General features: G+C 44.7%; 2 protein-coding genes across 8 annotated transcripts; both read right to left on the bottom strand.

Moving 5' to 3' along the window:
* Positions 1-7,461: 7,461 nt before the first annotated feature.
* On the bottom strand, positions 7,462-31,080 carry HDHD5 (haloacid dehalogenase like hydrolase domain containing 5). 2 transcript variants are annotated; one of them, XM_049882136.1, is made up of 8 exons: positions 30,939-31,080; positions 20,882-21,085; positions 19,698-19,810; positions 17,958-18,051; positions 14,714-14,747; positions 12,920-13,094; positions 10,856-11,044; positions 7,469-10,671 (listed from the first exon to the last, which is right to left on the bottom strand). In XM_049882136.1, the coding sequence occupies exons 1-8, from the start codon at positions 31,062-31,064 to the stop codon at positions 10,338-10,340; spliced, it is 1,269 nt and encodes a 422-aa protein (XP_049738093.1). In that variant the 5' UTR covers positions 31,065-31,080; the 3' UTR covers positions 7,469-10,337. The 2 variants fall into 2 exon arrangements, with proteins under 2 accessions (XP_049738094.1, XP_049738093.1); XM_049882137.1 differs by lacking the exon at positions 10,856-11,044 and having other exon boundaries at positions 7,462-10,671.
* Positions 31,081-50,702: 19,622 nt separating this feature from the next.
* Positions 50,703-134,472, bottom strand: ADA2 (adenosine deaminase 2). Of its 6 annotated transcripts, XM_049882131.1 has the most exons (12): positions 134,394-134,472; positions 112,792-112,980; positions 79,958-80,052; positions 79,534-79,863; positions 77,936-78,161; positions 76,615-76,825; positions 65,275-65,402; positions 63,227-63,317; positions 57,565-57,673; positions 53,967-54,124; positions 53,171-53,373; positions 50,703-52,908 (listed from the first exon to the last, which is right to left on the bottom strand). In XM_049882131.1, exons 4-12 carry the CDS (start codon positions 79,853-79,855, stop codon positions 52,815-52,817), a joined length of 1,542 nt encoding a protein of 513 aa, XP_049738088.1. In that variant the 5' UTR covers positions 79,856-79,863; positions 79,958-80,052; positions 112,792-112,980; positions 134,394-134,472; the 3' UTR covers positions 50,703-52,814. The 6 variants fall into 6 exon arrangements, with proteins under 6 accessions (XP_049738088.1, XP_049738089.1, XP_049738090.1 ...); XM_049882132.1 differs by lacking the exons at positions 112,792-112,980; positions 134,394-134,472 and adding an exon at positions 109,914-110,057; XM_049882133.1 differs by lacking the exons at positions 112,792-112,980; positions 134,394-134,472 and adding an exon at positions 99,983-100,089.
* Between the last annotated feature and the right edge of the window lie 9,707 nt (positions 134,473-144,179).

Genomic DNA, 144,179 nt, shown 5'->3' with positions numbered 1-144,179 from the left:
TACAAAACACACAAGTAAAAAATACATCATGAATGAAAGCCGGCAAATAAAACACTCAGCAACATATTAGATTTTTCAAGAACTTCACATAATGAAGGCTATAATACAGATAGGTTTATGATTAAGAACATAAAAAAGAATACAATACCACAAAAAAGAACGGGCAGGGAGAAGCACTTCCAGTGTGATGGTACGTGGATCTCTGTGAATTCTCTTTCCAGCAGAATAACCATAAAAAAAAAAAAAACTCAGTGCCATCGAGTCGATTCCGACTCATAGTGACCCTATAGGACAGAGTAGAACTGCCCCCTAGAGTTTCCAAGGAGCGCCTGGCAGATTCGAACTGCCAACCCTTTGGTTAGCAGCCGTAGCACTTAACCACTACACCACCAGGGTTTCCAGAACAACCATAACTAGTGCAAACTATTAAAAAACAAAACAAAACACTTAAAGTGTCTGAAAACTATTCTAGGGCATAGAGCAAATAGGAAAAGAGATTCAAGAAAATGTACTAAATCTCAGTAAGAGCAGCAAAAGTCTGCAGCATTTGAGCCATGACCCACTCCCTCCCCTCCCCTAGATTAGCAAGACAAAAGCTTACTTTGGTCAAGAAGAGGCCCCCCCCCCCCGGAATATCTTATCCTCCCCACATCCAGCTCCATGTTGCAGAAACTCTATTCCAGGCAAGTGCAGCCAAGAGGACTGAAGCTTCCTTCCTTCGCCCAGCCCCTACTCAGGGTAGAAACTCGACCCCAGGCATGGCAGGCCAAGAATACTGGACCTTGATCACCTTGTCCATGCTCACTCATAGGACAGATGTTCCATGCTGGGAGGGGAAAGCTGAAAATACCAGGCACTACCACCCTCTCCTGCAGCACCCATTCATAGACATGTCACTCCAAGAAAGGTGGGCAGCTGCGCCCAACTCCAGAGCAGTGGCACAGAGGTTTTACCCATGGGTAGAGGCAGGTGTAGAACAGAAAGTTCTGTAGTTCTCCCTAAGGGGACTGACTTTATTTTGAACAGCGTGTGGGGAAGTCCAAGCCTAAGGGAATGGCTGAAAACAGCAGAGATCTTAGTGGTGAGTATTTTATAAGAGACCGGTAGCTCAATGATACCAACAAGTGAAACAGTAGACCAGATAGAAGTTTAATTGAGAGAACCAGATAAAGAGAAAGCTAAGAGAGTTCTCCTGGGGTCAGAGCAATCCTCAAAGACTGGCCTCAAAGACAACCCCTGCAAAGGGGCCCAATTTCAATTGGATCAGACTGTGGAGCAATTGTCAAAAACAACAGAACTATCAACTGACACTTAGTGGAGGCTCACTGCTGGGTGTGATACAAAAAGAGAAGAGCAGCCAAAAGCTTAAAAGGGAGCTCAGGGAGAGACAATCAAAGAGAGCCCAGCTAATACCATAGTTTTCTAGTGGGTAGGGGGCTCAGGGAGATTGTGTGTATGCCCAAGACTGTACCTTCTGAGGAGGGACATCAGAGGCTTCACACTGCAGAGGAAACAGAATTCACGGAACTAATTTAGCCGTGTATATTTGCTGCTCTAAAAGGACCAAGTTCCAGTAAGACATCATAATTCTGAACTTGTATGTACTCAACAGCATAGCCTTAAAATATATAAAGCAAAAATGGACAATATTATGAAACACTGCCGAATACATAATTACAATTATAATGGCAGATATAAACACTTCTCTCAATAATTAATAGATCAAATGGATAAGACGTTGATAAATATATACAAGTTGAACTTCAGTAACTAGCTTGATCTTGAGAGAACACAGAACGCTGTACCCAAAAATTAGATACTACACATTGTTTACAAACGTATGTGCAACATTTATAAAATCTGACCACATACAGGCCATATTCTCTAACCACGAAGAAATTACACTAGAATACAATAACAGAAAGATAAACAACCATTCCCCATATTTCTCAAAAATTTAAAATATACTTCTAAATAAAACCAAAAAACCAAACCCATTGCCATTAATGATCCCAAGCCATTGCAACCCTATAGGACAGAGCAGAACTGCCCCATAGGGTTTCCAAGGCTGTAATCTTTTGGAAGCAGACTGCCACATCTTTCTCCTGCAGAGCAGCTAGTGAGTTTGAACTGCCAGCCTTTCACTTAGCAGCCAAGTACTTAACCATTGTGCTACGAGGGCTCCTATAATTCTAAAGAACTCATGCAAAAAGTAGAAAATATTTAGAGCTAAATGATAATGAAAATATTACTGTCAAAACGGGTGGGATATAGTCAAAGCAATACTTAGAGGAAAATTTATAGTCTTAAATATTTATATTACAAAAACACAAAGACTAAAAATTAATAAGCTAAACATTCAACTTAATAAGTTGATGAGACAAAAAAAAACCAGACTTCCCTGAAAAAGACTGGAGAAACCCCAAGAGTATAGCCTCTGGATACCCTTTTTGCTCAGTACCGAAGATACTCCTGAGGTTCACCCTTCAGCCAAAGATTGGACAGGCCCATAAAACAAAACAAGACTAAAGGGCACACCAGCCCAGGGACAAGGACTAGAAGGCAGGAGTGGGCAGGAAAGTTGGTAATAGGGAACCCAAGGTTGAGATGGGAGAGTGTTGACATGTTGTGGGGTTGGTAACCAATGTCACAAAACAATATGTGAACTAATTTAATGAGAAGCGAGTTTGTCCCTAGATGGTCTACAGTACAGTTAAAAAAAAAAAAGTTGCTGAGAGCACAACAGTAAATGCAATAAAGAAGGAAATAAACATAAACCATAAAGAAGGAAATACTAAAGAACAGGAATTATAAGGATCAATAAAACATGATGATTAAATACACAATATCTGACATGATTTACTAAGAAAAATGAGAAAAGGATAAATAAGCAGTATTAGGAAGGTAAAAGGAGATGTAACTACAGAAATGGTAAAGATTTTTTAAATGATTAGAATATTATGAACAATGTTACACTAATGTATTTGAAAGCTTAAACAAAATGGAAAAGTCACAAGAAAAATATGACTTCCCAAACTGTCAGAAGAAAAGTAGATAAACCTTAATAAACACATAATAATTAATTTAATTGAATGAATGAGTAACTAAAAGTCTCTCCCCTGCAAACTGACCAAGCCCAAATGGTTATGTAAGTGCATTCCACCAATATGCAAGGAACTGATATCCCATATTAATCTGTTCCAGAAAGCAGAAAAAGATGGAATGGGTCTTCATTTATTTTATGAAGCTAATATAATCTTGACATCAAAACCAGACAAAGACAGAAGAAAAGAGTTAAAATATATAGATGAATCTTACTTATGAAGATAGACAAAGAGTTCCTAAACAAAATACCAGCTCGTAGCATCCAGCAACATGCAACATAAGCAATTTGGTTTTATTCCAGGAAAATAAGTAAGGGTTAAAGGTGGGGGAAAAAAAATTATGTAATTTACCACACTAACAGATTAAAGGAGAGAAAGAAACATTAGTAACTCAATACATGCAGAGAAACAACTAACATTCAGCATCTATTCATGAATTTAAACAAAAACTTGAGCAAAATGGAATTTATCCTAATAAACAGTAATGTGGTGACAGAGACAGGATAGCTGCTGACCAGTTCGATTTCCACTTCCTGGGCACAGACGACCCTATTTCCCAACCTCTTTGTAGTTGGGTTGGAACCATGTGCCTGGTCAATGGATATAGGCAGAATTGATGTGCACCAATACCAAGTCTGACCATAAAACCCCACTCACAGTCATCCACTCTCTTTCCCTCTTTCCACAGAGACCTTGGAAAACATGTGTTTAAGATGACAGCATCACAAAATGGAGGGTGCCTGGATCCCTGAGTCACCACTTGGAGGAGAAGCATCAAGAATAGTCATCTGACCCACACCAGATTATGAAATGAGCAAGAAATTTTTATTTTTGTCAAGCCATATTTTCATATATGTATGTGTCTGTTTCTGGGCGCTCTGTTTTTTTCTACTGCTCTGTGTCTCTCTTGCGGCCAACAGAACACTGTCTTAATTATTGTAACTTCGTAAGTGTTTGCAATCTGATAGGGCAAATCCAGGATCAAGACTGTGCTGAACTCATCCAGCACAAAGGTAGTTTCTCAGGTCCTCAGCACTCATTTGTTGAGTGAATAAATGAAGCCGAAAAAAGACGTTTGAAAGACCAAAGGAAGGACAGATAAGGGAAGGAACATCCTTCATCCTCTCCTCTCCAAAGAGAGGGTCCCAGCCAGGAATGCTAAGGCTGCTTTCTAGGCCTGTACTCCGGAAGGTTCAAGTCAGAGTGGGATGAAGCATGGAGAGTTTCAAGCTAGACCCCCATCCTCTCCCTCACAAAAAAAGAGAAGATGACAGAAGCCTTTTGAAACCAAGAGCTGGTGGAGGCTGGAAGCAGAAGCTGAGGCCCTCTCAGCTTCCCAGCAGCTCACACCCTGAGACAATCCTCCCACCTCCAACCCCCGGAGAAGCTGCCAAGAGCCCCAGGCAGAGAAACAGGCGTCCCAGGATGGCCTGTCCTCAGCAGCACCATGCAGCACTCGGGAAGTGATGGTGATTTAAAATAAAAAAAAACTATTATAGCTGAGATATTTTAAAATTCCACCCTCAAGGCAGCTTCCCGTTGCTACAGCAACCCCAGCCAGCTCAGCTGGGAGACCTGATTACCAACATGCTCACTGCACCTGCCTCAGGCAGCCGGGAGGAGGCGTCCTCAGGAGCCCAGAAGCTACTGCCACTTAGGGGAGCAGTGAGGGAGTGTCTCCGTGTTCTGACTCCCAGGACCCGAAGTGGTTTTAATATCCACTCAGTGTGAACACCTGATGGTCTGGTTTTGTTCCAGGTTGATGATTTTATTAAAATTAAGGGCTTCCTGTTCAAATTGACCTAAAAAAAAAAAAAAAAAAACTGTGCCACCAGGGCTCCTCAAATTGACTTACCCAGACCCAGCCCAGTGCCCTGGACGTCTTTTATTTTTGTAATTCATTTGGCTACATTAAAACACAAAAAGGTACCGTTTTCATTCAGCTCGAGGTTGAGCGAATGAAAGCAGTGGTTGTGAGTTTTTGTTCTGCAGTTTAGACAAAGCCCCTAAGGAGCAAGACTGGAATTGGAGCTGATGCTGGCCCTGTCCTCTTGCACAGATTTTCATAAGTAATGTGGCTCTTCAGCATCTAGCTAGGAATAGCTCGTGGTATCTATGAAGGTGGAGAAACGGCCCCAGAGCCATAATGCCAGAACCACCAAGGGACGGGTGCTAAGGCAGACAGACACAGAGATGCTGTCATTCTGTCACTTCAGTCTGGAGCTAAGGGTTCTTCACTCTGACAAGATTCCTCCCCACATAGCCATACTTGACTTTTTTTCCCAGCTCTTTCCATTTGGTAAGCTTGACCTATTTGGCTCAAAGAGAGCTCACCTGAGCTGTATCCACAATGACAGTTGTTCCAGGGTGTAAGGTAATGCTTGGAGAAAGGGCAGAGGGCTGGCTAAGTCATGGGGAGGACCTTTGGTGCACTGTCTTGAGGAGAACACTGGACTCAGAGCTAGCAGACCAAATTCTAGGCCCAGTTCCTCCATTTACTGTGACTTTGGGCATATCAGCACTGAAAGGTGAACTCCATGAGGGCAAGTGTTGTTGCCAATGACTGTTCACTGCTACGGAGTTTAGGATGGTGCTTGGCCCACAGCAGATATTTAATAAATGTTTTTGAAATGAAAAATGGTCTCTGCCTTGGTCCCTTCATTTAAAAAAATGGGATAGATAAGAACTGTCCCTTCTTTAGAGGCTTTGTGTGGCTCTAACAAAGTACAAATGAATAAAGTTTATTTTAAAAAAAGTTTTGAAAATTGTTAAGTGCTATGCAAATAATTTTTTTTTGTTTATGCAAATATAATCTAGCAAGACTGTTACCCAGCCCAGTCCAGCAGCCGGGCTGACAGACATGGAGCTTTGCAAAGCCAGGGTTTCCTCAGAGCACTTTAAGAAAGTCATAGTGAGTCATACCTTCTGGGCACCATGCACTGGGTACCAACTGTTAGTTGCCTACCCAATATCCACTCTACTATCCTTCCTCACAAACAGAACCCCAGTTTTGTTTGGAGAAGCCATGTGCCCTATTGAAATGCCCCCACTTCCTGCCTTCTTGTAGCTAATGGTAACCATGCAACCCAGTAGTGGTCAACCAGATACAACTGGAAAACACAGGTGGGACACCTAGAAAAGCTCTTTAAAGAGAGTCAAGTTCCACTTGCTTTGCTCTTTCCTCCTCCCTCCTTGGAACGTGGACAAGGTGCTTCAAAGTATAACTGCCATCTTGCAACCGTGAGGACAAAGCACACACATGCTAAGGATGGTGGGGTGAGCTCCTGAGCCCTTGATGACGTCTCTGAACTGCCTCCCCAGTCCTAATATGCCCACCTCTGAACTTTTGTTGCTTACAAAAATAACCTATTTTTTCAAGCCACTGTTGTCAGATTTCTGTTATAAGCAGTGAATGCAATCCTGTTGACACAGTACTAACAATAGCTCATTTATCTCTCATATAACTCTACGAAGTCGATACTGGGAACATCAATTTTACAGATCAGATGAGAAAACCAAGGTTTAGAGAAGTGAAAGAAGTTGCCTAAGGCTATATAGCTAGTGAGCTAATCAGAGCCGAGATTCATTCCAGGTCTGTTTGCCTCCCAGGCCTATAGTCTTTTCACTTTTGCCATACTACCTAATGGGGAAAAAGAACAAAAAGCCGAGTTTGTGTCTAAGGACCCTCTAGGAGGACTTGTGGGATCCCCAGGGGCCATTTATTCACACTGACTGAACTGTGCCCGTGCCAGGCATGTCAGTGTGGGGTCGGGTATAAGGGTCAATCACTATGGACAGAGTCCATGTAGCTTATCGTGCAGCAGAAAACACAGAATAAACAAATACAGATCACGGCCAATAAGGACTACGGAAAAAAATAAAGCAAAATGAGGGGGATTGCCAGTTGCCGTGGAGCTGACTCCGACTCACAGCGGCCCTGCGCGTGTCAGAGCAGAAGTGTGCTCCCCAGGGTTCTCTGCGGCTGTTTGCCTGCAATCAGATCGCCGGAGCTTTCTTCTGAGGTGCCTCCGAGTGAACTCAAACGTCCAACTTTTCTGTTAGGAGCTGAGCACGTTAACCACTTGCACCACCCACAGACTCTGTAAGGGGAGGAGGAGTGCTACTTTTCACAGGAAGTTAAGTCTCTCTGTGGTGACATGTCTCCTGGGCCTTTAAGAGGCTATGAAGTGAATATGCACACCCATGTTTATTGCAGCTCTGTTTACAATAGCAAAAAGCTGGAAGCAACCAAGGTGTCCATCAACGGATGAATGGGTAAATAAATTGTGGTATATTCACACGATGGAATACTACGCATCAATAAACAACAGTGACGAATCTGTGACTCAAACATTTCATAACATGGAGGAATCTGGAAGGCATTATGCTGAGCAAAATTAGTCAGAGGCAAAAGGACAAATATTGTATAAGACCACTATTATAAGATCTTGAGAAACAGAAAAAACGGAGAAGAACACATACTTTTGTGGTTACGAGGCGGGGAGGAAGGGAGGGAGGGAGAGGGTTTTTTACTGATTAGTTAGTAGATAAGAACTACTTTAGGTGAAGGGAAGGACAACACTCAATACAGGGAAGGTCAGCTCAGCTGGACTGGACCAAAAGCAAAGAAGTTTCCGGGATAAACTGAATGCTTCAAAGGTCAGCGGAGCAAGGGCGGGGGTTTGGGGACTATGGCTTAAGGGGACTTCTAAGTCAATTGGCAAAATAATTCTATTATGAAAACATTCTGCATTCCACTTTGAAATGTGGCGTCTGGGGTCTTAAATGCTAACAAGTGGCCATCTAAGATGCATCAATTGGTCTCAACCCACCTGGATCAAAGGGGAATAAAGAACACCAAGGTCACACGATAACTATGAGCCCAAGAGACAGAAAGGGCCACATGAACCAGAGACTTACATCATCCTGAGACCAGAAGAACTAGTTGGTGCCCGGCCACAACTGATGACTGCCCTGACATGGAGCACAACAGAGAACCCCTGAGGGAGCAGGAGATCAGTGGGATGCAGACCCCAAATTCTCATAAAAAGACCAGACTTAATGGTCTGACACTAGAGGAATCCCGGCGGTCATGGTCCCTAAAACTTCCGTTGGCCCAGGACAGGAACCATTCCCGAAGACAACTCATCAGACATGGAATGGACTGGACAATGGGTTGGAGAGAGATGCTGATAAAGAATGAGCTACTTGTATCAGTTGGACACTTGAGACTGTGTTGGCATCTCCTGTCTGGAGGGGAGATAGGAGGGTACAGAGGGTTAGAAACTGGCAAAATTGTCACGAAAGGAGAGACTGGACGGGCTGACTCATTAGGGGGAGAGTAAGTGGGAGTATGGAGTAAGGTGCATATAAGCTTGTATGTGACAGACTGACTTGATTTGTAAACGTTCACTTAAAGCTCAATAAAAATTATTAAAAAAAAAAAAAAAAGGAAGCTATGAAGTGAGCCCATGTGGACATTAGGAGTGAGGAACTGGAAGCGCAGAGGCCCCAGCAGGAGTGTGTACGGTGCGTCAAGGAACAGCAAGGTGGCCAGCGCGGCTGGTGTGAACTGATCCACGGAGAAAGCAGCAGGTGAGGTCTGTGGATGCAGAGGCCTTTGAGTTGAGGTTAGGAATTTTGGCTTTTACTCTGAGATGGGAAGTCACAGGAGGGTTATGATGAGAGAATAAACATGATCTGACTTATAGAGGCCCATGAGTGAAGAAGAAATGGGGAGGACAGAGGGAAGGGACAGTGGTCAGACTCTGGATATACTCTGAAGGCAAAGCTGACGGGATTTGCTAAAGGACTGGATGTGGGATATGAGAGGGAGAGAGAAGACAAGGGATGACTCCAAGTACTTGGCCTAGGCAATGAGGAGGAAGGAGTGACTACTGCCTAAATTGGGAAAGGCTGCAGGACAAACTGGATTGTGCTCGGGATACTGGAAGAGTAGGACTGGGGTGTTTGCTTTTGGACGTTGTAAGTTCTGATAGAGTGAGTGGAGATAACAAGAGGCCCAAGGACTGGGCCTCTCCTCCTGCATGATCACCAGCTCATGAGGCAGAGCCATCTCCAAGAGGACACAGTTCATCACTCCCTCCTTCACTCAGCTTCCAGGACACCAGCCCTCGAGGCTCCTCCTGTTTCACTGGCCGCTCTTTCACAAGCTCCTTTGCTCCCTCACCTCTAAACTACTTTGCACCCAAAAAAGAGATGTCGAGAAGTCAGTCAGATATAACAAAGTAAAGAGGGGAGGGAGTTTGTGTCAAATGCAACTGAATGAGTAAGATGAGGGTAAGAACTGACGAAGGGACTTGGCAATACTGAGGTCATGGATGACACAGACAAAAGAAAAAATGGAATTGGATTACATCTGGAGAAAGGGTTATAGGAACATACACATACTTTCTAGAGTCACCACACAAAAGCCCTTCCTTTAAAACAAGATAAAAAATGAGATTCCCCTTCTTCTCCACACCAGTTGCTAAGTATGCCAAAGCCTGGCTGTAAGTCATTTCTAGACAGACTCAGCTTCACAGCCCAGACTGGGTGTGGGTTTGGGGGTGGGAAGAAGAGGAGCAGAGATAAGAAGAGACGTCAGTCAGCACCTCGTGGGAGTGAAATGCCACAAGTCTCTCTGCCTCAAGGTCACCCGCAATGCTCACCCACTCTCCTTCCCCCGCAGGACTAGCAGTACCATCCAGAGCATCATAAGAGACAGAATAATGAATATTTATTATGATTATTTTAAGTTTAAAAAATAAGCCCCAAAGTCTCTGGGCAATAAACTAAAATACAGTAAAAAGCAGTATCTGAGTGTTAGCTACATGCCTTGCTGGCACGCAGTGGTTCCCTCAGTGTGGGCACAAGCCCGCTACAAAATTCCACATTATTCCACACTACCTCCTCTTTTTTCAGAAGTCCTTATACTGAAATGGGAAGGAAACTGAGGCACAGAGGTGAAGGGACTGGCCTGAGGTCAGACTGCCAGGAGAGGCAGAGCGGGAACTGGGTCCAGGAAATCCTGGTAATTCTACCCAAAATGCCATTCAGGGTACATTTCCATGGCTACTGCTTAGCAGGTAAAATGCCATTGTCTTCTTCCAAGTGACCAGTAATGTGACCCTCCTGAGGCAGCAGGGGGGTGGGGAAAGGGAGCCAGGTTGACTTAAGAACCAGATTCAACACCGCCTCCAGGCTCCCCTTGCCTCCACTGCCCAGCCCTCACTACAAAGCCCAGCCCTCCTTGCGGAAAACCAGCTGCACAGCCTCATCCACGTCGTTCACAATGTGGGATGGCTCCATAAGCCCTGGACTGAAGCTGAAGTCCCGGTGCCCGTGGAATGGAGGTTCCTCCCTGCCCTGGGCAGGCTCCACTGTCTCCGGGTCCTTGGGGCGGTACACGCCAGTGCACACGAGGATGGAGGCGCAGCTCTGAGTTGCGGATGGCCGCTGCTTCTTCAGACCACAGGCTCCTAGCTCCCCTGTCCCTTCGCGCTTTGCCATCTGCAGGTACTGGTGGAACAGGTTGGCACCGTAGACATCAGACATAGGGTTATCACTGGCAGGGCAGCCATACCGGCAAAGGAGAAAAGATAACCCAAGTTCAGTATTGCAAGGCAGACAGCAGAGAATGACTTTGGGGGTTGGGTGTGACTTGGATATTGGAAAACTAGGGTGAGAGCAGATAGGGGGAAAGGAAGGGGAAGCTGTGAAAGGGATGGAGAAGACAGAGTAGAGCTTACCCTACAGCATACAGTTTCTGGATGGGGGCGGCCCAACCCCGCCTCTCCGCCTGCTGCCCGATCAGGTCCTCTGCATACTGGTAAGTGAGGATGCTGGGTTTGCCTGTCAGGCCCTCATATCTCAGTTCTTGGCCTGTGACTTTCTGGTAAATGGTCTCCAGGCACAGGAGAAAGGTGCCGTGGCCAAACCTGCCAGAGAAGACAGCTCAGCAGCTCAGCCTTCCCTCTCCCTGGGCTCTTCTAGGCCACACACCTTTCTATGAGAACTATCTGTGCATACTGACCTTTTACTCCTGGGCCCTGGTGGTAATGGATCAAAGTTAAAATGATTTTAATAAGCAGAGCTAACATTTATTGAACATTTGCTAGTACCAGGCACTGTTCTAGCACTAGAGACAGCATATCACAGTTAACTCTCAGAAAAGCCCTATGAGACAGATACTATGACCCTCGTTTTACAACAGAGGCATAGAGATTAAGTAACTCGCCCAAGGTGGTAAAGTTAGGATTCCAACTCAGGCAGTCTGGCTCCCGAAACTTGATGCTTATATTCTGCTTTAGATTTGTGGCCAACTATGGTTGCCATTCTCCCTCTTTCTTAGTGCCAATTTTCAGCTGAGCACATTGCCACTAGGCATAAAAGGACACGTTCCCTTGCCTCCCTTGCAGCTACATGTGCTCATCTGACTAAACTACAAATAGCCAACGAAAGCAGAAGTGTTGGGCTGACTCCTAGGAAGTATCCTTCTCCGCCTTCCCCTACTCCCTGCTTTCTGGAATGCTGATATGATGGCTGGATTTTGGCAGCTATTTTGGGTTATGCAGTAAAGGTGTTAAGGACTGCACGAGAAGGAAGACAAATGGTGCCTGTGTCCCTGACATGGTGGAACCTCACGGAAGCACTGAACTGCCTACCCCAGAGTTCTTTTACATGAGAAAGAGATAAAATTCTATCTTATTTAAGACACTTTCGTTTTGCGTTTTCTTCCCCTGTAGCTAAACCAAATCCTGACACTGTGCCATATTAAGGTTGTATTTCAGTGTCACTTATATCGAGAATTCTATTTCCAACTTTTACATTACTGAGTGAAAAATTAATCTCAAATCTGGTTTGTAAACTGAAATCTGCCCCTTACTATTCAGTTCGCAGCCTACATAGCCACCCCCGCCTTCACCTAGTGTCAACATACCCTAACTTTAAAAACACTTCAGCAAAAATACCTAACCTTGAGCTGCAGAGATATACTTTAAAAGTGACAAGAAAGACACCATAATCCCCAATCTCTTTGGGGTTGCTGAGTCACGTGGTTAGAGGCGGTACTGGGCCCTGAGCGCCCTCTGTTGATCGGTTGTGCACACAGCTCGCTGGGAGTCAGTGGCAGGGTGACAAGGACTCTAGACTTTGGCCTTGGAGATAAGAACAGTCAAACAGGACACAGCAACTGTCAGCTGGCTGTCTAGTAATGACCTTGAGGGCTAGAACAAACAGCTGTATACCTGTGCTCAGCCCCAGCAAAGGGCGGGACAGAAGATGTCCACACAACTAGGCTGGGAGTGGAGGCCTTCTCAATACCTCCACGCCTCTGAGAAAGTCACTTGTCTATTCTGGGTCTCAGTTCTCTGGTCTACACCATTATCAGAATAATCCTTGCTTTCCCCATCCCTACGTCTTCAAGATAAAAGGAAACGAAGAAGTGAAAGAACCAATGCTCCAGGTGGGGGCAAGGGGAGGACAGCAGCTGGATAACCTGTATCACTACCCCTCAGAAAGTAGCCACCTTCTGGCCTCCACTAGCTAAGATTCTGGAAGGCAAGGCTTGTGTTTTAAAAGTCACTTCAATACATCCTCAGCCTTTAGCCCAGTGCTCAGTAATCTGTGATTTTAGTTTAATAATATGTGAAGGGATCCCTGAAAGTCCTCCCAGAAGGCCAAGTTACCGTTGGCAGCTAGCAGGCCTCCCTAGGCAAGGGTCCGACCACCCAGAGTAACAGAATGGTGGGCAGTAACTGAAGGCCAGGCTGCCCCGCAGGCAGTGGGTCAAGCCAGGGACTCTGGGATCTCACCTGGGCATCTTGGCTTCAGCCATCCAAAGGAGGTCCATGTTGCTGGCCAGGACAGGGAGATGGGGGTAGGGGGCTGTGGCCAGACCAGTCCCAGGGTTCCCATTGCTGAGGAGGACGTCCATGATCAGCTGCAGGCTTGTCTCCCAGCGGACAGGCTCACCAAGGAGGAGCACTCCTTTAAAGGGCAAAGGCATAGGGGTGAGGGTTACAGGGCCCTGGCCTGCTCTCTGTGGTGGGCTGGACGAAGGCCCTAGGGAGACCAGCCAGTGCTACCCAACCACAAGCTCTTCACCCCATGGTGCACTCACCCTGGCAAGGGCTCGGCTCCCTGACCAGTCCTGAATAAGTGAAAGAGCCACTCACTCACCCGTTCACCCAAGATGAACAAAGCCCAAAAAGGTGCTTCCTAAGGGTTCTCATTTTAACTTGTGTCCACTGGTACTGCACAGAAAAGGTTTAAAAAAATAAGCCACCACAACAAGTCTTAGACTCCTTCCTCCTGTTGACGGCTGCTATCCCCCACCTCACCCCTGCGCACACTCAGCTAAAGGTTCACCTCCTTTAGTCACGTCTGAGCCCAGGGGCCAGTACAACCTGACGGTTATGAGAGGGGGCTGTAGAGTGATAGGAATCTGAGTTCAAACCCTGGCTCGGCCAATTTCCCTGTATGATCATGGGCAAGTATTTACCTTCTCTAAGCTTCAGTTTCCTTCATCATATAATAATAACACCTACTTATGGTGTTGGCATATACTATGGACTACCAAATCTGTCTTGGAAGAAGTACAGCCAGAGGGCTCTTCAGAAGTGAGGATGATGGAACTTCATCTCACATACTTTGGACATGTTATCAGGAGGGACCAGTCCCTGGAGAAGGACACCACGCATCAGTGAAAAACAGGAAAACCCTCAACGAGATGGACTGACACAGTGGCTGCAACAATGGGCTCAAACACAGCAATGATTGTGAGGATGGTGCAAGACTGGGCACTGTTTCTGTTGTACACAGGGTCATTATGAGAAGGAACTGATTGGACGGCACCTAACTACAACGACTTACAGAGTTATAAGGACAAAAATGAAAATAATAAAGCATTTAACCCAGTGCCAGACACATAGCAAGCACTCAACAAATGGGAGCTGCCATTATCAGCTACAAGCCCAGTGAAACGGACTAGATCAGCGGTTTTCAATGGGCAGTATTGCCCCCTAGGGAGATAAGTTAAAAATTGGAAGATATACGCTAACTGTCACAATGACTGACACTGTTGGTGAGGATTGTGGGAGAGGGCTAGAAATACTACTCAGGAGAGTCCTGTACAGTGAAAAGCTGTTCCACGTCCTAAGAAGATTTACATGTCCCACTTAATATGTATGTAGCTATAATATTCATGGTGATTCTATGTTTGGGTGCAAACACTTTACTAAGCTTTAATAAGTGTGTACAGAGAAGTAATATTATCTACGGGTTTCATCTCAGAACAGTAAAGTGGACGTTACAATATTTTTGTTATACAAGGGGAGAACTGGATTTAATTGGGCAGAGAAACACTAGAGAAGATTACTTCTAGGCACCTTTCCATTCTAAGATTCTCTAAGCCTAGGTTCTTCTGGACTGATAAGTGAGCAACATGGGGAAGGAAACATTAACAGCTAGTATCTGAGGGAGGGAGGCAGATCCAAGACAGAACCTAGGTGTCCTGCCACCGAGTCCCACTTTTGCCACTCCACAGGCTGCAGGCCTGACAGAAGAGAGAGAAAACAGACACCACACCCACACAAGACCACATTTACCTTCAATGGCTGGGAAGTCGTTCCTCAGAAGGGGCTGCCAAGAGACAAAGAAGAGGCCCATCAACGCAATAGTCACCTTCCACTTCCAGGGAACTACACACCAGTTTCCCAGGGTGGGTGGGAGGAAAGACTCATTCCACACAGATCAAAAGCCATCCTCCATGGTCTAGTGCAAACGAAGGAAAAGCTGGACAGGACCGAGGAATAAGATTCACAAAGAAGGTGAAAAGAGAATGATGAGGCTGGTTACAGAACAGGCTGAGGAATACCACACAGGAAAGTCAGCCAGGAGAAAGGGCTGGTCAGCCGTCCTCTTCCAGCAAGAATAGGATGCAAGACATGGGCCAAGTGAGAGTCTAGAATCAGGTAGGTAAAGATGAAAGTGAGCCTATGGAGAAAAAGAAGGCCATCAGGGCATGGTGGATCATTTCCCTTGATGTCAGTTTAGAAGGCAGGAACCTCTTGGAATTCATTCCTTCCCCAGGTTATTATAGTCTTGGCTCTGCCACTAAGCAGCCATGTGACCTGAAGTAAGTCACTCCCCCGTGTGATGCACGGTCTTCATTTCAGGGAACTGGGGTTCTCTGACATCTGTTCCAACTCTGGTATTCTGGTTCTCCACATAATTTGCAGGGTTCCAAGGCAAAGATTTCAAAGGGGACTAAGTGCTGGATTCAGTCAGAAAGCTCTGGAGGAAGAGGAACTTAAACTAAATAAATACAATTAAGCTTGTCTGTCTGCAATAGTATTTCACCACATTTTAAGGGTGATCTGACTTAAAATATAGGCTATGTGATATATATAAAGTTCACATGAGGGAGAGGAGGGTTAGGGGGCACCTCAAAGAAATCCTTTATAAGGTACAAAAGTAAGGATCAGTGAGCGGTCCTGTGGCTGCTATCAGAAGAGACAGGAAATCAAGCCAGTGGTTTCAAATATGAGCCAAACTCAAAAAGCACAAAGGTGGTTACTCAGAATTGCCAGTTTTGTTTTGTTTTGTTTTTTAACAAACAAGCTGTTTCTCACAAGCACAACTGTTTGTAGCATGCTTCAGGATAAAGTACCAACAGCAATTACTTTAACAAAGGTTAATGGTCTCCCAAACAGCACTGGGGAAGCTGGCTAGTAAAATATAAAACTCCTAATGAGAAGAGGTGGAGCCCTGGTGGGGCAACGGTTAAAGGCTTGGCTGCTAACTGAAGGTCGGCTGTTCAAACCCACTATTGGCTCCAGAAGAAAAGACTTGGTGATCTGCTCCCATAAAGATTACAGCCTATAACAGATACACAAGGAAATGCTCACGATCATTAGCTATTACAGAAATGCAAATCGAAAACTACAATCAGGTACCATCTCACCCCAACAAGGCTGACATTAATCCAAAAAACACAAAATAATAAATGTTGCAGACATTGTGGAGAGGCTGGAACACTTATACACCGCTGGGAGGAATGTAAAATGGTACAATCAATTTGGAAATCAATTTGGCGATTCTTTAAAAAGCTAGAACTAGAACTACCATATGATCCAGCAATCCCACTACGAATATATCCCAGAGAAATAAGAGCCCTCACACGAACAGGTATATGCACACCCACGTTCACTGCAGCACTGTTTACAGGAGCAAAAAGATGGAAGCAACCAAGATGCCCATCAACAGATGAATGGATAAATAAATTATGGTATATTCACACAATGGAATAGTACACAACGATTAAGAACAACGATGAATCACTCAAACATTTCATAACATGGAGGAATCTGGAAGGCATTATGCTGAGGGAAATTAGTCACTTGCAAAAGGACAAATATTGTATAAGACCACTATTATAAGAACTCAAGATTAAGTTTAAACACAGAAGAAAATATTCTTTGATGGTTACTATGGTGGGGAGAGAGGGAGGGAGAGGGGAATTCACTAATTAGATAGTAGATAAGAACTATTTTAGATGAAGGGAAAGACAACACACAATATAGGAGAGGTCAGCACAATTGGACTAAGCCAAAAGTAAAGAAGTTTCCTGAATACAACCAAACGCTCTGAAGGCCCGAGTAGCAGGGATGGAGGTCTGGGGACCATGGTTTCTGGGGACAGCTAGGTCAATTGGCATAACAAAATGTATTAAGAAAACATTCTACATCCCACTCTGGTGAATCCGTCTGGGGTCTCCAACACTAGCAAGTGGCCATCTAAGATGCATCAACTGGTCTCCACTCACCTGGAGCAAAGGAAAATGAAGAGCACCAAAGGCATAAGGTAAAGATGACCACAGGAGACAGAAAGGGCCACATAAACCAGAGACTACTTTAGTCCGAGACCAGAAGCACTAGATGGTGCCCGGCTACCACCAATGACTGCTCTGAAAGGGAACACAACAGAGAATCCCTGATGGAGCAGGAGAACAGTGGGATGCACATCTCAAATTCTCCTAGAAAGACCAGACTTAATGGTCTGAATGAGACTACAGCGACCCTGGAGGTCACGGTCCCCGGACCCTCTGTTAGCCCGAGACTGGAACCATTCCCAAAGCCAACTCTTCAGATAGGGATTGGTCTGGACTATAAGACAGAAAATGATACTGATGAAGAGTGAGCTTCTTGGCTCAAGTAGACACATGAGACTATGTGTGCGACTCCTGTCTGGAGGCGAGACAAGAAGGCAGAGGGCGACAGGAGCTGGATGAATGGACATAGGGAATACAGAGTGGAGAGGAGGAGTGTGCTGTCTTATTAGGGGGATACCAGTTAGGAGAACATAACAAGGTGTATATAAGTTTTTGTATGGTAGACTGACTTGATTTGTAAACTTCCACTGAAAGCATAATCAATCAAAAAGTGTTAAAAAGAAAAAGATTATAGCCTAGGAAACCCTGTGGCATGGTTCCACTCTGTCACACAGGGTTGCTGAGTCGAAAATCAACTTGACAACACACAACAACAACACACAATGGGAAGAGATGCTGGGGCTCAAGAAGGGGTTATTAGCTAACTACAACTGTGCAGAAAGGAATGGGCTTAGGAGGCTGTTGCTGCTCTTGGTCATTCTTACACACCCTGGGATCAAAGTCCTAGGCCAGATGTATCTCTCCAGGAAGGCGTCCCTGCAGAAGCACAGACAAAACACAGCTCTAAGTGGGAGAGGCTGCAAGGTAAGCCAACGCAGGGAACACAAGGGCAGAAGTGAACACAGAGGCCCTGGAGCGATGCAAACTGGTGGCATGACCCAATCTGTGCCCCGTATTACCGTGGTCTTCGGCCGCCGCTCGAGATCAACCATGTCAAGCACGGGGAAAGCCATTCGCAGCTCGTCCACAGTAACCACATTCCGGAAGCCGAGTCTACAGCAAGATCAGGTAAGCAAAGCTGGACAGTTCTGGGAGCAGACGCTTTTCTGAAGGCGTCAAATCACAAGTGAGGGGAACTAGACCCAGTTCTGACCAAACCAGACCACCCAACCCCAGGCAGGAGGGAACCAATCAGGGCCCCAACAGAGTCCAGTGAGGATGACACAAATCCTAACGGTGGGAAGGGCAGGTGTGACTGCTCAGGCAGTGTGGAGATGAGCGACTCCAGGGCACTCCACCAGCAGCCACCCAACGCTTGCTGGTGCCAGGTCTTATGCTAGGCACTACTGGGGACACAAAGACCACCAGAGCCTCTCACACTCAAGGTGCTTAAACCTGCCCAGAGACCATTGCAAGGCTGCTCTGTAAGTAGCTGCTGCTGAGCGCTGGAGGAATTCAAAGAGCAGACTCCTCAGGGGGCTGAGTAGTTGCCCAACGAGTCAAAGGGAGGGCTGACCTGAGCTGAATCTTGTAAGGATGTACTAGATTCAGCAAGGAAGTGGGGCCCCAGGGAGGGACATGCCAGCTCCAGACTTATCTCCTCTAAGACCTGCCTCTATTTTCCCATCCTCAGTTCCAATTTATAATCTTAACAGAGCATGGCTTCAGATCACTCTGAAAACGAATCTCCCCAAAGTGATGCTTCCATCAGATGCTTCCACTGACTCCCCAGCTCTCAAAGAAATGTCACACTCTTTGGGTTTACTTCCAAGGCTCCCCACCCCCTTGGTACCGCCATTCCTGTTCTCTTATTCCCCATCCTACCCCATTCCAACCTCCTGCTCCAGGTTTCTGGGCTCCTCACCATCCCTTCTCTTTCCAGCCTCCATAGCTACATGAATGCTATTTCCCCTGCCTGTAAAACCTCAACCATCTCCGGTGGCACAGTTGTACCTTTCTATGAAGCTACAGCCAATTCCTACCCTGGGACAGTCCTCAGAACACCTGTGACACTTAAACTCACACCACTCTTTTTAGCCTTCAATCATATGCCATCTTCAGTATCCCTCTATCGTTCTGAGGTGTGTTATTCTTGCCTCCTCGAGTGTGACTGAGCCCTTATCTTAGCGTATCCCCCTTCAGCAGCGTGCAGCACAGCGCCAGCACGCAGGAAGTGCTCCGCACGGGTTTGCTGAACGAACGAATGAATAAACTGCTTGAAAACAGGGACCAAGTCAGTCCTGTGCTTCCTGAGCATACGCAGTCAAAGAGATGAGTTCGCTGTAGATACTTAGTTAATGTTGGCTGATAAGCTGACTGAGCACCCCACGGAAGGGGGCTAGAACAATGGTTCCAGAGCCTAGTTCCACCAGAATCATTTGGACAGGTGTTTTTTGTTGTTGGTTTGTTTTTAAATACAGATTACAGACCTTTGACCCATACCTAGTGAAACAAGACTCTCCAGGGGTAAGGCCCGGGAATCTGTATTTGCAAACTTCCCAGAAGATTCTGACGCAGGGGTATGTGGACTGGCTTCTGGAAACCACACATCACAGGTCTGACAGAACCTGGGAGCTGTCCTCCCTCCCAGGAACCCACCACATATCCCCAGAGTCCCTGGCCCTCTGTGCCCAACTCCCTCCTATGGCCCCAGTACCACCCCTTCCTCTTCACCAGAGTGAGAATCACCAAAAGGATACGCTCGGGCATTTTCCACCAGAGGTCCCTGCCCAGACACTAGCATCCGCTTCCCGTGGAACTGTGAGAAGAGCTTCAGGGGGCTGTGAGAGAGAATAACTTGGTCGGGATCCACCTGTGGGGATAGTCAAAGACAGAGAGGGGCAGAGGAAGACACAATTGTTGAGGGACAATAATGCAGACACAGGTAGCAGGTTCTCTTACCTACAAAGGGGGAAAAAAAAAGGCTGCTCAGAAAGAGAGGGAAAAAGCCCTTTCTGCCACCAAACAGGTGAAAGAAGAACTTCTCTAATTGGGTTCTTGCCACATAAAACAGGAAATGCCTTCAGATGTGGGTTCTGACCAATCCTGTTTGCTCAGCTCCCTCGTGTCCCTAGCTTTCTTAATACGCCACCTGAGAACAGTGGGTTGTATGTTCTTGGTCACTGTCACAGAAATCTGCCTTTGAGTTTGATTTTTTGTTTACAGTTCTACTTAAACACTTAGCTTTTTAACACTTAAACTAACTCCAACAATGCAGCCTTTACTTAGGATGTTTTTGGAACGCTCTCTGGAAAGCACAGAGTTTTCTTCCTTTACACGCTGTGTTAGTCCCCATACAGTATCACCCAGTCAATCAGCCACCCTATTAACCTCTTGGTTCTAAAGGACTCCTTCCAAAAACTAAATCTGCCCTTAAAAAACAAGAATATGTCAATGCTGGAATGGGGTGTAGAGTTGCGAGTGGGTGAAGAGGGACTGCTTTTGGAGGACAGCACTTGGACGTGTACACATCTTATGTATGAAAAACAAGGTGTGCTACTTCAAATCTCACCTGGTATGTACGTGAAGATTTAGACAATCGTGACTGCTGCTTTCAGGAGCTGACAACGCAAAAGAGTCACCCCTGATGCCCAGAAGAAATGGATACTGTAGCACAGAACTGCCATATACACGGGCAGGAATTTTGCACTCTCCTACGTATATGAAAAAATGACCTACAGATATGGCTCTGCTCATGAGGCTGGGCTTGAATTTCAAGTTACGTTTCCAGCAGGGTTGAAAGATTTGTACTGACCAACCGGCCATGGCCTAGGGCTCATCAATACTGTACCCCGACAAAAGGAAGGGGACTTAGTCAGGGGCAAGTAGGGGTTCCTTTGGGAGTCAAGTCCTTGGGCTCCCATGCCTGTGGCTACCTCCTTACCTTGAACCCAAAGAGTGATGACAGCTCCTGGGCTTTGCCATGTTGTAAGATGTTCCCAGCATTGGTGACAAAGACCACGGGCACCCGCACCTGCCCCTGGGAGTTCACCAGCCTGCGGAACGCCTCCAGAGCGGCGGGGATCACCCTGTGGCCCCGCACTAGCACACCATCGATGTCCAAGAGGAACCCAAAAGTGGGTGGGCTCTGCACGAGGGCAAGAGAAGAGAATCACCACTGCATGCACCACGGTACAAGAGGGGAGGAAAGAGAAAGAAACAACCCTTACAACAGAGGCTCACATTATGCTCAGGTCACCCAGGGCCTTCAAAAACTACATCAGAAAGCAGCAAACAAACAAAAAAATGAGACATGGTATTTCTGATACGGCAAATCCATCTGTAACAAGGAATTTTTCCTTTTTCCTTTCGTAAGCATAAAACTTTTCTGTTAAAATTTTATATAATTGGTGTAATGCATATTTTAAACTGGAAAATAGAGAAATTAAAAGAAAACATAATCCCAGCACTTTAACACAACCAATTAATATTTTCCTTTTTTTCTAGTCATGTTGTTTACATAGCTACAACTATATATATGCAACTCTGCATCTTGTTCTTTTTGCTTAACACATCATAAGCACTTTTATGTTACAATAGTCTTTATGTTGTTAAACTGTTGTGGAGTGCTGAGTCCATTCCGACTCACAGTGATCCCATGTGACACAGCAGAACCGCCCCATAGGATTTTCTAGGCTGTAACCTCTATAGAAGCAGATCGTCAGGTGTTTCTCCCACAGAGCCACTGCGTGGGTTCAAACCACCAACCTTTTGATTAGCAGCCAAGTGCTTAGCCATTGTACCCCCAGGCTCCTTACAGTCTTTATAAAAAAAAATAAAAATTTCAGACTTTAAACTTTTTGTTTTAGTACAACACACAATTTAAAAAAAGAAAACTCAACCACCACAGAGGATATAGTTTTTTTTTTTTTTAAGTTTATTGCCTTTCTTCCACCTATTCCTATCCTATTCTCTGTCTTGTATATTTTTCCAGAAACTTCTTATGGCTATACAATATGTAATTTTTTATCTTTTAAGTATACACGCAAAATGAAATCATGTCGTACATTTTTCTCCCATCTTATCTTTTTTAGTTGCCATCTCTTGGTCATCTCTCCATATCAATACATAATAGCTCCACCTCCTCAATGTCACTTCGGGCTACATAATATTCTGAGCGAATAATCCATTAATATTATGTTTTCCCTATTTTGGACATTTAGGTTTTCCACACTTTTACTACTACAAATAATGCCATAAGGAACATCTTCCTGCAGACTGATTCTTCCATATTGTGAATTTTTCCTTAGGCTAAACTCTTAAAAGTAGAAGTAACAAGTCAAAGAGCATAAACACTTTGATGACACAACACCTATTGACAAATTGCTTTCAAAAACATATCAACTCACATGGCCACTGGCAAAGTACTACTTTCCCTTCACCCTTGCCAATACTGGATTTTCACATATATCAAATATTTTAAACATTTAAAAAATGGTATCTCATCTCAATCTGCATTTCCTGGATTCATAAAGTTGAACACTTTTTTTTTTTTTTTAATTTATACTATTTCCTATTTTGTAAACTGCTTGTTAACCTAAAGGGCGCCTTCCAATTGTCAAAAAAAAAAAAAAAAGTCTACCACATAAACCAGAGACTACATCAGCCTAAGACCAGAAGAACTAGATGGTACCCGGCTACAACCGATGACTGCCCTACGGGGAACACAATAAAGAACCCCTGAGGCAACAGGAGAGCAGTGGGATGCAGACCCCAAATTCCTGTAAAAAGACCAGACATAATGGCCTGAGACTAGAATGACCCCAGAAGTCATGATCCCCAGACCTTCTATTAGCCCAAGACAGGAACCATTCCTAAAGCTAACTCTTCAGACAGGGATTGGACTGGACTATGGGATAGACAATGATACTGGTGAAGAATGAGCTTCTTGGATCAAATAGACACATGAGACTATGTTGGCATCTCCTATCTGAAAGCGAGATGAGAGGGTAGAGTGGGTCAGAAGCTGGCCAAATGGACACGAAAAGAGAGAAGGGAAGAAGTGTGCTGTCTCATTAGAGGGGAGCAATAAGGAGTACATAGCAAGGTATTTATAAATTTTTGTATGAAAGTCTGACTTGATTTGTAAACTTTCACTTAAAGCACAATAAAAATTAAATATATATGTGTACTAAAAAAAAAACAAAAACAAAAAACTAACCTAACCTGTTTCTATTTTTCTTTGTGGGTACCAGCTAAGTGAAGTCATTCAGCTAACATTTATCGCATACACCAATGCTATGCACAGGAATCTGTAAGGAGCATCCCAAAACACAGCTCCAGCCTCTCGTTTCTTAGCTGGAATGGCTGAACCAGCAACAGGGCAGCTGCCAGTCTAGGAAACAAATAAACCCACTAAAATGCAGCATTTTAGCAAGTGCAAATTAATTCTAAGTACTTAAGTTCTGAACAAATAAGCAGAATTAAACAGAGGTCCTTTCTTAGAAGAAAACTGTAAGCTAGGTATTGAATGAGTTACGTATGTGCCTTCATTTAACAATCTCTACTATAAGCCCAATCAGTAGCAGAGTAGATAAGCAGGACAGACACGGCCCTCCCTTCACAGTCAACGGGGATGACAATTAAACAAGCAAGCCCGGAAGAGTATACACTGAGTGCTACAGGAAGAGATGAGGCAAGGTGTTGTTAGGTGCCATCGAGCCATAGCAACCCTTTGTACAAAAGAATGAAACACCGCCCAGTCCTGCACCATCTTCACAATCATTGCTGTGTTTGAGCCCATTGTTGTAGCCACTGTGTCAATCCATCTCATTGAGGGTCTTCCTCTTTTTTGCTGACACTCTACTTTACCAGGCATGATGTCCTTCTCCAGGGACTGGTTCCTCTTGATAACATGTCCAAAGTACATGAAACGAAGTCTCACCATCCTCGTTTCTAAGGAGTATTCTGGCTGTACTCCTTCCAAGACAGATTGTTAGTTTTTCTGGCAATCCACAGTATATTCAATATTCTTTGCCAATACCATAATTCGAAGGCATCAATTCTTTTTCAGTCTTCCTTATTCATTGTCCAGCTTTCACATGAATATGAGGTAAAAGCATATGCTGCCTCCATGAGCGTTGACTGTAGGTCCTTAATGACTTCAATGCTTTTTCCATTTATCATGGTGTTGCTTATTGGTCCAGATGTGAGGATTTTTTTTTTATGTTGAGGTATAATCCATACTGAAGGCTGTGCATCTTTGATCTTCATCAATAAGTGCTTCAAGTCTTTACTTTCAGCAAGCAAGGTTGTGCCATCTGCATATCACAGGTTGTTAATGAGTCTTCCTCCAATCCTGATGCTGTGTTCTTCTTCATATAGTCTAGCTTCTCAATTTGCTCAGCATACAGATTGAATAAGTATGGTAAAAAAAATACATCCCTGACGCACACCTTCCCTGATTTTAAACCACATGGTAACCCCTTGTTCTGTTCAAATGACTGCCTCTTGGTCTGTGCACAGGGCACAATTAAGTGCTCTGGAATTCCCATTCCTCAAAATTTTATCCATAATTTGTTAGGATCCACACATTTGAATGCCTTTGCATAGTCAATAAAACACAGGCTATAAAGGAGCCCTGGCGGCGCAGTGGTTAAATGTTCAGCTGCTAAATGAAAGGTCGGCGGTTTGAACCCACCAGCCACTCCGAGGGAGAAAGATGTGGCAGTCTGCTTCCATAAAGATTACCGCCTTGGAAACCCTATGGGGCAGTTCTACTCTGTCCTGTTGGGCCACTGAGTCAGAATTGCTTGGTGGCAACACGTTTAGGGGGCTATAAGAGCCTGCGGCAGGAATACCTAATCCATAGTGGGCATTACATGTCTCAAGGTCAATTTAAGGAGTTTGAAACAATAAAGCAGCATCATTAGACATGCACTGTAGAACAATTCTGGATGCAAAGAAATGGACTAAAGGGAATCAAGTAAGGTGGGGCCAGCTCGGTGCAATTATAGTCCAAGACAGAAAGGATGGTGGCTTTAACTAGGTTAGTAACAGCAGGAATAGAGAGAAAAGACAGATCGTATTTAGGAGGTAGAACAGCTAGGACTTGGTAACCATTCAGAAGCAGGGCTGAGGAGGAGGAGGAGCTACAGAAGGAATCTAGGGGGATGGATGGTGGTATCATTCACTGAGCTAAGGGCACTGGAGGGACAGCAGGTAGGCAGCCACAGAGGGCAGCAGATGAGTTCCACTTAAGACCTGTAGGACAAGCAAGAGGTGTCAGCACAGGAAGTAAGGTTCTGGAGGTGGAAATTTAGAAGGTCTCTGCTCTCAGAGAGCAGTTGCAAACCTGGGGGAGGGAGGAGAGCGTGTGAAGCACACACAGAGTAAGAACACACACAGAGTGAGAGCAAAAGTGGGGCTCACAGAAGGCGAGGAAGGACATGCCATTGAAGGATGGGCCATCTAAGGGCCACCAGCAAAAGACCAAGGAGCAGCTGCCAGTTTAAGAAGGAAAACCAAGAAGGTGCGGGTTCAAATGAGTCGAAATTTTATGTCCACGCAAAAACCTGCACATGAATGCTTAAAGCAGCCTTATTCATAACTGTTAAAAGAAAAAAAAAACTTGGAAGCAACCAAACTGTCCTTCGATAGGTGAATGGATAAACTGTTGTACATCCACACAATGGATTATTATTCAGTAATAAAAAGAAATGTGCTATCAAGCCATAAAAAGACAAGGAGGAAACTTCTTAAATACATACTGCTAAGTGAAAGACGACGGTCTGAAAAAGCTACATGCTGTATGATTCCAACTCTATGGACATTCTGGAAAAGGCAAAACTAAAGAGGCAATAAAAAGATGATTTGTATTTTTATCAATCTGAATTTCCCGGATTCGTAATGTTGAACAAGTGAATTTCCTGGATTCGTAATGTTGAACAAGTGAAGCACGTTTTTAGGACAGTTTTAAAATACAGTGCATACTGTTCTGTATGATACCGTAATGGTGGATAAATGATATTATGCACTTGTCAAAACCCACAGTACCGTACAACACAGTGAACCTTAATGTGAACCATGAACTTCAGTTAGTTAATAATAATGCATCAATAACAATTTTAACGAGTATACATTCAACTGGAATGGAACGCGAGATGGTAGTAACAGGAGAAACAGCGTGCAGTCAGAAGTCTATTAGAAAGAAACAAACAGAGCGAGAAAGAGAGACAGAGAAGGAAAGGAAAGGAAAAGAAAGAAAAGAAGGTATGGGGCTATGGGGTAAGGAAGCTGAGGGCTAAGTTTCTGGGCCAAGTAAAATAGGAACTGGGTGACTGTGGAGTAATGCCCACCTCCCTTCCACGGAACAAGGAAAACCACTAGGGACACAGCCTTCTGGCTCCTTCATGCTGGCGTGTGCCCAGAGCCTCCCAAACTGAGACAATGACAACTACAGTGCAGGCTGGGGGCAGGAAGGGACACTGAAAAAACAGGAGGAAGCAATTCAAACCAACAAAATATTGCTTTAACCACCAGAAAACAGAGCTGCCAGAGAGAAACTCATCAAGCCTCACATGCCAAGAAGGAAATGCCTAGAGAAACGATGCCTCTAACTCTTCGCTCCAAAGGCTGATCCTGTTGCACCCTAGGCCAGCAGTTTTTGTTTTTTTTTTTTCCTGGGGCTTGTGGGAGAGGTGGTTGAAGATAAACATTTGTAAAACACCTACCAAGTGCTGGGCACTGAGCTAGACACGTGACCAAGTATTTTGATTTAATCTGCACCAGCACTGTTGGGGTAGCTGTCATTATCTCCAATTGACAGCACTTAGTGAAACGTGCCTGGCATATACATGGTGCCCTACATATATTCACTGAATAATCTGATGGCACAAATAAGAAACCAGATTCAGAGAGAATAACCAGTCAAATGTCACCCCGTTCACAAGTGCTGGATTCAGGATTCAACCTCACATCCGTCAAAGAACAAAGCAGAGCTCCTTCAGCTGGCCCACAGCCTCCATGCGGGAAGAGGGAAGATGGAAGTGTGCAGCCCAGAGCAACTGAGAAATCCAGGAGATACCAGGTCCTCCTTGTCCAGAATGTTGCTTCTCACACCTCCTGCCAGCCTCCAGGCCGTTAGTTCCATTATTCTCTGTGCTCAATGCACCCATGCGCCCGATGGCCCTGAAGGACCACTGAAGCCCCTTCTTCTCTTCCTCAGTAAATTCCACTAGAATGCATGTCCTAACCTCAGACCCACGGATAGATTTCAGGGTGCCCGCAAAACCCCTTAAAAGCCCATGTGCATTTTTTCTGGGAATGGGAGCCTAGCATTCATCAGGTTTTATCATCTTATTCTTCTCAAAAAGAATCACTGCTACAAGGGTCTGAAGGGATGAGGAAGGTGTGGGGTTTGCCTTATACCTGCATACCTGGCACAGGTCCTCGACAAAGGTTGAATGGATGGTGAATGACCCAAAGAATGAATGGTTTAGTGTGAAATAAGGCAAACCTATTCCTTCAGGCACTTCTCAACCACTCTATCCCTTCCCAAGTAAAGAGCTGATGACTCTTAGAAGGTAAGTCCCTGGAGGTAAGGACTGTCATTTTAGCACATAGTTTGCCTTTTTTGTACAGTTATAGATACAGAGCATACCCTTCGGAACATTTACACTTAAAATTCATTTGCCCATAATTTTGAGACAATCAGAGACATTTTAATATGGACTAGATTCTAGGTGATATTAAGGAATTGCTATTAATGGTGCTAAGTATGATAATGGCATTGTGGTTATACTGAAAATGTCCTTTTTTTGAGGTTCACAATAAAGAATTTAGGGGTGAAATGACAAACATTAGGGACTTGTTTTAAAATCTTACAGCTACAAAAAAGGAGACAAAAGGAATAAGCTGAGTAAGTGTGGCAAAATACTAATAATTGCTGAATCTGAGAGATGAGTTATGAGATTCATATTGTTCTGTTACTGGATTTTTGAAAACTTACATAGTTAAAAAAAAAAAAAAAAAAACCCACCAGGCAGTGGCTAGGAAATTTAACACTACACAGCTTTAATGGTCTTAGTGGTCATATCCTAAACATTCCCGAGATTTGCTGTCTTGGAAATAAGAATCCACAGCTCCTGCTACTTAGGAGAGAAAGGTCAGGACAATTTAGCAATATTCTTAAAGTTTCCTCATCTATAGTGGGTAATCTCACAGCCCCAACCCTCAGTGAATACAGATGATCAGGTGCCCAGCAATGTAAAAAGTGAAGTGCTTAGAAATGAGGATAGATCTTGTTTTCTTTTTTTCTTTCATTTTATCCTCTTCTGTATCTGTATTCTGATTTTCCTTCTGTATTTGATTTTTCACTAGTCCTGGGTATTAGGGTCTGCTCCTCTAAGTATTTTTTTGTGGCCGTGATAAAATGTGTGGAGTTTTAAGATTAGTGTAACATGAAGGGACCACTAAGATGTTCCTTTGTGTTTCCGTTTCTTTCTTGAAGTTGGTTTTGTAGCAAGAATACCAACCATTACATGTACCGTACACTATTATTACAACTACTACCAAATTTGGGAGGACTTACTATGTGACAGTCACTAAGTAAAGTACTCCACCTATATTGTCTTATCTGTTCTCACAAAAATACTGTCTGGTAATATCCCCATTACACAGATGGGGAAACTGAAACTTAGAAAGCTAAGTAACTTGGCTTAAGTCACACAGCCAGTAAACAGTGTAGGCAGGATTCAATTCCTAAGCTGTTAATGTTAAAACGCTACACTATGCTGCATTCCTAACTGTTCGACTTAGTTCTACTCTATCAGAAAAGTCACTCAGAGATATCTCAGAACCTGCAAAGTTGCCAGAACAACACAACAATGATAGATGATAATAATTCTTTATATCATTTTTGTTTACCAAGTCCTTTTAGCAACATATTCTCATTCCATACTTCCAGGTTGGCCGCTTTTGGCTCTGTGACACTGACCAAGTCACTTAACTTCTCTGAACCTCAGCTGCTCCATATGTAAAATGACGACAGTGATAACAGAGCTGGTAAGAGCTCAGCCTCTGGCACCAAAATCTGGCTAGGTTCCAGATTCTGCCACTCACCAGCTGTGTGCCCTTGGGAAAGCTGCTTAATCTCTCTATGCCTCAGTTCCTATATCTATAAAAATGGAATAATAACAGTACTTCCCTCACAGAGTTATTATGAAGATTACATGAATTAATACACCCTCTCCTCACTTATCGACATGGTTAGGTTCTAAAGCCAGGTCATTATTTGAAATCAGTGCTATGGGAAAATGTAGCATGACTACATCATTACATAACAGCCAAACCACTGAGAATCATGGCCCAGCCAAGTTGACACACAATCTTAACCATCAGTGACAGCGTTACTCTCGCCTCGCACCTACTGTTCATTACTGCCAGACATATGTTGCTCATTACTGCCAGACATACATCATTAACATGCAAAACAGTCAGACAGTAGACTTATTACTATCGTCATAAATGCAAAATGTTGGACACTGAGGTAGTTAAGTAAGGAGAAGGTGTAATTGTGAAAGAATAGTGCCCGGCACAAAGTAAGTGGTATGTAGTTTTTATTTTATAATAAATAATTTGAAATACATTGGCCAGTTACTGTGAAAGCACTACATAAATGTATCACATACAGAAATTGTGCAAAGTGATCCTCTTTAAAGAAAAGTCAAAATGACTCCAGGGAAAGGGAGGGCCTCCGATTGGACTCACCAGGCTTAGTGTCCTGCCAGTTATCTTTCTGACCTGTCTGATCTTAGAAAAAGATCTTAAAACTTGACACCAAAAAAGACCAGACTTAATAGTTTGACTGAGGCTAGAAGGACCCCAGAAGTCATGGTCCCCAGACCTTCTGTTAGCCCAAGACAGGAACCATTCCCAAATCCAACTCTTCAGACAGGGATTGGACTGCACTGTAAGAAAAAATGATACTGGTGATGAGTGAGCCTCTTGGATCAACTAGACACATGAGATTATGTGGCAGCTCTTGTCTGGAGAGGAGATGTGAAGGCCAAGGGGGACAGAAGCTGGCTGAACGGACACGGAAATACAGGGTGGAGAGAAGGAGTGTGCTGTCTCATTAAGGGGAGAGCAAATAAGCATCTATAAAAAAAAAACCTATAGCAAGGTGTATATAAATTTTTCTATGAGAAACTGGCTTGATTTGTAAGCTTTCACTTAAAGCACAATAAAAATTAAAAAAAAAAAATCTTGACTCCAAGCTTCAGATTCCTTACTAGCACCAGGTCACACCTTCCTCCAAAGTTGTTGAGAGAATTCGATTTCCCTTAAGTACCTGGTACAAATTAGGGACCCTGTGCCAGCTCTCCTCTCTGTCCCCACACGCCCCTCAGATCTTCCCCTACACTCTCTGACACAACAGCTGCTCATTACAAGCAAGCCCACAGGCTAATGGGGCCAAAGTGAAAAGCTCGTGCGAAATCCTCATTCACCTCTGAGCTGTCCCGGGCAGGGTCCATCTCGAGTCCCCAACTCTTTTTAAAATGCAGTTGCAAATCATAACTAGCAAAGTCGTCAGCGTGAAAACCAAAGAGGAAGAACTGCTCAGAAGTCAATATTCGACGACAAAAAGAGGAACCAGGAAACCGCCAAGGAACTTTGGGGTTGGAAGCAGCATGACGCCAAGAAACCATCTCGGTGCGCGCTTTTTGGTTTGCTTTGGTAATTCTCTAACTGGAGTGACCTTTCTTCTAGAAGGAAAGCGCTGCAAATCCCCTGTAAGTCAAGAAGACACAGGGCGCGGCGGGCACTCTGGGGCTCCAGGAGAGAACGAAGTTTACTTGAGGTCAGTGGCCTGGAGAAGACCATTTTCTAGGAGGCCGGGGGGATGCCCGCGCAGCCGGCCGGACTCCCCTCCCTCACCGCAGCTCCGGGCCCACCCCCAGTACTGAGGACCAGCTCTGCCTGGACCGGGACGTTCTCACCTGAGCAGAGCCTACGGCGTAGCCCCTCCCCGGGCAGGGGCCCCGGAGCCCCGCGGCCGTGCGCGCCACCCGCCGCCAGGGCCCCCGCGCCGCCCGGACCGCCACGATCCAGCCGAGCGAAGCCATCCGGCTGCCCGTTGAACGCACGTGCGGACTGCGCCGGCCCGGGACCCGCGCGGCCGCCTCCGTACGCAGCCAATCGGCGGCCCGGGAGCGAGGGACAGGGCGGCGCCCGAAGCATCTCGGGAGTTGTAGTCTTTCTCCCTGCGTCCCAGGTGCGAACTCCGAGGGCGCGGTAGCTGACCCGGGGAGGGCGCTGAGCAGCGGAGCCAGGGAGAGAGCAGAACCGAGGAGGGTGCGGAGGGTGTTTGTCCCGAGGATCGAGGGGGCGCGGTTGGAGCGAAAAGGCACAAGGTCCAACTGCTTTCGTAGACGTAGACTTGGAATCAGTCAGTCGGAGTGTACTAACTGCACTGGGCACTTAAACTGTGCTGTCTCTGCGTACCTGTGGACTTCCTGGAATGTACGTTTCAGGCTGAAGTCCCAGCTGCTTCAACCCTCGGTGACTTTCAGGGTGGGGGTGGGGGCCTGTTTGGCGAGAACCAAACCTTGATTGCACGAAGAGGGTGAAAAGCAGACTTTTCTTTTGGTGTTCATGTTCCCTGAGTCCCAATCAAGGACTGCTCATTGGGTGCCAATTATTCATTCTTTCCTGCGTTCAGTGGATATTCCTTGAAGTCCTCCTTCCTATCCGGCTCTCCGTTAACGCCTGGGGAGACTATATACAAGAATAATGCCACCAAACTCACAGTTTGTAGGGAAGTTGAGTCAGGGCTATAATACAAAGCAGAAAATCAGTGTCTCCAGAGAGGTACAGATAATTAATGCAGCAACAGTTATTGTGCACAGCTGTGTGCTCGCCACCGTGCCAGCTCCTGGGGTAAATACAGAGATGAGTATGGAAAGAATGGGCTTTGGAAATTGAGAGGAAGGAGAGTACTCGTGTGGAGGCTCTGAGCAGGGTCTCACAATCCCAGGTCAGGGGGATTCTGTTGCAGAAAAGTCTCATTTTCTACCATTTGAACTGTGTAGGAGGCCCATTTCCAGACCCTTTGACCTGTCCTTGGGTATATGATAAGAATGGACGTGTTTAGCAAGGAGAGGGAGGGAGGGAGCTGGGGGCCAGGAGTGGATAGAGGCTCTGAGGTTAGCAATACTCGTTGGTCCTCACTTGTGAAGGCCCAGATCTTAATTATGTCAGTTTACCTACAGTTGATCAGGTCTGGAAGGCTGACACACATTAGCCAAAAGCACAATAGCCCCACAGAGAAACCCTGCCAGGGGACATAGCTTTCCAGGATTGGGATGTTCTTAATATCTTTTCCTGCTATCAAACTACCTGGAAACTGACTTAGTCACTAGGTTTATTGGTATGGTGGTTTTTAAAATATGTTCACAAATTATACTCTCTTCAAAAGGTGGAGTCTAATCCCCCTTCCACTGAGTGTAGATTGGACTTAATGACTCACTTTTAATAAATAAAATGGGTCCAAAGTGATGGTGTGTGATTTCCACGGCTAGGTCATAAAAAATGTTGTGGCTTCCACCTTGCCCTCTCTTGGATCACTCCTTCTAGGAGAAAGCCAAATGCCATGTCACGGGGACACTCAAGCAGCCCTATGGAGAGTCCCATGTGGTGAGGACCTGAGGCCTCCTGCCAACAGTCTTGTGAGAACCAGAGAATGATCTTGGAAGCGGATCCACCAGCCCCAGCAGACATCTTGGCCAAAACCTCATGAACCACCCTGAGGCAGAACCACTGAGCTAAGCCACTCCCAAATTCCTAACTCAGGGAAACTGGAAGATAAAAAACATTTGTGATTTTGAGTCATTAACTTTTGGGAGTAATGTGTTACATGGCAATAGATAACTAATACATTTGATGATCAGATTTGGATCATATTCTACTATTTTGTCTCCAGAGGTACTTAACCTGGGTCAGGTTTGTTTCCTTTTTTTTTAGTCTGGGTTTGCCTTGTTTTCAGTCTTCTTTAGGCGTGGACTAAATACCATAAAACAGCAGCTATCCCTGGCAAGAACAAGAAATGAACTAGATCTTTTCAGGAAAGATGGCACAACAGAATATTCTGGGAGGTTCCAACTTAATTACAGTATCCAGTACTGTGTGTGTGTGTCTGCCTGTGTGTTTAAATATTGATAATCCCTCATTAGATTCTCTGGGGCATCTTGAACCAGAAAACGTTAAGAACCATCCTCTAAGAAGAAATCTAAAGAATAATCCTTGCTCTGTTAAAGAATTCATAAGCCCAGGAATAGGGATACTGATGTCTGCCACATACTCTTCCAGGTGTTCTCACACCCTGCCCTCTCCTCTAAGCACCTACACAGCCTCCCCTCCCACATCTCTCTCCCTTGGGCGGTGCTGAATAAACACTAACAAACACAGGCTCTGTGGTTTAAGTTATAGGCAGACCACTGCCCTTTTACTTAACACATCTTTGTTTTGTTTCCCAGTTATGATGCAACACATTTAATCAGATTAAAATGTTCTTTAATATTCTGGTTCTGAGAAAATGTACTCAGTTCATGCTGATTGAATTTGGAAGATTCCCAAGTCACTACTGTAGCACATCTACTGAGTTTATTATGTTTCATACCCTCTATATTATGTTTTAAGGAGCCCTGGTGATACAGTGGTTAAGTGCTCAGCTGCTAACTGAAAGGTCGGTGGTTGGAACCTACCAGACGCTCCATGGGAGAAAGATGTGGCAGTCTGCTTCTATAAAGATTTACAGCTTTGGAAACCCTATGGGGCAGTTCTACTCTGTCTTATAGGGTTGCTATGAGTCAGAATCAACTGGATAGCAATGGGTTTATATGATGTTTTGTACAAATGAACTGTGATTATTTATTAAGAGGGTTTAGTAGCTCTTCACTCAAGTTACTCAGGGGACTTGTTCATGTAGTTTTTTTCAATTAGTTTTTGTCCCTGAGGGTCAAAACCTGTTGTCTCCTATACTCTGGCTATACCATCCCTCCCCCACGTCCCTGTCTCCCAGGTGATGCTGATGGCTGCTGGCCTACTTTAATAACTGCCTTCAGGATCTGAGTATATCTGAGCAAGCGCTGGACAAGTTCTGGAGCCTGCGAGCTCCCCCCTCTACCCCCCACCCTGGAACAGAGACTCTGACCCAGCTTTGTCTGTGTTCCCAGTCTCACCCCCACAACCACACCTACATGACCAGTTGTGTTCAACTGGTGCCCAGCGTTGATATTTGTGGCCCCTCCACCTCTCTTGTGTTTCCTATTTTTCATCTAGGTCTACCTTGTTTTCAGTCTTCCTCTACTGTGGACTGAACTCCATAAAATAGCAACCATTTCTGCAAGAATTAGAAGTGGGGTGGTCTTTTCAGAAATGTTGACAGAAGATACATTCTGGGAAGTTCAAACTGTCTATCACACATATACAAGCTCATTGTCCTAGACTCTAAACTTCTTGAGGACAGGGTCTTTGTTGCATTCATCTTCATCTCCCTCATAGGTCCTATCACAGTGCTTTGCACATTATGGGTGCTCAATTAATATTAATAGACAAATAAATGAATATCCATACTCCTACTTTCCCTATAACTAGTCCTGGTAGCACAAAGGCTAAGCACTCGGATGCTAACTAAAAGGTTGTCAGTTGGAATCCACCAGCTGTTCTGTGGAAGAAAAGACCTGGCGATCTGCTCTTATAAAGATTACAGCCTGGGAAACCCTGTGGAGCAGTTCTACTCTGTCCTATAGGGTCGCAATGAGTCAAAATCTACTCCACCACACACAACAACTTTCCCTATAAATTTACTTATCTATACTCCTATTTTTCCTATAAACAAACTTACACATTTGCATATGCATATGTGTGCATAAACCAGCTCACACCCATGCACACACTTCGTATTAGTTAGGATTAGGTTTGCTACAACTAACAAAAACCTCTAAAAAAACAGTAGTTCAAATAAGGAAAAAAAAACTTATTTCTCTCATGTAAACAAAGTTGGGAGACAGCAATACAGGTTTGGTATTGTGGCTTCGAAATTTGTTGGGTATCTAGACTCCTCTTTTGCTGCTTCACCATCTTCAATGCATAGCTGCTGCTTCATGGCCCAAGATGGCTGCTCAAGCTCCAGCCATTATGTTCATATTCCGGCCAACAGGTAAAAAGAAGAGACAAAAATGGTATGCCATCTCCCTAAAGATGTAATTCCAAGGAGTGCCATATTCCACTTCTGCTTATACCAGATTTACCAAAATATAAGCACATGGCCACACTAGCTACAAAGGAGGCTAGGAAACGTAGTCTTATGCCTGGCCAAAAATCAGGGGTTTCTTTTCCACATAAAGGAGTACTTGAGTGGTGCAAGTGGTTAAGCATTTGGACACTAACCCAAAGGTTGGTGTTCAAATTCGCCCAGCGGAGCCTCGGAAGAAAGGCCTGGTGATCTGTTTTTGAAATGTCACAGCCATGAAAACCCTATGGGGCAGTTCAACTCTGCAACACATGCAGTGACCATGAATTGGAATCAACTCCACGGCAAGTGGTTGTTGAAGGGCATAAAAAATATTGGAGGACAACTGACATTTTCTTTGTCACACCAGAAGGAGGCAGACAAAAGAAAAATATCAGAGAGAGAGTCCATAGGGTCCCAGTAGAGGAGTAACAGAAAGGCTGTAGCTGGAAGAAAGAGGAGAGCAGAGAATGGGTAACTGATAGTATGGAGGTGGGTCAACCCAGCGAGTGGTGAGTACAGGGATTAGAGGATGGTTTATATCACACACACACACACACACACACACACACACACACACACACGACTTTCCCCAGCCCTCACTCTCTCTCTCTCTCTCACACACACACACACACACACACACACACGAGTTTCCCCACCCCCGACTCAGTCTTGGTGAGGGGGAATCCTGAGATGGGAGTGTAATTAATCTCTGTAGGAAATACTTGTTCCTACTTCTTCATGTTTCCCTGAAAAGGAACTTCTATTAATAACACTCCTGGCCTCTCGCCACCTGGGGAAGAGGAAAAGTGACTCACCAGATTGGTGAGCTTGGAAGAAAGACCTGAGCATATGTGGCTGAATCCTTTCTTGTCTTGGGGACCAGCTGTCAGTGGCACGTGGGTGTTCCGGGCTGACCCTGTAGTGAGGACAGCTGGGGTTTTAAACTTGTGCCAGTGATGGGGTGGATGTGTGTAATTCAAGGGGAGAGTGTTAGCAAGCTCATTTTGTTTTTCCAATAAGCTATGATCAGTGATAAAGCTGACATTTTTATTTCCATCTGTGCTGTGTCCACAGAAGAAAGGCCTAGTGATCTGCTCCTGCTAAGATTACAGCCAAGAAAAGCCTATGCAGCAGTTCTACTCTGGGACACGTGGGGTCACCAAGAGTCAGAATCGACTCAGTGGCAATGGGTTTGGTTTTTGGCGGGTCCTGTGTCTATTCTTCAACAGGTTTAAATTCAGCCAGGAAATGAGGGCTGTTGTTTATCCACTCCTTCTTAAGACCCCAACAGCATCCTTCCCCACTGGCCCCAGACGAGAGACCCCTACCTTACGGTCCCATACAAAGCCAGCCCGCTGATGGGTGGACTCATTAGCCACCTCTGTTGTAATGAAGTTCCAGGTGTCCAGGTGATCTCCCAGACCACCCCACCCAAACCCCTGGGGGCCAGGGAGCCACATCTTTTATACCACAATGAGGACCTCTGACCTAAGACACCTACAACAGGCAATGTAGAAAGTGAACTAATTCACTCCATGGTATAAGTAGCTGATACTTGCTCCTATCCTGAAAGCAAATTTTGCAAGTAAGAGGGAGGGAAAGAAAGAACTAGAGGTACAGAACGAAAATGGCAGGCATAGAGCAAAAGATAGGCACAGATGACAAACTTCAGCACCTCATGGAAAGCATCTCCTGAATGAGGAACAGGTATTCTTAAGCACCCCTGTCTCCCCTGCATGGAAAAGTCAAGCATGAGGTGTAACCACGTTAATTCTGGGCTGAGAGTCACATGGTTTTGGTTCCAAAACTGTCTCAGGTCACTCAGTGTGGCTGTGCCCACCAGCCTGGGGAAGGAGCTGATGAGGCACTTCCCAGGGCCTGCCTGAGATTCCCATCAGAGGGTAGGTGCTGCAGTTGGGGTGGAAAATGTAAGCTGAGATGGTGACCCAGCCTTCCGTAGAATGTGTGACCCTGACTCTTAACATTTACAGAAAAAAATAAAAACCGACTAGGTTAAAGCATCATGACACTGAGCCCACCTACCCTAGACCTCTACACCCCTGGCCCCAGCTGGGGGAGGGTGGAAGTGTGACTTTCTGACATCTTGATGCATCTGTAGAGGGAAATCTGTAGAGAACTAAGGTGGCCACTTGGTCAATCTCCTCACAGCATCAGTGCTCCTGCCCAGGCCCTTCCATCTCCCCGAAACCTGCCCAGGTTTTCTTGCCTCAGCTTGCCATGTTCCCTTTCTGAGTCCACATTCCTGCTGCCCCCTCACCACCTGCTCCAGGGAACTCCACCCCAAGAGAGGCCGGGCAGCCCAAGGGATGCATGGGAGTGACATCAGAGGCCCTGGTGCTGGCCCTGCGGAGGGTTTGGTTGTCCTGAGTACCCAGCTAGGTCGCAGCAAATGAGAAGAGAAAGGAGCTTTGAGTCCAGGCAGTGAGGAGAGAGCTCCTCAGGGTTCAGAAAACAGGATGAGGTTTCCTCAGCCGGAGCTGCTGGCTCAACCGGGCGGCAGCCTGCTTCCCCCTGCCTGGCCTCTGCTCCTAGGGCCAGCCTCAGGGCTGCTCTGTCAGTGTGTCCATCTTGAAGACAGGCTGATTCCTGAGGGAAAAAAAGGTGGGGACATTAAAGAGGCAAGGTGAGGAGAGAGTGGAAGAAAAGAGTAGACAGCGGAGAGGAAGAGATGAGAGAAATGGAGGAAGAACCGAAAGACGATTGGTCAAGGAAAGTTTTAAAACATAGCAGGAAGGCGACTAGGAAGAAGAAGGAGGAAGAGAACTCCAAAAGACAGAGAGTTCAAAGCATTTAGGAGGGTGTGATGTCCAAGTGAACCTTGGACTGTCTCTTAGCCGTGGCAGATTCTTAGGCTACAGAACCCACCCCTCCCTGCTCAAAGCCTGGTGACCATCCTCTGGACACCCTGCTCTCTGCCCCTTCTGGACATTTGAAATTCCCCAGCCTGTCCCTGTTTCCCCAGGCTGCACTGTGCTCCCTGGTCAGGACAGTACCAGGCTCCTCCAAATTGGGCTCCCTGCTCAACCCCTCTTCTCCAGAGCCCTAAGGAAGCATGGGGGGCATTTATCCACTATTTGGACCCTTGCACAGCCCCACCACTGGCCCTGGGAGGGGGCACCTGGCACCAGGGAGCCTCCGAGTGGAACTAGCTGGGCCCTATCCTGCAGGCTCCAGCCTGGGCCGGTGAGCACACTAATGCAGGGTCTTACTCCTGCAGCCCTCCAGGGCCCCACAAGATGGGGAGGGGATTCAGGGGGAGGGCTGGGGAGGAGATTCCTGAGAAGTCTGATTGTTGCGGAGCCAGCTGCCTGGGAGGGAGGGCTGAGCAAACAGAGGCTCTATGAGCCCTGTGATGCCCCTCCCCCTGCCCTGACTTGGAGTAATACCCATGTGGCTGCTGCCTTTATATCCCCAGATATGAACAGGTCACAGGCCTTAGTCTGGCTGCACTTCATTGATGTGTAAATAGGTGAGGGCACCACCTTTGAAACAGTCTTGCCAAAAGAATCAAACCTAAGTCTTACCAAGGCTCTAGGTTAAACTACCAATTTACAGGAAATATGGGGGTCAAAGGAGCCTGAAATGCAATCAGCAAATTCCAGACTGGGTACACGCTACGAGACAAAAAACCTGGCTTCTTCACCAAATAATTTTCAAAAAACAAAAGAAAAAGAGAACAATGACAGACAGTTCTAGAAATGCTGTTGGAAGGAAACTCAGTTATCATTGTTAGAAGTCAGGGGTGGCGAGAAGGAACCACATGCAAACATCTATTCTTGTTGTTTGCTGTTGAGTGACCGCCTGCTCACGGGGACCCCATGCAAAACGAACATTGTGAGCCAGGGGATTTTCACTGGCCAATTTTCGGAAGTAGATCACTAGGCCTTTCTTCCGACTCCTTCTTAGTATGGAAAAAAAAAAAAGGAAGTCTCTCTGAAATCTATTTAGCATCATAGCAACATGCAAGCCTCCTCTGACAGATGGGTGGTGGCTGTGAATATTGAATTGAACCTGGGTCTTCTGCGTGGAAGGCAAGAATTCGACTACCAAACCACCAATGACTCGCAAACATCTATTCTAGTCCTCACTTTATTTCTGCCCCAGTGCCTGAGTCCCTGTTGCTACTTTGGTTTGGGAGTTCTTGGGAGAGGGTTCAAATGGGCGGTTTGCTATTTCTTACTTTAGATCAGGGTTTCTCAACCACTGACTTTTTGGGCAGGATAATGCTTTGTTTGAGGGACCATTCTGTGTATTGTAAGATGATTAGTAGCATTTTTCTGGCCAACAGCATCCTCACACCCCACCCCTATGCTTGTATTGCAAAAAGAAACAGTAGAAGGTTAAAACAAGCCACAGGCTTTTGTGATTTCTTCGGAAATATAGTTAACTCATCTCCTGCTAAGGCTGGAACTAGTTTGAGGTGGGAAATCAGAAAGGCGCCTTTATTTCATTGCGCAAGGAAAGGAAGAGTCTGGGCTAGTGCTTCCAAGGCTGCTTGGCAATGGCTAGTGAACAAGCTACTGACAAAGAGGTCATGTAACTCATATTAACATCTTGGTCATATTACACAGGCAAAGTGGGGGATACATACTGTTGCATAGGTCACATGTTCAAAAAATGGCAGCTGAACTCCCCCTAGGGCCAGAGGAGTTAATATGCACAAGGCACTTAATGCTCTTTGAGTCACCAGGAGGGCGCTGGGACTGGTCAAGGCTGGTTCTAAACTGTTTTTGTGGTTCTCAGTGAGGCACAGTTCTTGGAAAAAGACATCAAATGTTTAACTTAAGGGTTCTAGCATGGTCCTCTCTCTCCTTCCAAAGCTGTATTCCCAGTCCCATCCCTCTCTGCTTGCCAACCGCCCATCTAATCTGGAGTTGTATGATTTTGTATGATTTACTGAAAGCAGCAAGAAGGAGCCAGCAAATATCAATATTCTGACCTCTTCTAACTTTTGTTTTATAGCTTTACATCCTTGATCAGCACATGATCTGCCCTCCAAGGTTGACAACAGGTTCCAAGGTTCCAAGCAGACAACAGGTTTAATAAATATTTTACCACTGAATGTACAAGGTCCTAGCTTTCTAGCCTGCAGTACCTGCTTTCTCTGCTGCCTGACTGCTCCTGCAAAACTAAAACCCCATATTTTAGGCAATTTCACACACAGCATGCCACTTCCAAGGATTATATTTGCTATCAGTTAGGATTGGGTTTGGTGATGAGAAATATAAAATCCAAAATAACAAGGGCTTCAACAAGATAAAAGTTAATTTCTCTCTCATGTAAATGAAGTCCGAAGGTAGTCAGTCCAAGGCTGGCATGATGCTCCACAGTGTCAGAAATCCAGGCTCCTTCTATTTGGTTTCTTCAGCACATGCCCTTAACAAACAGCTTCTGACGCATGGCTTACGATGGCTACCTAGACTCCAACCATCACATCCATATTCCAGCTAGCAAGAAGGCAGAAGGGACAGAAGGGTATGCTCTGCCCCTTTAAAGATCGTTCCCAGAATTCACATACTTCTAGCCACATACTATTGATCAGAACTTAGTCAGATGGTCACACACAACTGCAAGGAAAGCTGGGAATTGTAGTCTTCATTCACACAGCTATGTGCCATGTGCCCAACTAAAAATCTATTTCTAAGGAATATCCCTGAATGGCGCAAACAATTTGCACTTGACTACTAACCTAAAGGTTGGTGCTTCAAACATACACAGTTGTGCTGCAGAAGAAAGTCCTGGCAATCTGCTTCCATAAAGATTATAACCAAGAAAATCCTGTGGATCACAGTTCTACTCTGTTATGCATGAGATCACCATGAGTTGGAATCAAGTGGATGACAACAGGTTTGATTTTAGGTTTATTTCTAAGGAAAAAGGAGGAACAGATACTAGGGGACAATAGCAATCTGCCATGTTACTTTGGAAGCAGCCCATAAAAAAGGAGCAGGACCTCTCATCCCAAACCACCAGGCTGCATGATCTCCCAACTTGTCCTCACCAGAAGGTAATGGGAAGGTAACGGAAACAATGAGTGGAGGTATAAGGAAATACCATCTTCTTGAATAAAAACCAAACCCTGAATTAATCCTGGGAAAGAAGCCCTCTGCTTTCCTATCTTGCCCGAATCACATGCTTTCTCACCCTGCACATCCTGCCACTTGTAGCTGTATCTAAGGTCCCAGAACCTCTTTCAGAAAACCTCTGCCCTTCTTTATCCTTGAATAACTCACCAAGGGCCAAGTGCAACAAAGGTGACTGGAGTGAAGGAGAGTGGGACCTGCTCCCCAAGGAAGAAACAGTGGGGCCCTGACCTCTGCTCCTTAATTTCCGCCAGCTGCCTGGGAAGACAACCTGGAGGGAAGGTTATGTGGAATTGTATTTGCGGGGGTCAAGGTGCTAAAGAGAAGAGAGCATTGGCTGGCCCGGGAGATCTGAGCTCTAGCCCTAGCCCTAGCCCTAGCCCTAGCCCTAGCCCTGGCCTGGGCCCTGGCCCTAGCCCTGGCCCTAGCCCTAGCCCTAGCTCTAGCCCTAGCCCTAACCCTGGCCCTAGCCCTAGCCCTAGCCATAGCCCTAGCCCTAGCCCTAACCCTAGCCCTAGCCCTAGCCCTAGCCCTAGCCCTAGCCCTAGCCCTAATCCTAGCCCTAGCTCTACCCCTAGCCCTAGCCCTAGCCCTAGCCCTAGCCCTAGCCTTAGCCCTAGCCCTAGCCCTAGCTCTACCCTAGCCCTAGCCCTAGCCCTAGCCCTAGCCCTAGCCCTAGCCCTAGCCCTAGCTCTACCCCTAGCCCTAGCCCTAGCCCTAGCCCTAATCCTAGCCCTAGCCCTAGCCCTAGCCCTAGCCCTAGCCCTAGCTCTACCCCTAGCCCTAGCCCTAGCCCTAGCCCTAGCCCTAGCCCTAGCCCTAGCCCTAGCCCTAGCCTTAGCCCTAGCCCTAGCCCTAGCTCTACCCTAGCCCTAGCCCTAGCCCTAGCCCTAGCCCTAGCCCTAGCCCTAGCTCTACCCCTAGCCCTAGCCCTAGCCCTAATCCTAGCCCTAGCCCTAGCCCTAGCCCTAGCCCTAGCCCTAGCCCTAGCTCTACCCCTAGCCCTAGCCCTAGCTCTACCCCTAGCTCTAGCTCTAGCTCTAGCTCTAGCTCTAGCTCTAGCTCTAGCTCTAGCTCTAGCTCTAGCTCTAGCTCCAGCTCTAGCTCTACCCCTAGTCCTGCAATGATGCAAACGGTTAACATGCTCTGCTAGTAACTGAAAGACTAGAAGTTTAGATCCACCTAAAGATGTCTTGGAAGAAAGGCCTGGAGATCTACTCTTGAAAAATCAGATCAGCCATTGAAAGCTCTAGGGAGCACAGCTCTACTCTGACATACATGGGGTTTCCATGAGACAGAATCAACTCAACAGCCGTAGGTTTTATATACATGTAAGTGTGTGTGCACACATGGGTGCATGCACACACACACGGGCAGTGGTGGTTCAGTGGTAGAATCCTCACCTTCCATGCAGGAAATTCGCAGCCAATGCACCTCGTGAGCAGCCAACACCCATCTGTCAGCGGAGGCTTGCGTGTTGCCCTGACGCTGAACAGATTTCAGCAGAGCCTGCAGACTAAAACAGACTAGGAAGACAGGCCTGACTGCGTATGTCCAAAAATCAGCCAGTGAAAGTCCTACAGATCACAATGGCCCGGTCGTCAACCAATGAAGGGAATGGTGCAGAACTGGACAGCATTTCATTCCATTGTACGTAGGGTTGCCGTGAGTCAGGGCTAACTTCACAGCAATTAAACCAAAAAAAAAAAAAAATCTGTTGTCATCAAGCCAGTTCCAACGCAAAGAGACATAGGACAGAGCAGAACTGCTCCGTAGAGTTCCCAGGGAGCGGCTAGTGGATTTGAACTGCCGACCTTTTGGTTACCAGCTGAGCTCTTAACCACTATGCCATCAGGGTTCCCCACAGCAGCTAACAACGTGTGTGTGTGTGCGTGTGTGTGTATACATATATATACAATTTTTGAAATGTGATTATGTATACCTATTCAAAATTTTATTTTAAATACAATAAAATAAGAATTTATCATGGTGCTACTCTCCCATTGCTCACTATGACATGTTTCATAGCTAAACATAGCTCCACTCTAAATCTGTGCAGGGTACTGGACAGCCCCAAGTCCAGAGCAGCCCTTCCTATCTAGGAGGGGACAGGAGGCAGCAGAAGCAAAAGGAGGTAATGGCAAGTGATAAGGCAGAAATTAGCAGGAGTGGGAGCCAGGGGAACTGTACCGCATTCTGTGCAAAGTAAACAGACCAAAATGTTGACAGCGGGTAACTCCAGGCGGTGGAATCATGGCTGATTTTGTTTTCATCTATACTCTTCTGAATTTTACAAATTCTCTACCACAAGCATGTTTTACAATCCGAAATTATTATTATTTAAGTGTTAGTCCCAGCATTGATGGGAGGCGACAGCAGAGGACACCCTTCTGCCTGGGAATCAAACAGAGAACCCAGATCCCCATGCATTCCTGTGGTACCAGAAGTAGCCACCAGGGGACAGCAGCACCACGCAGTCTGCCAGAAGCCACCTACAGGTGATCGACAGGAGGCCCCCTCCGGGAAAGGTCCTTCCTGCCATCCTCTGTCGCACACTAATCGCCATTTCCTTTCCCCATGCTTCTGTCTCGGGCCATTTCCCTTTAAATGGCAGTCACTGCTTTCTCCGAGGGCCACAGATGTCTGCAAGCTGGGGAGCAGTGTGTGTATGGGTAGGTTCCTGGGACCGTGCTCTGCAGAGGGAACGTGGACAAAGGAAAGGCTCCTAGGCAGATGCTCCTGGCTCCAAGAATCCATTCTTCCCTGGGGAGAGGGGGACAGGAAACTGAGGGCGTTTCCGGGGCTGGGACATTGGCCAAAGGAGAGCCCGAGGTCAGAGGAGGGGTCAGGGTGTCCAGGAGGGAAATAGCTGCGTCTAGCTGGGCTGATGCGTTCTGGCCTAATCAAGCAAGAGGAGGGTGGATGGGGTGTCTGAGGGTAGGTAGGTAAGGGGCTGAGGCTGCCCATACCCCACTCAGAGCCAGAGCACTGTCCTGTCCCCACCAGGAGGTTTGCAGAAATACTTTGTGGGGTGAGGCCCCTGAGAAGCACTTCCGACAATGAGAAAAACAGTCCTGAGAGAAAACAGCCCTGTGTTCTGAAATGAATCAGGAAACCTGCCACCACCTACTGTGAGACCTTGGGAGAATTACTTTCCTCTCTGGGCCTCCAATTCACCACCTGTAACATAGAGAGGTTGTTGTTAGCTGCCATTGAGTTGGCTCCAACTCATAGCGACCCTATGTACAACAGAATGAAACACTGACCAGTCCTGCACAGTCCTCACAATCGTTGCTGTGTTGGAGCCCCTTGTTGCAGCCACTGTGTCATTCCATCTTGTTGAAGGTCTTTCTCTTTTTTGCTGACCCTCTGCTTTACCAAGCATGATGTCCTTTTCCAAGGATTGGTCCCTCCTGAAACATGTCCAAAGTATGCGAGACAAAGTCTTGCCATTCTTGCTTCTAAGGAGCATTTTGGCTGTACTTCTTCCAAGATGGATTTGTTTGTTCTTCTGGCAGTCCATGGTGTATTCAATATTCCTCTCCAGCACTGTAATTCAAAGACATCAATTCCTCTCTGGCCTTCCTTATTCATTGTCCAGCTTTCACAGGCATATGAGGCAATTGAAAATGCCATAGCTTAGGTCAGTTGCAGGACCATGGTGACACAGTGGCTAAAAGCTAGGCTGTTAACCAAAAGATCAGCAGTTCCAGTCCACCAGCTGCTCCTTGGAAGCTCTATGGGGCAGTTCAACTCTGTCGTATTAAAAAGAACAAAAAACCAAACCTGTTGCCATCGAGTCAATTCCGACTTACAGCAACCCTATAGGACAGAGGGAAACCCTGGTTGCATAGTGGTCAAGAGCTATGGCTGCTAACCAAAAGGTCGACAGTTTGAGTCTACCAGTTGCTCCTTGGAAACTCTGTGGGGCTGTTCTATTCTGTCCTATAGGGTCGCTATGAGTTGGAATCAACTCAACAGCAATGGGTCTGATTTTGTTGTTGTTGTTTAAGTCCGTTGTACCTTAGTCCTCAAGGTGACATCTTTGCTTTTTACACTTTAAAGAGCTCTTTTGCAGCAGATTTGCCCAATGCAATATGTCGTTTGATTTTTTGACTGCTGCTTCCATGGGCATTGACTGTGGATCTAAGTGAAATCCTTGACAACTTCAGTCTTTTCTCCATTTATCATAATGTTGCTTATTGGTCCAATTGCAAGGATTTTTATTTTCTTTATGTTGAGATGTAATCCTTACTAAAGGCTGTAGTCTATGATCTTTATCAGTAAATGCTTCAAGTCCACCACTCATCTGTCAGTTTGTCCTACCGTGGTGGCTTTCGTGTTGCTGTCATGCTGGAAGTTATGCCACTGATATTTCAAATACCAGCAGGCTCACCCATGGTGGACAGATTTCAGCGGAGCTTCCAGACTAAGACAGACTACGAAGTAGGACCTGAAGATCTACTTCTGAAAAAAAATTGGCCAGTGAGAACCCTATGCATAGAGAAGTTAGATAGGATGATCTTAAGGCCTCTCCCAGCTCTGGAATTCTACGAATCTAAAACACACTAGCCAGTCCCTCCACCTTCCCCACCGTAGCGCTGGGTTAGCCCCAGGGAGGTCTGACTGAACTGGGACAGGTCTTTTCTCCTTAAAATATGGTCCCTGGACAATTCCTGGAAATAGGCCCTTTGGAAGGCAAGATCCAGGCCACCCTGAAGGTGGAAGAAGATAAAGCTATTGGCTAAAAAGCCTGGACAAAATGAAAACCAGTAGCTCTGCCCTGGCCACATCTTTACTGGTGAGCATTGAGGGATGTGGACAGTTCTCAGGGCAACCGACCAGTAGTCATGGAGTTGATTCCAACTCATATTGAGCCCATGTGTGTAAGAGTAGAGCTGTGCTCCACAGAGTTTTCAAAGGCTGATTTTTCAGAAGCCCATCTCCAGGCTTTTCTTCTGAGGCATCTCTAGGTAGACTTGAACCTCTGACTTTTTCATTAGTAGACAGGCACATTAATCAATCGTTTATACCACCCAGGATCTCAGGGCCAAGCCAATCCAAAATTGCTCCTCTTTCCCCTAGACACCAGAGCAGCATTTCCAGCCCCCAAATATTCTGTTTATACCATTCCCACACAGGGAAGAAAGGATCACCTCTGGTTAAAGAAACATATATTATGAATGTGAAAATAATACTTATTATAATCTTAGTATGTTAATTTAATTTTGACCTATACCATTTGCTGTCAAGTTGATTCCAACTCACAGCGACCCTATAGGACAGAGTAGTACTGCCCCATAGGGTTTCCATAGTCTTTACGGAAGCAGACTGCCACATCTTTCTCCCTCAGAATGGCTGGTAGGTTCAAACCACTGACTCAGTTAGCAACCAAGTGCTTTAACCACTGCGCCACCAGGGCTCCTTAATTTTGACCTTTAGATACAATTAGATAGTATAGCCAATCCTCCTGTGATCAACTCTTATGAGGAGGGCCCCTCCAGCCATTCAAAATTCTGACCCTGGGAAAAGGGACATTTTGGGATTCCCAAAATGAAGCAGGTTACAGAATCCTATTCTGGTGAGTTTTTAAGGTTCAACAGGCACATCTCCCTGAGAACATTTGGGCAGGTCTTCCTAAAGATGAGAGATGGCTTAGATAGCCTTTGGAGATTCCTTCCGGGCTGAGGGCTTTATAATTTTCATCTCATCAGTCTTTTCAACTTAACATGCTTCCTCTTCATTTTCCTCATCCAAAATGAAGAGCTGACCTAGAACAGGCACAAGTCCTGATTTTGTGGACCATTGTTGCCTATGCAATTTTGAAGGATCTTCTTAAAGAAAAAAAAAAAAAATCACTAATACAGAATTTCTCTGAAACGAGGTCCACGAGTGTGCAGAAAGGGCCCTGAAGCTGAAGCCTCAGTAGAGTCATAGTAAACTAAACCTGCTCCAACCCAGAGGTCGCTTCCAGCTCTGAAAACTCCACGGTTTTCTATTCTTCCAAATCATTTCTGTTCTCTCCCCTTTTCTTTTCTTTGTTGGTTCCCATGCCTTCCCTTGAAACAGCTGGGACCAGTGGGACGTGTGGTATCAGGACTAAAGAGGCAGCAGCGGGGTTGGAAGATGGGTTACAGGCAGGGGGAATTGGCAAATACAAAGATGCCCTGCGGATAAAGAGGTTTCTCACTGTTGGGGAATGGAGTTACAGACACGAGAGGGGCCAGACTGGAATAAATGCTATGGTCTTGAATGGAGTTAGAGGTATGCATACAGACTCATAGTTTTTTAACATACATAGAATTTTGGAAATAAATATAGATGTATGTGTGCATATATTTTTATGTAATTTTGTATTTTAAAATACGTATAAATTATATTTACGTGTAATATAGATAAGCCAAAAAACCTGCTGCTGTAGAGTCGATTCCAACTCATAGCAACCTTGTAGGACAGAGTAGAACTGCCATGTAAGGAAGCTGACTGCCACATCTTTCTCCTGCTTGAATATATATACGTACATACATACATAGGGGAGTGTGTGTGTGTGTGTGTGTGTAGATACATGTATCACCATAGCAGTGGGCACATCTAGAGCCCAGACTATGGCTTCTATATATTGTTCCCTACTAAAAATAACCAGTGCTCCTTAGAGAAATGGTTGGTCCCAGGGGTGGAACAGGGCATGTACAAAATGAACCTAGAACATTTTATTGTGTCAGAAAATAAGAAAGTGCTCAGAAAATGATGGGGATTTATCAAAAGGTCCCAGGAGCCAGCTTAACAGGTTCCCATGGCCAAGTCTGGGATGACTTTGAGCACTAAAATAAATAATAATAGTAATAAACTACAGCTCATTGCATCAAATCAGAATCCACAAGCCATACTTATAGCAGAAAACAAATAAATAAGAGAAAGCCTTTCCTTATAATAGATTACTGAGGGATAAATATGGAAGTGGTGGGATTAGAAAATCCCCATTTGGTGATTGTTTTCCAAAAGGGGGCTCCAACAACATATCTTGTTCTGGATGGCCTTGTTACGAGGCAACTTTGACAGTGCTCCACCAAGACATTTTGTCTCTGTCCCCTCCCCCTTGAAACTGGGAGGGTGTTTGTGACTGTTTTGACCAACACAGTATGGCAGAAGTGATACTGCATGGCTTCCAAGACTAGGTCATAAAAGCTGATGGTCCTTCTGCTTTGTTCCTTGGAACACTCACCCTTGAAGGCTTCGGCCACTGTATAAGGAGTCTAACTGCCTGAGGCCACCATGCTGTGAGGAAGCCCAAACTACCCCACGCAGAGAGACTACATGGCTGGGCCCTGCGACAGCATAATGAGAAAGAGATGTCCAGCCAGCCCCCAGCTGCTCAGGTCACCATCTAACTGCAAACTCATGCAAAACCCCCAAGCCAAAACTCCCCAACAGAGCATTTCCCAAATTCGTGACCCACAGAAACTATGAGATGGCAGTATCTTATTAATGTTAATTTCCTAATTTAGATGGATGTAAACCCTGGTGGCTTGGTGGCATTGTGGTTAAGAGCTATGGCTGCTAACCAAAAGATCGGCAGTTTGAATCCACCAGGTGCTCCTTGGAAACTCTATGGGTCAGTTCTACTCTGTCCTATAGGGTCTCTGTGAGTCAGAATCGATTCAATGGCAATCGGGTTTTTTTTTTTTTTTTCGGTGTGTCCCACTGCGGGGGAAAAAAGCGTATATATATGATTGATTTGTGTCCCCCCCAAAATATGTATTAAAGTCCTGACCCTTGTACCTGTGGAGGTGATTCTATTTGGAAATAGAGCTTTCTTGTATGTTAATGAGGCCATACCAGAGTAGGGTGGGTTTTAAACCTAATCACTTCTGAGTTTTAAAAAGAGCAAAATAGAGGAATACAGGAGAAGACAGGTGCCATGTAAGGACCCGTCCACAAGCAAAGGAACCCCAAGAATTGCCAGCCCCTTAAACCCCTTACGTCAAGTTGATTCTGACTCATAGCAACCCTATAGGACAGAGTAAAACCGTCCCATAGGATTTCCAAGGCTATAATCTTTACGGAAGCAGACTGCCACATCTTTCTCCTACAGAGCCACTGGTGGGTTCAAACCACCCACCTTTCCGGTTAGCAGCCAAGCACTTAACCATTGCGCCACCAGGGCTCCTTCGGATTACCAGCAGACACTAGAAATTAAGAGAGAGGCCCATAGAAAGAGGCCGACATACATGGCTGAGACTCTGATTTGGACTCTTAGCCTCCAAAATTGTAAGAAAATAGATTTTTGCTCTTAAAGCCACCTACTTGTGCTATTTCTGTTACAGCTGCACTAGGTAACTAAGACAATGTATATGTGTGTGTGTGTGTATATACATGTATATATGTGCTATTTTTATCCAACCAATTGAGAGTAAGTTGCAGACATTATGCCTCATTACAACTAAATACTCCAGCATGTATCTCCTAAAAGACAGTGACATTCTCCTCTGTAACCACACTACAACCACACATATATATGCATATATGGAGAGAGAGAAAGAGAGGGAATGATACAGCAAATGTTGTTAAGTGTTAACAATTGATGATCCTCAGCAAAGAGTATATGAGTTCTTTGTGCTATTCTTGCAACTTTTCTTGAAGTTTAAAATTATTTCAAAATAAAAAATCATAGCTCTATGGTTTCCCCCGAGGTTGAATCCCGACCTCTAACCTGCTGGGAAACAGGATGACTTGCACCTCCCAGAGGCAACGCTGGCAACAGCGCTTCCTCTGTTTGCATTTCCAGAAGCCCCCTGCCCTTCCCCCAGGAGCTGTGCAGACTGAAGCACAAGCTCCAGGACCCAGGAGGAGCAGGCTGGGCGGGGACCATCACCAAGGGTCAGACATGGAGACTGTTGGTGATAAGCTTGGGAAGTTAGTGACTCTCAGCGTACCAGTCCAGACGACTCATCTGACCAAGAAGAAAAAAAGATTTAACCTCATGCTAAGAAAATAATAACACGGTGTGTTAATTCAAATTACGAAAAGATGTTAATAGAAGGTTTTACTGCTGATTTCCTTTAAGTAAATTATAGATGGAAAGCCTCTCAGGTGCTGCATGATTTAATTTGTAAAAATTTAATTAACACAAACTTTTCCAAAAGTCAGGGCACCCTCTCGGAAGTCCTGATGAAGGATGAGCGGAATCAGTTTTATCTAGTCTACCCCTGGCATAAATGTTTCTCAGGTCCGAGGAGGCTAGAGCCTGTTTCCAAGACTAGTTTTCCTTTCCCTGATCTCATCTTCATAACTCAGGGTCTGGTTCACCTGGTGTTCCTAGTTCTCTGACTAGGACTCAGCCTGTTCAACTAACTAGGCAGGTAGTCAAGACAGAAGGCAACAGCTGGTTGGTTTTACCAAGTCAGAGACCACACCAAGTTCAGCTCAGAGACTTTAAGCTCCTGCCTGTGCTGGAGGCCTCCTCTAGCCATGGCAACTTGCTGCTGATACCCATCCTGCTAAATTCTATCGTCGCCCTTTATTAAATCTAAATCTGCTCAGTTGAAGCCTAAAAGAAATCTACTGGGATTGATTCAAAGACCCTCAGAAATAGACAGGATCCTAGAGGTCATTTTGTTCTACTGGGCCCCCAGCCTGTGTTGAAGACCCCTAGTCAGCAAGGCTTTTCCCATACCATTAAGCAGAGAAGAGCTGGCTGCTAGCTGGCTGCTGCCTGGCGGCACGTGATACAGGTGATGGATGATGGATGGGAAGACATTCGAAGTCACCTGGGACTTCTAAGGAATTCTTTGATTCTCCCTCATCTCTTTTAGTGGAGTGAAGATTGAGCTAGCTTCTTGCCTTTCTTCTCTCAAAGATCAGGCAAGGAGTCAGACTGTGATCCCACAAGGTCTTTTATTTGGGGAGACACTGCTTTACTCCCTCCTGCCTCAACAACTAGCTCAACAGATACAAAATACAGCCATTCCTTCAACAAATCTTTTACTGAGTACTAACTAGGTTTGGGGTACTGAGCTAGGCTCTAGGTTCATAGTGTGAATGACACATGCATTAGTGCCTGCCCACATGGAACTTACCATCTAGTGGAGGGAGGGGAGACTGTAAACACAGAAATAAATACATAATTATAAATCACATAACAGTCATGAAGAAAAAGAAGAAGGTGGTATGCAGGAGAATAATAGAGGCTCAGGAAAACCTTTCTGAGGCAGTGATATGAATCCTGAAGCCTAAAAGGTAAACAGAAGTTAGTTAGATAAAAGTGGGAAAAAAGAACATTGAAGGCAGAGAGAATGAAGAAAGGGTTAGAATGGAGCTTGTATATTTGAGGAACAAATGACCAGTGTGGCCAGAGCACTAGGGGCAATAGAGGCAGGTGCCAGATTAAACAGGGAGTTTTATGCCCTGTTGAGACTTTCAGATTTTATTCTAAGTGCATTGGGTTGTAAGCAATGGAGTACTCAAATTAATTTAATTTTAAAAAGTCACTCTATAGAGCTGGTGGTCATGCAACATTGTGAATGTACTAAATGCCCCTGAATTGTGCACTTCAAAATGGTTAATTACATGTTATGTGAATTTTACCTCAATTTAACAAAAGCCACTCTGCTCTGTGTAAAAAATGAATTAGAGGGGCAAAGAGAATAAAAGGGAGATCAATTAGGAGGCCACTGCAGTAACTCAGGCAAGAGGTGATAATGGCTTGGACTCAGATAATAGCAGTAGAGGTAGAAAGAAGTAGGCAGATACAAGATACATTCTGAAGGTAGATCTAATTGGACTTAATGATGAACTGAATGTAGGGAGCAGGGGAGAGAGTAGTGCCAAGAATTTCTCTGAAAATTTTGGCTTTGGGCAACTGGTTGGAATGGATACAGGTGTCATTTACCAGGATAGGAAATGAGCAGTTTGATGAAAACAGAGCCAAAGTTCAAAATCGCTCATAGTAGGTTTCTGAGATTTCTGTGAGTCATCAAAATGAATAAATACATTTTGAAATCACCAGGAAATAAACGGTATTTGAAAGCAGGGGAATAGATGAGACTACCCAGGAAAAGAGTATAGAGAAATGAAGAAGTGATAAGACAGCCCAGACTGAGCCCTAAGAAAATCCAACATGGAGATCAGATAGAGAAGGAGGATTTGGGGAAGGGATTCCAGAAGCAATGGCCACAGAAAGAGAAGAAGAAACCAAGGTAGCTGATGTCACTTAGTTTCGGAGGTAAGAATATTTAAAAACGATGAGTTTGGTCAGCTGGTCAAATGTTTCTAGAGTCAAACAATACAGAGGACATTGATGACCTTCACAAGGTCAGTTTTGATAAAGTAATGGAGACTATATTGGAGTGGTTTTGAGAATGATTAACAAAAAGTAAAGATAGCTGGTACAGGGTAACTCTTTTTGAGATTGGCTAAAATTTTTTTCTTTTTTTTATGAAGGGAAGCAGGAGAATAGCTGGGGAATGGCTGTCTTCTCCTCACTTCTTAATCAGGTCATGTATAAAATTATCCCATGTCTTCTCCCAGATCTTCATGGCAGTCTTTTTCTCAGTAGGCGACATGGCGCTGTATCTGCAGGAGAAGAATAACCTAGGTCAGCCCCAGGTGAAGGGTCGAGGAACAGGACAGGGTGTGTGAGGGGATCTCAGATCCTCACAGAGCACATTTCTCCCTAGTCCAATAACGGGAGCAGAACAGAGATGTAGGGAAAACCCAGAGACCATTCAGGCTTCTACCCCAAACCTCTAGGAGAGATAAACACAAGTTACCCCATGGTAGTATGGAGGGATGGAAGAGAAGATAGGGGAAATGGGACATGTACAAGGACACTCACTTGATGGAGTTAGTGGCCAGCTGTTTGAGTGTCCTCAGGTCAGCATCCATCCCCCCAATGCCCATGAAGACCTCATAGAAATCATGGGTCAAGCCTTTGGCACCAAAGAAAGCTGGGTCATCAGAGCTGATCACCATGGGGTACCCAACAGCCATGAAAGCAGTTGCAGGGTGGATTCTCAGGTCAGTCACTAACTTCAGAACCTGTGCAACAAAAGTCAAGGGAAAAAGATGAACTTGGATCCATAAAAAGAGTCATCACAAGGCACAAGGGAGATGAGACCTTGAGCAGCTCCTTTCTTTTCCCTATCACCAGTCTGAATATCAGGATGACTTCTGACACCAGAAGTAGATCCAGTCCTCAAGCTCTTCCTGACTTTTTCCAAGTGTCATCACCACAACAAACTTGTGGTCTGACTCTTGCTTGGTCCTGCTCAGAACAGTAAGAGAGACAGGTGTTCAAAGGATCCAGGAAACTGCTGGAAACAGCAATATCCTATTGCCCTTTCCTTCCCACTCCACTGGCCTCTGCAAATGTCACTTCAGTTTTGCCCACAGCTTTGCCCAAAATTCCACCCCAGTGGAGACTCTCATTGCTCCTTCATTATCATGAGCAGTTTAGGCAAAGGTCCATTCCTAAAAATCTTTACTAAAAATGGGGGTGGGAGAGTTGAGGAATATAGAAAACCAGTGAGTTACAGAGAGAGGAATTATATAGGAGAAAGCTTGGGAAATAGGGCAGAGGTTGAGGCTGGGGGCAAAGATCAAATTGGATTAGTGCCATGGATCATATATACCTGGTTGGAGATGGGACAGACTTCTATGGGGATGTCCCTTTTCTTTAAATCTTCCATGACTGCTGGGTGTTTGCTCAAAGCAAATCCGTGTCCAATCCTGGTAGAGTTCAGTATCAGGGCATCCAGAAGGTTATCGTCTATGGAAGTACCCTGCCAGTCTGGGGATGTAGAGATAGTCTTCAATAGGGTTGGATCTGACCCACAGACCATCCTCACACAAAGGTTCCAGATCCCACCCCCAGCAAGAAAAGGAAGAGAAATTAACATTAACATTATACACATACACATGCATATACATATATAAAATTTTTTCTTAGAGCAACGCTAAGGAGATGTACTGCATTCCACCACCCCCCCCCTTTTTTTTTTTCTGGTAACAGATGAGGAATTTGTAACTTAATTATAACTTAAGTAGGTTTTATAAATGGCCTAAGAACACTCCACTGGTAAGTAGCAAAACTGGGTTTCAAGCCTTGGTCTATCAGACCCCAGCTTCAAAACTGGGTTTCAAGTCCATATTCTTTCTTCCCCTTTTTATTTGTTTCTAAAGTGATTTTCTGGGAATTTTATGCTTATGGTTCTTGTAACAAAGTGTTGCTGATTCTCTTACATATAATGTCATTATAATTATCTGTATGTATTGACTTTATATATTTAACAGTGCCCTTGGGACAGGATCAATCTATGACATCACAATGACCACCACCAACTAATAAAGCTGCAGCAGGTGCTGTTGGCTGCCTACTCACCAGGCGTCCCCACTGTACCTCCCTTGCTGACGGGGCCCTCTTTCAAGGGTGAAAATTCCATATCCTGACTTTCCTGCCTCCCTTGCAGCTAAGCTAGCCCTAATGCTGACCTGTGAGGTTTTCTGCTGGCGGAGCTTCTGGATCTTCCTCCCTAATTAAAAAGACATGCATTGGGGGAAATGTATTCTCTTTTGTGTCAGGGGATGTGGCAAGCCTGAATGTGACTTCATCATCTCATGACCAAGTGGGGGCAAAATCACCAACTCGATGAGGATGGCAGAAATTGCTTGTTATATGAGATAATAAATGATCTTATTGTAAACCTACATATGTGTACACTCCATTCCTTGTAGCCAAAAGCATCGTGAGTTACATGTAAAATATGAAAATTCTATTTTATTGTTAGAAATAAAACCCCAAAATTCCCGTTGCTGGCTAAAGTATGTATATCAGGTAGACTTTAGTGGTTTCTTAATCTAGTACTTTCTTTTTAAAGACGTCTTCTTTTTTTAAATAAGGACATTTCTCTCAGGTGTTAAATACCCAAGTTCAAGCAAAATCCTCTCCTAGGACCACACATCCTGAAATTTGATTAGGTTCCACATTACATTGTTTTGTACTGTTCTTAATGATTTCACACAAGTTAGGTATGATCTTTCCAATTTGACCACAAGCACTTTAAGGTTAAACCCATCCCACTCCCATCTCCCACATACAATTCTTTAAATCTCCTAGAGCAGACTTTGATCTAAATTGGATCTAAATTGACTCAAAATGTCAGGAAAAGGGATTAATGCACATGGACCCTTTCCCTGAGAGATGGCCTGATACACTGGGGTTTAAGCCTGGTTGTGAAATACAAGCTTCCCACTGCTCCCTCCTTCTCCTGTTGGTCTGCCGAGGGTGACACGTGCCTTAGGCTCTCTGAGGGATGCTGGGGGGTGGGGAGCAGGGGGTGGGGACGTATCAGGGGCTTCTCTTCTGGTCAGAGTCTCCCTGTGAACTCCCTCCCCCCAAATCTTTATTCCTGATCTGACAGCTCAGCCATAACCTGGTGGTTTACACATTTTAGGGACTGGATTAAGGTAGAGACTGAGAAAGACCGTAGAATGAGCTTTGGGAAACAAAGAAGTGGCTGGACTAATGGCATTTCAGAAAGAAAGGCAGCAGGGGCTGCTATGGCAGGGCAGGGTCTCCTCAGCACTCATAGGTGGTGGGCAGAGCCTCCTAAGGTGACAGAGCAGGCTAGTTCTGGTCCCTCTTCTGCCACTTGCTGCTGTGTGACTTTGGACAAGCCAGTTTACCTCTCAAGCTCAATTCACTCATTATGAAATGGTGATGGTCGGAAAAGTTTCAAATTGAGACTCTACGGCTTACTAGTACTTTAACACTGAGCCAATCATTCTGTGTTTGGGGCCTTAGGCTTATTCATCTATAAAATGGGGATAAAACACCTACCAAGCAGGACTGAGGTGAGAGTTAACAATAATATATGCTAAGTGCCTGATACACAAAAGCCACTTAATAAGTACTAGCTATTATTACCATAGTTATTCCTTTTCCGCAGAGCTGCTGTTAAGAATAAACTAGATAATGGATATGAAACCTGTTGCCATCTAGTCGATTCTGACTCGTACAGACCCTATAGGAGAGAGTAGAACTGCCCCACAGGGTTTCCAAGGCTGTAAATCTTTATGGAAGCAGACTGCCACATCTTTCTCCTGCGGAGGGGCTGGTGGATTCAAACACCAATCTTTCAGTTAGCAGCTGAGCGCTTAACCACTGCACCACCAGGGCTCCACACAATGTATGCGAAAGGGATAGAAAACAACTATAGAGTCCGTGTGTGGTGCAAGTGGTCAACACATGAGCTGCTAACCAAAAGGTCGCTAACCAGAGGCACCTTGGAAAAAGCCCTAGTGATCTACCTTGAAAAGATCAGCCATTGACCTCTGGGATCTTAAACTGTAGCAAGTGGCCATCTAAGATGCATAAATTGGTCTCAGTCTACCTGGAGTAAAGGAGAATGAAGGACACCAAAGACACATGGTAAAGATGAGCCCAAAAGACAGAAAAGGCCACACAAACCAAAGATTCCATAAGCCTGAGACCGGAAGAACTAGATGGTACCTGGCTACCATGAATCACTGCCCTGACAGGGAACACAACAGAGAATCCCTGATGGAGCAAGAGAACAGCGGGATGCAGATCTTAAATTCTTGTAAAAAGACCAGGCTTAATGGTCTGACTGAGAATGGAGGGCCCCTGATGGTCATGGTCCCCAGGCCCTCTCTTAGGTCAAGATTAGAACCATTCCTGAAGCCAACTCTACAGACAGGGATTGGCCTGGACTATAAGATAGACAATGATACTGGTGAGGAGTGAGTTCTTGGCTCAAGTAGACACTCCTGTCTGGTGGTGAGATGAGAAGGGAGAAGGGGACAGGAGCTGGTTGAATGGAACGGGGAATACCGGGTGGAGAGGAGGAATGTGCTGTCTCGTTAAGAGGAGAGCAGCTAGGAGTACACAGCAAGGTATGTGTAACTTTTTGTATGAGAGACTGACTTGATTTGTAAACTTTCATCTAAAGCACACACACACACAAAAAAATCAGCCATCAAAAACCCTGTGGCATACAGTTCTACTCTGACACACATGGGGTTGCCGGGAGTTGGAGATGACTTTGTGACAACTGGTAAATAAAACAACTGTAGACTAAAAGGATTTGATATTGGTACCACTGCCCCAGTATCCTGCCAGTACTCTTGGATGATGGTGAGGAACTCCCCTGTCCACCACCTCCTCCACCCACTGTCACCCACTGTTTGAATCCCATCCAGGTGGCTCACCTGTCTCTCCAGCATGTAAAAAGTATGGTAGTTTAACGCCTTCCAAAGTTGGAATCAGCAGAGCGTCCCTGTAGTAGTACAAGGTGTGTCCAGTGTCCTCATGCCCCACCTGTAGGACAAAGAGGGGACGTGGGGGCGTCTGCTTGGTTCATGCTTCACTTTGCTAAGGTGCCCCCTGCAGTCTGTAAACACTGTCCACTGTACCCTGCCACTACAGCTTGGGGCTCTTGGTCACATACCCTGTTAAGAATGACCAGTAGCAGAGTTGGGAAAGAGAAGAAAGTGCAGTATTGCTCTGAAATAATTTCTCCCTTCTTCAGAGGCTTTACCTTCTATGCTCCCAGCCCTTTCCAACTTGTCTTCTCACATCACCTCTGTTGCAGCACTTAACTCCTTGGGGGAGTGGGGGGAGTAGACAGAGGGAAAGAGACAGATAGAAGGAGAAAGACAAAAAGAGAGACAGACAGAAAGACAGAAGGAGAGAGAGTCAGAGAGAGAGGGCAAGAAAGACAGAAGTAGAGAGACAGAGGGAAAGAGACAGAAGCAGAGAGGGACAGAGGGAGAGAGAGACATACACAGGGAGAAAGAGGAACAGAGACAGAGAGACAGAGACAGAGTGCACACACACCCTGCACCAGGAGTCAGGAGGACCCAGGTGCCATCCATCACCTGTGAGGCCCTGCACACATCAATTTCCCTGGGACTCAGCTGCTCAGCTGTAACATGAAGAGCAACTAGACCAAAATCCTGCTTTTCAACCTAAGCCACACTTGCCCGCAGGGCTCTGTAGCTCTGTGCTAGCAGTAAGGTGCTTCAGAATAAAAAGCACGCCTCCTACAGAATGCTAGTTATAATTAGTGGGGGTAGAAAGATGTGTGTGTGTCGGGGGCGGGGGATGACATTTTTATAATAAAACAAGCGTGGATACTCAATGGAGTAGAATGGAGTATAGAATTGAGAGGAGCTTAGGGCTTGCAAGTGGACCCCTTTGAACAACCATGTATCGCCCTCTGACCCCATTGTCTCCCAAGTACTTGTCCATCAGCTGTACTGGGTCTGGCTATTTCTGAAGTTCTGTAAGAAGAGTGCTCCCTCTAAGTTCTGACATCCACTGCAGCCTTTGTCAGTACTGTACACATTGGGAGGAAAAGAGATGGGGGAAACTTCTGACCCTTTGCTCCAGAGGCCAGACCCTTTGAGCACTCACAAGGACCCCAGGAGGACAGCCTGAGCCCAAACTAAAACGATTCATGAAATCTACTCCTTTGGGCTCTGGTTGGTCTGAAGGCAAAAGCTTAAGCACAGTTTCAGCTAAAACGTACAGATTATCTAAGAGGGAGTCAAGACTGCCTTTTAGAGGGTCTAAATTAATTTAGACTTCTTAATTAGATTAAGTACTTAATTACAGTAAGGAGTTGTCACCTGGGGAGCCTGGCCTGTCTGTTAGGGCCTGGCGGGGTAGGGGGTAGGGGTGAACAGCAGCAACAGCTGTGGGTATGCAGCTTCAAAAATAGGTGGGTAGAGAGTTACTGCTTAATGAGTTTCTGCCTGGAGTGATGAAAAAGCTTTGGAAATAGACAGTGATAGTAGTTACACAACATGGTGAATGTGATTAATACCACCAGATTGTACACTTAAAACCGGTTCAAGTGAAAATAGGGACAATGCTAGGAGCCCTAATACATGGCATAAACAGTATACAAAACATTACTAAGAAAGCACAAATACCTGAAGAGAAACTAAATGACTGGAAGCTCCTAAAAATCAAGCACCTATGCTCATCCAAAGACTACACCGAAAGAGTAAAAATATTACCTACAGATTTGCAAGGAGTTTTTAGCTATGACATTTCCGATCAGCATCTGATCTCTAAAATCTACATGATACTGCAAAAACTCAACTACAAAAAGTCAACCCAATTAAAAAAATGGGCAAAGGATATGAACAGGCACTTCACTAAAGAAGACATTCAGGTAGCCAATAGATACATGAGGAAATGCTCACCATCACTAGCCATTAGAAAATTGCAAATCAAAAACTACAATGAGATTCCATCTCACTCCAACAAGGCTGGCATTAATCCAAAAAACAAAATAATAAATGTTGGAGAGATTGTAGAGAGACTGGAACACTTACACACTGTTGGTGGGAATGTAAAATGGTGCAAACACTTTGGAAATCGATTTGGCACTTCCTTAAAAAGCTAGAAATAGAACTACCACATGACCCAGCAATCCCACTCCTTGGAATATACCCCAGAGCAGTAAGAGCCTTTACATGAACAGATGTATGTACACCCATGTTCACTGCAGCACTGTTTACAATAGCAAAAAGATGGAAGCAACCAAGGTGCCCATCAATGGATGAATGGATAAATAAATTATGGTATATTCACACAATGGAATACTACGCATCGATAAAGAACAGTGATGAATCTGTGAAACATTTCATAACATGGAGGAACCTGGAAGGCATTATGCTGAGTGAAATAAGTCAGTTGCAAAAGGACAAATATTGTTTCAGACCACTATTATAAGAACTTGAGAAATAGTTTAAACAGAGAGGAAAATATTCTTTGATGGTTACAAGAGTGGCGAGGGAGGGAGGGAGAGGAGTATTCACAAATTAGATAGTGGACAAGGCCTATTTTACGTGAAGGGAAAGACAACACACAATACAGGAGAAGTCAGCACAACTGGACTAAACCAAAAGCAAAGAAGTTTCCTGAATAAACTGAATGCTTCGAAGGCAAATGAAGCAGGGGCAGGGGTTTGGGGACCATGGTTTCAGGGGACATCTAGGTCAATTGGCACAAAAAAATCTATTAAGAAAACATCTTGCATCCCAGTTTGGAGAGGGGCATCTGGGGTCTTAAACACTAACAAGTGGCCATCTAAGATGCATCAATTGGTCTCAACCCACCTGGAGCAAAGAAGAATGAAGAACACCAAAGACACAAGGTAATTCTGAGCCCATGAGACAGAAAGGGCCACATAAACCAGAGACTACATCAGCCTGAGACCAGAAGAACTAGATGGTGCCCGGCAACAACTGATGACTGCCCTGACAGGGAACACAACAGAGAAACCCTGAAGGAGCAGGAGAGCAGTGGGATGCAGACCTCAAATTCTGGTAAAAAGACCAGACTTAATGGTCTGACTGAGACTAGAAGGACTCTGGAGGTCATGGTCCCCAGACTTTCTGTTAGCCCAAGACAGGAATCATTCCCAGAGCCAACTCTTCAGACAGGGATTGGACTTGACTATAAGATAGGAAATGATACTGGTGAGGAGCAAGCTTCTTGGCTCAAGTAGACACATGAGACTGGGTGGGCTGCTCCTGTCTGGAGGGGAGACAAGAAGGCAGAAGGGGTCAGAAGCTGGCTGAATGGACACAAAAACAGAGGGTGGAGAGAAGAAGGTGCTGTCTCATTAGGGGGAGAGCAACTAGGAGTATATAGCAAGGTGTATATAAATTTTTGTGTGAGAGACTGACTTGATTTGTAAACTTTCACTTGTTGCTGTTAGGTGCCGTCGAGTCGGTTCCGACTCATAATGACCCTATGCACAATAGAACGAAACACTGCCTGGTCCTGTGCCATCCTCACAATCGCTGTTATGCTTGAGCTCATTGTTGCAGCCACTGTGTCAATCCACCTTGTTGAGGGTCTTCCTCTTTTCCGCTGACCCTGTACTTTGCCAAGCATGATGTCCTTCTCCAGGGACTGATCCCTCCCAACAACACGTCCAAAGTATGTATGACGCAGTCTCACCATCCTCGCTTCTAAGGAGCATTCTGGTTGTACTTCCTCCGAGACAGATTTGTTCGTTCTTTTGGCAGTCCATGGTATATATTCAATATTCTTCACCAACACCACAATTCAAAGGCGTAAATTCTTCTTCAGTCTTCCTTATTCATTGTCCAGCTTTCACATGTGTATGATGTAATAAAAAATACCATGGCTTGGGTCAGGTGCACTTTAGTCTTCAGGGTGACATCTTTGCTTTTCAACACTTTAAAGAGATCCTTTGCAGCAGATTTACCCAATGCAATGCGTCATTTGATTTCTTGATTGCCGCTTCCACGGCTGTTGATTGTGGATCCAAGTAAAATGAAATTCTTGACAACTTCAATCTTTTCTCCGTTTATCATGATGTTGCTTATTCGTCCCGTTGTGAGGATTTTTGTTTTCTTTGTGTTGAGACGTAATCCATACTGAAGGCTGTGGTCTCTGATCCTCATTAATAAGTGCTCCAAGTCCTCTTCACTTTCATCAAGCAAGGTTGTGTCATCTGCATAATGCAGGTTGTTAAGGAGTCTTCCTCCAATCCTGATGCCCCGTTCTTATTCATATAGTCCAGCTTCTCGGATTATTTGCTCAGCATACAGATTGAACAGGCATGGTGAAAGGATACAACCCTGATGCACACCTTTCCTGACTTTAAACCAATCAGTATCCCCTTGTTCTGTCCAAACAACTGCTTCTTGATCTATGTAAATATTCCTCATGAGCACAGTTAAGTGTTCTGGTATTCCCATTCTTCGAAATGTTATCCATAATTTGTTATGATCCACACAGTCGAATGCCTTTGCATAGTCAATAAAACACCAGTAAACATCCTTCTGGTATTCTCTGCATTCAGCCAGGATCCATCTGACATCAGCAATGACATCCCTGCTTCCAGGTCCTCTTCTGAAACCAGCCTGAATTTCTGGCAGTTTCCTGTCTATACACTGCTGCAGCCGTTTTTGAATGATCTTCAACAACATTTTGCTTGTGTGTGATATTAATGATATTGTTCTATAATTTCCGCATTTGGTTGGATCACCTTTCTTAGGAATAGGCATAAATATGGATCTCTTCCAGTCAGTTGGCCAGGAAGCTGTCTTCCATATTTCTTGGCATAGATGAGTGAGCACCTCCAGTGCTGCATCCATTTGTTAAAACATCTCAATTGATATTCCATCAATTCCTGGAGCCTTGTTTTTTGCCAGTGCCCTCAGAGCAGCTTGGACTTCTTCCCTCAGTACCATCAGTTCCTGATCATATACTACCTCTTGAAATGGTTGAATATCGACTACTTCTTTCACTTAAAGCAAATAGACTTTTTTTTTAATTGTTAAAATGACAAACTTTGTGTTATGTGTATTTTACCACAGTAAGAAAAAGTTTTTTTTTAAAGATGAGAAGGAAATAGGATGAAGACGAGGGAGGGGACAAATTTCCTGTTGGGACTAGCCCCATCTCAGGCTCTGCTTCCTGACAGGACTCAGTCTGTGTGCTGTGGTGGAGTAGGGGGAGTGTGGGTATGATTTTAAGAGTCAGAAACAGGCGGGCTATTTGGGCTAGAAAAGGGGTCAGCAAGCAGGGGAATGGGGAAGGAGCCCTTAATTATTGTCCGAACTTGCTAAATTTCTTCCTTTATCAGGAACTTCCCTTTTCAGCTGTCCAGCCTTTTCTGTTCTCCCTCCTCCCATGGCTGCCACCCGCTGCAGGCTCCTAGGGATCCTCAGCTCAGGACTCTGGCCAGGCCTGTGCCATCAGCCCTGAACCTCTCCAGAGGGTTTTCTCGTGTGCAGCGCCACGTGTGGTCCCTTCACGAAGAGCTGCCTGCCTGGCCATTTCTGCGTACAGAGCTGGGGACTAATGAGCCCAGGTTACCAAGTCAAACCCTGCCACCATCGTGGGGAAACTGGTTCGAAGAGCCATGGCTGTTTTGACGGATGTTTTGATGACAGATACATTCTTGAATCTGAGAAACAGAGAGAAGCACAGAGATGGCATGACTTGGACTATGTAAGCTGTGGAGTGGTTCCCTCTTGGGGCTGATCTCATCCAGTCCAAGAGTAGAGCAACCATTTCCCAAATCCTCAGCCCCACTGCCCATATGGCCTCATCCCCACCAGACTGTGGTGATCCCTTTAAATGGCTCCACCTGTTAGATATTTCTCCCAAATCCATCTCTGCTGAAGACCCCAGCTGGCTCCAGAGGGACCTACTGTCTCTGAGAAGCAGGCAGGGTAAGGGCTCCCAGGGGGCAAATTGTCTACATTTGGATGAAGCAAAGTGGCCTTGCCTAAAACTTGCCCTGCCTCCCTAAGAGGGTTCCTGGGTCCTGGACGTGGACCCCATTTACTGGACACCTGTGAAATGCCACGTCATTCAAGTTCCTGACGGATAAGTGGGACCCAGGAAACATATTTCATCTTTCACTGGTTCAAGCAGAAACGCCTGGGTTAGGCACTGGTCCCAGAGTCCTGGGCCCTCCAGAACCATATAACCAAGCTGTCTTACTTCCCTTTGACACCACTCTCTCCCTTCAAGTCCAGGATAGGGACGAAGCTAACAGCGTAACAGTGAAAGCACCAAAAGACAAATGTTTGGCATGACTCTGTGACAGGACAAACGTCTCTGCTCAATTCCATGGGGACTTAGTTTGTCCTGCTTCCCAGCCCCCACCCACCTCTTCTCCTCCAGAGCCCTAAGGGAGCATGGGGGCCATTTAGCCACAGAGCTCACCCTCACGCACTCACACTCCCCTGCTCCTGGCCCTGGGAGGGGGCAGTTGGTGCCAGGGAGCCTCTGAGCGGAACCAGCTGGACCCCATCCCACAGGTTCCATCCTGGGCTGGAGCTCTCTCGTGCAGGGTCTCACTCCTGCAGTCCCCCAGATCCCTAGGAGGAGGGGAGGGGATTTGGGGAGGAGGCTCTGAGAAGTTTGATTGCTGCAGAGCCAGCCCTGTGGGAAAACAAAACCCAAAACCAGTGCTGTCGATTCAGTTCTGACTCATGGCAACCCCATGTGTGCAGAGTAGAACTGTGCTCCATAGGTTTTTCAATGTTGTGACCTTTTGGAAGCATATCACCAGGCCTAGTCTTCCGAGATGTTTCTGGGTGGGTTTGAACCACCAACCCTTCGGTTAGTAGTCAAGCTCTTAACCGATTTCACTATCCAGGAATGCCTAGCTGCATGGGAGGGCCGAGTGAATGGAAGTTCTGCCCACTCCTGCCATGCCCCTCCCCTGTCCTGACCGGAGTGACCCCATCTGGCTGCTATCTTTGTGTTCTTGGACACGTACAGGTCATAGGCCTTAGTCTGACTACGCTTTGACATGAGGAGAGAGCTCTTCATTTGGTAAGATAAGAAGGAAAGTCAAGTCAGTAAGCTTTCTGCATTTGCTTGGTCAGTCCCTTCGTCATACCCCCAGGTCACACACATATAGCATTGTGGGGTCTCCACGCATGAGGCTGAGCCAGGTTGTACCCAGGGTCCCCTCACCTATCCGGGCATCCCCCACAGCCACACGAAGCACATGGTGACATTTGGCAGAATCCAGTGGCAAACTGAAACAAAGAAATGGGCCAATTATCCAAAAATCCAGGCAAAAACAACATATCCATACGTGAGTCATCCAGGCCCATGTGGGCTTACAGCCTAGAATTATCTGGAATATTGCCAGAGTTCTTTGTTTCTGTTTGTTATGGATGCCCAAACTAGAGGTGATGTAACGGACACATATCCCCGCTTTGTGGGATCACACACAAACACACGGGCCCAGCACATGGCTGTCTACCATCAAGCTGCCTGACTCCCAGCCTGCTGCCTCCAGATTACCCTTCTGCCTCCCCTTCTCTCCCTTCCCAACCTGGCGTCTGCCTGCATCCAATACACCCAACTCTTGTAGCTTCAGGCAGGCTCTCTTTTCTTACCTGCGATCCGAATAAATGAGCTTGAGTCCAAGAAAATCAGGATGATCCTTCGCAAATACCTCAGCCACTTCCTTGTAAGTCTTCACGCTCCACGCTTCGTCATGCGTCTCCCCGTTCAGTTCGTACACCTGGGAGGAAAGCATGGTGGAAAACAGACATCAGAAGTGGGCAGAGTAGGACATATTTGCTAAACGCCAGTATTCTCTAAAACCAGGTGGACTTTGTACTTTCCTTGTTCAATGTTTTTTACGGCCTCTTACATTTTCTTTGCTGCTTTATTGGAAGTCCTACCTCCCTCTGGGATAACATGCTTTGATGTTATGAGGCAGGGATTTCTGCCTGTCTTGTTCATTACTGGGCTTCCGCACCTAGAACAGTGTCTGGCACGAGGTTAAAAAAAAAACGCCCATTGCTGTCTAGTTGATTCTGGCCCACGGTGATGCCATGTGTGTCAGAGTAGAACAGCGCTCCATAGGGTTTTCTCGGGGATCATCTCTATGCCTCTCACCACTCTCCCACTTTCATCCTGGTTGAGCCATCGTGTGCGCCACGGCCACCTCTATCAGGGCTGCCCTTCGCACTCTGGGTGTCTGCCCAGCTCTTCTCCCCTCCCCAGGCCTTTGGAGTAGCCTTTTGCTCTTTGATCTCCCAGGGATTCTGCTGTGCTGCCTGGGTTGGCGGAAGTGCGGTGAGTGGACAGCTGCTTCCAGCCCCTCCTTGGGCCTATTGGTCTTTGCTGTTTGATTTCCTCTGCTGCTGCCCCACAAAGCCTGGTGTTTTTCACACACTCCCCCATAAGGCAGCCAAGTCTTCGCACCACCGCCCCCCCAACAAAGACCCTGGGCTCCCTGTTGTGAGGGGAAGTTTCCCTGATTGCTTGGCCTGGGGTGGACATGCTCAGCATTACTGACCGTTAAGACTGCCAGCACCTTCCACGGAGAGAACCATAGGTATTGTTACCTGAGTATCTGGTATTGCCTGTTATTATGCTCATTTACCAAGAATTTTTTAAATGAGCTTTTCCTCTCACTGATCCAGAGATTCAACCTTCTCTTCAACAGACTTCCAGGCACTCTGTTAGAACCTTCAAATCCTCGATGCTGAAAGAAGCCTATATGCTTTAGCCAACAGTTCTCAAAGTATGGTCCAAGGACTCCTGTGGGTTTCCTAGGCTGGTTCAGGAGGTCTACCAAATTAAAACTCTTCATAATTTTAAGATGCTCTTTGTCTTTTCATTCTCATTCTCTCATGGGTGTACAGTAGAATTTTCTAGAAACTGCATGGTATGTGGTGATGTCATGGCTCCGGCAGTTAATGGATTGTGTGCTTGTGTATTACTGTGTTCTAAAAATGTCTGTTTTAATTTCTAGTACAGTACACATCAGTAGATAAAATCCACATAAACAAAAGCTCTTTGGTGTCCTCAAAAATTTTAAGAATACAAAGGGGTCCTGGGACCAAAAAGATTGAGAACCAGTGTTTTAACTCAACCCAGAATTGCTACTTGAAATAGTCTTGGCATTGCCCAGAGGTTAGCAGCAGGGAAAAATAGTCTTCAGTGCTGTATCACTACTGAGGCACCTGCCCAGATACCCCAACGGGATTATGAGTCCCTTGAGGGTAGGGTCCAAGTAGTTTTTATCCCTCATCTCCCCTCCTCTTGCACCAGAGTAGGCACTCCATAAATAACTCTTCTTAATTTAAGAAGAGTGCTGTTCATTGTGGAATTGTAAAAGTACCAGGCACATTTTAGGAAATGGACGAATAGATGGCTGTTTGTGCAAGTGTTCCATGGAGAAAAGAAAGAAGCAAAAGACAAAATAAAAAAACAACAGATGATAATTCTGCCTAAAAGGAGATCCCTGTCAGATTAATCAAGTATGCAGAACTATGCAAATGATGCAACCAGAGGCATGATGCGGGCTTGCATATGGCAGTGGTTCCAAGTCATCAATCCTGTCAATCTAGTGCTTATCTCTAGAGAAGTCTGGGACCCCTGCCTTCCAGGGTTCAAACCCCACTGCTAGTTCCCATAGCATGGAGCTCCACAAAGTCGGAATCTGGCCCCTGGGGCTGCAGATGCTGACGCGGCATTCAGAGTGGTTTCCTAGTCTACTGATGCCCCCAGTAAATCAACGCCTTGGCTGCCTCTGCCCTGCCTTCCTGCAGCTACAGTCTCTTGCAAAGAAACTGCCGGCTGGACAGAAGTGCCAGAAAAGGATCTGAATGCTCAAGAGCACCCTATTTGAAGGAGTGGGAGACCTCTCTCTGGAGTTGGGGAAGACCTGCAACTCCACACAGCCTCACAGCTAGTGTGGTTAGATACTGCTAATGAACCCAGGGTTACAGAAGGTTCTCAGCTGATGTGGGGGGTCTGGGGAGCCTTCTTAATTCAGATTGGAGATCCAGTCTGTCCCAAATCAATCATACCTCAGAGGGCTATTGCAAGGGCCAAATGAATTAGTATTTGCAAAACATTTAGAAATGATAACTCTCAATAATAACTATTATTATTACACATCTATCACCAGGTCTCAAAAAAGCAACTCAGAACCTACAGTTGTCTTAGGAAGATGAGTTAATAATTCAGAATTAAATAATTTGTAAGCATGGGTAAATGATACAAAAAGCTGCTCTATCCATTTGATTAAGTCTTGAATTAAAAGTACATGGAACTCAATTTAGATTATCTCAATTTTTAACTGTAGTTTAACTGAGAAACTATAAATCTGTGGGGAACTTATTTGAACTACATACTATTTACATAAACTGATAAAAGGTTCAAAGTTTTATTGTCTAATATATGAGGGAGAAATAAAGTTTTGAAGCAGGAAGGAACCGTTAGGGAAACTTGGGAGCAGAGAGCTGCTCAAATTCACACAATCAGCTTGTATTAGACCATAAACTAGAACCCAAAGTTTCTAACTTCCAATGCATTTAATGGAGTCCCTCAAGAGCTCACCTACTAACCTGAAAGTTGGTGTTTTAAACCCACCCAGAAGTGCCTCAGAAGAAAAGCCTGGTGATCTGTTCCTGAAAGATCACAGCCTGGAAAACCCTATGGAAAGCAGTTCTACTCTAATGGGGTTGACATGAGTCGGAATCAACTCAACAGCAATTGGTTCGGTTTTTTCTTGGTTTAATGCAATTGACTTTCACTGCTAGAGCATCATAAATTCCACAAGTATTAACTGAACTTCTACAATGTGCCCAGTGTGTACCCAGAGCTCCACATCCATCATCTCATTTAATCCTCATACTACTCTGTTAGGTAGATATCATTTTATAGATGAGGATATGGAGGCCTTAAAAGGTTAAAGAACTCAGCCTCACCCCATATTTGAAGGGGGCTGAATATCTGCTGAAAGTCAGCATGACGTTTACCCTGAGGTGCCTTCCTCCCTAAGGGCGGCCCCAGCCCTCACCAATTCCATATTCTAGACAGCGTCAGCTGCACACTAGAATCACAGGGACTGGTGATGCTGGTCCCCACTCCAGAGCAACGAAATCAGAATCTCTGGGGGTAGAAACCGGTGTTTTTAAACTCCCCAGGTGATTATCGTTGATAGCCAGGGTCTAGCGCTACCATTTCTGCAGATTCAATAGAAAAGTAAACAGCACAATTACAACATAGTAGAATAAGCGCTACCACAAAGAGGAGCAATTGAGAGGGGCCCTAGCCTCGATAGTATTCTTGCAGAGTAACACCAAGAACACCAGTATTCAGCAACAATTTTCAAAAAACTGTCTGCCAACCAAACCAAAAACCCACTGCCATCGAGTCAATTCAGACTCATAGCAACCCTATAGGACAGAGTAGAACCACCCTATAAGGTTTCCGAAGAGTGCCTGGGTGGATTCGAACTGCCTGACCTTTTGGTTAGCAGCCGTAGCTCTTAACCACTATGCCACCAAGGTTTCCTTCTGCCAAGAATCCAGGAAAAAGTGTGTGTGTTTGGGGATGTGGTAGGAGGGCAATAGGAGCGCTTGTTACACACAGCATCCACCAAAAATGTCTGGGGGCGACCATCAAGGTTCTCTTTCCCACCGACATGTCTCTCCCCTAAGACCTCCCATCAGTAAGTGCCAGCAGGGCGGTCTGCTGTTGCTAATCCTTTTGGGTCTCTTAAGAGTACCACACCAAAAACTTGCCTAGGCCCAGTCTGAGCGTCAGATTTGGGCAGTGGGGGAAGGGGCCGGAGCCCAGGACAGAAGACCCGCCTAGCAACTGTTGCTATAGGCTAGTAGCCTTTGTTATAGAGCATTAGTAACACAATAGGAGGCTGAGCAGCCAGGATAGTCCATCAACATCATCCCCAGGCTCTGAATTAGCCCCACAGCCAAGAAGGGGGAGGTAATGCGGCTCAGCAAAAGAATTCCAGTGAAGACTGTTTTTAGTTGTTAATGTGTTGATGGCTCCCCCTACTCTGGCTAATGGGGGGCATTAAGGCACAGACTCTCCATTGCAAGAAGCCTTTGTTCGAGGGTCAGGCCAGGACAAATGGTCTATCCCATCCCCCTCAGTGTCCACCGGAATCAGAAATCCCAGCAGCCCTCTACCTTCTAGGAAGGCTGGCTGGAGTGGGGTGGGGGGTGTAAAGAGGGGAGCAAGGACGGGAGCGAGGCAGTGTCCTCCCGCAAGTTGCCTATCCTAGAGTCCTACTCCTGTCATGTCAAACTCAGTAAGGAGAAAATACCCACCACAGTAAAGGGGGAGGGATGCAACAGGAAAGCATTGCTTCAGCCTTTCTCTCCAATCCATTTTCTCAGCAACTTCCCCAGATACATCCCCACTAGGCTCAAGATGAAAGTCACAGACCTCGAACCCACCAAGAGCCAAACTATCTCAGCAATTTTTTCCCTCCCTTCTCTTGGGAACCCTCGTGGCATAGTGGTTAAGTACTAAGCCTGTTTAACCAAGAGGGTTGGCAGTTCAAATCCACCAGGTGCTCCTTGGAAACTCTATGTGGCTCTACTATGAGTCAGAATCGACTTGGCTGCAATGGGTTTGGGGTTTTTTTTGTTTTGTTTTGTTTTTCTTGTCACCCTCCAAGAGCCTGAGGTTGTATAAGATTAAGAGATGGCTCTCAGCACTCACACTGAAGACACTGCCGGGATTTGTCCAGTGGGAAGCTACTCCCCTGCCAGGGGCTAGTTCTAGGTAAAGCACCAACTCAGCTCATCCTAGGGAATGTCATTTCCCCTCAGGAAGTAACAAAACAAAACAAAAAAAAGCTGGATATCCTCCCTGAGAGCTTCTTTTGAGATGAAGGTGGCTGCCCTGAAGCTCAGAAAGCCCAGCGCAATGGGAAAAGCACTGAATTTGGGAGTGCAGCCTCTATCTGGTCACCTGTTACTACCATCGTGGCCTTAGTGAGCCTCAGTTTCCGCATTTAGGAAATGAATTAATATCTTTTCTTCCACTCAGTCTCAGATGCCTTGTAGGCAAAGTGCTTTGTAAAGGTCAAAGTGAATTAAGCCCTTTCTCAAAGTGTGGTCTGGGTCATCCAGTTGCATCAAACCACTTAAGGGCTAGTTAACATTGTAGTTTCCTGACCCCACCCTACAGCCTCACTCAGAATCAGAATTCTGGGAGGTCAGGGTCCAAAAGCAGGAACCTTAAAGAGTACCTCCAAAGTACTCCTATGTACCCCAAAGTTTGAGAACTACCACCAACAAGTGTGATTTCATTGTTGGTGCCTGCCGAGGATATTAGAAAATATAAGAGCTGGTGCCAGTCTGAAATAACCCACAATTTAGTTGGAAAATCAGTACTTATGTGTTATGACATAAATAACATGAGGTAACAAAAGAGGGGGCCTGGAGAAAAACACGAAGGAAGACAAAGGAGGGGAATACTGAATGCCACAGGACAAGGAAGGCAGTGAAGGAACTGATACACTAAGGAGGCGGGACTTAAGTGGGCCCAGAGAGGAGGCTGGAGCTTAGATGGGGCAGGTCTGTGGTGGAGAGAAGAGTTTTCCAGGCCAAACACATGGGAATAAATTGTGCCAGCTCATCTCTTTCAAGAATCCTGTTCTCTCCAGAAGATGGATCAGGGCCTCTCTCTTCTTTTAAAAGGATTGTTCTCTTTATCATTTAGCACTGAATGCACTGATCCATAATTTTTTGTACCTAGGTCTTTTTTTTTTTTTTTTTTAGGTCTTATCTACTCCGCTCACAAAACTGATGAAAGCTCTACCTAGGAGCCAAGGACAGCCTCACTTCACCTCTCAAGAACTCAGAAAAAGGATTATAAGTGTGTGCTCAGATAGCTAAACTGTCAAACAAACAGCAGATCCAAGTGGAGATATGCAAAGTATCCTGGGAGGCTGGACTCAGCAGGGCCCAGCCTAAAGATAACCTTACTGAGGTATTAACATATCTAAGGAAAAAGGTGGGTCAGTCCCGCAGGCAAAGAAAAAGGAGAGTTGAGACTTGAAGCTTGGTTTCCTACAAAGAGAGAGGGAGCCCTGACCCACAACTAGAATAACTGGTTCTTGAAGCAGGTGTGGGTCCCGGTGGCACAGTGGTTAAAGTGCTCGGCTGCTAACTGAAAGGTCGATGGTTAGAACCCACCAGCTGCTCCACGGTAGAAAGATGCTTCCATAAAAATTTACAGCCTTGGAAGCCCTGTGTGGCAGTTTTACTCTATAGGGTCACTATGAGTCAGAATCAACTCAACAGCCTCTGAAGCCCCAGTGGTACAGTGGTTAAGAGCTTAGCTGCTAACCAAAAGGCCAGCAGTTCAAATCCACCAGCTGCTCCTCGGAAATCCCATGGGGCAGTTCTACTCTGTCCTATAGGGTGGCTATGAGTCAGAATCTCCTCAACGGCAACGAGTATGGTTGAGGTTTGGTATAGGGCCTCTAGATGGCAGTGAGCTTGGGTTTGGTTTTTTGGGGGCCAGGTTCATCCTTCATTAGGGAGCCTGTGAGCCATTTACATCAACCTGGGAGTGTTGTTGCTGTTAGCTGCCATTGAGTCGTCCTCCAACTCATGGTGACGCCATGCACAATGGTATCAGGCTGCTGTGATTCACACAGGATTTTCATTGGTTGATTTTCAGAAGTAGATCGCCATGCCTTTCTTCCTAGTCTGCCTTAGCCTGGAAGCTCCACTGAAGCCTCTTCAGCATCATAGAAACAAAACATACAAGCCTCCACTGACAGATGGGTGGTGACTGTGCACAAGGTGCATCAGTCAGGAATCTAACCTGGGTCTCCCTCATGGAAGGTGAAAATTCTACCAGTGAACCAGTGCCTCAAATCAATCTGGGAGTAGTGAAATCAATTTAGGGGGTCCTTTTTTTTTTTTTTTTAACCAGCATTAGGGAACCCTGGTGGCGTAGTTGGAAACTCAGGTACTCCTTGGAAACTCTATGGGGCAGTTCTATTCTGTCCTATAGGGTCGCTATGAGTCAGAATCGACTCGACGGCACTGAGTTAACCAGCACTAAAAAAAAAAAAAAAAGAATGTAAAATATCAGTCATTTTATATTGCAATGTTTCCTGAAACCTTTGTTTCATTTTACAGATGTATGTGGTTTAAGTGTGAGAAACACTACCTTAAATAGGAAATTTTTTGGTTTCATCAGATTCTCCAAAAGGTAACACTGGCCACTTTCTTCTTTGTCTTCTCACCATACCGCATAAACAGTTCTTTAACATCTATAAGAATATTGGTTACATTCATTTCTTTACCTGTTGGTCTCCCCACTGAGAAAGGATTGGGTGTGGATTCTGTCCTATATGCCTTTGTTCACCCAGCACCTAGCGTAGGGCTTGACACAGAGCAGGAGCTTGCAGGTGTTTGATGAAAGGGGAGGGGGGAAGGATTAAGGGAGAAAGATTGAAAAATAAGGGTGGGGTGGTGAATACACTCTGTGTTATGAGTGACTTTCCTTACATGCCAAAGAGTTTGAACTTTATTCCATCAACACTTGGGAATCACAAAAAAGTATATTTCAGGGAGATTAAAGACAAGGTTGGATGTAGAATGGTTTGGAGGAAAATCAGTGAGGAAGCTTCCGTAGTAGAACAGACAGGAAACAGCAATGAGGGTTGGTAGTACTCAAAGGGCAGGAAGAGCCAGGGGAAGGCTTCCTGCAGGGAGCCTCCAGGGCCTTGATCCTGAGCAGACTCCAGTAGAGAGAGCCCCAGGCTGGGAAAAAGGGAAGTTGGGAGTCACCAGGCCCTTGCCCTCCTTGCAGATACCCAGCCAGCACTGCCAGAGCCCAACAGCAATGCTCTGCTTCCGCTGGAAGCCACCAGTAATGGGCATATGAGAGACAGGGGGAGCACAGGCTGTCTAGTGCCTCCCTACCCTTTTATACCTTTAAAAACCAGTGTGTTCAAACACTTATGCTCATCCAAAGACTTCACCAAATGAGTAAAAAGATTTACCTACAGGCTTGCAAAAATTTTTAGCTATGGTATTTCCAATCAGCATCTGATCTCTAAAATGTACATGACACCACAAAAACTCAACAACAAAAAGACAAATAACCCAATTAAAAAATGGGCAAAGAATATGAACAGGCACTTTACCAAAGAAGACATTCAGGCTGCTAACAGATACATGAGGAATGCTCACGATCATTAGTCTTTAGAGAAATGCAGATCAAAACTGCAATAACATTCCATCTCACCCCAACAAGACTGGCATTAATCCAAAAAACACAAAATAATAAATGTTGCAGAGGTTGTGGAGAGACTGGAATTCTTATACACAAAAGCTAGAAATAGAACTACCATATGATCCAGCAATCCCACTCCTTGGCATATACCTTAAAGAAATAAGAGCCTTCACACGAATAGATATATACACACCCATGTTCATTGTAGCAGTCAAGAAATCAAAAGACGCATTGCATTGGGCAAATCTGCTGTGAAGGACCTCTTCAAAGTGTTGAAGAGCAAAGATGTCACCCTGAAGACTAAGGTGCGCCTGACCCAAGCCATAGTATTTTCAACCACATCACATGCATGTGAAAGCTGGACAATGAATAAGAAAGACTGAAGAAGAGTTGACTCCTTTGAATTGTGGTGCTGGCGAAGAATATTGAATATACCATGGACCGCCAAAAGAACGAACAAATCTGTCTTGGAAGAAGTGTGGCCAGAATGCTCCTTAGAGGCAAGGATGGCGAGACTGCATCTTACATACTTTGGACATGTTGTCAGGAGGGATCAGTCCCTGGAGAAGGACATCATGCTTGGCAGAGTACAGGGTCAGCAGAAGAAAGGAAGACCCTCAAGGAGGTGGATTGACACAGTGGCTGCAACAATGAGCTCAAGCATACCAACGATTGTAAGGAAGGCGCAGGACCAGGCAGTGTTTCGTTCTGTTGTGCATAGGGTTGCTATGAGTCGGAACCGACTCAACGGCACCTAACAACAACAACAACATGTTCATTGTAGCACTGTTTACAATAGCAAAAAGATGGAAGCAACCAAGGTGGCCATAGATGGATGAATGGATAAATAAATTATGGTATGTTTACATAATGGAATAGTACACAACAATTAAGAGCAATGATGAATCTGTGAAACATTTCATAACATGGCACAATCTGGAAGACATTTTGCTGAGTGAAATTAGTCAGTTGTAAAAGGACTAATGTTTGAAGCCACTATTACAAGAACTCTAGATAAAATTTAAACACAGAAGAAAATATTCTTCGATGATTACGAGGGTGTGGAGGGAAGTAGAGGGATATTCACTAACTAGATAGTAGACAAAAATTATTTTAGCTGAAGGGAAGGGCAACACACAACACAGGGGAAGTCAGTACAACTGGACTAAATAAAAAGCAAAGAATTTTCCTGAATATAACCAATGGTTTAAAGAACAGAGTAGCAGGGATGGGGGCCTGGGGACATGGTTTCAGGGGACATTTAGGTCAACTGGCATAATAAAATGCGTTAAGAGAACATTCTGCATCCCACTTTGGTGAGAGACATCTGGGGTCTTAGGTGCCAGCAAGCAGCCATCTAAACCCCCTCCCCCCAAAAGGAAACCCTAGTGGTGTAGTGGTTAAATGCTACAGCTGATAACCAAAGGGTGTGCAGTTTGAATCCACCAGGCATCTAAGATGCATCAATTGGTTTCGAGCTACCTGGAGCAAGGAAGAATGAAGAACACCAAAGGCATATGGTAAAGATGAGCCTAAGAGATAGAAAGGGCCACACAAACCAGAGACTCCATCAGTCTGAGACCAGAAGAACTAGGTGGTGTCCGGCTACCACCGGTCACTGCCCTGACAGGGAACACAACAGAGAATCCCTGATGGAGCAGGAGAACAGTGGGATGCAGATCTCAAATTCTTGTAAAAAGGCCAGGCTTAATGGTCTGACTGAGACTGGAGGGACCCTGACGGTCACGGTCCCGTTGTTAGCCCAATATTGGAACCATTCCCGAAGCCAACTCAACAGACAGGGATTGGACTGGACTGTAAGATAGACAACGATACTGGTAAGGAGTGAGCTGCGTGGCTGAAGTAGACAGTTGAGACTATGTGGGTGGGCAACTCCTGTCTGGTGGTAAGATGAGCAGGAAGAGGCGGACAGGAGCTGGTTGAATGGACACAGAGAATACAGGGTGGAGAGGAGGAATGTGCTGTCTCATTAGCAGAAGAGCAGGTAGGAGTACACAGGAAGGTGTGTATAACTTTTTGTCTGAGAGATTGACTTGATCTGTAAACTTTCACCTAAAGCACAATAAATAAATAGATAGATAAATAAAACCAGTGTGCTAGTATGAAACCTGTTTTTACACATTAACCCTGCCCCAATTCTATTTCTGACAGCTTCTGTGACTACAGCATTGCCCATAAAAAGCCAAACCAAACACGTTGCCATTGAGTTGATCCGGACTCATGGATTGACTATAGAAGTCCCCACTTAAAATGCAACTACGTTCCACAGAAAGGACCCCTCAGGAGCTCATCCACCATTGTCACATGGGACTAGATCCATGACTAGATTCATCAGCAAAAACATTGTTGTAAGGGACTCAGGGATGTGAAAGAAGACATGTCATGAAAGGTCCCAGCATCCAGGCCAAGGTCCAAGACCAGGGAACCCCCAGCACCTAGGAGGCACCGTGCAGCCCGTGGAAGGGAGAAGAGCAGTGAGGGTAATGGCCACAGTTCTGCTTAGGCCAGTGCAGTCCATTTGGGGATCCCCTTGTACTAGTGACCTGGGGGAGGAATTCATGAGCATTCAGTCTTCTCACCAGCACTAGAGTGGACTCTATGAAGACCAACAGGGTGAGATCTGAAAGTCAAGCACAGAGCAGAGGAGCAATGGAGAAGAAAGGAGAGAAAGGCCAGCTCACCTGAGACAGCTTGGCTCTGAGCTCCAAGTAGATCACATTGTCCAGGTAGAATTCCTCCAGGCCCTGGAAGATGTAGTCTCTAAACACTGGTGCGTAATGGACAAGGCCAGTGATTGTCGTGAAGATGGTTTCAAACCTTGCCCAAACAGCACTTTGGTTTGCATAAGTCATCTCGGGGTTCTCAGTCATCAGAGTGAAATTCTTCAGCAAGCTGCCCAGGACACAAGCGTTTGTGTGTGAAGGAGCACGCTTCAGGCCATTGCATACAGGCACCTGTAGGGTTTCTACACGCCTGGCTTCTCCCACCCAAAAGCAAACCAGGACGTGAGGGTGATAAGGAGGAGGCAAAAGGTAGTATCCCTGGCTCTCCGACCCAAGGGCTCCATCCCGTGACCAGGTAGCTGGCTGTAGCCTTTGTACTCCCCAGTAGGCAGCTCAGGAGGTTGGCTCACCCAGCCAGGCTCTCCTATTCTCCCTCCATTTGCTTAGCCCATCTGACTTTTAGGTACTTACATTGAGACCAAGCTCTCTTTGAGTAGTACAAAAAGAAATAAATAAAGCCCAATGTCATCAAGTAGACTCTGACAATCCCATGTTACAAAGTAGAATTGCCCCATAGGGTTCTCCTAGTGGAAGAAGATTACCAGGCCTTCCTCTCTTGTACCACTGGGTGGGTTTGACCTTCTTTGGGTGATATAGTTTACATCCCAGATCTGCCATTTATGAGCTGTGTGGCCTTGGACCACTTACTTAACCATGCTGAGCTTCATGTTTCTTATTTCATAAAGGTAAATAGCCTCATGAAAGTACTCTGTAGGTTGTTCTATGACTAAAAGAAGTGTTTTATAACATTACTATACAAGTAACAATACTATGATTTCTTATAATATTACTTCTTTATATTATTATATACTATTTTTATAGTATATATTATAATATTACTACTTATAATAATATTACTATAAAAGTTTGTTAAGTTGCTTTAGCGTGTTTTTAAACTGTTTCATCTACCAGCTGCATTGTTATCATCCCAGGAGCTGGCCTCATTGATCATCAAGACAAATTTCATTTTATGCAACAACAGCGTTGCTGATCAAATCAGGTTTTTAAATGCACCAGGAACTTACTATGGGAAGAAACGGCACTAAAAGCTTTTGTGAAGCAAAATACTCGTCTGTAAAGTTAAAAAGAAAACACCTCCTGATTTTTTTTTTTTTAGGCCAAATTTTTGTATAAGAGTTTGTACCAAGTGACACACACCTGCATACTGCATGTTACCTATGACAGGTGTGCAACCCCTGTTTTCTGGATCACCACTCACCTGTTGTCAAACTCAGTGACATTCTTCAGATCTTTTCTATACTGCTCCAGCAAAATCCACTTTGAACATCCTTCTTGACTGGGGGTGGGAGGGGTTGGGTGAGCAAATTTGAACCACAAGGTCCCTTTTGCAGTGAAACAGATATGGCAGTGGGGCCTGTAGGTGACATTTTTCACCAGCCAGTCCACATCCACCATGCCAAAGTCATGGAGGTGTAAGGCAGCCCCTGGAAGGGAAAGAAGAAGGTGAGGGAAGTGAAAGAAGGGAAGCCCTGATTTCAGGGTTAGGGGCTTGTGAGGATGGTGCCAATGGACAAGAAGTGGAAGGCGTAAGAATTTTTATCTGGCCAAGTTCTTCTGGAGAAAAATATATCTTTATCACTCTAGCTCCAAGACCTGATCTATTTCTTGCTTTTGTCTTCCCATTACGGCCACTGCCTTCTTTGCTGTAGCAAAGAATGAGGCTTCCTTATCTTCCTCGCTCATTAGTCAGAAACCATAAGTGTGTCGGGTGTGGAATCAGAAGACTAGAGTTCAAGTGGTGCTCCACCAGCTTCTAGCTCTCTGTTTGGAGCCCATGTCTTTAAATAAGGCCTCTGCATCCCACACTGGATGAAGGGATGTTAACAAGAGTGAGCTGCAGGCACCCAGGCCCTGCTTGTACAGCTGCTGTTGGTCCCCTTACTCTTCTCCCCAGCCCCCCACCCACATGCTTGCTTCTCATTCTCTGCTGAAGGCCAGTACCTGTGGGGCTTTTGACCTGCAGGCTTTGCCATTTGGGGCTCCATGCTGGCCCTTCAGACTTCTGCCAGTTTTGACCCCAGTGCATGTCAAGGCACAGTATACACTGTCCCTTTGCTCTTCCTGCTCTACGCAGTACCTGGTCCTGACACTGAACCTGTGGCAGGTGTCCCAGGTGTGTGAGGCTGGAGCATCTCTATCTCTAAGCCTTACGTTCCCCGTCAACTGAGAATGACAAGATACACTCTACCAATCTCACAGTTATTTTTATTTTAATCTTAACTTATAACATTTAAATAAAGCAAGGTATAGAAAAGTAAGTGGCAAACTGCTATTTCTATGTATGAGATTATAATTATTTTACTATTCATGGAAATTTGTTTATACTACCTGGTGATACTATATCATATTGTATCCTATTTGGTGACTGAGTCCCTGGAATAGGAACAGGAGAATGGGGTGAAAGGAAAGATGTGAAGGGAATAACAATATTCTACAGGCCCTGTACACTGTCTTATGGCCAGACACTTTTCCAGCTTTGTCAGGGAAGACCAGTAACAACCAGGGACAACTCCCCACCCACACAACCCCACTACTGCCTCTCTGAAGCTGAGTTCCCTCAGAAGCAAGGTTTCTGGTTTTGAGGGTGAACCTGCAGCTACCATCAAACATGCCTTCCTAGTTTTCCAGAGAGGACAATGGATCAGGGTTGCTGAGTGGCATTCCCAGCTACTCTGCTGAGTACTTCTTTAGATACTGTCCTTGTTAAGAATAATAAGTAGCACAGACTTCCAATAAGCAGCTAGAAGTTTCCCCATACCTTCCCGGGGCCCCCAAACTGCCCCTCTCCAAACCTACCTTTTGGCATCTTCTTCAGGATATGGAACACCTCACTTTCCTCAATGAGTTTCTTGGCCTGGAAAAAGTGCATGCTGGGTGGGAACCTCTGGGTCCTCATGGCCTCGGTTATCTCAGCCTTTTTGAATGTCATGAGCTTCCCATTGGCCTGTTCCTCTTCTTCCTTCAGCACAAGTTGCCCACCCAGCCGTGCCATCTTCTCTCTCTTTATCAGCTCATTCCGTGCCTCATCTATGGATATGGTTGAGCAGGAAAAAGGCAACACCACAGCCAAAAGGAGGGGGAGCAGGGCTGCCTGCCTAGATGGGCCACCCACCGACATTGCGATGCCTAGAAGAGGAAATTGATCAGATTGAGACTCAACAAAGCTAAAAAAATTTTTTTTAGAAAGGGGGAATGAGTAAGTGAAAATCTACGTATTTACCTGTGGAACTCTCACTTCCTTTCTCCCACCCTGTTCTCAGATAACCAGCAGGCAGGATATTGAAGGATTTTTTTCTGAGACCCCAGAGAAAAGACCTATAGGTACAGAAATGTAAGAGGTTCCTAAATATGAGGTCTCATTATAGGGAAGCTTTTCAGTCAGCAAGCTTTGCTCACACAAAGAGAAAGAAACTGCAATCAGATTTTTAGAGTTTTACTTTTAAATACATCCAGAGCTCAGAACAGTGGATCACGAGACATTTGAGGAAAGTCTCTAACATGAGAGAGAGAGAGACACACACAGACCAAACTAAAACACACAAAGAGAGGGAACCAGGAAGAAACTGGCAATTCAGGAAATAAAAGAAAAAATGTAAAAGAAGTACAACTATTATCCTTAGAGAAATTAGAAAAAAAAAAAAAAGACATTGTGTCTATAAAACAGAAACAGATTATAAAAATGAACAGAAAATACAAAAGTTTTTAGAAATTAAAAATATGAAAGCTGAAGTCTAAAAATTTACATAGAAAATATTAAAAGATATAGTTGAAGAAAACACTTAAAAAGTAGGAGAAAATAAAATGAGAGGATTATTGGGCCAGAAAATCCAACACTCAAGAAATAGACATTTCAGAAGGAAAAGAACAAGAAATAGATGGGAGGAAATAATCAAATAAATAATATAAGAAATTATTCCAGAGCTAAAGACCTGAGTCTCAAAATTGAAAAGACTTGTTGAGTACCTAGCATAGCACAATGAATTATTAATACCCATGCCAAGATACATTGTCTTGATATCTCAGAACACTGGCATTAAAAAATATTCTAAAAGCTTCCAGAGAGTGCCTAGTCCAAGTTGACAGTGAGCAGGAATTTAGCGAAGGAAGGAAAAACAAAAACCTTGCATTTATTAAGAGTTCTCTTTTACCAGGTACTATGTTAAGCATTTCACATGGGTTATCTATTTTAATTGCATTTAAGAATTGTTTATGAATACTTGGAATTATATGTACCAGAACAGAAAGGATGATACAGTATATTGGAAAGAATGAAGACTATAAATTAGGAGACTTCAGGAATAGTCCCAAATTAGTATCAGTCTTTAACTGTGAGACCTTGGGCAAATTACTTAGTGTATATCAGTTTCTTCATACATAGTCCAAGTCACCCTTCTTGTAAAAAGGATGAATTAGACTATATTACTGTTTCCCAAAGTGTGATGTGTGTATCATCAGTAAAACCCGTTGCCGTCGAGTAGATTCTGACTCATAGAGACCATGTGGGGCAGAGTAGAACTGCCCCATAGAGTTTCCAAGGCAGGCCTGGTGGATTCGAACTGCTAAACTTTTGGTTAGCAGCCATAGCACCTAACCACTACGCCACCAGGGTTTCTAGTTTTGCTGATAATGACTATGAATTACTTTGATAAGCATGTAGTATTAAAAAGCGTATTAGCACCTCACACCCATTATGACTACTGTTATTTAGGAGTCCTGGTTGTGCAGTAGTTAAGAGCATTGTCTGCTAACCAAAAGGGCAGCAGTTTGAATCCACCAGCCCCTCCTTGGAAATCCTATGGGGCAGTTCTACTCTGTCCTGTAGGGTCACTACGAGTTGGAATTGACTCTACAGCAACAGGTTTGGTTTTTTTAGCATTGTTATTTAAATTGAACTAAAAAATTTTAAGTAAGTTAATTTAAAGAAAAATGTTAAGTAAATAGAGGTACAGGGATATGACAACAAATAAAAGTTTGGTAAACATTGGACTAGATTACATGCAAGATTCTATCCAGCTCTGGCATTCAATTATTCTATGGTAAATCGAATGCCGAGAGGGAATTTTAGGAAGAACTAGATGGCTGTTTACTCCAGTATCACAGTTACCATAATATACCTTGAGAATCAGAGAGTTAGACTTGTGAAGAATGCCTTCAACTTCATTAAGTCTTTGCATCTCTCCTCAGACTACAACCAAGTAAGTCTTTGCCCTCATTTGAAATCACCAGAGAAAGTGGGCAGTGACATCTAAGTCACCATCACACCCACCCCTTGCTGCATCTTCCACTTACCAACCCCACCCCATTGTTCCTCTCTCCCTATAGCCGAAGCCACCAAGTTTAGAAATTTTCATCGCTGTCCTCCCTAAGAAGGACCCGAAAATATGAGGGAAAAAAAAAAAAAAATGAGAGGATTACTGGTCCAGAATTACGTGGCACATCGTCTGGGGACTTTTCCTGACCAGCCAGACAAAAGTTCGTCTAATATTGGCCAGGACTAGCTCAGTCAAACACAAGGAAAAATAATCTATATCAACATTTATTGGTCTACCTACCTCATGTTCTCTCTGTCTCCACAGATTTTTCTTTTACTTATAAAAGAGGGTGTATGAAAATTCGATTAAAATAGTGTGTTTCTAGACCAAGAACAAAGAAACAAACGGTGTATATCTGTGACTTCAATAAAAGTCCTTGGGCCTGCAACCATTTTCAGAAGACTGTTGTGGAAAAAACCTATGTTCTTCCTCCTGACTGAGAGTTAGAAACTGACTTAAGACGGGGGACTGGGTGGATATTGACAAGTAAACAAAGGCTAAGACCCCAAAGTCCCAGCTGTCAGCTCACAAGCCCAGAGCTCCACCCAGACCTTCACAGCCGCTGTTCAGACCCCTACCCCAGGGAATCCCAGTTACCTCAGAGCAGCTCCAGAAACTACAGACTGTTTGCTTAGTCCCCCCAACAGCTGTGTCAGAAGCACCAGAAAAGTTCACCATCCAGTTTCACTTCCTGTCAGGGCAGGTTTCACTTCACTCCAGCCTCACACTGCACGGGGAGGCAGGGAAGAGGAGGTCTGACAGGGCCTAGGCAGCAAGTGTGTGTGGTGTGTGTTTTTGAGCATATTTGTACGTGTGTGTGTTTCTGTGTGTGCATGGAGGTTTATTTGTGTGTTTGTGGGGAATAGTGGGTGTGTGTGTGTACATATGTTTCTATATGTATTTATGTGCTTGTGTATATGAGGGTTTATGTTGTGTGTGTGAGTTACGTGTGTGCTTATATATGTTTGTGTATGTGCATATAGGTTTATTTGTGTTTGTGTATTTGTGTGGATTTCTGCATGTGTGTATATTTATGTGTTTGTGTGTATGTAAGTTCATGTGTTTGTGCATGTGTTTGTAGGTGGATGATGCGTGTGTTTGTGTGCATATGGGGAGGATTTATGCACGTGTTTGTACGGGTTTATGTGTATGAATGAGTTTATGTGTGTTTGTATGTGAAGGTGTGTGTATATATGCACAGGTCGGTTTATGCATGTGTTTGTATGTGTTGTAAGGTCCAGAACGCAGGTTTTTGGACAACAAGCACCACAAATAGGCCCTCCAAAATCTGATCATGAACTTTGGGAAGTGTGCCTTTCCTCAAAATGTGATTGTGGCTTTTGGGGCAACCTATTGGACAGAGGGTAGAAGGCAGATATGATAAAATGTAAATGATTTAGGGAGAAAACACAGGGATATGGGGACAGGGCATTACCAGGAGAGGGAAGAAGCAAGGGTGGGATGTGGGGGAGACTGACAAGAAGAGTAATGGCTCCAAGAGGGAGTAAGTGGACAAAGCACTGATGACCAGGAGCCAGAGGGTTTAAGAGCACTGATGCTGGAGACAGATCTAGCTTTGCCCCCAGCCAGCTATGTGGCCGTAGCCATGTTATTTACACTCTCTTCAGTTTCTTGATCTGAAAATAGAGATCATAAAAGTACCCACCACGCAGAGTCATTATGAGAATTAAATGAGAAATACATGCAAAAAGCCTGGTGTGCAGTAAGTTCTCAATAAATATCAGGAATTACAATTATTGGCACATTTACCTTGGACCCATAATCAGAAAAGGCCAACTGCTAGAAAAAGACACCATGCTTGGTAAAGAAGAGGGCAAATGAAAACAAGAAGGATTGACACAAGAGCCAAAACAATGGACTCGGACATAGCAATGATCGTAAAGACAGCCCAGGACCAGGCAACGTTATATTGTGTTACACATAAGATCCCCACAAGTCGAAGCTGACTCAATGGCAACTAATAACAATTATTGGAAGTGACTGTCGGGATACATCATGCAGGTCACACTAATTAAGAAATGTGAGACCGTGCCAGTGACTTCTATGACACGTACATGGTCTATATACTTGGCCTGCACCCTACTCCTTCCCAGGCCCACTCTCACAGCCTTCCGCCCCTACATTGACTTACAAACCCCACAGCACTTTCAGTTCTTCAGCTCCTAGGCCTCTGGAGCTCCTGGGCTCCTTGTTGCCATCTTCTCAAAAACGTGAAGAGTCATCCATTTAGTAAAGAAGAAGAAATTCTAAAGTGAAAATGTAAAGGAATTAGGAATTTCCTCATTAAGAATGTGCCAAAGTTCAAAATTATTTAATTTTTAAGAAGTCAGAGGAATCAAAAGGAACACACAAATAGAAAAGAAAAACAAAGTTGATGATTCAAGCAGAAGGGTAAGGCAAGCAAATCACAAATCATTTGAAGATTTTTTTCAAATCCCAGATCAGAACTAAAGATATAGCTTTTCTTTCTAAATGCTTTGATTAGAAGCAGGAACTAATTTTCACATATCAAAGGTTGGCTCTGGGGATTGCAGCTCATGAGCTGGCCAAGGAGAATGGTGAGCCAGCTGGCAGCAGTGGCCCTTGAGCTGGACTTACTAAGTTGGGCAGAACCTTCTCAAGCTTAGATCTTGAGGCAGAAACAAAGAGGAGAATGGCTGGGTGCAAGTACCTGGTCACAGGATCAGAAACAATGAATTGGAGCAGGGAGCAGGCCCAGGAGGAGCTGAAAGGAGGTATGCAATGCTGCTGAGGTTGTGGCTGCTCAGTCCAGAGCCAACATCTTGGTCTTTTGTGGTAGAACCATCTCCACGGGGGGCCTTTTGTGTCTGGAGCCACCTCCAAAAGGAGTCAGCCTCTTTCAGGTGTGACTCAACATTGTCTAACAGAAAACGTGTAGCATCTGATGACAGCAGGAAACAGGGTATAAAATTGTGAGGCCATTTTGGAAGAATATTCTGTCAAGTGCAGGCACCGTAAAATGCGAAACGGGCTGTCGTTTTTAAGCTTTATTGAAGAAGATTGTCAGCAGCAAAAACTGGGCTTATTGTACTCATAATCTGAAAATCTACAGGGCAGAAAATGAGGACCAAATATCTTTTCTTTTCTTTTTATTTATTTATATCTTTTTTTAAAAATTGTGCTTTAAGTGAAAGTTTACAAATCAAGCTAGTCTCTCACACAAAAATTTATATGCATCTTGCTATGGCCTCCTAGTTGCTCTCTGCCTAATGAGACAACACACTTCTTCTCTCCACCCTGTATTCCTCGTGTCCATTCAGCCAGCTTCTGTCCCCCTCTGCCTTCTCATCTCCCCTCCAGACAGAAGCTGCCCACATAGTCTCAAGTGTCTACTTGAGCCAAGAAGCTCACTCTTTACCAGTATCATTTTCTATCTTATAGTCCAGTCCAATCCCTGTCTGAAGAGTTGGCTTTGGGAATGGTTCCTGTCTTGGGCTAATAGAAGGTCTGGGGACCATGACCCCAGGGTCCTTCTAGTCTCAGTTAGACCATTAAGTCTGGTCTTTTCACAAGAATTTGAGGTCCGCATCCCACTGTTCTCCTGCTCCCTCAGGGGTTCTCTGTTGTGTTCCCTGTCAGGGCAGTCATCAGTTGTAGCCGGGCACCGTCTAGTTCTTCTGGTCTCAAGCTGATGTAGTCTCTGATTTATGTGGCCCTTTCTGTCTCTTGGACTCATAATTACCTTGTGTCTTTGGTGTTCTTCAAAGCATCTTTTCAATTACTACAAAACTAAGCCTAAAGGGAGAGAAGCCCAAAAAGGCAAGTGGGTTATGACCCCAAAGTTGGAGACAGGCGTTTTCAAAGTTAGGGATGGTGTAAGTCCACACAAATATATCAGAGTCATTTTCATTAAAACATTTCTTTCTTCCCACCAAAACATGAGTTGTATGCTGTTGCTCTAGCCAAGGGAGAGTTCCCTGTAAAGTTTAAAGTGCTGGATACACCATTTTTACATAAGTAAGTAAGGTTCTCTGCCCCCAGGATCTAAGAAAGTGGAAATAATAATTGTTCAATTTTATTGAGAATTACGTGTATTTACTCATTTAATTCTTATGGAAATCTTATAAGGTAGCATCTATCGGTATCCCCACTTGGCAAATGAAAACATTGTGGTTTGTTTTATGTGAATTTGAGCTCTGCTCCACACTTTTTTCCCTCTCCGTCCGGGACTCTCTGTTGTGCTCCTGTCAGGGTGGTCTTTGGTGGTAGCCAGACACCATCTAGTGTCTAGTGTCTATCTCAGGCTGATACAATCTCTGGTTTATGTGGTCCCTTTGTCTCTTGGGCTAATATTTTCCTGGTGTCTTTGGTATCCTTTATTCCCCTTTGCTCCAGGTGGGTTGGGGCCAACTGATGCATATTAGATGGCCGCTCGCAAGCTTTTAAGATCCCAGACGCCACTCACCAAAGTGGTATGCAGAACATTTTCTTAATAAACTTTGTTATGCCAATTGACCTAGATGTCCCCCAAAACTATAACCCCCAAGTCTCAGCCCCATCTACTCTGCCCCTCAAAGAGTTTGGTTGTACTCAGGAAACTTTTTAGCTCTTCCTTTGGTCCAGTTGTGCTGAGTTTCCCAGCATCGTGTCGTCCTTCCCTTTACCTAAGATGATTCTTGTCTACTATCTAGTTAGTGAATTCCCCTCCCCACCCTCGTAACAATCAAAGAATGCTTTCTTCTATGTTTAAACCTTTTCTTGAGTTCTTATAGTAGTGGTCTTATACAACATTTGTCCTTTTGCAAATGACTAATTTCACTCATCCATAATGTCCTCCAGATTCATCCATGTTATGAGATGTTCCGCGGATTCATCATGGGAGCTTATGTTTTTAATCACCACAATATTTTTAGGAAGCAGAAAATTTAACTCTTCCACTGAACTGCTGTGTGATTTTGACTAATTTTTTTTTTTAACCTAAAGCCTTCGTGCTTTATCTGCAATAAGAGAAAAAACATGTGGCTCTTGCTAAGTTTTTGCCCAACTAAATTTGTGTGTGTGTGTATGTATGAAATAATATATCTGAAAATGTTTTAAAAACTTGAAAGTAAAATAACTATACAACTATACAGAATAAGTAATATTTCTTGCACAAGTATTTCTAAAGTATGTTTTTTTCTGGCATCTTAGAACAAGCTAAATATAATTTGACCTTTTATTGATGACTCAGGGTCATTGTTATGAGCATTCATTACCATACTTTGTATTGCTATTGCACTATCATGATATTTAGTGATGCTACTGAGGTATGTATCACCGTTTGAACTTGTTTTAAATGGCTTTAGACTGTTCTGTTTGCACGTGCTTTTTTTCGTACGATATTTCTCTCCCTTCTCAAGCAGTTAAGGTGCTACTCCTGCAGGTCTGTTCTCTAGCAGTCTCTGCTTCTGATGTGTTATCTCTTGTCTTTGGGCAGAAGAGCCAGACAACCAAACCTGCAAGATTGTGTATATAGTCATAGTCCATAGGTTCTGAGTGAGAGGCTCTTCAATTCCCCTATGAGCCAGGGCATATTCATAAGTGCATGTGCTTACTTTCAGTTAAAGATGGCAGTTGAAACATGCATTAACCTTAGTTCCCTTCCAAAACCCCACTGAAATGACAGTAATGAGATTTTTTTGAAACGCACATATTCACAAGGATGAAGAAAACAGGAAAGGAGAAAATAGCAACAAAATTTTGGAAGCCAGAAGGTAAATGAACAAGGGCTGATGATTTAGAAGACTTAAAAAAGCTGAGTCTTAAACCAGCAGTGAGAAAAGCCAAAACAACATTGGATGCCTCTGGACATAGGGGTGAAGCTGGGTCCAAAACAGGAGGGATGGTTGGAAAACCTTTAAAAAAAAAAAAACTAGAGTCACAGACATTCTCTTCCGGTGCAGGTTTATTTTCTGAAGAATGTAAAACAGAGAGTCTCTGGTCTAGTTAAAGATGAGGGTAAAAAAAAAAGAAGATGAGGGTACCACCCTAAAAATGAGGGGATTACTGAAATTTTGTATATTGAACACTGAATTCCCTAAGCCTTCTTTCTCTACTAGACTCCTAAACAACAGCAATTAACTTATACCTGCAAGCAGGAAAAGGGAAATACCTTCTCTGCAGCTTTAACCAACCCCAGTGAAATGACCTGATGACACTGATAGGAATTTACTGGATCACTATATAGTAAAACTCACAGCCGATAACTTCCTTCCCCCCAACACACACAGCTTATAGTATCCTTTTAGTACCCCCACTTTAAAATATAAGCAGGAAGCCAAGATTCACTACATTCGAGGAAAGCCACTGTTACTCAGAAACAAACAAAAGTCATCTTGGAAGAAAGAGAATAAAGGGGAGAAGACTTCATCTAATACTAACACCTCAGAGAGATAAGGTATTGCAGCCATGAAACAAAATCAAGACACTATGAAAGAAGAATAGTCTAAGAATGAAAAAGAACTCTTGGAAATAAAAATACCCGTTTCCTGTTGCCGTTGAGTCAATTCTGACTCATAGTGACCCGATGGGACAGAGTAGAACTGCCCTATAGAGTTTCTAAGGAGCGCCTGGAGGATTTGAACTGCCAACCTTTAGGTTAGCAGTCGTAGCACTTAACCACTACCCCATCAGGGTTTCCAGAAGTAAAAATAAGGGAGTTTAAAAAAAAAAAAATCTATAAAAGAGTTGAACCATAAAATTGAGGATATCTTCTACAAAAAAAAAAAGTAGAGCAAAAATACAATGGTAATTAAAGGAAAGAGATTAAAAATATATATATAGGATAAATAGTTCAAGAAATCCAATAAATGAAAACTCAGTGTTCCAGAAAAAGAAAGCAAAGTGGAGAAAATCATCAAAGAAATAATTCAAGAAAATATCTTAGAACTGAAAGCCATGGCAGTCAAGATTGAAAGGGCACTAGGAAAGCCCAGCACAGTGGATGAAAATTGACCACAACAATACCCATCATAATCTTGTTTCAAAACACTAGGGACAAGTGAAGAATCTAAAATCATCCAAAACAAGAGAGTAAACCAGGAAAAAGGAAATCAGGGGATCCAGGAAAAAGAGAAGTCCTTGGGTAGTGCAAATGGTTAACATGTTTGGCTGCTAACCAAAAGATTGGTGGCTCAAGTCTACACAGAAGCACTTGGAAAAAAGGCCTGGTGATCTACTTCTGAAAAATCAGCCATTGGAAACCCTATAGCACACAGTTCTATCCTGACACACGTGAGATCACCATGAGTCAGAATCAATGGCAAATCATTACCGATTTTAGGAACTAGAGGAGCCAACACAAGAGAGAAGCAGAAGAAATTTCCAGCTTGAAGATGAAGATGCCAAGACTAGAGCTATACAGCAGGCCTAAGGGCAACAGTCCTTGACCAGCTGGAGCTGGCAAAAAAGCCTTTGGGAGAGAGTTTTTCAAGATTAAACTGGTAGGATCCTGATGTGTTTGACTGTACTGATAAGAGTTTCACACAACAAAGTTGAGAATTTGAGGATGAATGAACAAAAAGGACATCAAAAATGAAGTCAAAGAAAAAGTATGACAATCATTAATTCCGTGGAATACAAAGAGAGTTGTGCAGAAAAGGAAAAGTTATCATAGTAAATTACACAGCTTCGTGGTATCTATATATAGTCATACAAATATAAACACTGAATATAGAGCTGGCAAAATTATGATATAAATATATTGGGATGATGGAGTGATAGAAAATGTGTATGTGTGTGTTGGTGCTGGAGGGCAGAGCTGAGAGAGAGCTAAAGCTTCAGCCTCTATAATGGGAAGCCAGCAAATAATGCCTAAAATGGAAAAAATCAAGAAAAAACAATATAAACATTTATTAAGGATATGGAGTGAGATAACTAAAAGATTCAGCTAAAACACTTGAAAAGCACTGCTTCTGAAGAGCATGAACTAGTTGGTGTGGGGGTTGGGTCTGACTGTTGTGGAAATCTTTGACTCTTTAAACCATGGGCATGAGTGCATGGCCCTCATTAAAGTGACTTCTTCCTGTTTTTCAGACTCTTGGGTTTGCCAGTTAAGTGACCTTGGAGCAGAATGGAGAAATCAATAGTGTCATAGGCAAACAAAAGATGTTCCACCCCAGCAGAGCCCAACAGACTATCACTAACCAGAATGGAAAATTCTTGGGGAGCAATCAGTTCATGATGCTAAAAGGCCAACTCTGAAAAATCAAGACTCAAAGATAAAACTCATTACTGTTTAAATTATTTGTTCAATGTATATCTTCCCCATTAAGTTTATAACATTTATTAAACATTTGGCCAAAAATTGTTAACATTTATATAGGGTCATTGTAAGTCGGAATCAACTCAGTGACAACAGCAACAGGTTACCTGGTACTAAGTCCCTGTTTGGCACAAATATTTTGTGCTTAACTACTAACCAGAAGGTTTGAAGTTCAAATCTACCCAGAAAAAAGTCCTGGCCATCTATTTCTGAAGGGTCACAGCCATTGAAAAAACCTATGGAGGCCAGTTCTATTCTGAAATACATGGGGTCGCCATGAGTCGGAATCGACTCCGCGGCAACCGGTTTGGTGTTTTGGTTGGTTACCAGGCGCTATGCTGAAGTACTTTCCTCTCAGCAGATCTAAAAAGGCAAATCTCAGCACTACCTCATGCAGCCCTAAGACAGCTCTGTGAGGCAGGTGATCCTCCCATTTCACAAATGCAGAAGGGCAGTTTCAGATTCAGTAAAATATTTTAACTCACGTAGACAGACTCCAGGGGCCTTTCTCCCTGCCGCTCTTTTCTACTGCCTTCCATGCTATCTTGTTCCCAGCTGAATTGCCAGTACCTTGCACAGGGCCAGCACATAGACGGTGCTCAATAAATATTTGCTCTTATTGTCCTTTTTGTTGGGACACAAACACACAAAGTGATACCTAGTGAGGGAGAAGTCCTTAAGCTCATGACTCTCTTGGTATTGTGACAAAGTAACTGAGCAAACTTTCAGATCTCAAACTGAACTTTTGACCTTTCTTCCTCACAAAACCTGATCCTCTTTCAGTTTCCCCCTTCTCAGTAAGTGGCACCTTCATGTGCCAGAAGCCTGATTCCCACTGTAGATAAGGAGGTAGCTGATTTCTGCCATAACTCCCATACCAGACCTTCACCAAGCCCTGCCTATTTTCCTTCCAGTATGTGTGTATCTTCAATCTGTCCACTTCTCTCCATTTCCACAATTGCAGCCCCAACACCAGGCCCCATTATCTCTTACCTACTCTTATAGCTTCTACTTTTGCCCTCTTTCAATTTATTTTCCACTCAGCAGATCTAAAAACACCAATCTCATCAGGTCCCTTCTGCTGAAAACATTTCAAACCCTACCTACTACACCCAGAGTAAAACCCAGACCCTTTTTCTTGGCCTGTAGGCCACCATGCCTTACCTGGCCTTGGGATTATCTCTCCACCCTCTCTTCTACCCACTGCCTTTTAACCATTGACCAATCTTCTCTTAGCATATCAAATGTCATGAGCCTTCTTCTAAGAATTTTCATTGTAATTCCCTATGCTGGAATGTTCTTTCCCCCCATTTAGAGGGACAAATCCTGTTCATCCCTTAGGCCCCAGTGTAAATGTTTCTTCTTCAAGGAAGTTTTCAATGACCATCCCAGCCAATGTAAATTGAGACCCTCTGTTTCACTACTCTGTCCTATAGGATCGCTACGAGTCAGAATCAACTCGATGGCAATGGGTTTGGTTTTTGTTCCACTCTTCATAGTATCCCTTTCTTTTTTTTCACAGCAAGTATCACAATTTGTAGTTTTGTATTTATATATTTCAGTGATGGCTTGTATAATACATGTCTCCATATTAGGTTGAAAGCTGTTTGAGAACAGGCACCAACTGTTGTTCACACCTGTGTCCTCTGGGTCTACTCAGTGCCTGGCTCATTGTAGGTAGCCAAAAAATATCTGTTGCAGGCGTTCAAGAATAAATAAATGAATGAATGGCAAGAAAGGGAATTCTGAGTATCTGTTGCTTTTTGTTGCACGTAATGGACATTTGTGTCTTCTCAACCTGATGTAATGGGGGAAAGGTAAATGAGACCAGAGTGGTTTGCAGGATAGTCAGCACAGCCTCTCACCTGTATGCCATCTTTGTGTGCCATCTGGTGAAAAAGGGTTATAATAAATCCAAACCCACAACCAAACCTGTCGCCATCAGGTCAATTCTGACTCATAGTGACTCTACAGTGCACAGTAGAACTGCCCCGTAGAGTTTCCAAGGAGCGGCTGTGGATTGGAACTACCAACCTTTTGGTTAGCAGCTGAGCTCTTAACTGCTGTGCCCCACCAGGGCTCCTTATAATAAATAGATGAGCCTGTGATGATGGGGGTATAAGTGATGGCCTCTAGAACTGAGCAGTGCTCAACCTGCACAATCACTCGTGACAGCTTTTGAGCCAATGATAGATGCCAATGGCATATCGATAAACCTGGACTGGATTTTCTTGTTCATATTTAGGTTTTTATCCATCTTCAGTGAAACACTGAAGTATCTCTAGGGATCGGGCAGAGCCACTTTGTGTTTTGGCTTTTGTTTCCAGTCTTTTTGTTTTTGTTTCCAGTCTCCAACACAGTTTTTGCAAGCATCAATATTTGCCTTTGCATTCTCCATAACTTTGTTCCATTCTTATTTTTCTTTTTCCTTTTTTTTTTAAACAGGGGCAACTTTTTCCTTATTACAGTTGTCATACCTTGTATTTTGGTCCTTTCCTCTAGGTAGTTCAGGGCTTCATCATCAATCATGCCAACACCTCTGTCTTTCCACTTTCAAAGAGGGTTCTGAATTTAAAAACAAAAAATGGCCTCTAGTGTGGTCATGCACATTTTGGCCAACATCTCTATTTCAGACACAGGGACTATATGGCCTTCTGGGGGTGAAGCACTTTAATTCCACCTGTTGACAGGACCACAGAGGACGGCCCACACCCCCTGGTCTGATGGCTGCTGCTATTCTTGAGGAGATCTCTCAAGCCGCTGGAGAGGGAAAGAGCCAGCTTTCTTTGAAAACCATCTCAACGTCCAGCTGACTGGTACCTCTAAGCCACTGATTCCATGTTGTCTACCCTGTAAAGCCACAACCTCCTCCAGGATTTTCTCTGCTGTGCTGGAGAGACCTTAGTAATGCAAATCAGATTGCATCACTTCCCTCCAAAAAACCCTTCCAGTTCCCCATGGCACCTCCCCAGCCTTCCTGCTCACCACACGAACTCTAGCTAGTCATACGGAACCACTTGCAGCTCCCCAAACAAGCCCAGATCCCACAGCCCTCCAGATCTTTGCACATGTTCACTGAGCCTGGAAGACTTTTCTCCCTCTTTCACCTGGCCAACTCCAACTTAGCTTTCCAATTTCAGCTTAGACTTCTTTTACTCTCAGAGACTGTGTCTCCCTCCCTCCCCAAGCTCAAGACCAAACCAGGTGTCCTTCCCAAGCTCTGCCCCCCATGTTAGCACTAAACGCACCACATTGAGATGTTCATTCCAGGTACCTGTGTGTTTCCACCACTAGGATGCACCTTCTTTGAGGGCACAGGCGGTCTCATTGCCAAGCACTATGCCTGGCACATAGTAGCTAGAAAAATTAAAACCAAACCTGTTGTCCTCAAGTCGATTCCAACTCGTAGCAACACTATAGGACAGAGTAGAACTGCCCCATAGGGTTTCCAAGGCTGTAAATCTTTACAGAAGCTCCCTGCTACATCTTTCTTTCCCAAAACAGCTAGTGGGTTCAAACAACCGACCTTTTGGTTAGCCACCAAGTGCTTAAGCACTGTGCCACCAGGGCTCCTCACATAATAACTACCTCACCAATATTCATTTAGTGAAGGAATAAGTGAATGGAACAAGTCACATGGTTTACCTAACCTCTTTTAGGCTTCTATGCTTGTCACAGAGGATACATCAGGAAAAGGGGATTCAAGAACTCTTCTCTGACAGACTCTTTGTTACTGACTTAGGCAGGTCCTTTATCCCTAAAGTGCATTTCCTTATCCCTGTTCCACATCTTTCTACCTCTTCTTTAAATTAAACACTTAATCCAGAGCCTCCAAATCTATGACAATTCAGGAGAATCAAGGGAGGAGCCTGGGGAAGGAGAAAGAGGAGGTAGAGGAAGTTAGAGGAGCAAGTGAGATAAAGGGAGGAAAAGGAGCCCAGGAACCAACACTTTTTGAGTGCCTCTTTTCTACTCTGCCCTTTCCCTACTAATGCCTTACAGTTCTGTGAGGTAACTATTACTGTTCCTATTGTGTAAGACGAGGAAACTGAGGCCCCAAGCATTCAATAAGCAGCCTACAGCCAATTCTGTAGCTACCAAGGGGTGAGACCAGGTAAAAACACAGCAGTAGCTGACATTCTCTGAGCCTTTACTGTGGGCTGGGCCTATTACACAGATTATCTTTTGAAATCTTCTTGAAGCCTCTGCCGAGACATCCCCCCTACCCCCCACTGCCGAAGCTCCCCGCTCCCCTTGCAGCCCACCAAGCCACAGCTTCTAACTGTGGTTTGGCCCGACCATGCTGCGGCCATAACCACAGTTTGAATTTGGCGCCAGAATCCTGTGCATGCACGAACCAAGATTTTGTAGCATGCGCAGGACCTGAAGAGCTGTGTCCTTGGTCTGTCCTTGGACCTAAACATCACCGACATGAGTCAACATCCTGACCTCCAAATGTGGACATGGGAGGGCTAAAGGTGGAGAGTTCAGGGTACCAAATCCAACTTCCAGATGCCACTGGAAATAAAAAGCTCCCCAACCCCCTCAGACAGCAAGCACGTGGCCTTACGGTCACTAGACCCCGTTGCTCCTTGTCAGTGCAGAAAATAAATTTCCACTTGCTGTTTCCCTTACAACTGGTGGTGTGGCGTTCATCTTATTTCAGTCGGCTAATAGGACAGGACAAGAACCCTCATTCAGTTACTCTCACAATAACGTTATAAAGTGCTTTATTCCATCTGACGGATGAGGAAACTCAACTTCAGAGGATAAACTGGATTCAAATCACATAATAAGTGGCTGGGCCATGACCACTACACTAAACCTGGGCTTCGCTTAGTGCTTCATAGAGGGAGAAAGAGGGCAGTGGTGGATCAGTGGTAGAATTCTCACCTTGCATGTGGGAGACCTGGGTTTGATTCCCAGCCAATGCCCCTTATGTGCAGCCACCACCTATCTGTCAGTGGAGACTTGTATGTTGCTGTGATGCTGAATGTGTTTCCAGACTAAGGCTAGGAAGAAATGCTTGGTAATCTACTTCTGAAAATCAGCCAATGAAAACCCTGATCACAAAAATTCTGCTGTGTACGGAGTCATCATGAGTCAGAGGCTGGAGGTAGAGAAGAAGCCAGGAGTCTGTATTTGCATCATGCTCTCCTTCTCAGTGCATCATAGTATGAACAAGCTCCACAGAGTGAACAAGCTAGCCAATGCCCTACCACACACTACCCATCACCATCACCACTTTCTTACTAGACACTTCTATTTGCCTCCTGCCCCTACCATTTCTGAGGGGCAAATGCCAGCTTAAGTCCTCAGGCCACTTGCTCTTTACCGGACCACTTGATCAACACTTCAGTCCGTATCCAACCATCAACAAAACAGTTGCCTTGGAGTCCACTCCAACTCATAGTGTGGAGTGTGCTCCATAGTGTTTTCAATGGCTGCTTTTCTGGAAGTAGATTGGTAGTCCATTCTTCTAAGGTGCTATAATAGATTGAATTGTGTCCCCCCCAAATATGTGTCAACTTGGTTAGGTCATGTGTGGTTGTCCTCCATTTTATGATTTTCTTATGTGTTATAAATCATGATTTCTACCTGTGGTTAAAGAAGATTGGGTGGATTATAACGCCCTTGCTCAGGTCACATCTATGAACCAATGTAAAGGGAGATTCCCTGGGGTATGGCCTGCACTGCCTTTTATAAGAGATAAAAGGAAAGGGAAGCAAGTAGAGGGTTGGGGGCCTCATACCACCAAGAAAGTAGTCCTGGGAGCATAGCGTGTCCCTTGGACTCAGGTTTCCTATGCAGAGAAGCTGCTAGTCCAGGGGAAGATTGATGAAAAAGACCTTCCTCCAGAGCCAACAAAGAAAGCCTTCCCCAGGAGACAACAACCTAAATTTGGACTTATAGGCTACTAGACTGTGAGAAAAATAATTTCGCTTTGCTAAAGCTATCCACTTGTGGTACTTCTGTTATAGCAGCACTAGATAACAAAGGCAGGTACCTCTGGGTGGACTTGAACCTCCAACGTTTTGGTTAGTAACTAAGCACATTAACTGTTTGCTCCACCCAGGGACTTTCCTCAGTCCACATAGACTTAAGAAAGCTCTACTGAATGCTGAGCTCTGATGGAAGGAAAATGAGACCAGGTTCCAGCCCTGAAATCTCCCAATCCTGATTGCACAATAGAATCCTCTGGGAAACTTGTAAAAGATACAGATGTCAAAGCCCCACCGAAGCCAATTAAATCAGCGTCCCTGGGCTTGGGGCTTGGGCAGTGGTATTTTTAAAAAACCTTGCTAATGATTCTTATGTGCAGCCAGGGCTAAAAAACCACTGCACTTCAGGATACAGACATGTCCACATGAGAAAATTAAATAAAAATACAAGGCATTATCTACACACATTAAAAGATTCCGATTCTATATCCTAGAGAAACAAGAGCCTTTACATGAACAGATATATGCACACCCATGTTCATTGCTGTTTACAACAGCAAAAAGATGGAAGCAACCAAGGTGCCCACCAACAGATGAACGGATAAATAAATTACGGTATATTCACACAATGGAATACTACACATTGATAAAGAACGGTGATGAATCTGTGAAACATTTCACAACTTGGAGGAATCTGGAAGGCATTATGCTGAGTGAAATAAGTCAGTTGCAAAAGGACAAATATTGAATGAGACCACTATTACAAACATTCAAAAAATAGCTTAAACAGAGAAGAAAATATTCTTTGATGGTTACAAGAGTGGGGAGGGAAGGAGGGAGAGGGATTCTCACTAATTAGACAGTAGATAAGAACTATTTTAGGTGAAGGGGAAGACAACACACAATACAGGAGAGGTCAGCACAACTGGACTGATCCAAAAGCAAAGTTTCCTGAATAAACCGAATGCTTCGAAGGCCAGCATAACAGGGGTGGGGGTTTGGAGACCATGGTTTCAGAGGACATCTAAGTCAATTCGCATAATAAAATCTATTAAGAAAACATTCTGCATCCCACTTTGGAGAGTGGCGTCTGGGGTCCTAAACACTAGCAAGCAGCCATCTAAGATGCATCAATTGGTCTCAACCCACCTGGAGCAAAGAAGAATGAAGAACACCAAAGACACAAGGTAATTCTGAGCCCAAGAGACAGAAAGGGCCACATAAACCAGAGACTACATCAGCCTGAGAAAAGAAGAACTAGATGGTGCCCAGCTATAACTGATGACTGCCCCGACAGGGAACACTACAGAGAATCCCTGAGGAAGCAGGAGAGCAGTGGGATGCAGACCTCAAATTCTGGTAAAAAGACCAGACTTAATGGTCTGACTGAGACTAGAAGGATCCTGGAGGTCATGGTCCCCAGACCTTCTGTTAGGCCAAGACAGGAACCGTTCCCAAAGCCAACTCTTCAGACAGGGATTAGACTGGACTATGGGATAGAAAATTATACTGGTGAAGAGTGAGCTTCTTGGCTCAAGTAGACACATGAGACTATGTGGGCAGCTCCTGTCTGGAGAAGAGATGAGAAGGCAGAGGGGGACAGAAGCTGGCTGAATGGATATGAGGAATACAGGGTAGAGTGAAGGAGTGTGTTGTCTCATCAGGGGGAGAGCAACTAGGAGTACATAGCAAGATGCGTATGAATTTGTGTATGTGAGATTGGCTTGATTTATAAACTTTCACTTAAAGCACAATAAATTTTTTTTTTTAAAGCATTAAAAAAAATTGGTAGCTGACAGCCTTTTATAAAAATTAAATTTGTTTGGCTTTTTCTTGTTCTAAAAAAAAAAAAAAGATTCCAATTCTTTGGGAGTCAGTGAGGCAAGTTGGCTACTGCTTCATTAGAAGCTAGGATCTGGCCTTGAGCAGAATCCAGGGGAAGGTGGAAGGAGGCTTGGGAGGAGAGAACGCCAGGAAGGTGTCCTTTCCTTAGCCTGCCAACTGGGCCCACTGGGACACTTACCCCTCTCCCCACACCAGTGATGGTTTTACTGGGATAAGGGTCAGCAAAGGCAAGCCAAGCAGAGTTTCAAGTTTAAATGTTTATTTCAAGCCATATTTAAAAGGTGTCTGATGGTTTTTGTGCTACGGAGAATAGCTAGGAGGAGGTAGGAGGAGGTGACCAAGAGAGAAGCCCTCCCTCACCCCTCACTCCATGGCTCTGTTGTCCTCCCTCCAACATATCTCTACTCATCTCCTTAGAAGCCTTGTGCTTTCACCACCAGCCCCAGGGAACGTCGCCAAACTGTGGTTCCAACTTGGAACTGCAGTTTAGTGGACAAGTCTTGGTTCCTCTGCTCCCAGAACACAGAAGCGAAAGAGCATCTGTGCCCATAGCTTCCCTGATGCTGAGGCATTGGACAAGACTGGCCCTGAGCCCTGGACCTAGCCTGTGATGTATGGTATGCACCTCTGTCCTCTGAGGCCCATGCCCTTTCCAAGTGCTGATGAAAACTGGCTTTTAGCTCCTGTGTCTAGTGGCTCAATTGTTAAGAGTTCAGCTGCTAACCAAAAGGTCTGCAGTTTGAATCCACCTAGCGGCTCCCTGAAATTTTATGGTGCAGTTCTACTCTGGCCAATAGGGTCACTATGAGTAGACCAGAAAGGAGTTTTTGGTGCAGAAAGCAGACCAGGTTTTACAGAGAGAAAATGGGATCCATAGGAGGCGACACGCCAGGAAGTTTCCAGCTGAGGCTAAATTACACGGAAGACCAGAAGCAGTTCAAGTAATTGTCACCATGGAGGAACAGGGCCCATCCTGGAATTAAAAACAATCCCCTAACAGGACATAAGGTTGGCAGCTCAAATCCACCAGCAGCTCCTTGGAAACTCTGTGGGGTAGTTCTACTCTGCCCTATAGGGTTGCTATGAGTCGGAATTGACTTGACAGCAATGGGTCTGATTTGGAATAGGGCCTAGAATATACCTCTACAATCACGACCTACTTTTCAAGACTGGTCAGGGACCCCCTGATATTTCCCAGCCTCTCGGTTAGACTGGTGGCTAGGTTAAGTTCTGTCCTCAACGGCTCAGATCAGGGCTTAGAAGTTGTCTGTGCCTGCATGTCCTGCCCCTTGCCACCCCCAGTCAAGCAAGAACAGCCATTTACATGCGGAATTGTTCCATAAGTACGGCAGAGCAGCCTACCAGGTCACTTTTCTCCACCCCCAAGGTGAATGGCGAGACTTGGAGTGACTCCACCCCCAAACCTGGACCCTGGCGATATCTGTGTTAAAATGTAAATGCAGGGGTTTAAATATGTTTAAAGTTGTAGCACTAGAGACAGATCACCCAGGTACCAAAAGGATCGCCTTTTACATGCAAATAACGATAATGGATCTTTAAATGCAGTTATTGTCAGGGTGATGAGCTGACTCAGGCTGGAGGGAAGGGGGCTAACCTGGGTGGGCACTGGTGCATTATAAAGAAGCAAAAACCAGCTCAGAGAAGAAAAAAACCAAAAGGAGACAGAAAGAACCCGGGAGAGTAGACTAGAGGTTCTAGGGACAAGCCAGGATTGCAGAAAGAGAACTGGATTCCTGGGGTCAGTAACTGTGGGTGACAAAGGTCGCTGGAACAAAATAGGGCAGGAACCTACTATCTCAGCAACTGAATGAAGCAGCTAAAAACAAATGATGTGACCTTACCATGCTGGGCTTCCTCTCCTCCAGCACTTCTCATGCTCAGTTTTGCAACCCTTATCTCCAAGAATGTGCTAGAATGTGGATTTCCTGCCTGGAGGGACTATGTTGAATTGTATTTTGATATCCCCAAGCCTGCCGTTTATTAAGTGCTTACTGATGAAGAATTATTGATTCTTTGCTTCTGTTTTCCTTCTGCTGCTCATTCATTCACCAAATATTTATTGAGATCTTGATATGTGCCGGGCAGTGTACTGGGCAATAGGGAAATGGTCCTCGCCCTTGCGAAGTTTGTAAGTCTATTGGGAGAGACAGAAAGTAAATAAATGATCAATTCATGAGATATATGAAAATAGTTACATTTAGGGTATGAAAACAAAATAATTTAGGGTACAGAAGAATAAGAACGGGGTATTATAAGACAGCATAAGAGGGAGCCCCAACCTAGAACAGGGTTGTACAGGAAAGTTTCCCAGAGGAAGTGACATTCAAACTGAGATCTTCAGGATGGATAAAAGTTAGCCAGAGGGAGAAACAGCATTCCAGGCCAAGGGGAAAGCATGTGCAAAGGTCCTGAGGTGGGAAGTCCAAGGAACTGAAAGAAGGCTGGAAAGGCTGAAAGAATGTGGGTGAAGAATATTATGTGATGTGGAGAGGTGACACTGCATATTCACTTCCATCTAGAAATCAGGCCCCATCTGATCCACTGAGGGAATACAAGTAAATGCTTTCTGATAACCTTTAAAATAGATTTGCTTCCATCTCCCTAATTGTCCTTTTCTGACCTTCCCAGGGTTTCAGGCCCTGCCTTTGTTTCTCAGCTTGCTTTTCCCCAGCCCCTGAGCCCTCCACCTCCCAGGCATGGAAGACCGACTGAACCTTAATGCGCAGTAACTTCCCACTGGGAGTCATCTGCAGTGGCGATAGGAGAGGACCGCAGGGGGATTCAGCACTGGTAGTCACCAGACAGAACCTGAAGAAACTGCCAGAGCAGGCCCCCTGAGGAGCTGTTTAGGAGACTCAGTCATTTCTGTTTCTTTAAGGAGCTGATATTGAGGACTTCACGGAACAAAAGTGAACAAGCTTTGAAATAGGAAGGGACAGAAGACTTCTGCTTACAGGAGCAGTACGTTGGCTTTGAGCAAGAGGCCAACGGTATGTGCCCCAGGAGCCCAAGACGTATTGTAAGCTGAGCTTGCTATTTTAGGTGAAGAAGGAAAAAAATCTGTCTTAAGATTCAGCTCATGAATGTTCTTCAGACAACTAAGAAAACTCAGAAAATATAACGGAAGGAGGTATGATCTCTCAGAAAGCCATAAATTCGTTGCCATAGAGTCAATTCCAACTCACAGCAACCCTACAGGGCAGAGTAGAATTGCCCCATAGAGTTTCCAAGGAGTGCCTGGTGGATTTTAATTGCCAACCTTTTGGTTAGCAGCCATTAACACTTAACCACTGCACCACCAGGGTTTCCCAGGAAGCCGCAGACCTCCAAAAGGGTCAAAGGAAACAAAACTTTTGGGTGAGAGCATAAAAATCAACCAGAAGGCCAGAAGGGAATAATGACTGAAGCCCTGAAATGGAAATATGTTCTAGTCAGAATATCATGGTGGATCAAGTGGGATGAGGACAGGGTGGCAGTTTATACCACTTTCTATTGGAATAGCCTCAGGGGGCACCACTCATATCAACTTGAGGTTAACAGCACCCTCTGGAGGTGGGCAGTATAGCAGCCCAGTGGAAATACAGTGTGGTCAGAGCTTACAGAAAAGCTAAGAAGTAGGTTTTGGAAGAGTCGAGACTGTCTCCAGGTTCAACAATGCCTTCGATTGACAAACTCGGGGTAAGACTCCATTTCCTGAGCTACTCAGCTGCCTGTGGACAAGCCAGATGCCTGTAAGAGACAGTCACCACGCCAACTTGTTGATAGCTTCAGAGACATTAAAATAAAATAATCAGTACCCACAGGTAAGAAATGATGTCAGGGCAAGGTTACTTATTGACAACAGTTGATTCTGTGGCGAAAGATTGAAAACATCCCAAAAGCCCATTAGTAACAAACAAGTAAATTATGGTACATACAGTCATGGAGTACTATGCTTGATAAAGATGATGAGGGACTTCTTTCTCTAGGTACAGTAGAAAAATAATCTCCAAATGACACTAAGTTAAGATACAAAAAGTGTGTTAAGTATACTACCATACACACAAGAAAGGGAAGATAAGAATACATTCAAGGCTATTTATGTTTGCAAAAAGAAACTCTGGAAGGAGAAACTAATAAAGGTGGTTAGCTGGTAGGTTGGGTGAGGAATCGGGTGGAAAGGATAGGGGATGGGTATAAGACTTTTCACTGCAAATATTTTTATATTATTCTGATTTTTTTCAACTTTGTTAGTTAGCTATGGTAGGTAGAATGGCTCCCCAAAAATGTCTACATCCTAATTCTTAGATCCTGTGACTGTGTTGCTTTATATGGCTGTCATGGATTGAACTGTGTCCCCCCAAAATATCTGTCAACTTGGCTAGGCTATGATTCCCGGTATTGTGTGATTGTCCACCATTTTGTCATCTGATGTGATTTTTCTATATGTTGTGAATCCAATCTCTATGATGTTAATGCAATAGAATTAGAGGCAGTTATGTTAATGAGGCAGAACTCAATCTGCAAGATTAGGTTGTGTTTCAAACCAATCTCTTTTGAGATATAAAAGAAGCAAGCAGAGACAGGGGGACCTCGCACCACCAAGAAGGTAGTGCCAGGGGCAGAGCGCATCCTTTGGACCCGGGGTTCCTGCACTGAGAAGCTCCTAGATCAGCAGAAGATTGAGGACAAGGACCTTCCTCCGGAGCTGACAGAGAAAGCCTTCCCCTGGAGCTGACACCCTGAATTTGGACTTCTGGCCTCCTAGACTGTGACAGAATAAACCTCTGTTTGCTAAAGCCATCCACTTGTGTTATTTCTGTTACAGCAGTCCTAGATAACTAAGACAATGGCAAAGGGGACTTTGCAGCTACAATTAAGGCCATGGACCTTAAAATGGGGAGATTATACTGGATTATCTAGTAGGGTCCAATCTTATCACATGAGCCCTTAAAAGAGAGCTTTCTGTGTCTTTGGTCAGAGAGCTTCAGTGGAAGGAGAAGGCAGGGAGATTTGAAGCATGAGAGGGAATCAACCTGCTGTTGCTGGAGGGGCCACACAGAAAGTGTGAGAAGGAAAGCAGGGAACCTCTAGGAGAAAAGACCACCCCTCAGCTGATAGCCAACAAGGACACAGGGGTCTCAGTTTTACAACCAGAAGGAACTTAAATCAATCAACAACCTGAATGAGCTGGGTGTTAGGATTACGGAAGTGAATTCTTGCCCAGAGCCTCCAGTAAGGATCGCAGCCCTGCAGACATCTTGACATCAGCCTTGCAAGACCTTAAGTAGAGGTCTCAGCCAAGCCCACCTGGATTCTGACCTACAGGAACTGTGAGATAATAAATCTGTGTTGTTTTTAGTCATGAAGTTTGTGGTAATTTGTTACAGAATCAATAGGAAATTAATATACTATTCTGTTTTTTTTTTTTAGTCAGTGCTCAGAAAACCTCTTCCTGTTTTACAGTTTTTATTTCTTTGTAGAAGTTTTGACTACTTGAATGAAATTTAGAGCATGAGCTGTGAGTAGGCCCATGAGAAATCAGGCCCAGTCCTATCTATATTTTAGGGCAAACTAAGGCCAAAGATCCACTCTTGGTTATATTTTATCAACTGCTGTCTGTCACTCCATCCAGGCTCTCCTCAACATTTTCCAGACAGTGTTCAGGAAAGCATGTAAAAGTCAATGTTTAGCTACACATACTCAATGAAATACTACTGTTTATTACCTTTTTTTATTACCTTAGTCCATTGTTTCTCAAAGTATAGGTCACACTGGACCAGAATCAGCAGCATCACCTTTAAACTTGTCCCAAAAAAATCCACCACCATTGAGTAGATTCTAACTTAGAGGGTCCCCTTTGGGCTTCCGAGGCTGTAAATCTCTGTGGAAGCAGATTGCCACATCTTTCTCCTGCAGAGACGCTGGTGGTTTCGAACTGCCGACCTTTTGGTTAGCAGCCGATCGCTTTAACCACTGTGCCAGTAGGGCTCCTTTAAACTTATTCAATCCAAAAACCCAGTGCCGCCGAGTCGATTCCTTAGACATGTGAAATATTGGACCCTTTCCAGACCCCCAGTGGCCCAAGCTTTAATAGCTCCCCCAAGTGATTCTGATGTATATTTAAGTTTGAGAACCCTTCTACATCCTAGCCCATTTAATACCATAGCCCCTTAAGTGACTGGAGCCCTGGTGGCACAGTGGTTAAGAGCATGGCTGCTAACCAAAAGGTCAGCAGTTTGAATACACCAGCTGTTCCTTGGAAACCCTATGGGGCAGCTCTACTCTGTCCTAAAGGGCCACTATGAGTTGGAATCAACTCAGCGGCCATGGGTTTGGTTTTGGTTTTTTTAAGTGGCTAGGATGAGTGATAGAGCTGGTAGAGGGAGAGACTACAGGATTTCAGAAGGTGGGGAGTGTCCTAGATTTTGTCCTAGCAGATCTCTAAGTAGCCACTATGGCCCAAGGGCTTAAGGTAACAACAGAAACTTTACAGCGTTAGATAAGCAAACACATAGCAAAAGTGTACACTGAGAGGCTAGACAAATGTGGCAGGTAATGAAGGGAAGTATGGCAGGCTGCCCTTTCACAGAGGGTAGGCTATTAGCCCACACCAGCCAATGGAGCCTGGATGGCACACTGCAGGGGCTTCACCCGGAAGGGTAAGCACTGCGTAGTGTGGCAGTCCATACCACTCTCAGAAGTGCTGTGTTATGTCAAAAAAAGCTCTACCTACAAAACACTACTCTGTAACACAAGAAAAGCAAACAAAAGTAAACCAAGAAGTGCCTGCCATTATTGACTGCAAGATGTTTTTAAAAACGGGCAAGGAGTGTGTTGTGGTCATTTCAGATCCTGTGTGGCTGGGTAGACGTTGGGCAATGTATGACTCACAGATGACCTAGGGAAATAGGCAAGCAGCTTCTCTAGGGGCCTGACGGAGAAAAGGGAGAACAGAGCCTGAGGGAGACCTGAGAAAGAATGCTAGAGATTAAATTGTGGAGAGGAATTTGCCTACCTACTTACTGCTCCTTGGGCTGAGGCCTCCCAACTTTGTACACTGGCTTTTGGATCTCCCAAACACACAGGCAATTGTCCAAATGCCCTGACTAGGCCTCCTCTTGCTATCGCTTTTTGGTTCTTTGCCCATTGATATCTCACTAGTATTTCCCTGTTCAGACTCACATGGCCATATGCCCACTCCTACGTACAGGTTCTTGGCTGGTTCCTAAGAGCTTGGCCTCTGTCTGCCCTTACCTCCTGGCCTGGCTGCATAGGTCTGCCCTACTCTGGTCTACCCTGATGGTAGTAACAACTGAAACTAGACAGCATGTGGACAGGAGTGCCTTGTGCTGTCCACCTGTGCAAAGAAAACCGAGCCCTGGGAGAATGCTCTTAGGAGTCACCTTAACCAAAATACAGCTTGACCTTGCACTTCTTTGCAGTGTGATGTGACTCATTTCACACAGGCACGTGCACCAACATGGAGACAGAACTATGATAGTCAGAGTTGGGAAAGGGGTGGAGAAGCCAGGATCCAGGGGAATAGTCCTTGATGGAGCAGGGACACTTTTTTTCGTTTTGTTTTTAGGGAGCATCAGCAGGTGTGAACCCAAGACTCAGCTGGTCTACAAGATGGATTGTGGTACCTGCTTTGGAAACTCCCACATATATGGACACATGACAACGGGGATTTCCAGAAAGCTTGCACACTTAACCTGCAATAGACGATACTTCCCTTCTGTGGGTCTCAACCTCTCTGTCTGACTAAGAAAGAATAATGCCAATCCATTTCACTAGTTGAAGGAAGTGATTGTGGAAGAGAAGGGAGAAGTTTGTTAGAATCAGCAGCCCAAGTTTAGATTTAAGCACTCCCCGAAAAATTTCAGAAAGGTCTGTCTTGTCCTTTGTTAACAGAAAAAATCACTCCTTCATGCCACAGCCGTATATTGAGCTCCTCTCTGTGCCAAGCAGCGTGAAGTTGAAAAGCCACAAAGGCTGAGAGTCAGGGGCCCACACTGCAATGCAATTTCTGATGTAATCAAGAAATATTTATTGAGTGGTGTTCAAGGTTAAAGAAGTATAAGACATACTTGGCCCCATTCCTCCAAGAGCTTGTAATTCTTGCTGGGGAGGCAAGACAAACTCATCTGAAACAACAAGAACAACATCAGGCAATCTATAACCAAGTTCTCAATTGTGTGGTACAGACTTCAACTGCTGTTGGAATTCAGAATGAGGAGGATCAATGAGAGAGCGAGTCCACCACAGCTAAATCACTCAGACTGAGGCATTCATTAGTCGGAGCCATTGTTCATGCTACAGATTTTTCAGTTCTAAACCGTGAATGCCAGTCAGAATGCCTCAATCACATGGAAGACTCGAGATCTCTAGAGTTTCATTTCAAGTTTCTAAAATCACAAGACCACTCTGGGTCTTGCTCTGCTCATTGTAGTCCCACCCACCACCTAACTCTGACTGTGAACCAAAGTTTTCTCACTCCCGTGGGTGGATGGGTGGATGAGAAGAGGGACTCCCCACCCCCACCTCTACTGCCAAACCTGACCAGGCCATTTCAACAAGGCTGGGCAAGTGAACTCGCACCTGCACCCCATTCCCACCTCACCCCAAGCCCCTCAGCCCTCTGGGAGCTCTCAATTACTGGTAATAATGCTCTCATTTGTTTGGAAGGCCTGTGGCTACTTATTGACTATATGGGCATCGGTTGACAGGATGTGGGCAGGGAGGGGAGGAGGAGGAAAAAGAGGAGGGGCCTACAGAATTAGACAAACAGAATTAGAGAGAGCGCTAAAGCAGAGATCACAGGGAACAAAGGACCAGAACAGGTTGTCTGCCTTGAAACACATCTCTTTCCATACATCCTGAGGACACCCTGTCACACCAGAGGGCTAAGTAAGTGTCCTGTGAGTGCAGGCAGACCCTCCCACCTCTCCTCAGCCCCACCCCACCACTCTGAAAGACTTTTCTGTTTTTGTTCCCAGATCACAAGCAGCATGTGTCAACTGGGGAAAGCTGCTGCCCTACCTAGGCTTCCCAGGTGTGCTGTGGGCTCCTCTGGGTGAGGACTCCTTCTCTCTATGCACACGACTCCATAGGGCAATGGCCCAGCCCTTTTGAAGCCCGGAGTGTCTTCATTCCAAGTGATGAGTTGGGAGAGTCTTTAAAACCTGTCTGAAACAGGGAAACTAGATTCCCTTTCAGTGAGAAAGTCAATGAGCAACCCATGCCCCCGTCCTTTTTTTTTTCCATGCCCCTTTTGAAAGAACATTTGTTGGGATGGGGCATAGATTGTTGTTGTGTTGTTGCTAGGTGCCATCAAGTCAATTCCAATCCATAGCGACTCCGTGTGACAGCATAGAACTGTCCCATAGGGTTTTCTTGGGTGTAATTTTTACAAAAGCAGATTGCCAGGTCTTTCTCTCATGGTGCTGCTGGGTGGGTACAGATTAGTAGCCCAAAATCAAACAGATGGAGACAGGAGAGTGCAAGCTTCTCCAGACCTGGGAACCCCTGAGGTCCAGCTGGCCCCAGCTGATGTCCAGTTTGACAGAGGTCATTCCTGGAGATGGATGGTAAAAAACTAACTGCATGGTGAGATTTCAGGGGCACAGCACCCTCATTTAACTTTCCCTGTGTCTCTGGTGTGTGACGTTCAAAGAACACTAGCAGTTCATCAAAAGCATTGATTCAGCATGAATCTGGCTTTAACAACGTTAGCAAAAGGATGCTAGTCAAGTCTCCCTGAATTCCTAAGAAAAAGGAGCCTAAATCTGAAATCTGTGGGACCCTACTTTGGTTTGCTAAAAGCCTTGAGAAGCCCTGATCTAAATCTCTTTGCACTAAGAGTGTGGCTTGGAGATTCCTGAGCCATGTGTACCACTGAGGAACCCTTGGTTACATGAATGGTTAAGCCTTTGGCTACTAACTGAAAGGCTGGAGGTTCAAGTCCACCCAGAGGTGCCTCAAAAGAGAGGCCTGGCAACCTAAGGCTGAAAAATCAGCCATTGAAACCCCTATGGAGCACAATGCTATTCTGACACACACAGGGTTACCACAAGTCAGCCTTGACTTGGTGGCAACTGGTTTGGTTTGGTTTGGTTTTTTTTGGTGTATCCCTGAGGTATGGCAGGCAGAGCTCTCCTTCCACAGGTGCCTTATTACTAGAGTACTAGCTAATGGTATTTTCAATTGCCTCACTCAATAACTGTGGACCTGGGTTTAACTCCTGTCTTCCAGGAAGGAAAGGGAGAGACCCATGGGGAGATGTGATTTGTGGCAAGAACTCCTAATAATAATCGTATCATTAGTTGAGGACTTACATTTTACCAGGTGCTTCACATATATTATTTAATTTGATCTTGTAGGTATTATTATTACCATCCCCATTGTCCAAACCCAAAGCCAAATCCATTGCCATTGAGTCAATTCCGACTCATAGCAACCCTATAGGACAAGATAGAACTGCCCCATAGGATTTCCAAGGAGTAGCTGGTGGATTCAGACTGCCAACCTTTTGGTAAGCAGCCACTTAACCATTGTACTACCAGGGCTCCATAAGAAAGCTGAGGCTCAGAGAGGCTAACTAGGCTAGGGAGGTAACATGCCCAGGGTCACATAGCTAGTAATTGGGGGAGGTGGAATTTGAACTCAGATGACTTTCCAGCCCATATATGAATCACTATCCTATACTTAGAAGCCCTGGTGGCCCATTAGTTAAGAGCTTTGCTGCTAACCAAAAGGTCGGCAGTTCAAATCCACCAGCTGCTCCTTGGAAAACTTATGGTACAGTTCTACTCTGTCCTATGGGGTCTCTATAAGTCGGAACTGACTTGATGGCACCTAACTACAACAACAACAACATCCTATACTTATTCCCTGTGGGCTAATGTTGTCAACTCTTAGCTACCATCAAGACTGGTGCTTTTATAAATCAGAACCAGGGCTTTTCAGGACTGCAGAGGCCTTAGGAATTATATTCCAATCCGTGGGTTGAAAACCTACAGCTCGCAGGTCAAATTTTTATTTTTCACAACTTTATATAAGTCAACCATTTCAAGTGTACAATTCAATGATTTTTAGTAAATTTACCAGGTAGTACAACCATTACCTTAAATCAGTTTTAGAACATTTTCATCACCCCAATAAGGTCCCTCAGGCCCTGTTAACTGCAGGCCAAATACAACCTACAGATGTTGTGTTTGTTCTACCATACTGATATTTAAAAAAAAAAAAAAATATATATATATATATATATACACATTTTCCTAAGAGTTAAAAAAGAGACAATTTCATGTAAAAATTTAAATTTTCAACTTCTCTTGGAAAATCAGAAGATTGGGCAAAATCGAGCCCTCCTTCCCACAAGGCAAAATTAGTAGCTGCCCTTTTCGGATAAAACATGTGCTCCCCAGCTCTTTACGTGACATCATTGAGGAGCCCACAAGGAATCCCCAGAACCACCACCCCAAATGTTTGCCCTCTGGCCCCAGACACCTGATCCCTTGGCTCTTGGCAGATGGCAGCACCGTTGTGGCTGCTTTGTTGCTGCAAAGTTTATTCTTGGTTGTCATCAAGAAGGAGCTGCTCTTTTTACTTGTACGACCTTCTCTGAAAACAAAGCTACAAGTCTGGTTTTGAAGTTTCATCATGGGGGTTTATACTGATGTGGCAGAGGAAAGCTTAGGGTTTGCTTTTTTCCTTGCTGTCTCTTTGGAATCAACCTCTCCCTGGACGTAAAGGTGGCTTTTTCTCAAACCTTCCTTTATGGCTTACCTTCGCTAGAGTCAACGCAGACACACCTCTCCTCAGGGAGTTCTCCATAGAATTGGTTAGAGGATTACTCTCCTTAGTTGCTACAGTAGACACTGCTGATTGTCCACCCAATTCCTCCTTTGTTCCTTGTTACTCTGTTTGGAGTGGCAATATTTTAAGGAGAGGTAGACCTAGCCCTAGGGAATAAAGTGTGATTGGTCTATACCAACCTGGGAATCCCAGGCTTCTTTAACAATGATTGGCCCACGAGTGGGCCTATGATTCGCTTCGGTCCAAGAGACATAACAGGACATTGACACTGGCTGGGGGGCTTTGGGGAAAGACTTTGATTCTTTTTGCTGTCTTTGTTTATTGTCACAATAGTGTGTAACACTTGGCGTTACAGCAGCTACCTTGTGATCATGAGAGGAAAGCCAAGTGAATCACAGAGGAGCTGTAACAGAGCCTTGACATTGTTGAGCTGCCAAATCATCCAAACATCCCTTCTGGGTTTCTTGTTATGTGAGATAAGAAATGCCCTTATTGTTTAAGCCACTTTTAGTTACGCATGCTGTTATTTGAAACCAGAAACAGCCTGACTGCAGTGTTATATTCTAATCCTGGGTACTGTTGCCAACACTAGGATGCTTCCCTAGTTCCCATCATTTGCTAAGTGATGGTATTGTATTTTGATCAACAGAGATTAATAGTTTGCCGTATTTGTTCTATTTATCTATTTAAAAACTAAATGAAAATAACCATAGGATGGGGACTTGAAGCCAAATCGTCTTTGTTGATCAAGTTTTGTTATAATTTGTTAACCATATTTTGGGGGTGGGTTTCTCATCTGCAAAGTTACAATCAACCATTTAAAGTTGACATTTATTTATTTTTAACTCTGAAGGGATGAGATTTCTTCCATCTTAATTCCAGATTTTATGTGCTGATGGTATGCCCAAAAACTGCATTACGAAAGGCTGTGAGAAGGAGTTTCCTTAACTAAGAAAACAAACAGCAAATGCACAGAGTTTGCCACAGCAGATGTGCCTTCACCAACAATTCTGGATTAAATTAGCAAACAGGCAAAGACAGTCGCCCTGTGTAGCCACAACTGGTGGCCAGCTCTGAAGATCTATGAAATGGCTTTGTTTGCTGCCAGCCTCTACCCACTGCCTTGTTTTAATTAGAGAAGTAATAACCCCTTATGTTAGGAAAGCTACAGCTGCCAACACCTGGGGGAATAGAATTTGGTCACCCTGTTGTTGGATCGATAAGGGGGAAGCCCAAGCACTGTCCACTGGTTCTTCACTGTGTCTAAAGCTTCACTCACTAGCATTGACTTCCATCTACTGAGCACCTACCATGTGCCAGGTGTCTCATGCCCTAGTAGGTTAATTACAGTGCCCATTTCACAGACAAGGAAACTAAGGCTCAGGGAGTTCAAGTGACTTGCCTGGTAGGGGGAGGATTGAGCTGCAGGTCAGAGCTCCCTGGACAATTAACATTCTTGTACCAGAACCCTAAACCTGACAACCTCGTAAGTTCCCACTTTGAGAAGTAAGCCCCTTCTACATTGGCACACATTCTGAAATGTGTTATAGGATGTCCAAAGGACCCCTCCTAGCCCAGGTTCTTGCCTATTCTTCATTCTGGGGTAGAGGCTGGGTCAACCCTCCATCTGGAAAACAGTTCTCCCTGATGACAAATAGAGCCAGAAGCAATACCTTGGATGTGTTCTTGCCAAACAATTTTCATCAAAATCTAATCCAGCCTTTTAGATCTAACTTTAAGTTTTCAGGAAATATAAGATAAAGGAACAAGTTAATAACACTACAAGGAAACAGACGAATTCAGAATATGCAACATTCTCCAAGAAACTGACTTGTTTCTTCAAGTCAAAATCATTACCAAAGGAGAAAGGATTGTTCTAGATTAAAATAGATTTAAGAGGAATAACAGCAAAATGCAATCATAATCATTGATTGGATTCTGGTTTAAACAAACCAGCTATAAAAGATATTTGGACACAAAAGAAGAAATTTGAATATGACCTCATTATTAGATGAAAATAACTTAATTATTTTAATTTTGTCAGGTGTAACAACAGTATTGTGATTATGTAGGACAATATTTTCATTTGGGGGGATGTGTTTGAAGGAGAAAAGTTACTATGTTTGTAACTGACTTTAAAATGACTCAACAATAGATATATAAAGATAGATGATTGGCAGACAGGTGCAAATACGGCAAAATATTAATCATTGTTGGATCTGGGTAGTGGTTATATGGATATTCTTTGTACTATTTTTTCTAGTTCTCTATTTGTTTGAAACTTTTCATAATAAAAAAGTTTAAAACTAAATGAAAATAATTATAGGATGGGGACTTGAAGCTAGCGACAACCTGTTGGTCAAGTTTTGCCCACCTGGTTCCCTCTCTTCATGTTCCGCCCAGCTGTTGGGCCCCCCTGCTATTACAGCCTGGACCCCCTCAGACTTGAATGAGCTTAGAAAGAGCCTCCTAGAATCACAGCAGGAAGCACTGGTTCTGGGGCTGGACAACTAAGGCAGGACTCCTAATTGGTATCTTGGAGATGAAGACAAATGTTCTGCCATAATGGCAGATGCTGGGAGAGACAGATCCTCTACTGAAAAGCACAAGGCCCTCTTAGACTTCTCTCCTAATGAAAAAGGTTTTTGTTGTTAGCTGCCATCAGTCAGCCCCCAACTCATGGCAACCCCATACACAGTGGAATGAAATGTTGCCAAGGCCTGCACAATCCCCTTGATCAGTTGTGGATCAGACCATGTGTCTTAGCCTGGGTTCTCTAGAGACGCAAAACCAGTAAAGTGTATAAATATTTATGTATAAAGAGATTTATATTAATGAAATGGCTCACTCGGTTGTAGAGGCTGGAACGCTCCAAGTCCATGGGTCAGGATAGAGGCTTCTCCGGATTCACGTAGCACGGGGGCTGGTGAACCCAAGATTGGCAGGTCGGAGAGCAGGGCTCTTGCTCACAGGCTGTGACAATCAACGAATCTCAAGATCGGCAGGGAAGACCACAGGTGAGCTGCTAGCTCAAGTCCTAAGAACCAGAGGTCAGACAAACAGGAGCCAGCTGCAGTATCCAGAACAAGCAAAAGCCCCCCAGCCTTGCCAGAATGTCTGCTTGTATCAATGTAGGACACGCGTCCAAGCAAACTCCCTTTCAACTGATTGGCTACTCACAGCAGATCCTATCATGGGGGTGATCACATATCACATCTCAACAGGGAAGGGATTGCAACTTTATACAACTGGCAAAACACCGAGAACCATGGCCCAGCCGAGCTGACACACAATCTTAACCATCATACCGTGTGAGCCATAGGGCTTTCATTGCCTGATTTTCAGAAGATCATCAGGCTTTCCTTCCTAGTCCTTCTTAGTCTAGAAGCTCTGCTAAAACTTGTTCCGCATCAGAGCCAACACACAAGCCTCCAATGACAGATAGGTGGTGGCTGCACTTGAGGTGCATTGACCAGGACTTAAACCTGGGCCTTCCACATGGAAGGAGAGAATTCTGTCACTGAACCACCAATATCCCCTTAGTGGGAAGAGGAGCAGAATTCATGACAGTAAGATGATCAGAAGAAAGGCTGGGCCCTGGAGTTAGAACCATTTCTAAGACTAGAAATCATTACTAGCTACAAGGATCCGAAATGAGGTCAACGTTCCCCAAGTTAATTAGTAGACTAGGTACAATTTCCATAAAACACCAGTGAACAACTTTACGGAACCTGACAGAAAGTACCGCACAATTCGTATGGAAAAATAAGTGGGCCAAAAATACAGATTGAAGAATGTTTTTGAAGATTGTAAATTCTTGAGGACCCACATCAGGCTTGGTTATCTCTCATCAAAACCCCCATTGCATTCAAATCCACGTAAAAATACCAGACTTAATGGTCTGATAGAGACTGGAGGAATCCCTGAAACTATTGCCCGAATGCTCTGTTAACCCAGTACTGAAGCCATTCCTGAAGCCCACTTTTCAGACAAAGGCTAGACAGCCCTATAAGACAAACAATAACACAAGTGAGGAACGTGCTTCTTTGTTCAATCAACTATATGAAAACAAATGGGTAGCTCCTGTCCAAAAGCAGGATGAGAAGGCAGAAACAGACAGGAAATGGACGAAGGGAAACAGGGAACATGGTGTGTGCAATCACATTGTGGGGATTGCAACCTATGTCACAAAACAATACATGTACAAATTTTTGAAGGAGAAATTAACTCAAGCTGTAAACTTTCACCTAAAGCACAATAAAAAAGAGAGAGAGAGAGCATACTATATGCTTCTATTTAAATAAAATTCTAGAAAATGCAAACTAATGTGTAGTGACAGAAAGCATATTAGTGGTTTCCTTAGGACAAAAGGAGAGAGGAGTGAGGGGGTACAGAAGAAAGGACTTACAAAGGAGCACAAGAAAACTTTTGGGGGTAATGTATATGTTCATTATCTCCATTGTGGTAATAGTTTCATGGGTGTGTATATATGCCAACATTTATCAAATTATATACTTTCAACACGTGCAATTTATTGTATGTTAATTATATCTAAAAAAAAACCAAACCAAAAAAAACCAAACCTACTGCCATCACAAGTTGATTCCAACTCGTAGCGACCCTATAGGACAGAGTGGAACTGCCCCATAGAGTTTCCTAGGAGTGCCTGGTAGATTCAAACTGCCGACCTTTTGGTTAGCAGCCATAGAACTTAACTACTATGCCACCTGGGTTTCCATATCTCAATAAAGCTGTTAAATATAAAATAAAATTAGGTATTTTTTCACCTAAAACAAAAACAAAAACCCATTGTTACCACAGGATCTTGCACACGCAATAGATATACAACCTTTTTTTTTTTCTTGAAGTTTGGAAGGTATTTACTTAAAAACAGAACATAAAGAAGCTTTGATATTGACACAACAATTTAAAAAATTTAATTGAAATGAGAAAACAATAGTTGACCCCACTTTACTGACCAGGCAGCCCTATGTTGACATCACTGGGAGGAGGAATCACAAGATTAGGCCAATGGCCAGCAGCACAGAGAATCAAAGTGGACAAAGGCCTCCAAAACCAGATCCCAAAGAGTTCAGTAACCAAACTCATTGGTGCCAGATTTCTTCATACAACATGGTGCAAATGGCTGGAGTCAGGGCTGTAGGGACCTAGGTCTTTGGACACCGGACTGCATCACACATGCTGAGACAAATACCACCCACAGCTAAGGGATCAAGCTCATCCATGTCAGCCAAGGTTGCCTGAAACTTCATTAGAATGGAAACTGCAGCCTGGCCTTGGAGTTAAATAGAAAACCCACTGCTGTCAAGTCGATTCTGACTCATAGCGCCCTCATGGAACAGAGTGGAACTGCCCCGTAAGGTTTCCAAGGCTATAAATCTTTACAGAAGTAGACTGCCACATCTTTCTCCCGAGGAGAAGCTGGCAGTTTCAAATTGCCGACCTTTCAGTTAGCAGCCGAGTGCTTAACTATTTATTGCACCACCAGGGTTCCTGATGAGTTAAATACGCAGACACACAGATTCAAAAATTGGCTCCATCAAAAACTAGTTGATCTTTGAGCATAAGTCCCTCATCTAAAAATGAAGATTTTAATAGTATCTTATAAAAGTTACGAATGCGATAAGGCAAGTATGAAATACAGCTGCCAAAATGCCTGGTGCCTGGAAGGCATTCAATATCGTTATCCTTATGGTTGTGAATGCGGTTATGTAATCCTCACGGCCACCTTTCTTAAACATAAGGAAGAAAGTACACTATTACCTTTGAAATACATTTATCAGTCAACTTAATGATTTATTTTTCCATATTCCTTAAGATAGGAGGAAGAAAGGGGAGATGAGAGACAGAATTGTTTTCTAATGGTTTCATATGTGTTTTGGCTCATCAATATTGGCCAGTCAAATTTGTTAGGATCAGATCTGTTTTCTGTTTTCCTCTGGGTCCAGGAGTGTCAGGCACAGAGTAAGGGCTCAAAAATTATTTGGTAAATTGGATAGGTTAAAGCTGAAACCCAAGAGCGCTGACCTTATATAAAGTGGAGCTCAGGAAACTTCCCTGGGAGGGACAAGGTTTGTTAAGGTGGTGCAGAGGACCGGTGGAGGGGCCATTGATTCTGTAGACATCTGCATGAGAAATGTTCAAGAAGATGGTATCCTGAAGCTTCTGCGCTTCGTAACCTCTGACTGCAAGAGGGAAACTCCCCAAGCTTTCCCCTTGACAAGGAGCTTCAGCCAGTAGCATCTGGGTTCAGGAAAAGACAGTAATTCGAGCTGGCTGTGTTACCAACCGCCATTAAGGGAAGATTTTATTGGGCTACCTGGTCCCTGGAGAAGGAAATGGGCTATAGACAAAGAAATTAGCATTCTAAAAGCAAGAGAATCTGTCAGGTCCCTTAGAAAGGAGCCTGAGATCAGAGCTTCCAATCCTGCATTTTACACAGGAAGGCCCAGAGACGGGAAGGATCGGGCTCAAGGCCACCTAACTTGTTAGTAGCAAAGCAGATACTTAGAAGCTAAGCTTTCTGATTCCCATGTCTTTGCTCTTTCCACTTCTCCACCCAGCGTCTACCCAGGACACAACCCTCTGCTAAGCCAACCCACACACAGACAACACACATACTGAATTGTTCCCCACTATTTTTTTTTTTTTTTCACTGACCCCACATCACTCAACTCCTCCCACAGCCTTCCCATTTTCGCCCTCCTCCGGGCATCATGAAGTTCAGAGGGGCAGGCAGCTCAGAGAGCAGTAAGCTGCGACTTGTGGCTTTCCTGAATTTTTTCTTTTCTTTTTCCTGGCTGCTTAGAGGTACAAGGAGGCCACTGACTGCATTGCAGACTTGTGCAAAAGGCATCTGCATTTCTTACCCTGCCCGAACCACCAGGCCCAGTGCCAAAGAAGCAGACCCTTTGTCAGCAGAGATGCCCTGGCTTTGTGCACACAGAGAGGCAGAGAAAGTCCTCTGGCAACACAGACTCGCCTCTGGGGGAGGGGAAGAGGGGATAGGCCATGGGAGTTCCAGCAAATGTTCTCACTTAAACAAACAAGAAAAAGAAAATAATAAGATGGAGAAAGAGCCAAGGGGTTAAAGCAACCCAAACTCTTGAAATTACACTGTAATTAAAGCATAACTGCTTTCCAGAATCTCCTGTGCTGAGAGCTTTATCCACCCGGGCTGGTGTATTTATTAACCTGGTCAAAAGACATCAGGGCAGCTTTGCCGCCAAACAATTTAGCATGTAAATGAGACAGGAGCACTGGGGCATGAAGAGGGCCAATAAGGAACTTTCACGGGTCTTGGGCTATTAAGAGAGGGAAATCCAAACTGGGCCACAGTGGAAGGAGGCACTGGGAGGATGCCTGGAGGAGGGGGTGCTCCCCTGTTTCCAGGAGCGACAATGTCATTGGTTTGGTCCGGGCTGATACCAAGGCTAGGAGCTAGCTGGTTTGTCCCCCAAGGACTGTGCCAGTTCACATATGGGAGTACACCAGACTGAGGCCCAGAATATTTACGTGAGTCTGTGCTAGTATTAACCCAGCGGGGAGGCCTACCCAATCAGCACTATTGCACCCAGGCGAGGCGGGCATTGCTAGGGTGTTTGCAAGGCAGAAACTAGCATATGGACCCAAAAGAAACCCTTCTGGGTAGGAGGAGGGAGGGCTATCCCCACATGAATCACTCTCTGGTGGTTTTGCTTTGGTTTCAGAACCTGTGGCTAAGGCAGGACCAATAGGGCCCCTGGCCGTGTTGCTTTTTCTCCTCCCAGCTGCTTCTGTCTCTCTCTCAGGCTCCTGGACACAAAACAGCTGAGCAGATAAACAAGTCACCACCTGCTCCCTCCTCCCCTATGACACCGCCCCTGTCCCCAAGTCCCACCCCTTCTTCCTTGCACTCTCTCCCTCCATTTCTCCCTGAAGCCAAACTTCCCAGCAGCAGCTGCTGCAGCCTGCTCTCTCCCCTCCTGTGCATGGCTCCCCAGCACCCCCCACCGCAGCCCCCTCTGGCCCTCTGCTCCCCACCAATGGCAAATGAGGAACATGTGTACAGAGCCCTGGGCTCTCCCTCCTCCCGGAGCCATTTCAAACAAAACAGTTGTGCTTTCTGAAAGTAAGACGTGGAGCTCAGGAATCCCCAAGGAAAGCGGGTTTATGGCTTCCGCCAGCCCTGGAGCCAAGGAGTGTCTGGCCGCTTGGCCCAGGGCCCCTCTGCCAGGCACAGGAAAGCTGGAAAGAAGGGGTTAATCTGAGCACAAGAAGCCAGGAGGGGCCCAGCTCCATTCCTGACTGCAGAGGAGGCAGATCCTGGGATGCAGAGAGGCCAGGAGGCCAAGGCCCAGTTTAAACCCAGAGTGAAGGCCTCCCCTGGAGCAGTGCAGGCGCATACACACACAACCTGCACCCATCATATGCTCTTATTAACAAATTAAAGGTTGTCACAACAGACTCTGGTTTTGGAAGTCAGGAGCCCTGAGTTGGTGGTGCTTAATAAATCCCCAGTGCCGATGGTAAGCATTACTGAGGGCCCAGCTCGGTGAGGGTAAGGGGAGACAAAAGAGGAACCCCAGGGTGCCTTGTCCCAGGGAGGGGAGATGTGTGCGATGAGCTGGTGGTGGAGATCCCCCAGAGGGTTTCTTGGCAATTTAGAGTTTAAATTTGTGCTACTATTGCCTCACCTGAGTTCTGAGAAGCTTAGGTAAGACACTACAACCAGGAAGACAGTGTACCAGCCTCCGTCTTTACCCCAAGTTTCCATATCTCCTTGGAACCCTATTCGTTTCACAGACAAGGCAAGTAATGGAGTTGAACTTTGAGAAAAACAAATCTGCCTTTCATTTGCCGACTGTTTCATAACCATCTGCACACCCCGAAGCTATTTTGTGTGAATAGTAGTAGGAGCACTGGGCTGGATAGCTCAGCGCTGGGTTTGAAAAAGGTAATGGTTGTGTGACTTGGTCGAGTTACTTAACCTCTCTGAGCCTCAGTTCTCTCGTTGGTAAAACGGAAAGAACACCTACTCTGCAAATTAAACTATTCTTTCTTTTTCAGGTGAAGTTAGTGACGAGGCAACGTTACTCTAACATATACTTAAAATGCAGAGCATCCTACCAGGCCCCACTTGGTGCTCCATAAAGTCATTTCCTTTGTGTGTGTGTCCTTTGGGAGACAAAAAGGAAACACCAAATGTACAGTGAAAGTGGCAGGAGCAAAGGGTACTGAACCCAGTGTGGCTCAGATAAGGAGCACATGTGGACCTTCTAAATGGTGGGGAGGTGGGAGGTGGGGTAGGGGGACATAGGTGAAAGCCACTCCTCCAGGTGAAAGTTGGTGCACAGAATTTCTTTCCTTCAATCTGCTGTGCAGGGAGTCTTCTCCTCGGCATCATTAACATTTCAAGCCAGATAACTCTTTGTTATGAGGGGCTGACCTGTGCATTGTAGCTATTTAGCAGCACCTCTGGTTTCTATGCACTTGATGCCAGTAGTGCCCCCTCCTCCAGTCATGATAGCCAGAATGTCTCCAGACACTGCCAAATGTCCCCTGGGAGCCAAAGTAACCTCCGGTTGAGAACTACAACTGAGCTGGGAGCACATATCTCCCTTTAGGAATCTGAACCAATGTTCCTCTCTAGAAGGCACAAAATGTTAGAGGATGGCTATTTGGCAATACCTTTTTTCAGGCTCTACAATCCCTGAGAAGGAGGATGTGGTAGTAGAGAAGGTGATGAGTGGCTTCTCCAACAAATACGGTGGATGCGGGGAGAAGGGGAAGCTATGTGTGCTGTAGAACAAGCTGGCTGGAGAGCCCGGGCCAGTGCCTATGGTGACTTTCGCCCCAGAAGCATTGCCTTGGTGCAAGTTCTTCACTTCTGCACTTGGTCTCAACTTTTTGGCCTCTCTGTTGGCAGAATCAAGTGGATTTTGGAATCAAAATGATTCGGGGTGGTGGGAGTCATACCTGTTCCTACCCTTGCTCTGTCACTGATGAGCTGTGTGGCTTTAGACAAGCCATTTAATCTTGGTAACTACTTCTTTGCCTGTAAAAATGTGGGGACCAGAGAACCCCTGAGGGAGCAGGAGATCAGTTGGATGCAGACCCCAAATTCTAATAAAAAGACCAGACTTAATGGTCTGACTGAGACTAGAGGAATCCCGGCGGTCATGGTCCCCAAACCTTCTGTTGGCCCAGGACAGGAACCATTCCCGAAGACAACTCATCAGACATGGAAGGAACTGGACAGTGGGTAGGAAAGAGATGCTGATGAAGAGTGAGCTACTTGTATCAGGTGGACACTTGAGACTGTGTTGGCATCTCCTGTCTGGAGGGGAGATAGGAGGGTAGAGAGGGTTAGAAACTGGCAAAATTGTCACAAAAGGAGAGACTGGAAGGGCTGACTCATTAGGGGGAGAGTAAGTGGGAGTTTGGAGTAAGGTGTAAAAAAAAAAAAAGGTGTATATAAGCTTATATGTGACAGACTGACTTGATTTGTAAACGTTCACTTAAAGCTCAATAAAGATTATAAAAAAAAATGTGGGGGCTAGACAAGATGAGTGCAAAGATGCCCTCCAGCTGTAAGTTCTAAGACCTGTGAACACCACAAATGTGATTAAACCAAGTGGATAATTAGGACATTGTAAGATCTTACTGCGCTGCTAGCCACCAGTATAATTCTCCACCTCCCTTTGTTAAGAATTATTGCTGCTGAGAAATATTTCACAAGGTCCTACTATATGCAAAGCCACTGTGGGGAATAGAAAGAAGGCCCTTCCCTTTTTCTTCAAGGGCTCATAATCTCATTACAGAGATAAAAATTTTTCCAGTAAGAGACCATAAATGAAAAATGTCCTTTTTGCCAATGACTTTGAAGTCAGGCAGACCTGAGATTGTAGGTGATGATGAGCCCTTGGGCAAGTCACTTAATCTCAGTTTCTACATCTGTAAAATGGGCACAATAATACCACCTATGACACTGGATTATTATAAAGGCTAAATGAGATAATGCAATTAGCATGGCTCTTGGCTCATAAAGGGCAAAATAGTTGTTAGCAGCAAATATTTACTGGCTACCTGCATCAGGCACTGTACTAGGTGCTGGGAACAGAGATGACGGACAGGGCCCCTACACTGTGGCTCACAACTATGGTGCCTTGACAGAGTTGTGACAAAGGCAGGTACACGGGGAAAAGACACATGGAAGGCACCTGGCCTTGACGGTGGAGTCAGGACAGGCATCTCAGGACAGAGAGAGTATAATGACTGTGCTGAATCCTGAAGGATGGCCAATAGTATCGACCCAGGGTAAGGAGGCAGGGCAGTGAGGGGGAGGGGCATGTGTAAAAAAGCCAAATGCTCAGTGCTTCTCCAGAACTGAGTGCACTTGAGCAAGGCCAAGTGTGTATGGGATGGGGTGAGAGAGAGCCTGAGGGATACTTCCTGAAAGAAGGGACCTGCACAAGAAATGCTTCCTCTTTGTTATATACCATACCAGTTGCCGTCAAGTCCATTCCAACTCATGGTGACCCCATGTGTGTCAGAGTAGAACTGTGCTCCATAGGATTTTCAGTGGCTGATTTTTCAGATGTAGATCACCAGGCCTTTCTTCCGAGGCACCTCTGGGTAGACTTAAACCTCCAGTGAACGCTTTAGCTGTTTGCACCACCCATGCACTCCTCCTCTTTATTGTTGTTGTTAGGTGCCGTTGAGTCGTTTCCAACTCATAGCAACCCTATGCACAACAGAACGAAACACTGCTGGGTCCTGAGCCATCCTTACAATCGTTGTTATGCTTGAGCTCATTGTTGCAGCCACTGTGTCAATCCACCTCCTTGAGGGTCTTCCTCTTTTCCGCTGACGCTGTACTCTGCCAAGCATGATGTCCTTCAGGGACTGATCCCTCCTGACAACATGTCCAAAGTATGTAAGACGCAGTCTCGCCATCCTTGCTTCTAAGGAGCATTCTGGCCACACTTCTTCCAAGAGAGATTTGTTCGTTCTTTTGGCAGTCCATGGTATATTCAATATTCTTCACCAACACCACAATTCAAAGGCGTCAACTCTTCTTCGGTCTTCCTTATTCATTGTCCAGCTTTCACATGCATATGATGTGATTGAAAATACCATGGCTTGGGTCAGGCACACCTTAGTCTTCAGGGTGACATCTTTGCTTTTCAACACTTTAAAGAGGCCCTTTGCAGCAGATTTGCCCAATGCAATGCGTCTTTTGATTTCTTGGCTGCTGCTTCCATGGCTGTTGATTGTGGATCCAAGTAAAATGAAATCCTTGACAACTTCAGTCTTTTCTCCATTTTTCATGATGTTGTTCATTGGTTCAGTTGTGAGGATTTTTGTTTTCTTTATGTTGAGGTGCAATCCATACTGAAGGCTGTGGTCTTTGATCTTCATTAGTAAGTGCTTCTGGTCCTCTTCACTTTCAGCAAGCAAGGTTGTGTCATCTGCATAACGCAGGTTGTTAATGAGTCTTCCTCCAATCCTGATGCCCCGTTCTTCTTCATATAGTCCAGCTTCTCGTATTATTTGCTTAGCATACAGATTAAATAGGTATGGTGAAAGAATACAACCCTGACGCACACCTTTCCTGACTTTAAACCAATCAGTATCCCCTTGTTCTGTCCGAACAACTGCCTCTTGATCTATGTGAAGGTTCCTCATGAGCACAATTAAGTGTTCTGGAATTCCCATTCTTCGCAGTGTTATCCATAGTTTGTTATGATCCACACAGTCGAATACCTTTGCATAGTCAATAAAACACAGGTAAACATCCCTCTGGTATTCTCTGCTTTCAGCCAGGATCCATCTGACATCAGCAATGATATCCCTGGTTCCACGTCCTCTTCTGAAACCAGCCTGAATTTCTGGCAGTTTCCTGTCAATATCGCGTGTGATATTAATGATATTGTTCTATAATTTCCACATTTGGTTGGATCACCTTCCTTGGGAATAGGCATAAATATGGATCTCTTCCATTCAGTTGGCCAGGAAGCTGTCTTCCATATTTCTTGGCATAGAGTAGCGAGCACCTCCAGCACTGCATCTGTTTGTTGAAACATCTCAACTGATATTCCATCAATTCCTGGAGGCTTGTTTTTTGCCGATGCCTTCAGAGCAGCTTGGACTTCTTCTTTCAGTACCATCAGTTCCTGATCATATGCCACCTCTGGAAATGGTTGAATATCGACTAATTCTTTTTGGTATAATGACTCTGTGTATTCCTTCCATGAATACACATGATGAAGAAATAGAAGATTTTTATCAGCAGCTGCAGTCTGAAATTGATCAAACATGCAATCAAGATGCATTGATAATTACTGGTGATTGCAATGCGAAAGTTGGAACAAAGAAGAAGGATCAGTAGTTGGAAAATATGGCCTTGGTGATAGAAACAATGCCGGAGATAGAATGATAGAATTTTGCAAGACCAACGACTTCTTCATCGCAAATACTTTCACCAACATAAACGGCGACTATACACATGGACCTCGCCAGATGGAATACACAGAAATCAAATTGACTATATCTGTGGAAAGAGACGATGGAAAACCTCAATATCATCAGTCAGAACAAGACCATCAATTGCTTATATGCAAGTTCAAGCTGAAACTGAAGAAAACCAGAGCAAGTCCACGAGAGCCAATATATGACCTTGAGTATATCCCACCTGAATTTAGAGACCATCTGAAGAACAGATTTGACACGTTGAACACTAGTGACCGGAAACCAGACGAGTTGTGGAATGACATCAAGGACATCATCCATGAAGAAAGCAAGAGGTCACTGAAAAGACAGGAAAGAAAAAAAAGACCAAGATGGATGTCAGAGGAGACTCTGAAACTTGCTCTTGAGCATCGAGCCGCTAAAGCAAAAGAAAGAACTGATGAAGTAAAAGAACTGAACAGAAGATTTCAAAGGGCCTCTCAGGAAGACAAAGTAAAGTATTATAATGACATGTGCAAAGAGCTGGAGATGGAAAACCAAAAGGGAAGTACACGCTCGTAGTTTCTCAAGCTGAAAGAACTGAAGAAAAAATTCAAGCCTCGAGTTGCAGTAGTGAAGGATTCCATGGGGAAAATATTAAACACTCCTCTTTATTAGACACACTATTTCCCTTTTTGACATGGCTACCAGGCAGCTCAGAGGCAATTTTTACTTTTAGTTCTTACAGTGCTTCCCTGAGTCTAGGTTTTCTGGTGTCATTATTCTCTTGCCCAGCTTCCTTTACAACCTGGACCTCAAGCTTTCATCCAGATTTTGGATTTATGGTACCTGTGCCATTTATTACAAACGGGTGGCGTGTAAATAAATAAACTGTAAATGAGAATGAAGTCAGGCCCCTTTAGGTAAGCTCTGCCAGGGCAGTCATTCACTGCAGTACCACAAGCACCTAGGGCAGTGCCTGGTACACAGGAGGAGCCAAATAAATAGCTGCTACCTCAGACAGTAACACTGGGGACTATTTCACCTCCATAAATGACACCAGGACTGACCTATGAGACTACTGACTGCATCGCACGCTTGGATCTTTATTGGACTTCTTTGCATAAGGTATATGAATTGTCTTGGCTGAAAGCCTTGTTGCCCCAACCAGATGGAACACCATATTTCAAGGACAGATACTTTTCATATGTGCTTGTGTCCCCCAGAAAGCAGCCTTCCCAAGTATCTAGTAAACACCTGCAGGCCTCCTTGCAACTGAACCAAGATGAGCAACTCTAACCCTTCCAAAATCTGGCTGGATTCGTTTTCCTCTGACCACACAGCCGACTGTGCAGGATGGCAGCTCCTTCATTCACCCAGTCAGTCAGTGACTGTTTGCTGAATGAAAGCAAGAAAAAGAGCCGCTTCTTACTGGCCAGCGTTGAAGGCTTTTCAGCGCGCTATTCTGCCCCTTTAACACAAAAAGGCAGGGAGGGGAAGGAGGAGCTCCGCCTTCTAGAGAAGGGACGGAAGCTCCTGCAGGGCAGAGACAGGGATGGCAGTCAGGCCTCTGAAAGCCAGTGGTCTCCCCAAGGCCCGTTTCTCTTGGCTGTTCCCAGGTGTCAGTGTCAGGCCAAGGACGACTGGGGCAGACAACACAGGAGTGCGACACAGGAGTACGACACACGGAGTACTCACGTTGTACCTGTCCTCAGGGCTTCCTGCAACCCTGGGAACCCAGATGGCCTCTCACACAGCTTCCTTCCTTTCTCCTTCTTTTTCTTTCCCTCTCTCTCCCCTTTCTCTCCCTGCCTCTCTCAGTGAAAGGGCTCCCTCGATAACTATATGAGGTTTCAGTTTTCTGCGTCCTGGGAAATTACAAGGTCCTTTCCCTTTTTCCTCTCAACCAGGATTACATGTTCAGAGTGATTTGGCTCCCCTGGTCTGCTCAGCTGCTGCAGGGCTCCAGGGTGATGCCAGGGGCTTCTGGAACCAGCTGCTTGGCCAGAGGGTGGGCAGGGTCAGGCCTGTTCTCTGGCTTCTTGGTAGAATTCTCCCAAGTCTGAACTGCAAAGCAGCGGCCTCGGGGACCTCCCACCTGAATGCTGGCAAAGTTGGCAGTCAGTGCAGAGTTGGGGCAGCTCAGACATGCCCTCTCTGGTCAGGCATCTGGCCACCAGGTCTCCTCCCGCCGGCACTACAGCAGCAGAGGGAAAAACAGCAAACACCGGATTACTGGTGATCTGACTATTCTCTTCTGGTTTAGAAAGGGAAACAGGGGGCCAAGAGAACAGACAGGCTTATGAGAACAGCAGAGGGGAAAGAGGGAAGGGGACAGGAGAAATGACTAGAAAAAAGGAGAAATCCTGACAATCTCTCAGCTGCCCTGCGCTCCCACCACCAAGAGTACCATGGAGTTATAGAGTCTGAGGACAGGCCCTGGAAATAGGTTTTGTTTAGGAAATTAGAAAACATCAAAATAATGAATATAGGGGTATGGAGGCTAAGTACTTTCATGATCAATAATAAACATTCACTGGATATAGATAGGAAACCTGGTGGCGTAGTGGTTAAGTGCTACAGCTGCTAACCAAAAGGTCAGCAGTACGAATCCACCAGACGCTCCTTGGAAACTGTGTGGGGCGGTTCTACTCTGTCCTATAGGGTCGCTATGAATGGGAATCAAAGGCAATGGGTTTGGGTTCTTTTTTTTTTTTTTTTTTTGCAGCAGTATATCAACAGGGAACTGCCAGAAATTCAGGCCAGATTCAGAAGAGGACATGAAACCAGGGATATCGTTGCTGATGTCAGATGGATCCTGGCTGAAAGCAGAGAATACCAGAAGGATGTTTACTGGTGTTTTATTGACTATGCAAAGGCATTCGACTGTGTGAATATTAACAAATTATGGATAACACTGCAAAGAATGGGAATTTCAGGACACTTCATTGTGCTCACGAGAAACCTGTACATAGATCAAGAGGCAGTTGTTCGGATAGAACAAGGGGAAACTGAGTGGTTTAAAGTCAGGAAAGGTGTGCATCAGGGTTGTATCCTTTCACCATACCTATTTAATCTGTATGCTGAGCAAATAATCTGAGAAGCTGGACTATATGAAGAAGAACGGGGGCATCAGGTTTGGAGGGAGACTCATTAACAACCTGCGTTATGCAGATGACACAACCTTGCTTGATGAAAGTGAAGAGGGAAAAACCACAGCCTTCACTATGGATTACACCTCAACGTAAAGAAAAAAAAAAAAATCCTCACAACTGGACCAATAAGCAGCATCATGATAAATGGAGAAAAGATTGAAGTTGCCAAGGATTTTATTTAACCTGGATCCACAATCAACAGCCATGGAAGCAGCAGTCAAGAAATCAGAAGATGCATTGCATTGGGTAAATCTGCTGCAAAGGGCCTCTTTAAAGTCTTGAAAAGCAAAGATGTCACCTTGAAGACTAAGGTGCACCTGACCCAAGCCATGGTATTTTCAATCACATCATATGCATGTGAAAGCTGGACAATGAATAAGGAAAACCGAAGAACTGACACCTTTGAGCTGTGGTGTTGGCAAAGAATATTGAATATACTGCCAAAAGAACAAACAAATCTGTCTTGGAAGAAGTGCAACCACAATGCTCCTTAGAAGCAGAGATGGCAAGACTGCATCTTACATACTTTAGACATGTTGTCAGGAGGGATCAGTCCCCGGAGAAAGACATCATGCTTGGTAAAGTAACAGGGTCAGCGGAAAAGAGGAAGACCCTCAACAAGGTAGATTGACACAGTGGCTGCAACAATGGGCTAAAGCATAATGACGATTATAAGGATGGCGTGGAACCAGGCAGTGTTTCGTTCCGCTGTGCATAGGATCACTAAGAGTCGGAACCACCTTGAGGGCACCTAACAACAACAACAACAACAGGAGTTCTGGTGGTGCAGTGGATAAGAGCTCAGGCTGCTAACTAAAAAGTTAGCAGTTCGCATGACAAGCAACTCATTGGAAACCTTATGGGGCAGTTCTACTCTGTCTTATGGGTTGCTATGAGTTGGAATGGACTCTACAGCAACGGATTTGGTTTTTGGTTGGATACAGGATAATCAGGGGAAAATAGTTTCTCAGTGTAAAAGTGTACATAGGATACCCTAATTCGGAAGACCTGAGAAACATGGCCTAATTTTGGCCTTTTCACCACTCATAAAACAAAAACAACAAAAAAAACCCATTGCCATTGAGTCAATTCCGACTTATAGCAACCCTACAGAACAGAGTAGAACTATCCCAGAGGGTTTCCAAGCCTGTAAATCTTTATGGAAGAAGGCTGCCACATCTTGTGGAGTGGTTGGTGGATTTGAACTGCCAAACTCTCGGTTAGCAGCAAAGCACTTAACCACATAAAAAAAAAGACAAGTGGAAATCATGGGTTAATAACATATTGGAGGCTAGACATCATAAATGTCCTCATTTTATAGGTGGGAAATGGTGGCTAGATCTTCCTAAGTCCACTCAGGGACTTGGTTGCCATAGAATTGGTCCCTGACTCCCCAGGTGTTACAGAGTGGAACTGTTCCATAGGGTTCTTGGCTATAATCTTTACAGGAGCAGATCACGAGGCCTTTCTTCCATGGAGCCACTGTGTGGGTTCGAATCGCCAGCCTTTAGGTTGGCAGCTGATCGCAAACTGCTTGCGCCACCCAGGCTCCTTCACTCAGGGACTTAGTGATGAGCCACGCTCCGAAACCCAGGTCCCCACTCAGCGCGCTTCCCCACACACCACAGCAGCTCCCTAGCCAGAGAATGAATGAGTGTAAAGTGATTAAAAAAAACAAAAGCACAGACACACTGGTGCAAAAGCAAAAGGAGGGTGGGTGCAGAGGCTGTGGCTGCAGAGTCGGGGTGGGTTTTGACTTCCTGAGGCAGGGGGCGGGAGGAGCGCGGTAATAGCCAACATTTGGCTCTCTGGTATCCCTGAAAGGGTAAGCCCTGGTGTCCTGGTGTTAGCCTTCCCCTCTCCCCAGGGCCCCTGCCAGAGAGCTGGCACCCCCTCCCCTCCCCATTCCAGGCTGCCTGGGCAGCTGATATTTTCCAGGACACAATTTTTAGCACCCTTAGGAGAGAACCCAGGGGGAGTTGGGATCAGCGTGTCCCAACTCAGCTCAAATTTCCCTATCCTGGGCTGGACACAGTTTTAGGAAACCACCCGCTGTGCACAGTCCTATCATTCAATGAAACATAAAACCCAAGCCCTGGGGACTCACACGTGGTCACCAAGGACACCCCAGCCTGAGGCTAAGCTAAGGGCATTAGCCCTGGGTAGCTTGTGACTACTCTCCAGCTTGGATCAGTCCCTCCCCCCAGAGCAACGGCACCACCCCACCTATTATCTCTCAGGACCCCAGAGCTGTGCCTCTTAAGAGGCAGTATTCCCTGAGCTTACTTACCTTCGGGGCTCATCTGCTGTGGAAACAACATGCAACTTCCCAGGGTTATGAGAAATAACTTTCTTAAGAATGTCACCAGCTGCAGACGCCCCTGTCATAAACTGACCCAGCTCTAAGCCGCCTAGGGCTTTTATCCCCTCCCTCTTAGCTACTCATTACCCAGCTTAATTAGGCCAGGAAATGCTCTCGCAGAGGACACTCGCGGCAGGAGGCTAGGCTGGAGGGGAGACTCTGGGCAGCTCTACTTCCTGAGGCTTCAGCTGGGGGCTGGGGAAGGACATGGAGAAGGACTGCAGGAGAGGGCAGGCTGTGTCCTCCAGCCAACAGCTGCTGGGAAAGAGGCAGAGATGTGCACGTTTGCTCCCCAGGCCCTCCAGGGAACTGAGGGTTTCACTTGTTTACGGGAACAGCTCAGGATCTGAAAGCTTGCAAGTCCCTGCCCGCCCCCGCCCTCCCATCTCAATTAACCAGCTTCACCACCCCCACCCCCACCCTTTCCTCGGGAAGAGCTTGAACCCTCAGTGGCTACTTAACGATATTTCAGCTCCATCCCTGACATAATCACAGCTAAAGACCCAGCCAGAGACTGCCTCCCAGTTTTCAGCCAGCCCCAGACCTTCACCCTCAACTGCCTTGGTCATATGTGCAGCGAGCTGAAACTCGCCAGAAAGACGGCACCAAGGCTCTTCCTGAGGTTAAACATAGGAATGGTTTGCCTCTTAGAAAAATGTTTGTACTTCACCCATTTTTTAAATTGTGGTAAAGATATATATATATATATATATAATGAGGATATTGATGATGATGTAAGCACTGGTGGCACAACGGTTAAGCGCTGAGCTATTAACAGAAGAGTTGGTGGTTCAAACCCACCCAGTGGCTCTGTAGGAAAAAGACCTGGCCATCTGTTCCAGACAAGAAAACCCTATGGGGCAGTTCTACTCTGTCACATGGGGTTGCTATGAGTCAGAATTGACTTAATGGCACCTAACAACATAACAGGTATACAAAAATTTGCCCTGTCAACATATTTTGCATGTACAATTTGGTGACATTAATTACATTCATCATGCTGGGCAGCCATCACCACTGTTTCTGAATATCCCCCATTACTCTCCACAGACCACTTCACCCATTCTTGAAGCTTTCTGCTGCTGCGGTGTTAGCGAGGGAAGTAGCATTGTCTAGGGGTTAAGAGCGTGGGGTTTACATCAGACAGGTGGGAGTCTAAGGGCCAGCTCTAAACTAAAACCAAAACCAAACCCATTGCCTTTGAGTCAGTTCTGACTCATAGTGACCCTAAAGGACAGAGTGGAACTGCCGCATAGGGCTTCCAAGGAGCACCTGGTGGATTCGAACTGCTGACCTTTTGGTTAGCAGCCGTAGCAAAGTCCAGCTCTACCATGTACTAATTTTGTGAGCTTGGAAAGCCTATCTCACTTTTCTGAGCCTCAGTTTCCCTTACCTGCAAAAATGGGGATAGTAATGGCTACCTCTTGAGAGGCTGAGATAATCTACATATAGCCTTACATCCAAAGCAGGCAAACACTCCGTAAGAAGTAGCCATTATTTTCAATGTCAGACATGGGTTAAGGACCTTTGCCTCTGAGCCAGTAAGGAAGCTGCATTTATTGACTTCCCCTACCTCCATGTCTTTTAAAGGGGTGAGGGAAGGTTTAGAAAGGGAGAAATTAATATTAATGAGCTCCTGCTATGTACTGGGCACTTATACTTACATTATTTCACTTAATCATTAAATTATCTATTGAGGCATCTGGCTACTAGGTAATAGGTAGTAAGTAACAGAGCAGAACATCCAATAGGGGTATAGCAGATGCCAGGGTCTGGTAAGGCTGGGATTGTTTCACAGCCTGGAAATGTCAGAACGATACCAGCCTAGAGCACGGAAGGCGACCAGAATCTCAGCAGCCATGGCACTGGGGCAGATCATCACCCTCCAGGAGGGGATTGCAAGGGCTTAGAATCAGAATGTCATCCAAGAATGACTCTGTCTGGAATAGCTGTCTCTTGTCCCCATGGAACACACATCCACTGACCTTTAAGCCCTGGTGTTATTCGGTTCAAACTTCCCTGGTTTCTGGTTGTATGCCTTGCTGCTTTCATTACATCAATGTTTTCTGAGAAAAATGTACATTTCTTGAGAAGCGATCTCATTTCCCTCAGGAAGACAAAATTTATTCTTGGTTCTGGGATGCCCAATAGTGCTGTGATTTGACATGTCATAAATAACTTAGAAAAGTGCTCTCCCATTCCATAAAGAAAAAATAAAAATGCCCCAGAGCAGGGATGAGTAGCTGTTAAGAATGGGGTACTTCCAATTTTATCCAGAGGAGGGCAGTAGTCCATTTGCCCAGGCCCCTGCCTAGAGATCAAGCCTGGGTCTAGGTGTCTCAAGGCCCCCAAAGGAACCTGCAGCTCCTCTTGGTCCACCAAGGAAATCCTACACCCCTGTTCCCCAAAATAGCCTGTCTGTTGGTGTCAGGACAGTCTTGGTCATGGTGCTCTTAAACTCACTTGGCTGGCAAGATGTTTCTCATTTGAAATACATAAAATCAAAGACATTTCCCGGCTGACCAGCCAGAGGCGTAAAAAACCTTGGAATCCTCAAAATTGAGAGTCTCTGTCTTCATCACTCTCTGCGTGTAACCTGAGATAAGTGAAGTCAGGGGTAAAGATGATAAATCAACAGCTTCCCAGGATATTAGAAAGGCTGTCAGGCAGAACTTCATGTGACTGCAGGAAGCAAAACTTGAACTGAGGGTAAAAATTACAGGGAGCAGTTGTGGGCTTAATATACAAAGTTCCTAAGCCTTGAAGTTGTTGGCCAAGTCAAGAAGGTCCAGGTAATGCACATGCGGGTGGGAGAGCAGGGCTAGAGGTGAGGGAAGGTGTTAGAGGGACTGTGCTGAGGAAGCCAGGGGACTTCTGGTTCTCCTCACCCCCAGGAGTCTATGTTGACAAGGATGCTGTGGACTGTAACTGAGAAGGGGGCAAGAGTGGGAGGAGAGTGCTACTGAAACACATAACCAGGACTCCCCGTTCTGACACTAGCATCTTTCTCATCATCACCATCTGGAGCACCCTCTTAAACCATGCCCCCTCCTTTATTCATTCTGCACCCCACCCGCTTCTCCTTCCACCCACAGGCAGACATCATCTTCCTCTGGCTGACTCCCACACAGAGGTAGTAGTGGGAGATGTTGCCTCCACCCTGAGGAGCTTGGGGGCAAACATCTGCTCCCTGGCATGGTTTCCCCCAGCCCCAGTGGCTCAGCCGAATCACACACCCAAACAATGATTTGGGATATCCTCTTCCAAGGTAACTAGGAAAAGCTGAGAATTTTCCCCTTGGCATCTAAGAGGGATTTTCAGGGTGTTATCTCCACAGAGAGGAGATGCCTATGGCAGCTAGGTGGGTTCTGCTACTGGGTGGGGTGGAGAGAGAGGAAGAGTGACATTCACCCTCCTTGGTAACACCTCTTGTTCATTCTCTGGCTCCACTGAGACTGGCAAGGCCACACGGCTGACGAATGCAATCACCTGTATCCTTCCCTCCCCTCAAGGCCTGCCCCAGTGCCACCCAGACTTGCAGCAGTCAGCACCCAACCTGGCACTGGGTGTGGGCAGGTGTTTGTCTCACCAAAGTGCTAAATGCCAAGCCAAGGAACTGAATCACACATACCACAGGGCCAGGCTGTGAGTTTGAGCATTTACCTGCTGACCTGATAGGAAGCACAGGGTTTTGTCCCACCAACACATTCCAAGAGCATCTTCCTTGTAGTCCCACCTACTTCATGCCAGCTTTAAATGGCCAGGGTTGAGACAGAGGTCATCACAGTGAAAACTGGACTGGCTTTAGTATTCATTCATTTCACAAGTATTTGCTGGGCAGCTACTCCATGCTCAGTGTTGGGAGCACGGTGGTAAACTGGACAAGGCAGGTCCCTGCTCACATGCTGGAGCTTACTCTCTGGTGGAGGTGCAAGCACTAAACGTGGTGTCTTAGTTTCCTAGGTCTGCCCTAACAGAGTACCACCGAGTGGGTGGCTTAAAGTACCACAGAGTGGGTGGCTTAAAACACCAGAAATTTATTCTCTCACAGTTCTGGAGTCCAGAAGCCCAAATCCAGAGTTTTAGTAGGACCGTGCTCTAGGGGAAGATCATTGTCTCCCTCCCAGCTTCTGGTAGCCCCAGGCTTTCCTTGGCTTGTGGCAGCATATTTCCAGTCTCTATGGATCTTTGCATGGCCGTCTTCCCTTTGCGTCTGTCTTCACATGACTTTCTGCTCTCCCTTTCTCCTCTCATAAGGACACCAGTCAAAAAGAGATTAGGGTTCACCCTAATGACCTCATGTTCACTATTTACATCTACAAAGACCCTATTTCCAAGTAAGGTCACAGTCATGGTACCGGAGGTTAGCACTTGAACATTTTGGGAGACACTATTGAACTCATAACACATAGATAACCCAAATGAAGGCATAATGACAAATGGGGTTACATGTTTTGAAGAAAAAGGTCGAGGTTCAATGAGAACGAGCAAAATCAAAAAGATTGGCGGGGGAGGGGTCAGGGAAGGCTTCTCTGAGGAAATGACGTTTAAGCTTGAGATGAGCAGAAATTAGCCAGGGCTAGATAGTCTTCCAGGTGGCTTTCAGAATTAAAAGCTCTAAGACGATCCGAAGCAACGTGTTTCAGAACCCAGGCAGGCACTAACTGAGTTCTAATTCTGGTCTTTCTAATGATTCATTTTGTAGCCTGACCAACAGCCCTTAATTTCACTGGGCTGACGCCATCGGTCTATCTCCCAAGGTTGAGGGGAGACGTGTGCCTTAAAAGTGTTTTCAGATCTCCAGACAAGACCCAACGCATCGTTATCAGTTGCAACATGTTGTTTCTAGTTTCTACCCACTCCAAACAAGCAATGACTGTGAGGATGGCGCAGGACTGGGCAGTATTTCATTCTGTTGCACATAGGGTCACTATGAGTCGGAACTGATTCAACAGCACCTACAACAGCCCACTCCATGAGAAGAAGCGCCTCTTGGAGCAGATACCTGGTCCCTTCCCAGCCTCAGCCCTGACACTTCCCCTTCTCCATTATCCCCACAGATGCTTCTGGGACTCCCTCAGCGCCTTCCTATAGATGATCTTACAAATCTAGAGTTTGGCTACTATTTCTGCTGCCTCTCCTTCCATGTCATCTTTATTATGCTTTTTGGTGCCTTTTTTTTTTTTCCCAAGTAAGCAATAAAAGTTTTCAGAATAAAACACAGAAGCCATCTCCCCCTCCACTTTCACTCTCTTGCCCCACCCCATTACCTGTGCCAGCAGTTTGGTGTGCATTGCCTATGTGCTAACTTATTCAGACATACATACATACATATATCCTTTAAATCCATATGAGCAGAATCATGCTATTCTATTTTTTTAACCTAATAATTTATCTTCCAGTATATGTGCTTATCTCTTGTTTTTAATGGCTTCATTAAAAAAAAAAAAACCCATTGCCGTCAAATAGATTCTGACTCACAGTGACTCTATAGGACAGAGTAGAGCTGCCTCGTAGGGTTTCCAAGGAGCAGCTGGTGGATTCAAACTGGCAACCTTTTCGTTAGCAGCTGAGTTCTTAACCACTGCACCACCAGGGCTCCAACAGCTTCGTAGTATTACATAACCTGTATGTCATGATTTATTTATTTCCCTATTGGTGGATATTTTGGGTTCTGCCCTCCCCTACCCCCTTTTTTTTCTTGCTATTACACATTGGGTGGAGTCCCTGGGTGGTACAAATCGTTAACACATTTGGCTGTTAAAGCTGAAAGTTCGGAGGTTCAAGTCTACCCACAGGCACCTCCCAAGAAAGGCCTGGCAATATACCTCTGAAAAACCAGCCCTTGAAAACCCTATGGAGCACAGTTCTACTCTGACACAAATGGGGTTGCCATGAGTTGAAATCAACTCCGTGGCAACTGGTACATACTGGGTGGCTTCTTCATAAGGTGAACTTAAGATGGGTTGGATTTCAGATATGTTTCTTTTTTAGAAAAGCTTCTTCAACAGGGGGAGATGAGGAATCCACCACTGCTAATGCTGTTTTTGTTTTTTTCTTTTAAATGTTGTTTTTGGAAGCATGGCCCATTTGCTCTTAGGCCGGTGACCTTCACACTGGGATGATCTTCGCCTCCCTCCCCAGGCCCCAGCTCCTACCCCTTGTCCTGATTGTCAGCCTGGTGTAATGTGGTGATGAGTCATCTCTCTCTGTTTCTTGTGAAACCCTCCTTTCTGTCTCTGGACCGCCAGGCTTCCCATTTCAGGGTGGGAATCCACCAGCCTGTGCCTTCCTCCCACAGTGGGAGTGAGTTAGCAACTCTCCTTTCCCACCACAGTGTTCCATGTTCTCAGGAGCCCTTTGGATAAACAACTTGCTGGGACATGAGTCACCTCTTACCTCAACCCATCCAGCCTGCTCTCCCCCGGTAGGCTGCTCTATGTTTCTATTGAAGCTCTCTCTTGTCTCTTCAGATTTTATTTGTCCACTTACACTTCCATGTCCTGTGCTTCTCCTCTGGACCTTGATTTCCAAGGATGTTTCCAATGTCACCTTCAGCCTGACTCCCTCCTGTGCTCTCTCCTCGCCCCGATAGCCTTTTTCCTCCTTAGGTTAAGGCTTGCTATCCACCAATTCCTTTTGTTTCTTACTCCCACTCCTACCTCCATGTGTGCTCCCCTCCCCTGCCAGTGCCTGGAGCTTTCTCCTCTTGTGGTCTCTAGGCCAACAGCCTCTCCTCTTACTAATCTCTTTTTCAAACACCGGCTTCTATAGCCAGGTCTGTACAACGCAAAGTGAAGTAGAAGGTTAGCAATTATCTAATGAGTCCGCACAATGCAGACGGCCAATTAAAAATATCCTTGACACGACGAATCCCCTTCACTTTGTTTAAAGCTGAACTCCAATGAGGTCTACCCTTCACAAAACCTGTCACACCATCTAGACCATGCCCGGTGACAATAACTGATGTTTATCTCACTAGCAAGTGAGAATTTCAGCAACCTCTCTGTCTGGCTGTCATCCCCCCAAAGAAAGGATATTTAAATACACCTGTAAACAAACAAAAACAACCCACAAAACCTACTCTCTTAGAGTTGCTGTATAATTGTGAACTGAAATCCACAAATAGGAATTTCTATGCAAAGTGCTGTATTGCACAGCAACCTAAATCCCACATTTTATCCCTAAATTGATGTATCCTTTTATAAAGCACAGAGCAGACTTGAGTGTAGTAGTTTTGCAACTCCAAGGGCCATGGCATTCCTCTTTCTTGCCTTGCTGAAAAGTACAAACCAGGGAAATCCTATGGAATAAAACACTATTAATAAGCACCTGTTAAGTGCATAGGGCTAAAGCTATAAGCCATGTCTCTGACCTCAACTAACTTATTTTCTATTTGACAATTCCAATTAGAATATTTAACATTCTGCTTAAATAGTTTTAGAAAACACTTAAACCATTTCCATTGCTTTTTTGAACTGACAGGTGTATTAAGTTGTTTTGTTTTAGAAAATAAATCAGGTACTTTTATCAGTTTTTAAAGAGTTGACTGATAATATTGAACTGGATTTAAAATATCCTTTGGGAAAATATTAATTTAAAACAAAGAGCATGCCTTTTGAATAATTAAAATAAATAAAAATAGATTTGGATTTTTTCTGAAGATTTCTCTTAAGAGTATACTCTTTTTTTCCCATCCCTACCCTTACTTTGGGTTATCAGCCCTGAGAATGGCATATAGTAAAAACATCGCTTTCTTAGTCACCTGGTGCTGTTAAAACAGAAATACCACAAGTGGATGGTTTTAACGAAGAGAAATTTATTCTTTCATAGTCTAGTAGGTTACAAGTCCAGATTCAGAGTGTCAGCCCCAGAGGAAGGCTTTCTCTCTTTTGGTTCTGGAGGAAGGTCCTTCTCATCTATTTTCCTTTGGTCTGGGAACCTCTCAGCACAGGAACCTCAGGTCCAAAGAATCCCCTCTGCTCCCGGCACTACTTTCTTGGTGTTATGATGTTCCCATGTCTCTCTGCTCGCTTCTGTCTTTAATATCTCAAGAGAGACTGGCTTAAGAGACTATGTAATCTTGTAGCCCTCACCAGTGTAATTGCTGCTAATCCATCTTATTACATCATAATGATCGGATTTACAACATATAGGGAAATCACATAAAATGGTGGACAATCACACAATACTGGGACTCATGGCCAAGCTATGTTGACAGACATTTTGGGGGGACACAATTCAATCCGTGACAATCACTAAAGCAAAGCAAACACTATTTCTCCTCAACCTTCCCCTTTTTAACCTATCCATCAAGGTGCCTTTCTAAATGTGCACTTTAATGAATTTAGAGACCTAAGATTTGGTGGCAGGTCCCAGCTCAACCCATTTAGCTGTGTGATTTTGGGCAAGTAACTTGTCCTCTTTGAGCCACAGTTTGCTGACCTCCATAATGGGAATATAATACCTACCTCCCAGAGTTGTGGTAAGAAATAACTGAGATAATATATTTGTTACAGGGCTTTAAAATGAAGCCCAGTAAATTGCACAGTTGTGCAAATCTTAGTCAGAAATATGGAGGGGTGGGATTTAAGCCCTCAGGACTTAAGAAATCAATTAAGAAAAATGTGGCAAAACTGCTAAATTTTCTGTGTTAAGGAAGGGTTTCAGCAAACTTTCAAAATGCCTTCTTAATCTCATCCATTGCTGGTGGGAACGCCAAATGGTACAGTTGCTGTGGAAAACAATTTGGCAGTTCCTCAAAAAGTTAAACACAGAATTACCATATGACCCAGCAATTCCACTCCTAGGTACATACCCAAAGAACTGAAAACAGGAACTCAAACAGAAAACTGTACACCAATGTCCCTTGTAGCACTACAATAGCCAAAATGTGGTGTAAAAAACAGCACGGGGGCAGTGTCTGGCCTCCTCCAACCCCGCAAGGGGGAAGGAAAACCAAGATCAACAGTGCAGGGTTGACTCCCACAAGGTAGAGGCCAGACAAGCCTCCTCTCTCCACCATCTGTACTAATTCCTACACCAACCGTCCCTCCCGCAGCACTCTTCTGGGTTCGATAATTCATTGCAATGGCCACAGGGAGCTCACAGACCATATTCAAAATTATGGGGTTTATTAGGGAAATAACAGTTACAATTCAGGCTTAGGCACACTCAGGATACAGTTCTTTTGTCAGCCTCCTCCCAGCTGTGCTCACAGGCACACCTCTCCTTGGCCCTCAGTCTCTGTCTAAAGGTTCTCAGCTTTCTCTCTCTGTGGGCTGGGAGTCCCACCATGCCATCTCCTGCTGCCAGGTCTCTTCTGCCACAGCTTCTCATTGTCTTCAGGGTTACAGCTCACTCTGTCTCCTGGTCCCAGGAGCCTCTCAGTGCCGGCATCTGGCTGTTCTTCCTTGGTGGTGGTGGGATCTTCCTCCTGCTCTGGAAATTGCTCTCTTTTAAGGTGAAACTGACCAATACCCCTAGTAGGCCACAATTACTCTATCACACAATCACTTGGGTGGGAGTTACAAGCCCAAGGCTAGAGAGGCCACACACAAAAGTAATTAATCACACCACAGGTGGAAACAACCTACATGTTCATCAACAGATAAATGAAAATGTGCTACATACATACAATGGAGTATTACTCAGTCAGAAGGAGAAATGAAATCCTGATATGTGTTTCAACATGGACAAACCTGGAAAGCATTATGCTGAGTGAGATAAGTCAGTCACAAAAGAACAAATACTGGATGATCCCACTTACATGCAATAGGCAAACATACAGAGACCAAAATTTATTAGTGGTTACCAGGGCTGAGAAGGAGGGGGAAAGAAGACATCGCTGCTTAGAGGGCACTGAGTTTCTATTAACGGTGGTGGAATTTTGAAATGGATAGTGGTAATGGTTGCACAACACGACGAACATAATGCCACAGAATTGCACATGTAAAAAATGGTGAATTGGCAAATGTTTTGTTATATATATATTTTAGCTACAATTTTTTTAAAAAAGGAAAAAATGCCTTCTTCATATTTCTCTTTTGCAAAGAGCAAACTCTAGGATTTATGTGATCTCATAAAATCTATAGGAATTAAAGGAAACCAAAAGTGAGGAAACCAATGAGGACACATGCATCTAGAAACCCACTCTAGGAGCACCGCCGAGATTAAAGATTTCCTGTCAAACACCCTGGACTTGGGGACAAAAGCCTTTCTCCTTTGTTTCTCTCAAGTGCCCTATTCTGTGGTTCTTGTTTTAGGATGACAGAAATCTCATTCAATTTATTCATGTGAGATACCTCTAAAGGCACAATCTCCATGTGCTGGGCAGTCAGGGTGGCATGATGGACAGAACTCGGCTACCCGTTCATTCAAAGCTAGGAGATCTTGGACAAGTCTCAAAGCCTCCGAGCCTCAGTTTCCTGAACTATAAATAAGGAGAGTAACACTGACCTGGTAGGAATTGTGTGAAGATTAAATAAGAATATGTAAATGAAAACAGTTTATAAATTCTACAACATTCTGTACAATAAGCCATTATCATCATTATAGATATATTTCTAATTAGTTAGATTTAGCATAACATGATAATCTATCTTTTTTTAAAACTTTTCATCCCTACCTTATGCTGTTTTGCTCACTCTGCTCTGGGGCAGTTACAGACCTACTCCTTTCATGTTAAAATGTGTAACCTTTAGTTTCCAGGCTAAAATTGCCCTCTCAGAAGCCATGGGAACCCGTTTGGTGTTCTTTTTCTCCCCTGGATTTTACTTAGCATCTCTTTAGCAAGGCTCCCTTCCCCTGCTCTTTTCACTGGTTCTGAAGAAATTTCTGGAATGGATGCTCCTTGCGCTCAAGCATTTTTCCCAGTTGACCTCCTGGTTTCCCTGAGCCCTAAATGAAATCACAACTCCTCCAGAAGTCAGTCCTTCTAAATAGCTTTTTTCCATCCGAAGTTCTATTGGAGAAGTTTCCATTCTTTCTTTCTTTGTTTTCTTCTGGCATCTCCTTTGTCTCCCTCTTTCTTTCTTCTCCTTCCCCTCGCCATAGTCTTCTTGTCTCTCCATCTTTGTTGTTGTCATCTGTCCTCCCTGCACCTACCCCTGGTCATCAGCTCCAAGGAAACAGTGCCTTCAAGCACATGTGATGTTAGCATTTCTAATACCCACTTTGTATTTCATAGTGCTTTTCTCTTCTGAGCACACAGAGGTTACAATCCAATGCACAAACTAATTCTAGGGAGCAAATAAGGAAGGGAAGTGTTTCTTCAACAGTCATGTCCTCAGGGTTCCAAATAGAATCAGCCTTGTTAGGGAACAGCTGATTGTCAACTCCTCCCCACCCGACTAACATCAGGTATAGTAAAGAACACTTCTTCAGGAAATATGTGTTACAAGCACTTATAAATATGCACACACACACACACACACACACACAAATGTGATGGGTATTATCAAAATTTGTTAGCAAGACATTGCAGTATCTTGCTTAGGAAAGAGAAGACAGAGAAGAAAGTAGAAAAATATCTGCATTTCAATAGTGCAAATGGGGAGAAAAGATTGAGATGAAGGGAAGGAGAAGAAACCAGGAAACAGGAGAAGGAAAAAAGGTCAAAAGAAAATAACCTACCTCCAAAGAATCTTTAAAAAAGATTTGGTGTCATTTTCCATCGAGTAAAATCTAGTATTTGGATTTGGTGTAGTTCTTAGCCTACAAGTTCTTGCTTTTCTTTTTGCTTTGTAATTTCTGCTTTGTTATTGAAAAGATTTCTACATGATGCCTAAGTGTGCTTCTTCTCTACTCTAATCCTTATTTTTATAGGATTTATACTATTGCTCTTTTCACTGATTCTGAAGAAATTTCTGGAATGGATGCTCCCTCCATCCCTGTCTATATAAAACTCAAGTTAAGAAAACAAAACAAAAAACCATAGTGCTTTGTAAGGGAGGAAAAAGGCATGTGTGGTCTGAATCACAATACAAAAAGGTGTATTCATGTTTGTGCTTGTTTCCCCTTTGTGCCAGTCAGAGCTGGTGGTTGAAAACAACAGAACCAACTATGGCTAGCTTAAGCAGGAAAGGTGACCTCCAGGTGGTATGGAGAACTAGACTTGAAAATGGGCAAAAACCAATGCTGTCCAGGCACCCAAGAGCACTGACCAGGACACACTTCTGTAAAAGTCTGACTGATAAACCCCTATAAACATTGCCTCTAGGGGATACTTAGCTCCGTTTCCTAACTTTGACTCCGTCTCTGTGGCACTGCCTCTTGATTCAAAGGCTTGGGTAGGGGTTTCCACTTTGTCCATTCCTTATCTCGCCCACCTCTACTCATCTCCCCCATCCCACCCACTCCACCCCCTGGGGAAAAAGGAATGCCTGGTTCTTTCAGCCTTCTGTTATGGAAGACAATGTTCTTCCTCCCACCAGGACTCTGTCAATGGGGAAGACTCCCACATAGGATGGGGGTTTGGGAGTGGGCAACCAGATCAATGACCAAAGTCTGTGGCAATAGCCCACCCTTTAATTGCCCAGTATCCACATGCAGCCATCTTCCTATATTTAACAGTTAATGGGAAGAGCTTTAGGATCCATACTCCCTCCTATTCATATTGTCTAAAGCAGCAAACCTAGTTGGGATCAGTGGCCCCAGCCAACACTTTAACTTTCCCTTGGAGACAAAATACCAGGAAGCTAATATATTAACTTTCATTTCAATATGTCTCCTGGGGGGAAGTATTCCTACCTTGAATACTAAAACCTCTAAACCAGGAGAGAACAGATTCACGGGGCAGAAAGCAATAAATTTTGTGAATGGGTCATTGGGTATAATCTTGCCCACTTCCACCTCCTGGTTCTTAGCTCTGTGTTTTGGTTATGGGAAGGACTAAGCCATGTATGGGTCACTGGTTGAGAGCGTATACTACATCCTGCAATATAACACTTTAATCTCTGAAAATGTTACAACTCTGTCTTTGGCAGCCCATGCCATGCCACTGTTCTATAAGACCTCTGGATAATGGGGTACATGATAAGACCATTGAATCTCATGACAGGAGTCAACTGGCAATTTCTTTCATTACAAAGCAATGTTCATGGAATACCTTGGTGATGTTTAATGTATTGATGAACTTCACAGTTTCATTTTGGCAGAATCAAGGAAAAAGCAAACAAATCCAGAACAAGTGTCTATTCCAGTGAAAACAAATAGATTCAACCTTTTCATGATGGAAGCAGTCTATCATAATAAACCTGCCACCAGGTAGCTGGCTGCTCTCCCCAGTGAGTAGAACCATAACAGAGGCTTGTGTTTGGAAGCTGCAAATTGGGCTCAATGTTGGTGATGGTGAGGTTAGCCTTAGTTAGAGGAAGTTCAGATTGTTGAGACCATACATAAACTCTATTGCTACCACCATGAACTTCTGCTCTTGAGTCCACTGCACGAGCCCTGGGGCGAGGGGAAGGAGGCTCTCTGCCACCACAAAACCGACCGTATTACTCACCTGATTAAGAATTCACATAGTATACAAATATCCCACCCAGAAACACTTACCTTCCTAGGTTATTGAGAGGATTCGATGAGCCAATAACTGTGAAATGCATGGCATACTATGCTTTATAAATAGTAGTTATTATTACTAAAGAACAGAGTATATACAAATGAATTTAAAAATGCTGAAACCATATAGAAAAAGTAAGTGGAGAGAACTATAAAGTATATCATTTGTATAGTGTATCTCATAAAACAACACTCAAAACAAGACCATGGAACACAAAGAAGCCGTGTTTCTTTTTTTTTAGGAAAAAACTTTTACTAACTTTAATCAAATCCAATACTATCTATTTGAATCAGAAAAAAAAAATTCATTTTGAAAACAAAATCACCGTATCAGGTTTAGGTGCAGTGGTTGCCCACAATTTTGATTGTATTGCATTCACGGTTACATAATCATCTTGGAAGTTTCTTCATGTGATGCGAAAAACCTCAAAAGGCAAAGTATTTATGGATTTTGTCTAAAGGGAAGTGTTTTGTAAGTTAATACTTTACTTTTATATGATTCTTTCCCCCTAATGATTTAAAATGGCTTGGGAGGCAACTGTGGTCACCACTTTAGAAAATGGGCAATAAATTTCATTAATAATCCAGTTGAAAGTTTATTACACAGGGCATTTGTATGGGTTGTGGGTACAGGATAGAAAAGAGGGCCGTTCCAGCTTTTGTAGAGCTGCAATCCAATCTGGATGAAACATGGTAGGATCCTGACAGAGGCATATGTATACAAGCCAAACCCACTGCCGTGAAGTCAGTTCCTGCTCATAGCAATCTTATAGGACAGAGTAGAACGGCCTCATAGGGTTTCCAAGGCTGTAAATCTTTACGGAAGCCGCATCTTCCTCCTGCGGAGTGGCTGGTGAGTTCAAACAGCCAACCTTTTGATTAGCAGCGGAATGCTTTAACCACTGCGCCACCAGGGCTCCTTGAGGCATATATAAACAAACAAACAAAAAACCCAAACCTGTTGCCATCAAGTCGATTCCGACTCATAGTGACCCCATAGGACAGAGTAGAACTGCCCCATAGGATTCCCAAGAAGCAACTGGTGGATTCCAACCACAGACCTTTTGGTTAGCAGCTGTAGCTCTTAACCACAATGTTACCAGGGTTTGAGGCATATACAGGGAGCAATAAAATAAATAAAGAACACTGAGATACCCTACACATGAGACTATGTTATATGATAGGTGAGCATCTACAATTTCCTCCCCCTTAGTCTCTCTGAAAAACAACACAAGCTCACTTCCAGAAAGAGAGTAGGACTGCTGTGTGTGTGTGTGTGCGTTCGTGCGTGTGTGCGTGCGTGTGCGTGCGTGTGTGTGTGTGTGTCCCGGGAAGCGGTAGGACACAAAGGAGGTTGTGAGCAGGCCAGCTTGAAAGAGATGAGTGAGCTGCCAGGGCAGTAGCAGGAAATGAAGGGAATGAGGTAGGATGAAGGTCTTAAGGTCACACCACATGTCAAGGACAGAGCTGGTCAAGAAAACTACAAGTCAACACTCCCAGGCTCCTAACATTACCAGCAGACCCTTGTTCCTTGATATCTCATAAATCATGGCATTTCTCAGATAAATAAGCTCATTTAATGACCCTCTTTGCTCCTATCGCTAAACCAGTAAGTTTTCCCAGAGAGCATTTCCTAGTCTTATCACAGATACTAGATGTGGAAAACCTAAATTATACTCACTAACTACAAACAGATGAAATGTT

Source organism: Elephas maximus, chromosome 4 (genome assembly GCF_024166365.1).
Source record: "Elephas maximus indicus isolate mEleMax1 chromosome 4, mEleMax1 primary haplotype, whole genome shotgun sequence".
Lineage (NCBI taxonomy): Eukaryota > Metazoa > Chordata > Mammalia > Proboscidea > Elephantidae > Elephas > Elephas maximus.
This window is presented reverse-complemented; position numbering and strand designations above follow the sequence as displayed.

What these genes read in the sequence shown, in the direction of transcription:
- HDHD5 (XM_049882136.1), bottom strand. Translation starts at nt 31,064, where the DNA reads ATGGCTTCGCTCGGCTGGATCGTGGCGGTCCGGGCGGCGCGGGGGCCC. An exon ending in GCTGAAGCCAAGATGCCCAG is followed by an intron (nt 11,045 to 12,919) that starts GTGAGATCCCAG and finishes CTTCTCTGGCAG; the next exon opens with GTTTGGCCACGGCACCTTTC. An exon ending in CAGAAACTGTATGCTGTAGG is followed by an intron (nt 10,672 to 10,855) that starts GTAAGCTCTACT and finishes CTGCCCTGCCAG; the next exon opens with TGATAACCCTATGTCTGATG.
- ADA2 (XM_049882131.1), bottom strand. Translation starts at nt 79,855, where the DNA reads ATGTCGGTGGGTGGCCCATCTAGGCAGGCAGCCCTGCTCCCCCTCCTT. An exon ending in TCTGTCCCATCTCCAACCAG is followed by an intron (nt 53,374 to 53,966) that starts GTATATATGATC and finishes TTTGTTGCACAG; the next exon opens with GTTCTGAAGTTAGTGACTGA. An exon ending in CTGGCCACTAACTCCATCAA is followed by an intron (nt 52,909 to 53,170) that starts GTGAGTGTCCTT and finishes CTTCTCCTGCAG; the next exon opens with ATACAGCGCCATGTCGCCTA.